Source organism: Cydia pomonella, chromosome 20 (assembly GCF_033807575.1).
Source record: "Cydia pomonella isolate Wapato2018A chromosome 20, ilCydPomo1, whole genome shotgun sequence".
In the NCBI taxonomy this organism is placed as follows: domain Eukaryota; kingdom Metazoa; phylum Arthropoda; class Insecta; order Lepidoptera; family Tortricidae; genus Cydia; species Cydia pomonella.
The window spans coordinates 13,329,921-13,440,593 of record NC_084722.1 but is presented as its reverse complement, the minus strand read 5'-3'; the positions used below and the strand labels follow the sequence as shown (position 1 = coordinate 13,440,593).

The following is a 110,673-nucleotide window of genomic DNA, read 5'->3' as shown; positions in this document are numbered from 1 at the left end:
TGAATAAGGGGGTAAGTTTCAAAGTTGCAGGTGGACTTCAATTGTTGAGCCGTTTTACGTACAATATTTCCCACGATTAAATGCGTCTTAGTATTCCTTCTTCCATAATCTAAGATGATCAAAGATTTAAAATAGAATAGAAAGTAGGTAGGTTAAACATTGTTTCTCACTATATATAAGGTCCACAAATCCATGTACTGTACCTACCTAGAAATAATCTAGTATTATCGTCTAATTTCCTTTTGATTAGTCATAAGTTTATTTAATGTATAGTTTGCGTGTTTTTGTAATTGTTATAGAGTAAGTTCTTGCCATTGGCATTGCGTTATATAATTTTAAATTAGGTATCTGAGATTACCTAATATAATGTTTAGCGTGCAAAAAAGACTATGGCATTACGCCAGTCTTGGTTTTAAAATACATTTATGTAATATTTGGCAACTATGTATTCCTAGTAATAGACTCCATGGGCGTTGGCAGATACAGGTAGGGGGGGCTCCCTAGAACTCCAATTTTACACACAATGTATGCCCCTCTGCGTCGCCTGCCCCTCCCCCCCAGGCCTCCGGCGATATCAACTTGCCCCCCCCCCAGTTCACTGGCTGGCTACGCCCTGGACAGACTTTTGTGACCACTGGTAGATCTTACGTATTATAATAAGATTTACGTATTGTCAGTTAACTGTGCGAATGGTACATTCGGCATCAGATCACGTCTGAAAATATCGATAAGAACAAAGTCCCAAAAATATGTATACACAACCTTACAGCCCATATTAAAGTGTATACATATTTTCGGTACTTTGTCGTCCATATCTATATTTTTTAGACTTGATCGTACTTAGAAGCGGCCAAGGTAATCAGAATTTAATTTTGCTTTATAATTGCAAAATGGTATAAAAACTTACATAAAAAAAATAAGTAAATATGCAATACCTTAAGATACATGAAGGTCGTGAGTACATTTATTAGATATTAAAATGTCAAACATTACAAAAATTAACACACATTCACAAATATTTGAAAAAGCTTGTCTATTCTATTCTATCCTCTTAAGGCCCAAGGTCCTACCTATAGGATTTATTCACTTCGATGAAATATAAATCATATTAAATTGGAACAGAGTTGCATTTTTTTTTGTTTTGTTCAGTTTTCAAAGAAAATAAAATCAACTGTATTCCCTGCTCAAAGATTCAGGTTTAAATTTTGGATTTCTCATTTGTATGGCTGCATGGGCCTTAGGAGGCTATTACCAAAGCGTTAAAATACATGTTCAGATATTTTGACCACTTTGGCCGCTCCTATATATCTGATGGCGATGGGACGCATGAAAAAATGATGAGAATAAGTATTTTCGGTGCCTTTTTATCCCTGGTGCATCAAAACTTGGAAGAAACTACATTATCATATCTATCATGATATTTATATTTCTATATTGTGAAAAATATCCTACAAGTACAGCGGGCTGCAAAAATTTCGGTTTTGAGGCTGAAGTTTACATAATTAAATCAATGTATACATACTTAAATACGTCTAAAAAACATATATAACTCGGGGAGATAATTTGTGATATTCACACAAATAAATGCCCTTACCGGGATTCGAAATCACGACCTCTATCTTTATTTTGTATATTTCTCTAATGTACGTAGAGTTATTTATGTCTTAAACATTAACCCCCCTTTATTCATAAACGTCTACTAAAGTTGACAAGCCGCTAATAATCGTTTGTCCCTTTCCGACGTATTGGTTTGATGGAAAGGGACAAACGATTATTAGCGGCTCGTCAACTTTAGTAGACGTTTATGAATAAGGGGGTAAGTTACTACCCAGTAGTGAAGTTGTGTGATATATCGATTTTAAAATGTTTATCATTATAGGGAGCGTGCATGAACTGTAGGAGGCAGCACAGGAGCCGTCAGTATTTGGCGCGAGGCGTAAATGTGATGTTTATTGTTCCGATGTAGCCCACAAGATGGCAGAACCTACTATGCACAAGAAAACACGTGACGTGTAAATGTAAACGTTTATTGTTCCGATTCAGGCCACAAGATGGCAGACCCTCCAACGCGCACGGTCCCTATTGAAATTCTTATGACACTTAGTCGCAATAAATATATGTATTTATTTATATATTAAATACTTCGGAAATGTACAATGTTTTAATGGTGCAAGTGTATGGCCACGGGCTTAAATGGTTGAGCCGTTTAGGGTTTACATTGGGGATGTCATAGCATTAGTAGTTTGACGACCGCTCTGGCCTCGTGGGTAGTGACCTTGCCTATAAAGCCGATGGTCCCGGGTTCAAATCCTGGTAAGGGCATTTATTCGTGTGATTAGCATAGATATTTGTTCCTGAGTCATTCATATATTATATATATCGTTGTCGTACTCAACACAAGCCTTATTGAGCTTACTGTGGGACTTAGTCAATTTGTGTAATAATGTCCTATAATATTTATTTATTTAGTATTGACAGCCAAATTAGCTTAACTGTAGATGGCTCAACTATTAAAGTCTGTGACCGTACATTATCAATATATTGTAAATAAAAGCAATATTTCCGTGGATAATACAAATGAAACAAAAGACATATGTTTTGTATTTATTTTTATTTCAACCTACAGCTGCATACATTAAACACAAGACATTAAACTGCTCAATACTATATTGTACGGTCAAGTCTGAAAATATCGATACCGACAAAGTGCCAAAAATATGTATACACTAACTGGGCAATATGGTCAAGTATACATATTTTCGGCACGACGTGACTGTACTAACATTAAAATACAGCGTGTATTTGATACGACCGCATAATCAAAGCTTAGTTTAGGCTTTAATGAACACATATAGTGTTTATAAAAAATGGTCGACTTTTATCTGTCTACACCGTGTTTTGATTGAATTTCGTTAACTTCGGGGTATCGGTAAGTACGTTTAAGGAAACTAAATGGCATAGTTAGTTTTCAAAAAAAAATAATTTTTTTTTTACTAATTTTATTGTTATAAAAAGTAACTAAATGTTGCATATAGCGTTGTTGTAACACGGGCATTACATTTAACTCAACCAAACGATTGAAAACTGTGACATATCAATGTCATTTCGAACGTCCATCGTCCGAGATAGTACTTACGTTTAGTAGCAAATGTATGAACTCGCACTAAACACTAATCTAACTAAGTAAACAGGCCCTAAGGCAAGTGTACACGCTCGTAAGGGCCTTATAAGATAAAAATTAATGATTGATTATCTCCGAAATTAGAATTTAGAGTTAATTAGAATCACGGTGTCTTTGAGAAAGTTACTTAATTTAAGCTCAGGAATGCACCCTCGAAATTAACGCAAATCAAAAAAAAACACGGTGTATATAAAATAATTCAGCAAGCAATGTATCACTACTTTAAAGTGACCATGATGTACAAAGTAGGTACAGTGCCGCTCGAAATATTTTCAAAAATTATTTACTAGTATGCTCTGGCCTCTGGTAGTTAAAGGTCAGTAGCTGGGGTGGTTAGAGTAGCGCTACCTGTATTTCACGCAAAATAGACACAATAGATGTCGATTTGCGGAAAATGCCCAGAAGCACTAACTAACTAGTTAAAGTTCTAAATTGTTTTATAGCACTAAAACCTACGCCTAGTTTAAGTTTGCGGTTATATCAAAAATACACACTATATGAAAAAATGTACATACAAATAAGTAGAATTTTCGGTCACTACATATTTAGGAATATTAAACTCGCACAACGTTATCACAAAACATGGCTCAGAACAGAAATGAGTCGAAATAACCCAAAAGCTCTTAATTAAAAAAAGAAGGTATTTTAAAAAGAAATCTGAATACCCCCAGCTACTGGTTTCTCATCTACATTCCCTTTCTATTGCTACTTATACACGGTGTTCCGCGAGGACCCAAAAGATTTGAATAGTGTCAGGAATACACCGCATGATATCGTATTTAAAGAATAAAATTTCCTATAAAAGTTTTCTGGAATTCGCCTAGTTTCAGTTTTACTAATTTGATTTTTATTGTTACTTAGAGATAAACGCCTTTTTGATGGCCATGTTGCTACTATGGGACGTGTTTTAGGACTCCTCTACACGATGGCCCATCGTACGCCAGTCTAAGGGACGCAGCTATGCAGTGGAAAGAGATAGCAATATCACTTGCTCCCTCTAACGCATAAATGCGTCCCTAGGACTGGCCTACGCTGGGCCATCAGCCCATCATGTAGAGGAGCCATTAAATATCCACATTAATAGATGTAAAAAAGTCACAAATAACACTGCAAAAACTATGTTATACGAAAAAAAAGGATAAATTCATTTTAAATGACAGGTATACTAATAAAATTAGATTTTTATGTACAAATACATTAAAAAAAAACAAAAATTCAATTTATTTTCAGAACACATAAAACAAACATTTTTTTTGGCGAAATTGACCTAAACTCATATAGTTTTTTATCCTTCTTTTGGCCTCAGAAATGCGTGAGTAAAATCATTCGGGTTCCTCGTGTTACACCGTGTATATATCTATACATAATTATATGGAAATAAACCTTGTTAGAAAACACACAAGCTAATACCACAAGCTTGGCACTGTGAAAGCTATATACGAGTAAAACTAGTTAAAATTTGGAAGTGAACTCCAATGTTATAGTAATTTAGTGTCGTAAGTAAGTACACGATGAAACTGTGATCCTGCGAGCGACGTAGGCAATAAGAGTAAGCAATAGAATATTTAACTGCTATGTCACAGATGCTTCTAAATTAATAAATTATCTACTATATTTTATGAGTACATTTCATTCTGGTGCCCTTTATAATGCTGGAAACACCACATTTTGAAAGCTTCCAACCTTTTTATATCTCTTTGTCTGATTGTCTATGTCTCACTCGCATACAGATGTAGTGCAGAACTGTTTTCCATCACATTTACTCGGAAACGTTCATATTTGTCATGCTACTTCAGTCATCCTCAGTAATTTTTGTACGGAGACTAACTGAAATAGCAATACATGTTCGTACGTTTCCGTGAAAATACGATGGAATATAATTTAATAAGTTAAGAACACGACAATACGAGTCAAGCCACGTGTCGTCGTAAATGACACGATCTATACATCTGTACAACGCAATGCTCAAAAAAACAGATAAACAACTTTTTTTTCTTAATTTTTGAAGTGTGAAAACTTCTTTGGCGGCGCTGTGCACTTTTTGTGAAGGGAAAAAAATGTTAAACTCGCGACAGGTCACGTTACCGACAGATTCGACAGATTGAAAATTCGTAAGACGAACACGTGACCTGATCGAAAACTGTTACAATTAACTAATTGTAATAGTTCTGAAGAGTTAAATTTTTAATGTACTTAATATAAATTGTCATGTTTGTGTACGATAGCGCAATAAATAAATATTGTATTTTACCACATACATGATAGTACTTTTATACTGCTAATTAAAGCAATTCGTGCAAAATTATTCCCTAACCATTTCAAAATATCAAAAATGCACAACGTTAATATTCAAGTTTTCACTTCTGCCGGCACTCCCGGAGTGCAACCCGTTGTTTTTTTTTTTGGGTTTTTTTTGAGATGCGTGCCTTAAGTAGATATTTTTTTGTTATTGGAGGTTCTTTTAGCCATATCAAATCTCTGTAAGGTGATATCTTCGGTGCATCTAGACTAACTAGAGTCATTGGACGACCGGGGTGGCCTAGTGGGTAGTGACCCTGCCTATGAAGCCGATGGTCCTGGGTTCGAATCCCGGTAAGGGCGTGTATTTGTGGGATGATTACAGGTATTTGTTCATGAGTCATGGATATTTTCTATGTATTGAAGTATTCGCATATTATATATATATATCGTTGTGAGTGCCCACAACACAAGGATTCTTGAGCTTACCGTGGGACTTAGTCAATTTGTGTGAGAATGTCCCTATAATATTTATTTATTATATTTTTCTTAAATATTTCTATTGCTAAAAATAAAAACGAATGCGTCGCATGAAGAAATTAAAAGACTGGCACAAGAAAATAATTGGCGATTACTCCACCGATAAGAGCAAAGCTCTTAAGTTATGATGATGATCAAACAGGTTTATTATTTAATGCTATAAAGCATTTTCTACCAGTACCTATAGACCTATATCTACATTACCAATGCACGCTTCAATAATAGAAAAAGTACAAATAAAAACAATTTATTGAAGACAGGCGCAGACAACGCAACGGTAGGCGGTGTTTATAGGAAACCAACTTCAATTCCACAATCAGTAAATATATATATGTATTTCCACGTGTAAAAAAAAAATAGACAAAACTAGTATACACCGTTTTTTTTTTTTTTCTAGGGGGAAAATGCATTCCGCATACCACCCGGGTGCGGGGGGTGACCCGAGTGGTTATGTGGGACTCCCGTCTAGGCTAATGAGGCCGACGGTATACCCACTAAAAACCCCCCATATGCCACCTCGCCGCCTTATTGGTGGGGTTACAGGAACGCTTGCGTACTCATCCGGCCGCAGCCGCCCGCGAGCGGCTCCTTCGCGAATGCCCGAAGGCCCTTCACGCTAGGCGCGCCAGATGGTTCGACGCGCCTTCCTCCTCGGCCTCCGTCCTGCAGTGTAGCGGACCCCCCCGAGCCCGCCACAAGGAGGCCACGGGCGCCAGAAAACTCCCCAGCGCCCGGCGGCAGATGAGGTCCATGGTTCTGCCGCAAACCACAACTCGGCTGCAGAGGACAGGGAGAACGGCACACCGTTACACCGACACTCCTCTTCCTCTGCAGCCCCACCAACGCCGCTACAGCGGAACGGCCCTGCCAAGGTCGCAGGGGATAGGAAGAGTGGCGCATCGTGATATCATCACGCCTCTTCCCCTGCGATCCCACCTCGGCCGTCGAGGATAGGGAGAACGGCTCACCGCAATACCGACACTCCTCTTCCTCGACGGTCCACCTCCAACGCGTCACAAGCGGGCTTACAAAGCCTACTTGGAGCGTCCTCCTCGGGCCAACCCGCACCTCAAACAGGCCGGCCCTGGTTGCCTCTTCGCTTCACCGTGGGTGACCAAGCCACGGCTACTAAGCTCCTCTACCACGACAAGGTGGGCAACCCGCGGGGGGAACTAGTATACACCGGGGGCCCATATAATCCAACAGATTTTAACCTCGCATTGCTGAGGTAATAAGGAGCAAAAAATTATTTGTAATTTTCGGTCTAATTCGGCAAAAAAACCATTTCCCAAGTAGCACAGACCTGCTGTATAGTAGCTGAATTATTGTCCAGAACAGAACCCTTAGCTGTATAAACCAGCTGAATAAGAGTGTTAGAGGCGCTGTAAGTGCTGATATAACTCTATTTTGGGCACAAATTAATCAGCTGTCAGCTGAATAATTGGAAATATTGCACTATATCAGCATTATATCAGCATTACTAAAGGTAACAGTCACCCTAAGAGCTGAACATTGACTGATTAGTGGATCACGTGTTACCTATTTACAGCTTAATGGCTGATTAATAGAGTCCCTGTTGACCTTTTTTCAGCACAAAGTACTTAAAAGGATTGATTTAACGCTTCTAAGGAGTTGAGAATGCATAATTGGGACGATTGTGAATATTTATTGCTCCACTCCTTTATTATTTTCTTATATTGTTAGCATGTACTATTTCGTGACGTGATGTTTATAAAGAAGGTGCAATGAAGGTGTAAACGTTAGTTTTGGTACCTAAGTACAACATTGATTTTATTCCCATGTGTGTGAATTTCAAATGGGAAAGAAATTTTATTGTCAAATATTATATGAATGTAGATAAATTTTACACTCGCCCCCAAAATATCACTGTTTACTTGAAAATTTTAGTATTAAATAAGTCGATGTTATGAACAAAGGATACTTTTTTATTCATAATACTCGTATAAATTGACGATAAGCTGTTACTCATAAAATCATCCGGTTTCCTTCACAAATCCGGTGTCGTTTTCGTTGACTTAATTAGGATAAATGAATAATATATAACATTGAAATCTAAAAAAATGGCAGATCTCTAATGTGTACCGTATTAACCACGATAAAATGGTAGAAGCTATTTCAGTGTTCACTCGAGGTACATTGACTAATACTGGGCTGTCTAAGTGTCCACTCGTAGTAGGTACATAAGTCAGCAAAGAGCTGACACGGCGAGATCTTGTGTCAAACAAATCAGTTATAGATTTGTGTATAGCATAATTGTGGGCCGCATTGTACGCAAATAGTGGCACAGTTAGCAATGAACTACTAAACTCTCCGTATGAGTTTTAGGGATTTCAAAAATTCTCTATTAATTTTTCGGCGTATTCCGCCAGTTTTCCTTTTCTGTTTCCAGATCACAATGTCGCCACGCTGGTGGCGAGTAACTAATAAATAACTATGAGGCGATAAAAATGTAGTCCATAAGATCTTATTTAACTACATTAGCAGATTAATAGCCCACGCTGGTACAAGTATTCAGCTCCAATTGGGTTCACAAGCCACATGTGATCTAATAACCAGCAGTTTGCTGTAATTCAGAAGTATATGAATTCATCCAAAGCGATCATGGGGGCTTTATAAGTGTTATTATAGGATTGCATGGAATAAGCTGATTAACACTACTAAAGTTCCACTATATGCAGCCAGGCGCATTATATCATTGTTAATTGATATCACTGAATGACTGATTGCAATATAGTAGTTCACATGTTCTTTCTTAAAATGCAAGCGTCTAAGGGTACACTTGTGGCGTCTTATTCAGAATATAGCTTAGTTAAAGCCCACAAAAATGCGCCAATACAGCTTACAGTTCCACATTTCAGCTCTCAGTTCCATTAATTGCTAAAAGCTGTATAATATAGAACTGTTTTCCCATATTAACGCTTGCAGCATTACAGTTGTGCAGTGGTGATGCATAATAACGTTATTATACAGACGATAGCTTAATTTTCAGTTATTGCAGTTGGGATGTCATATTATAACTCTATATAAATGCTAAAGTTACCGACGTGAACAGTTTGTGTCACCTTATAATGCAGTTTTGTGCTACTTGGGTTTGTGTGTGTGTGTTCTGCACACGACACGTTATGGCTTTTTACGTCTTGCTAAAAAAACCATTGCAGCGAATAAGTTTATTTATTTATTTACAGATACATTTTGCGAGTTTCCTTTAAATCTTTAATGTCTGTCAGTAGATATGTCTGAACCCAGTCACTTAGTGGCAGAATCGCAGCCAAAAAGGCATTTTTCACTAAGCTATAAGTAACTGAAACAAATTTTTGCAAGAATTTGTCACCATCTCTAAAATAAGATCGATTTCAGAAAAATGTGTAACTTTTTAAATCTGTCGGGTTACATGATCCCACGGTGTATAGGTAAATAAAAGCGGAACAGTTAAGTTAGAGCAGGTACGTAACAGGAAAACGCCAGAGTAAATAATAAATCAAGGTAAGTACAAAAAACTTTACGGGAGTACGAATACCTGCTACAAAGTATTTGACGCTGACTGTACAAACCTAAAATACAATTAGGTTACGTTTCTGTATTACAGAGTTCCTATAGCCACCTTCCAGCTCCATCATCAGTTAGGTACCATGTACTTATACAAATTTTAACCGGGACGTGGGTTAAATTTAACCCGTACAATGTATACATACATCCATTACAAGATAAATAGCTAGTAAAAATACCAGGTATGTTAGTTAAATACCAATTTTTTTTTTCTTTCATTTCAAAATGTGTTTTTCTAATAAGTAGTTTTACCATTACCGACCGGACAATTGACCGGTGAACTATCGCCTACACCTACACGAGTAGCTCGGTCGCTACGAAGTCACGTCGATCATTTTGTTCCTGATCCAAACTTCATAAAAGGTTCGTCCACGTTTTCCCGAAATGAACCTTACCACTCCGCATTTAGGTTCACTTTGCCTTGACAGGTCAACGGCCTTGCGTAAATTCCGCACCAAAAAACTGGGGGAAAAGTATCCTATTTATACCTAACTTTCGACGGCGAAAGGCGTAATAGGCCCCGTCAGGAAGTCGTCATCTTTCGTTAATTACATAATTATGTAGACTGTTTAGCTTACTTGGTTATAACTATGATCATAAACTAATATATATTCAAGTAGGTACTAGCTAGTTAAGTGTAGCTGATTAAAATAATTAAATGATAGAGCGTATTAGGTGTATATCTATGTTTTTACAATTAATAGGTGATTTCGTAAATCCACGCTCACAAATTTTCTCATAACAAAATTGTACAGTGCAACTTGTTAGACGACGAGCGCGGAAGTGAAAGTCGGGCCGAGCCAGCACGTGCTCGCCGGCAGCGCCTCCGCCAAAGGAGCACAGCTCATAGAAAACTCTGAAAACCCAGGTAAATTTGATTAATGTTATTGCTGTTCATAGTCTGAAATAAACGTAAAGTATTAGATAAACAAAGCCCTATACTGCCGCGTCACCGGTCGCCGGCGGCGCGCGGAGCGGGGGCGCGCGCGTGCATTCGATCGCTGCAATGGCATCGATCGCGCGCGGGTGGGGGGGCGCCGGGCCGCGCCGCTATTGGCCGGCGGCGCGGGTCACGTGACGCGCGTGCTGCGCCGCCATTGGTCGGTAGTGGCGGCGGCCACGTGAGCGGCGCGCCGCGCGCGTGGCCAGTCGCGGCGTGACAGCGGGCGCGCCTGTACCGCGCGGCGCGTCGCCGTGCCGTGTGCGTCATGAGCCTGTTGGACACCCTGCTCGAGGCGGCGCGCTTCATCGAGCTGCAGGAGCGGCGCCTCCAGGCCGGTAAGTGGGCCGCTGGAGCCGGGCGGCGCGGGTCCGGTCGGCCGCCGGTGCAGCGAGCCGACGCCCGACGCTCTTGACCTTGAACGGCACGCAGCCGCGCCGTCGCGCCCCGCGCCGGCCTCGCCCCACGTAAACAAAGGAAACCTGAAATTCGCCAATTATGAACGCTAAGCGGCGCACGTAACTCTTAATCAATCCGCCGCGCGCCGGTCGCTTTTATCTAATGCAATTTGCAACGTGCGATACGAACGAAAGCGGCGGCCGTACCTATCTATGATTCATAGATAGCCTCGCACTCGACGGGAACGTGTTGTTCACTACGTCGTAACTCGTTACGCTAACACTACACGACATTCCGGCTGCTTTTTCCGTGCATTAATTGTGACAAATAAAACTTTTTTAACCTTATGTAGAAGGAAATACGGGCTATATTATACCTTTCGTGTGAATATCTTCGAGACTTCAACGCTTGCATATTTTCAACGTTGTTTACTAATTACCAAACGCATGTCGCCCTAGTATTCCTACCGGCTCTAATAAGAAACATGAGCGCCTACGCAAATAAGTGGTCGTAAAACGCCAGTGCCACGTATAATATTTTCCTCTATGCGTTGATCTAGTTAGCGACAGTAGCAAGTGGGTACATACCTATGGGCCGGGGGAGCGGGCTGGCTGGCAGGGCAGGGGGCGCAGCGGTCAGCTGATCGCGGCGCGTGTCGGGGGGGGCACGCACCGAGGCACATCGCTTCAACATCCTTTCCAGATTTCAAATCAAACTTATACGCGTTATTTTATACGCAACGCTTGATGAACACATTGTCTTATTGTGTGCACTATCACGCCTACGTGGCTTACTTTACCTACTTTGAACAGTCACAACACTAGTCATACAGTGTGGTTGTTGTAAACCGCAAAATGTGCCTACGCTGTGTCGTTTCTTGATTCGCGTGACTCTTTTCGTTTCTGCAACCCGTGTCAGTACGGAGCGAACAAGTTTCGAAACGCGCAGAGCGTAGAGAGACGGGTAGGTGTGAAACTGAATTCTAAGATATCAGCGGGCCACGAAAGAAGAATCGCCTCTGCCGCACTTGTAAATTCGTACGTAAGTGTGACAGAGAGGTAAAACTTAGTTCTTGGTCCGTGGTAGGCCCTCAATATCTCCGTTTGATATTTTGTCATTTTTAATACTTTTGGACCGCCTATCTCCAATTCTAAAAATAACTAACAATATTGTGGTCTATTTAGGGATGTTTAATCTATTTGTTGACGTTAATGTAGGAAAAGAGTGAATAATACGATATGAGAAAGTACTTACTTATTATGACAACACCGAAGTGACCTTTTATACACATGTGTACTTGAATAAATAAGTTTACCATAATTTTTATCCCATCAAAAACATTTTCATGTAAAATGTCGCCACGACGAAACCATACTGGCTGGCACTGTCAAAAAGTTCAGATCTCTTGTAAAGCCAACCTTCTAATTCTACAAGCCCTAACTCTACAAACAACACCTTTTCACAGTACATTATTTATTATTATACAATACTTGTGGTAAACCGCATGAAAATTCGTTCAGTAGTTTTTGAGTTTATCGCTAACATACAGACAGACACACGCGGCGGGGGACTTTGTTTTAATTGTTTTATAAGTTATAGTAAATAAATAAATAAATATTATAGGACATTTTTACACAAATTGACTAAGTCCCACAGTAAGCTCAATAAGGCTTGTGTTGAGAGTACTTAGACAACGACATATATAATATATAAATACTTAAATACATAGAAAACACCCATGACTCAGGAACAAATATCCATGCTCATCACACGAATACATGCCCTTACCAGGATTTGAACCCGGGACCATCAGCTTCGTAGGCAGGGTCACTGCCCACTAGGCCAAGCCGGTCGTCAGATGCCTTAGAATGTTTTCACACCATATTTATGACACTGATGCATCAAAGCGGTTTGTTTATAGTTTGTGCTAGTGGCGCCCTCTACGCAGAGTTTTGTGTAATATTCCCTATTCAGTCATTTGTCTTGTGGTCTCAGAGTTTTCCAACTTCTCCAATTCGGTTTTCAATATCCTCTTCAGACGTTAGTTTTTTGGAAATTTAACCGGTTTTCGAGCCTTGTTTACGAAAGTATATTTAAGAGAAATGAAATAAAAATTGCTTAGCTATACACCGTGTTTTTTATTTTATTTTTGTTTATTTTATGGGTGCATTCCAGAGCTTAAATATTAGTAACTTTCTCAAATACACCGGTATTCTAATTAATTCCATTTCCGAGATAATCAATAATTTATTCTTATCTGATAAGGCCTGTACGAGCGTGTACACTTACCTTAGAGCTTGTTTGCCTATTGAGTTGTGTTTAGTACGAGTTTATTCATCTGCTAATAAATTGAATCGATGTTCGAAATGGCATAGATATGTCACAGTTTTCAATTGTTTGGTTAAGTCAAAAGTAATACTTAATTACATTTTTATTTTATTATTTTATTCCTTACCGATACCCCGGAATTAAATAAAAACACGGTGTAGTGATAAATGTCGGGATAAGACTTGGCTTTGTGGATACTCTCACCTCATCATCATAAAAATCGTTTGATTCCTGAGATATTGCCCACTATAATAAATACAGCGCTCATAGATTGAACACGTACAGAACGTAATATAATGTTTCTTATGCAGAATGCTCCTCGCCAAAATAATTAATTTATATAAATTTTCCCAATCGCTTTTCGGTGATTGAGGAATTGGATTAGCCAAAATTAGACCTAGTTGTCTCCAGGTGGCAGTCGCTTTCGTAAAAACGAATGCCGACCGGACTCACTCCTCAAGTGAGCCATGTCAAAGACGGTTATAACACTGGTTGCTAATTGCACGTCGCTCCGATGTGCGAGCGGGGTGTCACTATAATACGCGCATAGCATTGTCGCGCTCAAACATGCGACGTGCGAATCACATCCAGACATATATATATATATCTAAGGACGAGCCTTACGGGCACTAAGAATGGTGCTAGTTCAGTGGTGACACTCACAAATTGAAGCCAACCGTGCAGTCTAACGCAACTAGTTGCGACCAACCGCGCGCGTGATGCGAACTCATCAACCAATCGCGTTGTGGCGTTAGACTGCGCGATTGGCTCGAATTCGTGTGCGTGACACCGCTGTACTGTTTCTTATTGCCCGTAAGGCCCGTCCATAGATATATGCCAATGCATCTAGTGTGATTATGATGACCGCCATAGATTCAGGTCTAGGTTGAGGATGACAGTAGACTGCCAATTTTACCTTAGCATTTGTTACATAGTAATGTAATAGTGCAAGTAGTGCAACATTGCATTGAGGCTGCGTCGTTAAGCGGGTCGCGAAAGCGGAACAGTTCCATCGCACGTAGCTACGATATTAGTAAGGATTAAATAGGCAGTGGCTGGGTTTCTTCATCTTTTGCAGGCCCGGCCGGAAAGTCTGGAATACAATACAAGCAATACCTTTTAAAAACTTTTAATCGTACAGCGATTTTTCGGTTTTGGCCTCGAATGTCCAATTCCCTGAATGTCCACTTTCCTTGAATGTCCAATTCCCCGAGCGTCCATTTGCCTTGAATGTCTAATTCCCCGAATGTCCAGTCCCCGAATGTCCATTTGCCTCGAATGTCTTAGCTTTACACGGCTAAAAACAAATTACGAATCTACTACTATTTGATGGTCAAGACGTTTCACAATTTGACGTTTAAAAACAAAAGAAGGTTGCTTTACAGGCCTAGGCATGGAAGGCTGTATGAAATTCCTTTACATATCATCTTCACTCACCGCACCGGATACGTAGTATTTCCGGACCTAATTTGTAGTAAGTCATGTCAACATTTCAGTGCAACTGTGAGAAAAAATAATGACACACTTATTTCTTTAAGACATTACCACAGCGAACTTACAATGGCCTTAAGCACCGTAGACCCTACTGGCGCTTAAGTTATTGATGTAGTATTCCGCCATTTAAAATATTTTTCAAAAAATAAAAAAATATCTAACTTTGGAACCTGCTCACAAAATTTCACGAGTATAAAAAACACGGCTAAGTAACTAAGTATAAACTTCAGTAGCATTTTTTTGAGGGTACTTTCAGTTATCAATTTAGGTAAAAATATCGTTATTTATGGAATGGCGAGTTAATTATCAGCATGGAAATTGTATAACAGATACATTTAAAACCAAAATTTTGATAACTTATCGTAAAAAAGAGAAAAAATAACCGGCCAAGAGCATGTCGGGCCACGCTCAGTGTAGGGTTCCGTAGTTACTCTTCCGTCACAATAAGCTAAACTGGAGCTTAAAGTATAGTAAATTGTTAACCAAGGGATGAAACGGTACCTTTCACCCGAGTTAAACAAATAGGCAAATTTGCATAATCAGTACCTAATTAAAGTAAGTCTTTTTACTATGAAGGGAAAACTTTTTGCGATAACTCAAGAACAGCTAAACTGATCATGTCCGCTATAGTTTTCATTTAATGTCTTTCTTAAGCTCTACTTCCACGATTTTTTACATATTTTTTGGACCTATGGTTCAAAAGTTAGAGGAGGGGGGGGGACACATTTTTTTTCTTTCGGAGCGATTATCTCCGAATACAGGGTGTCCCAAAAAGGACACGCCATAGCGACACTGGAGGTAGACCAGCCTGAGAGGGTTCCAACCAACCTAACATGACCCTAGTAAAAGTTGCACCGTTTTCAAGTTATTGGCAATTTAACGTTTTTCGTGAATTTTGACCGTTTTCAGCATTGTTAGGCTCAGTGTGCACTTATAAAGCCCTTAAAATAAGTTTTTTTTATGTGTACGGCACCATGAATAGTTAATTAGGATAATAAAAGAGATATTTCATCGATAACCTACGTGAAATGTAAAAAAACAAGGGCTTGATCTAAAGTTTTATTCGCAGCGAAACATCAATTTCAACTTTGACCACCTGCCGTGAAAAAAAACTACTTAAAAGGTAACAAAAAAATAACGCTATAATATTAAGCATTTTATGCAGATTCTAAAATGGTATAAAACATGCACATTTCTGCCATAAAATAATGAGTTATTATCATCTTTCGAATGCCTCATAAAGCTAAGTTGGACTAGGGAATCTGCAATCCAATGACGCGTAATTCATCTTGGATTCTTATTGGCTTTGAGTGCAAGTTCTCAAATGGTTAAAAGAGTGAGACAACATGAGATGCACTCGCTCTATCTCGCTCTTTTTATCTCAACTTTGTCACACGGTCAACTGCTACCTGGGATTATCGTAGGGCTTATCTCTTTGAAGACAGAAGTGTAAGCTTTTGTTTGTACAATTGTGTCATCCATATCTAATAAGCATTCCGGAATGCGTAAGCTGTTATGATATCATTGCTACTAAGTAAATGAAGTAAGAAAGGTTCGAAAAAAATGTAATACAGATTGAAGTTTCATTGATTTATTTATTTATTACAACAGGTGCTCAAATTGTTTTCCACCGACTCGTATGCACGCTTGGCAGCGTCTTCTGAAATTTCTTGTTAATTTCCTTAAGTTAATTTCGGATATGTCTCGTGCTGCCTGAAATACACGTCGCCGTAGTTCGTCTTGGGACCTTATTGGCTCGGAGTAGACCTTGTCTTTTAAGCATCCCCAATAAAAAAAATCCAATGGATTTAGGTCCGGCGAACGCGGTGGCCATAATACTGGTCCTAATCGGCCGATCCATCTTCTTGGGAATGTCTGCGAGAGATGGTCGCGAACATCGCGAGCGAAATGTGCTGGGCAGCCATCTTGCTGGTACCACATCCTCTGTCTCAGTGCGAGCGGTGTGTCTTCAAGTAAAACTGGCAGATCGTTTTGCAAGAACTGCAGGTAATTTCTCCCATTTAAAATAGCTGGCAACTCGACCGGTCCTATTATTTGGCCATTAAATATTCCCGTCCACAAATTAATTTTAAATTGATGTTGGGTCCGGTCTTCTCTCCCTTCGTGTGGGTTTTCAATTTGCCAGCTATGAATATTGTGGAGATTGAGATACCCATCTCTTCTACACGTGGATTCGTCGCTCCACATCACTTCATTAAAAAAGTTTTCATTTTCTTCCAGTTTTTGAAGCATTTGTCGGCAAAATTCAACGCGGGGTGCGTAATCCGTCGGAAGAAGTGTTTGCAGGCGTTGAATATGATACGCATGATATTTATGACGTTTAAAAATTCTCTGCGCTGAGGATTTATTTACGCCGATACGACGTTCAATATTTCTTAGAGAAATTTCTGGCTCTCTTTGTACCATATTTAAAACCACGTCGTCGTCAATAGTCCGGGGCCTTCCTTCAGCGTAAGCCTGTCCTGGCCTTCTGCCATTTCGATATGCATTCACAACTCTTAAAATGATTTCATGATTCGTGGCATGCCGATTGGCATACCTTTGATTGTACAATCTTGCAGCTGATCTGGCGTCGTTGTATGAGACAATTCCTCTGTTAGAGACACGCCTAGTTTCTCCATAGATCATGTGCACTGTACTCACGATCGGTGTAGTTGTGATCTGCCATTGTGATGGAGAGGTTCCAAAAAGCAATAATCAGTGTCCGTGAGCGGTGCCAAGTTGTCGTTTCAGTCCCACAAACATACCAAGTCAAAAAGAAATCAGAGTCCAGATGAAAGCCAAGTAGATTTGTTTAGGACCACGAATACACAGCAGCAAAGATAACACAACAATTGCACGAAACACACGGTAACGAACTAATCAGGATTAGGATTCCTAAATACTTACTAGAGATAAGGATGACTAGTGGCTATCCCTCCTCCTTCTGTTTTTAAAGAGATAATCCGTAGGATAATCCCAGGTAGCAGTTGACCGTGTGACAAAGTTGAGATAAAAAGAGCGAGATAGAGCGAGTGCATTTCATGTTGTCTCACTCTCTTAACCATTTGAGAACTTGCACTCAAAGCCAATAAGAATCCAAGATGAATTAGGTACGCGTAATTGGAGGCAGCTCGAAACATATCCAAAAAGGATTGCAGATTCCCTAGGCCAACTTAGCTTTATGAGGCATTCGAAAGATGATAATAACTTATTATTTTATGGCAGAAATGTGCATGTTTTATACCATTTTAGAATCTGCATAAAATGCTTAATATTATAGCGTTATTTTTTTGTTACCTTTTAAGTAGTTTTTTTATACGGCAGGTGGTCAAAGTTGAAATTGATGTTTCGCTGCGAATAAAACTTTAGATCAAGCCCTTGTTTTTTTACATTTCACGTAAGTTATCGATGAAATATCTCTTTTATTATCCTAATTAACTATTCATGGTGCCGTACACATAAAAAAAACTTATTTTAAGGGCTTTATAAGTGCACACTGAGCCTAACAATGCTGAAAACGGTCAAAATTCACGAAAAACGTTAAATTGCAAATAACTTGAAAACGGTGCAACTTTTACTAGGGTCATGTTAGGTTGGTTGGAACCCTCTCAGGCTGGTCTACCTCCAGTGTCGCTATGGCGTGTCCTTTTTGGGACACCCTGTATATTCACTTTATCAAAAAATGTTTCTTGAAAACCCCAATTAGTTTTGAAAGACCTTTCCAACGATACCCTACACTCTAGGGTTGAAGCGAAAAAAAAAATTTCACCCCCACTTTACGTGTAGGGGAGGTACCCTAAAAAAAATTAAATTTTTAGATTTTATTGTACGACTTTGTCGGCTTTATTGATTTATATATCCATGCCAAATTTCAGCTTTCTAGCACTAACGAGTCTATATAACGACCACGGAGCAAAGCCTCGGACAGACAGACAGACAGACAGACAGACAGACGGACATGGCGAAACTATAAGGGTTCCTAGTTGACTACGGAACCCTAAAAAAGAGTTCAATGCCCTAGAGCAGAAACGTATCGTTTTCTGCACACTTTTTAGAATAGCAACGACCCACTTTCAGAGCATGAAAAATGAACCATTGGGGACCATTGAAAACATTAGGAAACATTGGGGACCTTTTACATCTCCAGATTTAATGTATTTTTAACCATAGAGACTATACATCTCTATTGTATTGTATATTGTAGTAATTATTTATTTTAAGATTATTATAATGTAATATTTACCCAGGTATTGGCTGTTGTATTTTTCATGTCACTATATGATGTTACTATAAATGTTGTATTGACTTGTAAAAGAGCCCTTGAGGCCTACTTCCGGAATAAATTTATGAATTTTGAAAAGGAATTAACTGTCTAAAAGTATGTATGTATTGTACATATAAATAAAAACACACAGAGTAAATTAAACACAACAAAGGCGAACTTATCCCTGTATGGGATCTCCCAGTTATTGTTTGAGAAGTGATCTAACTATTCCTAAAACCAGTAGAATAGTGGCTGTTAAATTAGAGGTCCTTGGAGCACTTGACTGGTGGTTCCCGGTAGCAACTGAAGTAGTGGACTCAAGGGTCGATACCCTCTGTTGACTTTATTTGCTATATTTATTGCCAAACAGTGGATGGCCCTTGGGAAAATGTAATTTTGTCGAGTGGTCCCTTGTGCTATACTTGTCTCTGAAAGGTTAAGGAACAAATTATAGGTCTAGAATTTTGGATTGACGGGCTAAGCTGACTGCGAGAGGCTTTGCAGACACATGTGACCGAAACCGGCAAAACGTCCCAGTTTGTCGCTTGCCATAACCATTGCCGGCACTTAATGTATTCTCACCATAAACCCTACTCATAGTAGTCATAGTGTTGTGTTCCTAACGATGAGTAAGGTTGCCAGAGCTCAACAAGGGTGCGGAGTGTGAATAGGCTACGGAGACTGCTTATCATTAGGCGGGCCGTGTTCTGTTTGCCACCGACGTAGTATATATAAAAAACTATGAAAATACTACGTTTATAATGACACTTTTGATTTGACGATACAAAGTGTGGTGTCACGTTAAAGTTGATTCAGGATTAGTTAGCAGGCCAATTCTAATTTGAGTTTCGATTTGTTTCCGATATGATGTCAGTGTCAAAAGTGACGTTTTTGGATGAAGAAATGTCACTTTTTGACACTGACCTATTACTATCATATTTGAAACCTGATCTAATAACCAAAACAAGAATCGTTGTCTAGGTTTTCTAAATATGTGTTAAAAGGAAAGTGTTATGAATATTGTAGATAAGTAGTTTCCGTAATCTTTATATCCGGAGAGGGAAATGGCAACTACTTTAGGGTGAAGAGGTTATCCTATCCTCTTTTAAGTTTGAGTCAGTTTGGGTGACTTGAAGCGGGGTGACGTTTTGACGAAGAGGAAGTCAGCTGTTTCCTCATATAGAGGCCCTTTAAATCGACCGGGAAATAGACCGTGATTACCTTTATTAATATCGGGAGCTCGAAATACAAAAGGTAATATAATTTAAAACGTAGGCTATAAATGCAGAAAACCAAACTGACCACGCACATATCCACTTGAACCTACCGAGACACGCGCTACTCTTATCGTGTTTGTTCACTTATCAGCACCAGTTCTGCGTATGTACGTGTGGAGCTCACTATAGTAGATGCAAACCAAACTGACGACCGGAGTCGTAAAACTTCTCATTCACCCTCGTGTAGCTGCCGGTAGGGTGAGAGAGATAGAGATACGACCCCGGACATGAGCTTGGTTTGCATTTACTATAAACTGGGTGCACCTTATCTCGTTGCAATTAGGTTCACATTGAGTTAATAGCGATGCTACGTATACGTGAGCCGTTTGGCGACTTTGTATGCGCTGGAAAGTTGTCGATAGTTAATCGCAGGTTTTATGAGGTCTGATATAGGCTGTAATAGCAACACTATCATTAGCCGACGGTTAAAATGAAGAAAATTGTGTGGCCTGTTCTGGAATAATTTTGAAGTAAGGTGCGTTCGGGTAATTTAAGAAATTGTGTAATCCCTTCATAATCAGTCGTATTTCGTTTTAATATTCTCCTAAGGCCCAAGGTCCTGCCTATGGTACTTCTCCAGATCGATGAAATTTAAATCATATTCAATTGAAACAGACTTTTGCGTTGTTTCGTTCAATTTTTAAACAACGCAATATCTTACCTAACAGGTTCAAATTTCAGTGGCAAATTAGGAGGATAAGAGTCGTCTTTCAGAATTATTCGCCACATTTTTTTTTTATAAGCTTTTACAGGCTCACATACGTATGCATTGAAAAAGTCATTTATTGTCGCAAAGAAAAAAAATTCTAGGACTAAATTTCGGAATCGGAATTTTAGGACTGATATGATGATGGAGGCAGGAGGTGGCCATGGGATGAGAACCCTGTGATAAAACAACGCAAACTAACTGTGTTTGGGGTTATTAGTACGGTTTAGAAAAATATCTAATGGTTTCCTAGACCCAACTGGGGTCCAAGGGGGGTCATGACTCCCCTCTCCTGATCCGCCTTGAAAGACTGGCGAAATAATGTGTAAATAACGCAAAGCTTCATTGTTGATTCAAACTGTTATTTGAAGAAGCCTATGTAAATATATTTTGTTCCAAAACTTGTTAGACAATTGTGCAAGTTGAAATGGGCATTATATAAAAGCAACCTTTTAAAACAGTTAAGCGCTGTTCTCTGGAATACAATTAGGCAAACCGAAAAACCAGCTTTGATTGCCAAAATTGCGAACCCTTTGAACTGAAAGCATTTCAGCGAATTGAGATACGCAAAAAACATTTTTAGGATGCGTGCCTTAGATCGAGGTGAGTTGAAACGACGTAAATTTTGAGACATCTATGACTGTTATCGAGCTGGAAAAAACGATTTTGAGCTGCTCCCCGTGTCCGCGAGCTCCTCATGATGTTTCCTTGTCTCAAGACGATTATAGATGCCGAAATGTATGTTGTTTCAACTCAACTCGGTCTTCTGTAGATAGGTAAATAAATAATTGATTATTGATCTCAATTGATATTTGATTTCTGTTAAAGTTTATTGGCTGAACAAGTAACGCGTCTACATGACACATGACTAGTTTTTGTCGTCTACGAAACCATTACCAAAGATATATATAACTCCGTATAAGATAACTCTAAGAAAAAATCGTGCCTCAAAAAATCAAGAAACAATTACGCTCGAATAGATGGCGATATACCTTTGGCTTATACTCGGGTAGATGACGACACCGTTTGAAATTTAACACATATCAGTGAAAGAACATGAGTCAAATAGCCATATGTCATTCTAAACGTTTTAGTCCTATGTCGAAAGATGGTAGTAAATTTAGTTGAATACAAAATTTACCTTGACAATACGTCTCTATATACAATTCTTTGCTACCAAATAGGTACTTAGCAAAAGACAATCACGACTACCTTGTCATGTACATAAAACTTGTTACCTTGTTAGCTATGTTACAGTACAAAACATTTTTAAGGGCCTCTCAGTGCATCCGAAACAAACAATCAGATATATATTGCTATAAGATCGGATGGGTGCCATTGACATATATCTAAGGAAGGACCTTACGGTCAATAAGAATGGGACCAGTACAACGGTGTTACGCACACGAATTCCAGCCAATCGTGCAGTCTAACGCCACAACGCGATTAGTTGATGAGTTCGCATCACGCGCGCGATTGGTCGCAATCGCAACTAGTTGCGTTGGACTGCGCGATTGGCTCAAATTCGTGAGTGACACCGCTGAACTAGAACCATTCTTAAGGCTCGTCCTTAAATATATGTCACTAGTGGGTGTTTACCCGACGGCTAGCTCACTAGCAGTGAAAGGACCTTTTAAGATTTTGGTACGAGTCTGTCCTAGCAAATTTAGTCTAAGTAGTCTCCGTGTGAATTTCTTTACGGCATTTGCCCTTCATTATATTTGGAAAAAATCCAATATAAGAACTACAATTTTGCATTGTTAGCCCCCTCATAAGGGCCTCTCAGTGCATCCGACACAAACAATCGCATCGCTGTAAGGTCGGGTACCCGGCTCGCTCGCAGTGAAAGGATCGCGTGACCTCGCGACTGAGGACGCACTCCGTTGTATCTCGGAATTGCGAGCAAATTGATTTGAAAGCCAAGTAATGTGATTATTTGGAAACGGATTTCCATGTGCTGTAGCTGTAGGTTCATCGTAAAGCAATCAAATCACTTTTTTGAAATTACGTAAATTTGGTACCTTGTACAGTGCCCCTAGTGTAAATTTAGTTGATAGCGAAACGTGACGTACGCGTTTGCGTTAAGTCTCATTTTGTATGGGTTTTTGAACAGCGCGCCAAGCGGGACGTTTTGGAAAGTCAAAAATCTCATACAAAATGACACTTAACGCAAACGCGTACGTAACGTATCGCTGTCGAAAATATTTACACTAGGGGTACAGTAGAACTTACTGAATACGATAGTAAATACACTTTTTCACATAATGCGCCATTTTACATTAGTTCTTGCGATTTGTTTTTTTACGGCTAGAGCTTTTTCACAGTTGTCGATCCGATATCGCATGTCGGATGACATCCAAAAACAGCTGCGAATGCCTTATGGCAACCAGTGCTATTATTTTTGCTTTTACGTTTTCTTTAAAACAATAATAAAATATACCTACATATAAAAAGGCACCTTTTTACTTTTTCCTCCTTTGTAGTTGTATCCGACATTCGATAAACACGCGTTTTTTTCTTAATCCCTTCATAATCTTAAGATGCCGTAGGTTAAGAGAGTGGTGTTATTGAATAATCGTACCGCTTTAAAAAAATACAAACATGAGGATTTTCTTTAAGGTTTTGATCGATTCGAATCTAGCGGCGGTAGCATGACCGTATTTTTATTGCTTGTCACACGACATTCGTCACTTTCGCATTTGGACACTTGTTAGAACAAAGCAGGCATAGTGACAAATAAGAGGCGACCGTCTCAGCCCTCCTGATTTTTTGACTTTCGCTCTATAGAAAAATAGGTAGGTAGGTTTAAAGTCCCCATGCATTACATTGAGGACTTTAAAAATTTGTAACAATTTATGAAAATTGCTTCTAATATTGCTAAAAATATGAAAATTGCTTCTAATAAAGCGCATTTTTTTCTTTTTAAGGAAACTTTGAATTACTTTTCTTTTATAATACTTTCAACTAAGCCTCATATACATCCGCCAAATGAGGAATGAGTAGGTACTTGAGTAGTTTCTTATTTCACTGCTACAGATAAACTTGGTTTAAAAAACTATATTTTATCATAAAAAAATATCACACATTCTTCCATCCTGACAGAGTCAGTGTCCTCATACAAGCTTCTGTTGAATACCAAACAGAGATGGATGAGTAAATACCTACGCTAACGCCTCGCGGCTTCGCAGTTTCCTTACATTCGGAAGACTTCGCCTGGTGGTAAATACACAAAGATTTTAAAGCTTTATGCGCACATGCAAAGAGTCTTCATTCCACATTTACCATATACATAGGATTCGCGATTTTGCCATGAATGTGCCGTTATGCAATTGCAACAGCAATTGCAAATGCGATGATGTCACCAAAGAAAAGTAATACACGCATAAGCCACAAATTTTCTGATTATACATATATTATGTAGATGTAGGTATACCACTGAACTTAGAGCGCGCTAGAAGAAGTGGAATCGTTAAATTTAAATACCTTTACAATACAGAAGTTGGTAGCGATCCAGATTATTGAAATTCAGTTGATAAATAAAACATTTTGCCTAAGTTTTGGCTTACCTAACAGAAGCTTGAATAGGGTTACCACATACCAATAAAATTATAAAATAATTTATTCTTGAACAAAATCCTTGATGCACATTTTATATGCAACTTTATATTTAATTAAATCATTAAGCAAAATCTTCCATTGTGTGCTTGAAGTTCAAAACTAACATTAGAAAAATATATAGTTATTCATGTGATTGCCAGTCTTAACAAGTATTTTTAATGTTTGTATCTTTAAGTAAAACAGATCTCCTTAGCGATACAAATTTACCTTGTCTCTTTAAGTCAACCTTAACATGTCACGGTAAATGTTGTATTGAATTACTTGTACTACTTACAGAATAAATGTTAGAATTTTGGTATTCGTATTAGTGAAAGAAAAAGGATGATGACGATTTATGTCTATCATAGAGATAAAAAGATCTGTAGGTATGGGGGCGTCCATTAATCGCGTCATACGTTTTTGGCTTGTTTTAGACCCCCCCCCTCCCCCATGGTGATCTTTGGTGATATTTTCAGGACCCCCCCCCCCCCATCCAATATGACGTGTATTTTTTTCGATAACTAAAGAACAGTTTTCTAACAAATGAACCTAAGTACACGTGAAGGATAATAAGGGCGGAAAACTATTATTTTTATTTTATTGACTATAATACAGTATAGCACAGATGAAAAAAAAAATACACGTGATACGTGTCCATACCCCCCCGTCCCCTGTGGTGATCATTGGTGATTTTTTGCTGACCCCCTCCCCCCCTATACAATATGACGCGATTAATGGACGCCCCCTATGGTCAAAATTGGTAAATCCTGACTCCCTTGCTCTTGGCAAGTTTGGCAACCCTAAGCATAGGTCGCTGCTGGGTGTGCGATAAATGATAAATATAAATAAGATGTTTGTCGTCCGACGGTGACTTCGGCGACGGTACCGTTCGGGACCGTTACTCGGCGCGGGTACGATTTTTAATGACTGGAAATTATGGCGACGCATTTGCTCCAATCAGTTACGAGGTTCTGAGTTCAGGCCAACAGTCGTAGATAGACCGTGACTTTTCGTTGCATGTGCCATCCCGATATTCTTTTTCTATTTGATCGGCATCTTGGCAAGGCCGTCTTAAAACTTAATATTCAAATCCAAACCAATTATTTCGTTGTGAATTTCGTCATTCGTTCAATCTGTATCTTTTAAATAGAAGTTTATCAATGCACCCACCACTCCCACTAGTCAAAAAATGTTGTTCATCTAACTCTACGAAAGAGTCATAAGGTGACATAATTTTTTTAAAGATGCGAGCGTCTAAATTGTTACCATACATGTATTAGTTAAATTTTATTTCAAAGTCTATGCATTTGCGTCAACAGACCATCTTGTCTTTAAGTTAATTTAATGACTAATATATTCAGATATTCAGATTTGCTCTATTCCTCACTTCTTGCCATGTGTTATTTTATCATGACTGCATAATTAATTATCTGCTTATTTGAGTATTCTTATGCCGTCTTGCTCATTTTCCTTTATATCAAAAATAGTTTATCTGGAATAGATGGGTTAATTATCGATTGTTTTACCTGTCTTTACTTACAATTTGTATGTTAGATTGCTTTGTTTGTTCTTGTTTATATTAAGTTGTTGTCTGTGTGTGATAAGGATTCTGACCGAATTTTTATTCATCCTTGTGATTTTATTCGAGATCGGTTGTTTCTTCTCTATACAGCACAAGTCACAACAGAGGTTTACCAATGTTTTTGATATCACAGAAAGATATGTAAGGTTAATCAATTCCACTATCTGTCAGAGAAAATGCTCCGATATTTTTACGGAACCATTCAGCTATTGGTCTTGATATGAATTCAATACCTACCACTTCGACTATCTGTTATCAATTTCATAAACTCTGGTCATGGATTATGTATTAGTTTTGGGTCATTCAATTCCATGTTTGCCTCTGTCCGCTGTGTCAAGGTCATTGACCTTTTTTATACGTATCAATCACAATATATTAACATTATTTTATGTTAATAGCATTCAGTTTCCTTGTATTCCGGGGAAATTTTAAATTGTTATGTCACATTTTTCGAACACGTGTGCGTTGGTTGTCTTATTAAAATTTATATGAAGCTTTGTTGTCTGCTTTACAGTGTAGTAATGATGAGCTTCACACATTTCTATTATAAGAGTACAACGACTTAAGTGCTTATTAATTCTACTCGATTTACGTCTTTTTTGTCTCTTGTAATTGTTATCGATGTAGGGTCTGGTTGAGTGTTCTCATCGCTCTCAACGAGTTCAGGCGGTCCACGCTCACCCTAACCAGTCTAAAGCTCCTCATAATTGGTGCGGATCTGGGGATCACAGATGTAAAGTTTTGATAGCTTCGCCTGCATTTGTGAGCGTTTGGAACCCCTGGTTGCCAGACAGCCGTATCTGCACGTCCGGTATGAGGGTTCCTAAATGCACGCTTGATTGATAAAAACATTCACTTTGTACGATTGTGGACATTGTGGAGCCTGTATATGAGGGACTAGCTGTCAACGGCTTCTGCTTTGAACTTGTTAAGGGCACTTCCATACAAACTTTATTCTTCGTTTTATATTTTCTGGATAAAATAAAAATACGCATGGCAAATTCCATCCAAATCCGTTCACTTTTTGTGTGACCGAGTAACACACATCAAAAGTTTTTATCAGTCATGTCATCATTCTTTATAGTCAAAACACAGATCTTTACAATTGAAACATTAGTAATATCATGAAATCACTGGTATATGTGAAGTTCCACACGCACGAATTGTTTCTTGAGTACATTTGAAAGGCGCTTGGAAAAGGGAAATCTTTCACGTTCTTGAAACCTCACAAGTCACAATCTATATACATATATGTATATGTAGTAGTATGCAGGCCTCTACATTTGAAACGAATCCTGAACGTTCATCTTTTACTTGGGTATATTGACTACAGAGTTACCATTACATTGTCCAGTCCTACCCAATTTATATAAGCCGTAAACATGCCAAATACCTGATTTAATTAAGTGTCTGCCTCAAAATGGAAATAGGTAGCGAAGCAACCTGCTAAACCGGCAGGCGTGGTTACTCGGGGTACATGAACAGCAAAAGGTGCGGAGTTTCCCGTGCGGGGGGAGGGCCGGCGGCCCGGGCTGCACGCTGCACCGCGCCAAGGTCAGCCAGCGCACGCATGCGCGCGCCCCTCCCGCGGAACCTACCGCCTGCCACTTATGTGTTCCTTTTACTTGCACTTCCAATCTTTCTCCCCCGCATTTCGCGTTTCGAATTGAATTCATGGCATTTTGCTTAAGCTTAGTTCCTAGTTTATTCAGTCCTTAAAATCGTATGTTACTGCAATTTGTTCAGGTTATTCTTAGCGCTGAGCGTCAATAAGCTCGTGGAGCTATAGATAGGTAACATGCGTAGGACGGTAACGTGGCGTCATATAAACACTAACTGATACCTTTCTTTGAGTACGGTACGGACGGCACGTGCGATGTTATTGCCCCAGGGAACTATTATGTCGCTAAAATAATGCCGCCCACAGCTATAAACGAGGTACTCGTGTAAGTATGCCAACTTTCATGAGAATTACTGAGAAATTATAAGCCGTGTTCCATTTTGCGATTAAAATTTGAATTGTGGGGTTACTTTTGCACCTCCTTATTTATTTATATAAATTGGTCTGAAGTCGTCGTGTACTGTAATCTAACTGACTGAGTAAAGAAAAATCTGCTTCTGAAATAGATGGGTTGCTGTATCAAACAAGTGCTCACGTCTCTTTCTGGCATGCCATTTTGCTCCGGACGGTATGGAAAAGAGGCGCTTCGCGAGCCTAAGCGATGCGTCGGGTAGCGTAGCGCACGGCCACGTTTCATTAGAAAGCTAATCAGCATTGTGCATAAGGAGCGGCTGCGGCTCCTACGCCGGTTTCGGCTGCATGTTCCATTCACCTTATTCGCCGTCGAGGTTCACTGACTCCGGCGACCGACTTACTGGACTCGACACGTCATCCGCGTGCTAATGCCGCCTGCCGCCGTTTCATCACAGTCGCGAGCCTCTTTAAATTCTGTAGGTGTCCCGCGGTCGCGGCGACCTCGTTTCGCGGCACCCGCGCCTCGCCCGCACCGTGCAGCGTTATGTAAAGTGCAGAGCGGTGCAACGAGCGTTGCGACCGCGTGCGCCCCCCGCGCCTCGCGATTCTGCCTCGCGTTTTCACTCGCGACGGCGCGGAGCGCGGGGCCCGGAGGTCGTCCTCCCTCCCTCCGAGACGGAGATGGCCGGCGGAACGCGGCGAGCGATCAGTCGTCGACCGAATCGCGTCGGCGCCGCTCGACTAGCACCCGCCGGTCTCCACACCCAGTCCGCCGCGGCGTGCAGACACCTCGCGTATCGCGCCTCTAGTTTATTTGTGGTAATTTTTGCGGATGCGTTTGCGACGGTCAGGATCGTCGAGCTAACGACGGTGTTCGAAAATAGCGTGCGTTATCATTGCGGCCTCGGGCGGCGAGACGAGATAGTGCGAGGTCGGCGGCACCTGCGCTGCGCCGCGCCCCACGTGCCGCCGCTGGTGGTGCAGCCCGCAGGACCCCACCAGCGCCGGCTCTGCAACCGTTGGCCGGTCGAACCAGCCCACTTATGACCTTCACTTAATCTTACGTTTCTAGTATCCGTCCTTGAGCGACTCCATTGTTTTCCGGGCATTCCGATTCTTTGAAGACTAATTAGTTTTGCTAATACATCAGTATTAAGAATCAAGTATATATGAGGTAGATAACTATACGACCTGTCTCTTTGAGTATGTATTTTGCAAACTAAGGAAAAAAGTCAAGGAACTAATCGAAATCGCTTCGTAGACAGAAAGACTCGATCGCTAATGGCTATTTTTTGATCACTTGATTGAACATATATCTAGATTATGATTATGACTGGCGATGTATTGCGCAGTTAGTAACCCTGTTGCTTGGGAAAAAATGTTAAGGAATTACAGATTTGCTGTAGAGCTTCTAGAACTTTCTTAGGCTTTAAAACTACTGGTAATATTCTTCCTCGTCGATTTTTAGCGTAATGTCATATGTTTGTCAAGATGTTAATAATACTTAACTATTAAAGTCTTTGTTTCGTTATCTTCCTCGTGTGATCGATAGGCATTGACGGCCGAGATCCGTGTTTTTCATTCGTTCGCTTGTTCTCTATCGATAATGCTTGGGAAACGTCTGCTGACTTCACCGGGGAGTTATCGCCTCCTCCACGTACGTGACTAATGAAATCCTTAGTTTGTGTCCGATCCGCGGTCCCTTGGCCATGTAGTGCCGGTCGATAAGTGCGAGGCAGACCTGTATTATTTGTACTATCTGTTTGTATTATTTGTGTTGTATTTTGTCTTCTGCGATCCGCTATTTGATATGTTGCATCTTCTAGATTATTCTTTAGACTCTCGTCAGCTAGAAACAAATCCTACACGTTTAGTTATTGATTACTTTGGCTTTTGCGACTTTCATTAAGTTTTATTCATTACTGACCTTACACATGGCTTTAATGTGTTTGGTGTATTAAACAATCGATGTTAACACAAAAACATCAATTAATGACTACGGCCACAAGCTAACTGTAAACAAAGTGATAGGTATGTAGAAATTGTAAAGAGTATATTGTTTAATCTAGATATTCGCGACTTGTTTACATAAATTTGTACCAACCCGAACTGTTATAAGGAAAAATAGTTCCTATTTACGCCACAAATGTATCACTTCAGTGAATACATCCAATTTAATTTTAAATTGAATTGGTTCTTTATTTTGTATATTATTTTCAATATATTTCAGTAAAAGTAAAAACCAAAAATATGTCTTATATGTGCGAACATGCGAGCACATAAAATGTGATAACAAAAGTACTGTATTCCAACACGCAGATTTTTACTGCATTAAAAACCTGTATCACTTCAGTTTAGCAAAATTAAAAGAAAATACTCAACGGACATAATAGTCCCATCCGGTAGTCTATGACCATAATCTTTGTGTTAATTTTGAAGACAAAGGTCGTTATCCTGAAGTATTAAAATTTTTGTAATGTAAATATTGTAATATTTTTGTACGGTGTATTGCCGGTGGGAAAATGAGGTGACAATAGCAGATTATATGAGTACTATTATATGTTTTTTTATTGGAAAATTCTCCTGATCTTGACATAAAAGTGATATATTGTTCGTTGTCCAAGACTTGGTTTTTGAACGACTTCGTTCGTTCATACTTCTGTTAACTTTTGAAAATGCGAGGTTCGGCTTAACAGTTGCTGCTGCAGACATAATCAACTAATTATTGAAGTACAATGAGTTGTAATATTACACGGACGCATTGTGAATTATGAATGGAATACATATACAATCCTCATTAAAATTCAAAAATTGTAAGATTGGTGTTGTGATGTCGGATCATTGAACTTAAATGTAACATTGAACTAAAACAAGTCATTATAAATTCTAAATCTTCATTGTTCTTAAAATAAAAATCTCAGTCGTTCTCGATTGTTGAATAGGCAACATATTTGATAGTGACTAATTTTAAATAATAAACCTTGAAAAACACTTCAAAAAGTAGAGTAGAGTAGCTACCGATATTTTGTATTTCTATATTTGTATCTAAAATTCTGTGTATGAATCTAAATAATGTTCAAAATTTGCACTACGGGTCCATGAACGCTCTCGTCTAAAGTTAAATAACCTAAAGCCATACAATACAAGTATGAATGAATGAACTGGGAGTTCGACAACATGGTGGTTGCAAGCTCAGAAACTGATATTAAAACAAATGTCTAAGAAGTAGCAGTGCTGTGTCTAAATCACATTTTGACCCTCTTCATTGCATCCTTTGCATCAGAGATCCGTATACTAATTTAATCGGTTTTCTCTAGATACATATACCACATCTCAATATGCCATGACGTTCAATAAATTTCCGGTGTTGATACTGTTGAAGATATTCATCAATTAAATTTTCTGCAATAGTAGCTCAGGATATACCGACAGATGCGCTCTCGAATCACGCCAGTCCCCTCACATTGTTCTGTCTAAGCAATTTACCGGGTTGTTTTGCTGCTAAAATTGAAGCACCTTGTGTGAAAAAATGGGCCCAAATACGACCCAGATTTACACAATTGATACGGCACACAAGTTCAAGTTCCATTATTGAAACAGTAATGTCACATTGCGCAATTTCTGTTGGCTAATAATTGCAATATATGGATTAATTACGCAACAAATCAATCGCTGACGAGTCATTGGAGCTGATTAGGCATTGCTTTACTGTAATCGCAGACTTTTCTACTTTATCCTCACTTTCTGGTCTAATAGAATCCTGATATACGATCTGTACTTGTGGAGTACAATAGCCGTAGTATCTGACCAGATAAGAGTACTTTTAGTTTCAAAAGATTTTGCTTCACTATCTTTGTCCGTAGGGTTAGGGACCTTTTGAATGCTCTTCTACAGAGTGTAGTGCTTCCTCTCGCATTTTTACTCTAAAACTATTACTACTATACTACTACAACAATCGGGATACTTGCAGGTACTCTGACCTAACCAGTTCATTACGATGCGTCCTCTTTGACGGCCTCAACCCCAGTGAACGAGCCTGTCCAACATTTACCGTGCCCCCACCACTTGCTAAAACTACCGTGTTGCCAACAGTATAATGTTATTTTCCCAACTAACCTGTATTAATCGGGGTAACATAATAATGTTGTCACAGTATAATTATTATTTAGCTGCTATCATAGATGTAAACATAAATAAATCATGACAATAGTGGGATAGTGCAATGACTCCTATTTGCGTTACAGGCATCTTTTTAAATTTATATAGGACTGGAGTGCAGATCTGAATACCTTTGGTTCCGGTTAATCAAACCAATCATTGCAGAAATCAGAAATCATTCCTTGATTTGCAAATGAATTGTAATTTTTGTAAGTCTAAACAAAAATAAAATTGCGTATGTTCAGAAGCAATTTTCATATTTTTAGCTCATGTGCATAAATTGTTAACTTTTTTAAAAGTGCGTTCTAGAACTATGCCTATGTCGTTATTTTTTCTATCGAGCGAAAGTCAAAAATCGGTATTTTAAACGATGAAGTCCTTCGAGAAAATCCTCAAGATTGCTAATAATGGCAACCGTATTGCGATCTAAAAAAGCGGTACGATTTATGTAATGAATTAAATAGTAATTTGTGTGATTGGCGGATATGATTATACCCTGTAACGTATTCAATTTCAATTCAGGACCCGGGTACGTCCTTAAACTACGTCCAAAAGAGAGGTATGGGCATTGTGAATGTCATCTCGCTTTGTGTGGTAGGGCACAGCACAGCGGATCATTCCAGATCTAGAGCGAAGCCCAACTGGGGAAGTACCTCCACCTTACAGAAAACCGCAGCCAAATAACACTAGACCCTACTCATAGTGCTGTGTTCCTGCTGGTGAGTAATGTCGCCAGAGCTCAACGATGGGGGGGGGATGCTAGGGTCGGCAACGCGAGGCATACATAGGCTACGGAGACTGCTTACCATCAGGCGTTGTTTGCCACCGACGTAGTAAAAAAAAAATGAAACGATAAAACAGGGCAGGGCTAGCTGACTGTTAAGTCCTCTTTTTGTGTGTAATTTAATTATTTGTTCAATTTATAAATATTGGGATAATGCTGATTGTCATCTATTCATTTGATATCTAGTTTATTTGATAATTATTTCATTATTAATGATCTCAGACTAACTTTGTCGCTCATAATAGTTTATGGCTGGAAAAGGAAATCATAAGTGGTGGGAGTCCGATATTGTTATTGATCTGTCTGGCGAGTTCAGTACGTAGTAGGTTTAACGATATTATTCCAGTAGCCATTTATTTATATATAAATATGTACCTAAAACAATACGATTATATTAACGTCACGAACATGATGACGCTTGTAGTGCCGTTACAGTTCATATTACCAATTTACTGAAACAATTTGTACATATTTATTTATAATTATGATTCTTCTAGTAATAAAAAAAAAAAAACACCTCACGTTTTCCCCTGCTTATAATATTATTTGGCACTGGTGATCCGCCCCGGCTCCACACGAATTACATAACCTTAACAAATTATTCACCTAAACCTTTTTTAAGAATCACTCTTGAAAACCATATGATTCGCATGAAAATCCGTTTAGTAGTTTATGAGTTTATCGCGAACATACATAACGTATAAACAGACAGACGAGGCGGAGGATTTTGTTTTATAAAGTGTGTAGTGATTTGAAGTTTAAAAAAGTATAATGCATATCGATTACGCGCGAATGAAATCTTGATTTAAAGCGCAATCAATAGTATTGTGTACATTCTAGCTAGTTAGTGCTTAGAAGTTAGTAGTTACTGGCTATTACATAATATAAACATGGACACGTGTCGTGCGCTTATATAACACGCGTTGTATACGTTCGTATGCCTCTAGTTTCCACTGCGTTAACTTGAACATTATACTATTTTAGCTTGCTCTAATGATGTTTGCTGTTTATGAACTCCTAGTGTCATGCGACATTTAATTTGCGGGATATATGATTGATGATTAATTTTAATGGCTTCATTTGAGTTGTTTAGTTAAAATCAGTTCATTTACGTTGAATTCTTAATCAATGTTTTCATCGAGTTGATGATTGTTATTCCTCACGCTAATTATCCAACGTCTTGTTTGTGTCTTTCTTTTCAGAGCCTCTTTCTAAGTTATTTGTTGTTTCATCTTCTATTCTAGAATCGTTCATAGGAATGAGTTATCAACGTTACTGTATGTACCTACCTGTATGGCGTTTGTTATTGAATAATATAGCACGAGCTACACGCCACGTGTAGCCAGCGCGAATGTTCCTGATCCAGTAATATCGCTAATACGTATGTATTTAATTAATCTCAATACATGTAGCTCTTAGCATGTGTTGTCAGGCTTCGTAGCGTTTATAGCATGCCCTTTGTTAATTGCATTAGCTGCGGTGTTTAAATCAGTAAACTAATTTTGTGGAATATTAGTTGTTTTTATTGTTAATTTATGTCACATCACATCGTCTGTGTTAGAGTCTAAGTGCCTACTATTGATATTTTGTTTACGTTATCTTGAAGGCCTTTTATGTTAACCATCCCATCCCATTTACGCCTCAATCTTGTTTTGCTCCATGGCTAAAATTCTTTCTAGTCTATCTTGTTATAATTATGTTATGTTGAAACAAATCATTCGGTGACTTGTTTACATTAGCATTTTAGATTATGTTTTTTATCAGTAAATTTTTATTCGCAAACAGCGTCATGTGTTTAATCCACAATGTCTGCCAATTCAGTTGGCCGCGGTACCAGGGCCTCATGATAGCAGCGGAGGTGTAGTTAACTGTGTTTGGCGCGGCGAGTGGCGGGAAGGGAAGGGGGGGGGGGGGGGGGCAAGTGCACGTGCCGGCGGGGCATGCCATGCGTTCGACGCCCGCCGCCCTCCCTCACTTGTTGAGCGCACCGCTTCTAGGTCGCCCCACATCACCCATTCTAACTAGTTTGCCTTCCTTGCTTACGCTCACATCTCACACTCCCTCTCTTTCTTGCGAATAATCCCCAGCACTAAGATTCTTTCATAAGTATTGATTCTGGTCATATTCTTATTATTTTACTTACGATTTGACAAAATGACTAATTGCGCAAGCATTTTTCTGCGTCATATTTAGCACTTCAGAAGTGAGCAAATGAAGCCATTCAGATTGTACGGGATCGACATTATCCATTGTGTCGTTGTTTGAATTGTGGAGGCAAAAAACTTTTTATCCAGGCGTTATCGGACAAATAAATTGTCCAACAATTTTGCAAACGTATCCGCAATGACGATATATCTTTACAGATAGCGATGCATTTGAAGAGACTTTAAACAATTCTTAGTAAACAGTGATACGGACAATAGGCTTCTATTGAAATTATTAAAATGAATGTTAGGACAAAAGTGTTATGACCATGGAGACTTTAGCGTGAACAGTAGCTAGTTAGTATATGTGTCGTCCTACTGTAGAATGGGTATTCTTATGGAATCCTCCGAAGTAAATCTATGCACTGCCAGATACGCGAGCGGTACGGAAGTGTTCGGCGCAATGGCCACTCCGAGTGACTACTACAGCGACACCATCCACACCATTGCTATCAACACCAGGGAGACAGAATTCGGCAAGATCGTCGAGCCGATCCCGATAACCCTGAAAGCATACCAGCAGTTCCAAGCACACGGACATGCTATACATAGTTACGGGTTTCCGCAGCAAATGTTAACAGCTCTAACTGTTCCCCGCATTCCTGATGATGAAAAAGCTTCCATGTCATCGCAAACAACCCCCTCCAAAGGGGAAACAAAGGATTCTCAAACCGTGCGGCCGCCACCGAAAAAGAAATGGATTAAGGAGTATTTAGGTGAGTTATAGCGAGTTCTGTTAAGTTATATCAAAGTTGACTAGCACGTGCATGCCGGCCCACAGCGGCCTTGCGTTCGACCTCGTGTTGTTTTTGCACAACAAAACCCAAGACCACAACGAAACAATATGCTGAATGCTTCAACAGTTTTATTTTGTGCGGGCGTCTGATTAATCTACAGGATCTGATGATGAACAACAGTAAATATCTAAAATCTTTAAGGAGCGAATTTTCATAAATTCTTTTTCTGCAGGTACCTAGTTGATATTCGTTGAGATTCAAAATGAATCCTTTCTATATGCGTAATTATATTTTCACCGAGAGATCATCGCCCATCGAGAATTGCAATAAACGGGTATTGATTTTTCAGTTCAAACTTTTTAGTAGTTTAGTGCACGGAATGGTGGCCGCTTTCAGACGAAAGGAGTGCCTGGCGTCCGTTGGCTCGTTGGGTGGACGACATTCGGAAGACTGCGGGTCACTTCTGGATGAGATTGGCTCGGGACCGGGATAAGTGGCGTACTAGAAGAGGGGCCTATGCTCAGCAGTGGGCGATAAAAGGCTGATATGATGATGATGATGATGATGATGAGTGCACAGTTTTTCTCCAATTTACTTGGCACCTTGGCAGTAACAGTTTAGTGCCAAGTAAATTGGTGAAAAATTTCATGTTTCTGGTTAAAATTACTGGTTTAACCTGTGCGTTGTCAAGCCACGTTCTATTTACGCCAACTCGCCAGACAGCACGATGTTCCCTTGAGCTCTACATTGGGAGCAGGACAACAGAAGCGAGGAGGATAAAAACAAGTCGTGCAAACGTTACCTAGGTTCGTGCTGCGTTGAATTCACAACGCCTTCCAATCGCAGGCGATTTTAACTCTTAAACCAACCAGTATAACTCCTCAACAACTGATAATATGTACTCGGAGAGAACATTACTGGTTTTCTTGAAGGTTAGACTTTAGAGACGAATAGAATTGTACTCCTGGAAGTGCGGTGGTCGGACTCAAGGCGTACTTCTTGCCAAGGTCGGCCCGGGCACGCCACGCTCATATGCTCACGTTTACAACAAGTTGAGTAAGATTTCGTACTAGGTCAATACCGTAGTGTCATTTCAAATTCTATGTATCTGATTGTGAGTTGGGTGTTTCGTTGCACTTTGCTCAGCGTTAAATACTCGTAGTGCCTAGGCCTAAGACCGAAGACATTTAACAGCACTTTGCGATGTGGAATTGATGTGGAATAACGAAGGTTTTCAATTACGATGACAAATTACTCTTAATTAAATTAGCCGATCGTTAATTTGTAGAACCTGTTATAATTAAGCGATCGTTTAGCTTCTAAAAACTGAAACCCTGGCTTCTTACTGGCTTCCAATTAGATGCAATGTAAGCTATTCGGGATTTAAATTGGGATTGAAATATTAATTACCTCCTACATATTTAAACAGCTGTTTAGAGGTTTACTTGAAATAAATTGAAGTTCAAGAGAGCCTTGCCTTTTGAGTTTTGATTTCAAACTATAATTTGTATGGTTCCAAACCTTACGACTTATATTTCTAATGTACTTGCCAATCTGTTTTAAATAAGACAACTGTTAGGTTCAATTCATCAGTCACATGTATGTATGACCTACGACCTTTAAACCTTCAAGAAAGAGCGTACTCCCATCTTAAAGGCCGGCATCGCACTTGCAACTCCTCTGGTGTTGCAGGTGTCCATGGACAACGGTAATTGCTTACCATCAGGCGATTCATCTGCTCGTTTGCCTGTCTCCTATAACATACAAAAATGTATTTCAATCGCAGAAACTCTGGGGTGGTTAATGTGGTTATTGACATAAGTGATAAGCAGTATGAAAATGCTGGGATTGTAAAAGAAGAGACAGATCAAAGAAAAGGACGGAGTGTGTGAGAAGCGAGACAAAAAACCATTATTCCCAGAAATTAGCGTTTTTGATTTGACTGCTTAGAAGATTAAGTCTAAGTGACTCCTTGGCATATAGATTTAGACTAAGCTAAGCTGGCAGCGATTTTGATAAACGTCAAAGGAGCATTCCACGGACTGTCCCGTACGGACGCATTTTATTTTCTGTGTTGCGACTTTTTTTCGGCGTTTAAAGCAGGCGATTACTTGTCTGTGCATATTTTTGACCATTAGCTACAGAAAAGGAAACTTGTACCTGCAAATCTTCAGAAAATTGGCGTTTGTACAGGACAATGGTAGACAATTTCATGGAATGCTCCCAAACTTCTGTGAGATTATGTCGCTTACATAACACTTGCACCGCCTGGGCTATCAAAATCGCTGCCAACTTAGCTTGGTCTAACTGCAGGCTGTGTTCATGACATATGACAAAATATTCGCGTCACAACCCAATCGCTATTCGTTCACCAGTTTCAGTAAGTTATGTCTTTCCCATCACGGAACAATTTTATGGTATTCCGGATATTTGGGAGGCGTGCGCGGAGCCGAAGCCAACACGTAGAGTCCTTTTGACACTTTAATATAAGGGGTACAGTTTAGTAAGATAATTATTATTTTGATGGTATTGAGGCTTCACGAGGGTTGAAAAACACTTGTCTGACGAGTAACTCTGACCTCGAAATTGTTACAACGACACGACCACGCATTCGTCTCAACTTCCGTCTTGTTGGCACTGGAACGATTCCAATAACATTTAAGGAAGGAAGTCGATGGCATCTAAGACTTCATGACTTACACCGAGACATGCTAGACAAACTTAATAACTTGTGCATCCCAGGACTAGAGAACCCTGGTCCACAATATGGTAAGTACGGTCAATACAACCCGATGATGTACAGCAACAAAATCGGCGAAATAGATTAGGTCAGCAAAAAAGACAGAAATAAATACGTGAGTAAAAGGAGTTTACCCTCAAGGGAACATGTTTTAAAATAAAAATTCGATTAACAAATAATGAAACAAAAAAAAGTGTAATAACATTACTAACGTAGGTTATAACACTTGCCTGTGAGCCATAAATTGGCTACACGACATAAACTAAATGTATAGATCTTAAAAGACACACCGCCTTTTTGCGGACATATTTATATGTAACAAAAATGATAAATAATAAAGAACTTTCTATTCTATTCCAATAACATCTATTGAAAGAAGGTAGGCCCTCTTTCCCCGCCCTGCTGTCCCTGATTTGACTTAATTGGAATTCTCGAATATCAAAAATCGGAACTTATCTGCCTCTATCACTCGAATATGCAAGAGCGATAAAGACGCAGATGTAGAAATTTCGATTTCGATGTTCGCGGTACAGGGACGTGCTGCGCTGATCTTCAAATGAATGGGGATAACTGAACAGGCATTTGATTTAAAAATTTGACCGTTCATTGACTGACGATATATTTACGTATGTGTAGTTTGCGTAACTAGCGGATGTCGCACACAAAGACAATGTCTTGTAATCCAATAATGGCCGCCCGTGCCGGCCGTTGCGTAACTCTGCAATTGTATAGTTTTTATGAGATTAGCTGTACGACGTACGTAGTACGTAGGTGTTTCGCGATGTTCGTGTCAAGGCCCGTCCTAACTTTCATCGTTAGTGTACCGTCGTTGATATGCCTTCCTTATGTTTTTGAATCATCATTGGCCTTTGCGTATTTCTGGCGTGTGACATCATCAAAATTACGGTCTGTTTGGAGTTTTGGCTGAATAGACCCGATAGCTACAGGTCTACCGAAGACCTAATAAGAAAATCGTCAAGGTGGTTTTGAAGAGGGAACGTGATATATATACCCACCAATATTTACCCAGTTGACTCAGCTGATAGTGATATCAGTTCATGGGCGCCACCACCTTGCAGTAGGTATTCTAAACAAATGCTTTTATATTTATGCCTAATAGATATGTATGACAGGTTCATGTGAACACACGTCATGTCCTGCTCGATTGGCAGCGCCGCACGGTGGGCTGGATCGCTCGAAAAGAGGACATTCGCACTTTTTTCAGAAAATCTTTTTTTGAAAAATGCTATCCGATAGAGAATTATATAAGGAACAATAAATGTGGTATACATTTTTTCGAAATAAGGCATATTGACAGCAGAAAAAAATAGTCTATTTTTTTTTGTATGGGACCCAAAAATAGGTATCTTGTTTCTCAGAAACTATTAGAGGTCCCGTCTTCTACCTTTCAAGACTTTGTTTTTCTACTTTTATAGAGTAGGAAACGATAAGCAGATTTTTTATACAGGTGCTGGTTTTTTTTAGTCCAGTAAAAAGTCAACACATTTTTTATTTTTTCGTTTGTCTTTTTTGGGATTCCAAATTATTTTTCGATAGTTTAATTCTATAATAATAATAAAAAGTTATACATGCGACGTGTTATGGACAATTTTTTTTAGGAAAGAGTTGATTTTGGTTTAAATTTGTTGTTAGTTATTTACAAGTAGAACTCAATCATTTTATGGAAGATGAAGTAATAATTATTCTTTTATCTTGAAACACGTGTAACTTTTTATTATTATTATTATAGAATTAAACTATCGAAAAATAATGTGGAATCCCAAAAAAGACATAAACGAAATAATCAAAAATGTGTCGACTTTTTACTGGACTAAAAAAAAAAACGAGCACCTGTATAAAAAATCTGCTTATCGTTTCCTACTCTATAAAAGTAGAAAAACAAAGTCTTGAAAGGTAGAAAACGGGACCTCCAATAGTTTCTGAGAAACAAGATACCTATTTTTGGGTCCCATAGAAAAAAAAACAGACTTTATTTTTTTCTGCTGTCAATATGCCTTATTTCGAAAACATGTATACCACATTTATGGTTCCTTATATAATTCTCTAACGGATAGCATTTTTCAAAAAATGATTTTCTGAAAAAAGTGCGAATGTCCTCTTTTCGAGCCATCTGTATAGGGCACGGTGGTTGTATAAAAACTTGGACAGAAAGTTTTTGCATGGAATACCTACATACGTGAAGGAAAGGTGAAGGTTGCGAAGTCCGTTATTTCTTTAAAAAGAACTGTTAATGTTTAAAATTATGAGACCAACTATAAAATGAGCTGTTTTTTTATTAGACAATATTTTTACGTAGGGCAATTTTTCTACAAAAACTAACTATTTTGGCTCAGTGATCCAAAAAGAATCTTGGCCTCTGAAATGAGAGCGTGCCACCTGTCCCGAACCTGCGCAACTCCCTGCCAGTTATTGACGCGAAGCAGCGATACCTGGGCCTACCCACCGGACGGCTACCAGTCCACACAACAAAAAGGGTTATTCCCACTAAGCCACCACCAAGTCGGTGGTAACTAGTGGGGTTTATTTTTCCCAGTAGTTACCACTAGTAAAAACTTGGTGGTAACGAGAGGGAATAACCCAACAAAAACACTACAAAAACACTGGTGGTTATTAATTCAGAAGCAAAAGTATAGGTTAAATATGCAGGACAATGTCTACCTCATGTATTGGCCATGTTCTTCTCGTTGTGTATAAGTCATGCTTACCTACCTGAGCAGCTAATGAAAACAGTAGTTGTCCCGTTGGTTAAGAACAGGACAGGTGACATAGCAGATTTTGCAAACTACAGACCTATCTCGCTTGCTACTGTCATAGCAAAAGTACTTGACAGTCTGCTTGACGAACATCTTAGTACTCACGTAAGAATTCATGATGCCCAGTTTGGGTTCAGGGCAGGATTATCCACGGAGAGTGCAATTTTGTGCCTTAAGCAGGCTGTCAGGTACTATAAGGATAGGAACACACCAGTTTTTGCTTGCTTCCTAGACCTATCTAAAGCGTTTGATCTGGTGGTATATGATTTGTTATGGGATAAGCTAAGAAAGTCTATGGTTGCACCCGAGTATGTGTCCCTTCTAAAATACTGGTATGCCAACCAGATCAATCAGGTAAGATGGGCTGGGGAGTGGTCTGACCAGTATAAAATGGAATGCGGTGTCAGACAGGGCGGGCTCACGTCTCCTGTCCTGTTTAACTTGTATATTAATGGGTTGATTGAGGAGTTGAGCAGCATGCATGTTGGATGCCATATAGACGGTGTATGTGTCAACAACATAAGTTATGCGGATGACATGGTGCTGCTCGGCCCCTCAATCAACTCCATAAGGAAGCTGGTACAAAAATGTGAAAGCTACGCCGCTCAGCATGGGCTCAGGTATAATTCGAGTAAAAGTGAGATGGTGCTTTTTAAAGCGCGTAAATATAATCCACAAAATATACCTGAGGTCAGGCTGGGTGGGGTAGTGCTGAAAGTAGTTAGGAAATTTAAATATCTAGGTCATATAGTAACAGAGGACCTAGATGATGACCTGGATATTGAAAGAGAGAGAAGGGCCCTGGCAGTGAGGGGCAACATGCTCATCCGTAGATTTGCAAGATGTACAAGGGAAGTAAAACTCACTCTTTTTAAAGCTTACTGTACATCTTTCTACTCATGCAGTCTATGGGTGAAGCATACAAAACGCGTGTATAACGTGTTAAGGGTCCAATTTAACAACATCTTCAGGATGATGTTCAAGCTGCCTCGCCACTGCAGTGCGTCCGGCATGTTTGCCGAGGCGCACACAGATGACTTCTATGCCATCAGACGCAAGAGGATTGCCTCTCTGCTGAGACGAGTGAGAGGTAGTGGTAATGTCATCCTGAAGATGGTGGCTGGACGCCTTGACTGCCCCATTCTGGGCCACTGGGTAAAGATTGTAACGGGGAGGGTAAAATGATAAAATTAGTTAATTATGAAAATAAGATAAAACAGAATAGTTTAATTTAATGTAAAATAATTTTATAATTTTATATTTCATTAAATAATTTTGTAATTTAATTTAATAATTTGTAACTTATCTGTAATAATTTATAAGGTAATTTAATTTTATTTAATTTAATGTAATCTAATCTAATACTAACATAATGATATAATTTAAAACTAACATTCTATGGATTTTTAAACAAATCTGAAATAAATGATTTTTATTTATTTTATATTATTTTATTATTATAGGTTAACTATTCAGTCAGTGGTCTTCAATATTATTTTGACCCCCTGGAGCTCGTGACTGTCGTGAAGCCTACCATTCAGGGGGTCGCGAAAAAAATTATCATGCCAAGGGGTCGCGTAAGGCGACAAGTCTTAGGAAACGTGCATGGGGTAGGGGGCAGCACAGGAGCCCCCTGATTATTGGCGCGAAGTGGAAATGTCAAGTTTAAACTTCCATTACACTTTCACTTACAACTTACTGAGACCTTTTTAACTGTCTTTGTACTTAGTTTGATAGTTAGTCATATGATAATAAAATCATAAATAATCTTATTATAATTTAGCTTTAACAATAATATATTCTGTAAAATAAGAACCGCACCATTTCGATACTTCTCTGAGATTCCCACGTTACAGGCTGAGCCTAGTGTGGGGATCAATGTACTACATCTCTTGTAATGCCAAATTCTTGAAATAAACATATTCTTTAATGTAGCCCAAACAAAGGCGTCTTATGAGAATGAAATTTGTAACTAAATGAGTGCCCCTCCCCCTTGGCTATCGGCCATATAAAGTGTCTCCCTCCTATCCTAACCCATCAGATGGCGACGCCCTTGAGCCCACAAAATGGCAGAGCCTACAATGCATAAGAAAACTTACGTGACTGTAGAGGGCAGCACTTTCTTGGGTGTGTGTCAATGTACAATTTTATTGTTTCCGATTCGTGCCACAAGATGTCAGACCTTCCAATGCGCACGGTCCCTATAGCAATGCCACGCTTCAGCATTTACATCAATCTTACGTCATCATAACGTCAATGCTCCAGTAAACGGGCCATTTATTGCGTTTTCTTTCGTTTATCTTATCTGCTTGCTCGTAAAGGCACTCGACGATGCGTTTTCGAACGTAGTTTAACAGGTTCGGAATATTAGGTAATTAACATTCCTATTAACACGCTAGTTTTCCAGCTAGGCTAAATAAAAGTGTGATTTACTAGTAATATAAATGGCATTTCACTCGATGCCTGTTTTCTTACAGATTAATTGAATCTTGACCTCTTTTAATAATAAAAAAAAAGTTAAGACAGGGTCGGCAATGCGCATGTAACATCACATCTCTGGAGTTGCAGGCATCCATGGGCCGTATGCTTGTTTGTCACTGAAGTGGTATAAAAAAAAGTTTATATCACACCTCGTGCCGCCCACCATACAAAATTATAGCTAGGGAAGTTTGAATCTAGCATTTTCAATTGGGTTGAACTTCGGTAGTGCGAAAATTTCTTGATACAAAAGAAATTTTACTTTGTTTTTATGAAAATTCTAATTCCATTGAATCAGAGTGTAGGTACATCTCAATGTACATCGGGCGGCACGAGGACCTGATTAATTCCCTCTCTTTATTATTAATTTAACAAAATGTAATGAAATAACTTGCAATATATGTAATTCGCTAAATAATGTGTTTGGCCAGTTAAACGTGTTAGAAAATACAATAGGTACATAGGTACAATCAGTCAATCATACATTTGGAAACCTCCCCACTTCCAACAGGTAAAATGGACACCTCCAACTAGTTATGCAACGATTAAACCTCGGGCCTCGCAAAAAATAGAAGTATGAAGTCCCACAAGCGGCAATGAGCAAAGAAATTACTGTATTTCACTGTAAGTGTGAAATTTTCACACCCAGCAAAAGCATTTTCATTTTTTTTAAATATATATTATGAAAAAGAAAAATATATATTTTTGCAATGGACACGGGCATCTAATAATATCAATATTATTTATATTTTGAGTATATTATGTTTGTATTTTTTTTTACCGTTGATGATTAAATACATGCGTTTCAGCTTTATTATTAAGGCGCAGGGTAGGGCAAGGCATTCTCCATACAGACCTTGTGCAAGTTTTATTAGTAAGTTTTGGCACTATTTAGTTTCATTTTTTTGCATGTATATATTGGATATACGCAGAACTTGATGTAGAATTTTTTCTTTATTAAAAAAATAAAATAAAAATACATCAAGCCCTAGCTAACAGAAAAATAAGCATATTTACCAAAAATAATAACTGTAACGCAAACACAAACGAAGAAAAACGCGCACATAGTTTGTATGAAAAGAGCTTGCCCTACCATTCGCCTTAATCTTGCGTATTTCCCACATGAATAGTTATTTACGACACAAGTGCAGAAAATAGGAAATTCGCAACGAGTGGTGATAAATTAAAACACGAGTTCATATATACTGTAAATCAATCAACGTTTTACAGTACATATGGCTCTTTAAAGTTTTGACATATGCATGGAAAGTGCTCATTCCCGCACGCGTGCGGGAAAGTAGCACCATATGTACTGTAAATTAGTTTTCATCACACTTGCTCGACAAATATCTTATTTCATGCCGGTATACTGAAGGACAAACTGTTATGGATTGTAAAAAAAAGCTACAACTCTGTCGGGAGGTAGTTTTTTTTAAATTGTGTCACTAATTCATACGAACCAAGTAGGTATACTTAAATGAGTTTTACTTTTACAGTACATATGGTGCTACTTTCCCGCACGCGTGCGGGAAAGATCACTTTCCGTGCATATGTAGAAATTTTAAACAGCCATATGTACCTACTGTAAAACGTACGATACCCGTGCGAATAGGTTATTAGCAACTCGTGTCGATTTAACTCCCTTTGGTCGTATTTTAATGAATCACCACTCGTTGCGAATTTCCTATTTTCTGCACTTGTATCGTAAATAACTATTTAAATACTGACGTTTATAATTTATTTTTATTTAAAAATAAAATTAGTTAGAGTTTCAAACATTTTTACAGAAATCGTGAATCAGAATCGTGGCTGAATGCAAGATAAGTGTGCCTTATATTATATGTCTCGCGGTATTTAAGAATTATTTCGCTTAAAATTTAGTTTCTTCTTTGCAATGGTAAAGAAAAACATTGTGTGTTCGCAAGTATCAATTTAATTAAATTAATAAAATGAAAAGTCATGTTTATAGACAAGTGGCATGATTCGTTATCGCGTCACACGTGGCATTGTTTATCTCGTGCTGACATAAAAAACTGATATTTGCTTATCTCAACTTGTAGGTTATTGACACTATCATTTATATAATGTATTTACTTGCAATTTCAAGGATTTCTTAACAGCATACCTACATAATTTACTTGTACATAGGTACCTACTTCTAGAGTCTGTGCGGAAAGAGAAGAGTCGTGGAATGTATTGGGCCCAATACATTCCACGACTCTTCTCTTTCCGAACAGACTCAAATACATATGCTCTTTTTCAGTTTAAATTAGTGTTCCATTTATAAATTTCAATGTTAGTTCAATATTCGCTAAATTCCTCGTTCTCCTTTTTCACTAACATCTTTTATTAAATATTTATTTTCTCATTGTTTGTTGTTGGTTGTATTCTAAAGACATTTTTTTCTATTTATAAATTTCAATGTTAGTTCAATATTCGCTAAATTCCTCGTTCTCCTTTTTCAATAACATCTTTTATTAAATATTTATTTTCTCATTGTTTGTTGTTGGTTGTATTCTAAAGACATTTTTTTTTACGAATGTCCCGAAGTAATAATTAATAATTATCACAATTTTCACGTCTCCAGAATTATCTTGTTGCCAATTCAATGAAAAATAGTTCATTGAATCCCCACACTAAGAAACTATGTTTGTAGTGCAGCTACCAGCACCGCAGAAGTGCTAGAGAGGTTACCATTACCACACGTTCGCTAGTTTCATTCGGGACGCCGCGTGACGCGCTGTCACGTGCCATGTACCCCGTGTACCCCACCCGTGTACACCCGCGCTTATCATCCAGATAGGGAGGGGGGCACGAATATGCAATATTCGATTTGTACACGTAACCGTATTTGTTAGATACGAAACTCGCTAAGTGCACTATGAGTAATAGGTGCGATAGTTGCGATGTCACATTTTTAAAGGAAGGTTCTAGTTTCATAGAAAACATAAATTCTTGTTTGTTTGTTTAGTATTATAAGCAGGTTCTTAATCTTGCCGTGCAATTTTTTTTGCCATTATTACCTCAAAGTGTGTAGATAAATAAATTAAAATTGATATTTTTACAATTAACTCCTCCTAGTGGTGTTTTAGAAAAATGTCATATGTTAATTTCTCAGTGCTGACTATTTTACACGATTCACAGTAGCCATTCACTTTCACAGTAGTTGGAATATCTACTTGAAGCATTCCTGAATAATGAGACCCTTGAAAAAATACAATATTCTTTATAATAAACGTTGGCTGGATCATCTGATCTGATCCTGGCTCTAAAAGCCGCGCTTAAATCCCGTCAATAAATTGAAACTGCAGTCAAACAGGTATCAGCTATTTGCTCCATGTTTAGGTATGCCGACCGACTGGATCCTCGTTACAAAATAATTCACAAATATAAATTTACACGACTGAACGCGTCGCTAGTATAACTTGACCTTGAAGTTCGTAACGACTGTATGTAATCGTAGGTCAGGCTGAGACGGTTCATATTTAACGCGGATCCGCACGCCGCTCCGTTGTACGAGAGGGACGCTATACTGGTGTTTTTGACTGTTTCAAAATTGGCTTACATTTTGGCTGATAAGACGTCAATTTTTGTATGGGAGAGCTAAAAATTTTTCGCGATTTCTAGGTTCGACCTATAGTAAAAGCAACTTATTATGATCTATATGTCAACCTCTTAAAATGTAGCTAAAGGGAATAACCACTCTGTAATATATGCGTCGTTTCCAGGCAAAAAGTCCCACTTTGTCGCCTACTATAAGGACGCTTTGAGAGGTTATTCGTATAAACAAGCAAATCTCGTCCTTTGACTTCGGCACATATGTACTCCTGACACAGGTACTTCATACCTAATAGGAGGACTCGACCACTGTGTATTTACCAACTAAGATTGAAATGAATTAAATGATTAATGATTAAATGATGTGCTACTGTTCATACATACAACACTGTCTTACTCACACCCCGGAACGGAGTGCGGATCAGTCATGATAACCGTGTTAAACAGGTTCGCTTGTAGCCTTTTATCGACATCGACATGGATGCCTGCGCTGGACCGGTTATCCTTTGGAGTTGGTTGCACAAATCTTTTAATAATAATCATTTCGCATGCAATCATGTTCTCACGGGATCGCTGGCTAACGATGATAATAAATTTTCTTTATGGCTTACCTGGCCTGGCCTATGAAAAGTAAAGTAAAAATTCAAAATATGACTGTTGCGCCATGGACATGGTTAAAACTGTAAAAAATCAATATAAAACATTAAGTCAAGGGCAATAAGGCGCAGGGGACCTACCGCGAAAACTGAAATTCGCAAATGGCGGGGATCTTTCTCTTTTACTCTCACTAAGACGTAATTAGCGACCATTGACATATATCTAAGGATGGGCCTTTCGAGAACTATGAATGGTGCTAGTTCAGCGGTGTCACTCCCGAATTCGAGCCAATCGTGCAGTCTAACGCAACTAGTTGCGACCAATCGCGCGCGTGATGCGAACTCATCAACCAATGGCGTTGTGGCTTTTGACTGCACGATTGGCTCGAATTCGTGTGTGTAACACTGTTGTACTGGCTCCATTATTATTGCCCTTGAGGCCCGTATGTATGTATATATGTTAATGATAGTGACATAGAAAATGAACTTCGATTTTCGCGGTTATAGCCCTGCTTTCTGTATCGGACCCTTGATTTACGTTTACATTGCTTAATTCTTACATTATTAGTTAGATTCAAAGAAAGCAATTTTTACATGAATAAGAACCACCGTGTGAATAAATCAAGGCTGAAAAAAATCCTTGACCCGAAACGTTATCGAGAAACGTCCGCTGACGCAGCCGGTAAGGGCCACGGCCTTCGTGTAGGTACTGTGATCTTAAAATCTTTAGGCAACCTTCATCTTACAAATAACATAAGTGCAAATTACTCATAATTAACATGAACGAAATGTTAAGATATGTTTACACGAGTTACACGACCTACGGTTTATTTTCGAATTCCAGGAGCGAAGATGACATAGAGAGGGGGTTGCTTAAATGGCGACGTAAAAATGATGTGTGGTAGGTTAGTGTCGGTGAATCAGAATTTGTGTCTCGTAGTTTTATTCTGTTTTTAGAAAAAAGGAAAGATAGTGTAATGTTATAATTGTTGATAATTATTATAACGTACATTTGTCTTGTAGATTAGGCATAACTTAGAAAAACAAGCGGTGAATATTTATCATAAGCATCATAGAACAACATAATTAATATGAATATAATAACCTAATATTTTGTGTATTTTTCAATTATTTAGAGGTATTGTTCTGTATAGAAACAACCAAAGATAAAATGAATATTTTTTCCATTTGCGTATTCATGGATTCAAATAAGTAACACGTGAAATTTTATTTTAATCTCGTGGGCTCCTTACTCTTAGACAGTTTCATATAAAGATAGAAATTAATTAATTTAGGTAGTTATGTTTTAAAATGTCGTACGCCGGAAAGGTACATCATAGTTGCTACATGAAAAACACCCTATCACCTGTACTAAATGTATTTTATACCTATGATGACGAAATAATAAATGATTGATTGATAGACACGTAAACGGTTATATATCCAGGATAAGAATTGTTAATAAAATATCTTATTTTCCTTCCACCCACGCAAGCATATTATCGCGAAAGAAAACCAAAGTGCAGAGAAAATGTCATTACAACAATAAAAGATACAGGTACTACGTACATTGAAAGACTGTCTGTGACACTTAAGATACCCGGGATGGAATAAATTATTTGAGTAAAAATATATACTTACTTTGAGATTATAAGGATATATCTGAATGAATTATGTTCTTTAAACTTGTATTTATCTTCCTTATTTTTTCAAATTGGGAAATGTTATCTACATTATTTGATATAAAAAAGGATGACTCCACTCCATATACTATATACATACAATAAAATAACCGAATCAAGAATATAGCACGGGTACAGTAAAATAATCTAATTTCAGTACCATTTCGTACCTCGTTTCAATTTATAGGTACTATTTAAATACGATTAAAATAACTTACCTGCCGTCGCATTTTAAGATAGGTAGTATAAAATAAATACAGTAAAAGTGGTTAAAACCGTCTAAAACTTCCGATTCACGTGAAACCTTCGTGCAACTTCTTTTTCCGAATTACCATAGGAGTTTTTCAAATCGGTTATCGGTATGGCTGGAGGTGTCCAACCCCACGGTAACCCACGCGCCGTGACGCACATCCGCCCTCACCCTCGTTGCGTAATCTTTACGGCTTTGTTCCCCTGGTGCCTGGAGCCGACGGCCAACCACCGTGGTACTTATAAAAACTTACGTAAATGACTGTAAGAAAATGTCCGGACCGAGTACTGTGTAAGAAGTAAATTCTGGAAGCTATCATGTGTACTTGCGTTATTATTGAATTTCTCAAGTGTAAACTCAAAACCAAGTATCATTTGTGTCCTTAAGTAAAAGTAGATCACATCACACGACAAAATTAACGCATTGTCATTTTATAAAGATACCTGTTATAAAGACTGAAGGTATGCGCAATTGCACAATAATGGTTTAGTATAAACGAGTAGATGACGCTGCCATTGTTTAAAAAACATGTGATTAGATATGCCAAATCCAAAAAACAAACCACTGAATGATTTTTTTTGAGTTCCCGATATGCGTAATCTGTAGGCTTTTAACCTCATTTAATCGATATAATTAATTAATCTAATTATAAAGCCTTTAAATAGCTTAAAAGCTGTAGTAGATCATCGAACTATCTCTAGAAGGCACGAGTACAATATTGGTGTATTTTAGTACCTCTCATACAATTCGAAACTAACAAAAGGACACCCGTGTACCCTGTGCGTGTACCATCAGAAGCCAAAACTTTCGAACTCAAAGTTTTGGACAAAGCTAGAAGCCAAATTCTGTTCTTGTGTCTGTAAACGGTGTTCACTATTCGGGTTGACATGTTGTGTTGAAGCTCTATAAAGTCTGTTCGTAAGGTCAGAAACCTTGACTCCGTACTATTAATGCTTGAATAAAGCGGTCAATAACTTCTGTATTTGTTATATTCTGCGGGAAATAGAATTTTAGATCTATAAACTGGCCAGTCCCCTTCATCTATTGTTTTATTTATCGAAATACTGCATAATCTTAAAATAAATAATCGATGTTAGTTTAATAACGAATGGTTCTAGTTAGTTCTGAATGAAAAGTAATTCGATAGTGAAATTAAACATTTCCAGATATTTTTCCATTTTGCTGTTTACCTGATACATTTGAGAATTCAACCCGTTCAATTCCACATGGTACATGAAAATACGAGTACTTACCTATATGTATTTCTTTTTACGGTCACACGAACTATGTTTATCTGGGGTTTTTAAAGTAAACATAAGATATAGTTTTATGTAGATATGTCGTGTTTTATAACAGCTTATCTCAAGTGAGGCGCTACGTACGTCATACTCATACCTACTAGTCCGTACCTATGTATTAATTAAAACCATATATATTATGTAACAGGCATATTCGATTCGAAATCGATTTGTTTACGCAGCGAAGTAGCAGACTAGCAGCGTATTGACGGGTCGTTAACGCGCGGTCGCTTTTTTCTGGCAAGCAGCTGATTTTCGTCGGGCCTTGGCAACACGAACGTCAATCACAAACACGGCACGCGCTCATAACCACATGTACTGACGTCAGCTCGTGCCGAACGACACGCCCCCTTCTCTATCCTTTTCATTCAATACGCTTAGCGCTATCTCCCATCCAGCTCGCCAATGCAGCGTGACTGATTTCACGCTTACACTACATTTTATAATGAATAGCCTAGGGTTTAAAGCTCCATTTCGCTTATCGCGCCACGTATTGGTGTTGCGCTCGTACCGTTGTCCCGCTCTCGCCGATACTTAGATGTCTTTAGCTCGGTTGTTTTGAACGCTAGCGTTGTTATGCTCGCCTGGTACTTTGCCGCCTCGCACTGCAGCCGTCGACGAGCGGCTGACACGGGTTTGACAACCTGCCGGTCGCAGATGAGGGTGTCCAGACACAAAACAATTTCAAACTGACTTTTTGTAAAGTTTATTCTTTGTTTTACGTGTAATTATTGTACTATTTATAGATGTGGCTTATAAGTATGGGTATTTTTTTACATAAAAACTGATGACGTTTCATTTGTTCACAGAGGAGGAGCCGAAGTCCCCGGTGTCGGTGCGAGTGGTGACAGGGTTGTCGGTGACGGCTCGTAGCAACGGCGTGGTGCGGCCGACGTCGCCGGTGCCGGTGACCCCCGCGCCCGCCGCCGCGCTCGTATTCGAGCCGGCCCCCGCCCCCGCCCCTGCGCCGCCCGCGCCCCTCCTCGACTTCGTACAAGAACATTCCAGGCCGCGTACAACGAGCACCAGTCATGGGTATGTTCTCCTAGTACCGGCGCTGTCCAAAACAGCTGGGGGACTCGGCTAGGCATATCGGCCGGTTCCGACGGTGTGAATGAGTTGAATAGATTTTCTTTTCCTCTTATCTTGCAGATGCAGAGCTATACAGGCCTTAAGAGTCCGCAGCAAGCTCGGCTGAATTTCAGCTTCCGATACAAACGGAGTTTCGTTGTTATTTAAAAACTATGTGTTGGATTGTAATGAAAATGTGCACATACATTACCTAAGTTATATCTATGCCTGTGATTAGTTTATAGCTCCAGCTTTTAAAACAAACGGAATAGAGCAAAAGCAAGTTTTTTATGAGAAACTTAGATTCGCTGTATTTTTTTTAACTATGATAATCAGAAGCTACATAAACTAATTATAGGCATAGGTATAGGTATGTCACCTTATCCTATTGTAAGTACAAAGTTTCAGAGCAATCTAGCTAGTCGTTTTAAAATGAGAGCGTAATTGCGTTCGAATGGAGAACCGAACTTACTGCGGACTCTTAATTTGTACAAAACAAGCAACCGGGAAATATTCCAAGCTCTCATTTGACTTGTAACAATGAAAAATACATCCTTCTCATGAATCTCATGCAAGTGAAAAACAAAAGATAGGTACAAACATAAATACATGTTACGTTATATTTACCATATTGTGGTCACATTTTCCATTTGGAATTGTATTCCCAGTCTCTATTTATTTTCGTTGTGTTTTGGAAGATGTTCCTTATCGGACAGTACGGACTTGGCGGATGGGGGCTAGGCGAATTGTATAGGATTTTACCGTCACAAACCATACGATTGAGAAAGAATGAGAATGAGACGCGAACACGAATATAAATATGATTTCCTCGTATGTGATGTAAAAAGCAGTATGGGTCACATGGTAGCAATTTTTTGGGCTTTTTACCTTGAATTCCGTTACGACCCTTTCTTAACTTCGTTCCAACCAAGTTTTCCACGACAATCCCGCATTTTATTCAGTAAATGGATATTTAGGTTTAAGATTGTCTAACATCAATCAAAATCGTTAAGTTAAGTACCGTTAAACTAACTATGGAGTAAAAGCTCCCAAATACCAAATATCACGTCCCACGTGACGTGTTCACGTGTGACTTGTTCATTTAAAATCTGTGTACCTACTCCGTTTTTTTAAGATAAGATTTTTTTCTAACCTCAAAACAACTCGAAAGTATAGTGGCCCTAGTGAAAAAGGGTACAAGTCTCGGGCAGCGCAGGTGTAAAGGGGTGTAAGTTCCACGTAACACTTATGCCCTTATACACCTAAACTGCCAGAGACTTGTACCCCTTTTCACTAGGGCCACAGTTTATAATGGTAATTGTCTTTTTCTTCTGAAATCCTTAGGTTCCTATCATATATATAGGTAATATTGCGGCACAGTAATATGTACACGACACTATAATTCAGTGCATGATTACTCAGATTTAATTATGGTGAAAAAAAAAAGAGCTCTACTTTTGAGGTTACAGCATTTCTAATGTGAAAATAAACGGGCTATTGCAGTGAGGCAACATAATTTAATAAATAAAAAATCAGACAAAACCAAAGAAAACATTGCTATTGATACTTAATTACGTATTGAACCTATTGAATAGTTGTAATACTGGACCGGGTGTTTGTTACGGTTACACTTACAAGTACTTTTTAAACGCCATGGAGCGATATCACCCATTATTACCTAGTATAAAAATACCTCTGCATTCCTAACACCTATCGCATTGCAACTGAGTTCCTAGAAGGTTCTGTGGTTCCAGACAAGATCATTAACTATAACTACCGTGGAAACTATTTTTATTACTTCCATTCCAACGCTGCCTTTACTGGGTTTTATGTGATTTTGCAACCTTACATCACTTATAATGCGTCATATTTAAAAGTAAATCTTGTATGTGTATTAATAATATTACTTATTATCGAGTTTGGGAGACGCGAGTAATAATTACTCATTGAAAGCGATTTCTATTACCATGTTATTGCTTCTACCCGGGTACCACCCCCGATATTATGTATAAAATAATTAGTTAATTTCTTCGAGCAAAATATATCCCATAACTACCTAAATTGAATTAGATTAAGATGGATAATAACTATGCTTTATTAGGGAAAATGATACGTCGGAAACATATGTATCATCGGCTAGCACAGTTAACACACCTAATACCGTATTTTCGTACTAATATTATTTGTGAATGAATACAGATTATTATGAGGTATTTTCGTCGTATTTAAATTTTATCTATAAAATAAATGCCATAATTTCACAACACTCAGATGGAATTTTCAACTGAAACTACATAGGTATTCAGAGCAATGCAGCACATTACATTTCACATTACTATTAATATCAGTCTTACATTGAATTTAAGTTGTGAGAAATCTGGGACGTTCTTTGAATCAAATTCAAAAATGCAATTGGGTCAAAGAAGAGTTGAAATTGTTATAATGATAATTTATTTTATCTAGTATGTACATGTGCTTTATTATTCACCCGATTGCTGTCAAGGTTTGGTTAATATTACGCGTAATGATTACACGGGTACGGGAACACGGGTGGACACGAGTATTATATTTCTCGGTGCGGTTTTGTACATAATTCAACGCTTTAGATAGTGACAATCGGAGGCCGATTCTATTTTCTCAACTTAATACTTTATCGATTCCATTTTGATACGATCTTGACTTGTGTTATCAGACATTTCACGCGCAACGATATGTGCGAGCGAGATATCTTGTGGGATGACATCTGATAGCATTTCGTGAGGACAGATCAACATTAGCGGCTCACGCTGATCGCACGCTGTTTTTACTCAAGGTTGTATGAAAATAATATTATAACCATATCAAATGGTTGAATCAGAACCGGCCTCAATTTCTTGCGTTCGCATGCATCATTCATCTGTATAATGTGACAATGTAATTTGAAATTTAATTACTCCACGGACACAGTTGCTTGCGACTTTTGATGCATTTTGACTTGATAATTGCATAATTGAGAATGCACATGTATTTGCGTGTTATCAGTTTCCTTGAGATCTTGATTGTGATTGGTTATTCTAATGTTCTTATATCTATGTTAATAATAAACTAAGTTAAATGTTATTTTCGTGAATTCATAAAAATAAGAGTAACTACAAAAAATATTCTAAATACTAACTAGTGTGAAGAAAAGAGACATTACTTTGCAGTTGTGTTCCATCGCCTGTTCTTGACGACTCTCCTCCTTGTCCCCAGGACCCCCCAGATCCCCTCTCCCCCCTCGGTTGGCAGCAACGGCAGCAGCAGCGGCAGTGGCAGCGGCAGCGCCCCTCGCGCCGGCACGCGAGAAGTCCACAACAAGTTGGAGAAGAACCGACGGGCGCACCTTAAGGAGTGCTTCGAGCTGCTTAAACGGCAGTTGCCTGCTACCCCCGATGACAAGAAGACGTCCAACTTGTCGATATTGGCGTCAGCGATTAGATATATCCAGGTTTGTATCACACACAACAAATTGGAGTAGAATAGACGGGCGCACCTTAAGGGGTGCATCGAGCTGCTTAAACGGCAGTTGCCTGCTACCCTTGATGACAAGAAGACGTCAAACTTGTCTATTCTGGCATCAGCGAATTGATATACATGACGGCGCGCCGTTTGATATTGCGCCAGCACTTGTCCCTATCTTTGAATTACTTGCAAATGATTGTTATTTAGTTGTTTGTTTTGATTAATAATAGCACGTAAAATCATGGTAAACGATGTTAGTAGTTAAATGTTGGTATTAATGGTAGGTATTCTCTAAACTAACTTGTTGTGATTGGTTAAACGTCAAAATATCGTGGTTGATTGAGTGTCATATTGACAGTTGACAGCTAATTGTTTGTTTTGATTGTTTAAACGTCAAAATGTCAAGATTGTTGATTATTATAAAAATTAGGGTACCTTTGAAATTATGTTGACATTGATGGTTATGAAAAGTTGAAGGTAGCATTAAAATAGGAGCGGGTTTCCCCCCCGAATAGGGTAGCAAGATGGCGCCGACCGGTCGGCAGCCGTCATTCTGTTGACAGCTGCGCACGGCGGTGCACGTGTTCTAACCTATTGGCTCCTAATCTAATTTTATCGTGTCAATCGTATTGTAGTTTAATCTAAAGTTTATTTAAATAAAATCAGTGATCCGTAAACGTGTAGAACGTGCTTTTATTTCCGCGTTTTCTCCATCCTTATACGACAATGGCTGATAACGATGAAAGCGATGATGCCAACACTCGTGATGTGTCACTAAATGTTGACAAACGTTCCGCCGAGCCTCCTGATGCTTCTTCATCAGAAGTGGGATTACCCCGTGCATTTTCAGAGCAGCCTACAGGTCAGAATGAAAAATATTCACTAAATAATGAGTGCGATCGATGGAAATCTCTTTTTGACATGCAACAACGGAACTTGGCAGAGTTAATTCGTGCTATACAAGAACCACGTGTCACGGAATCAAAAGTTTCGTTGCCTGAATTTAATCCTGATATTCGGGATAGCGATGCTCGTGCGTGGTGCGAAACAGTGGACTTATGTTTGCAAGATAAACACCTTTCGGGTGGTAATCTCATAATGACCATAAGCAAAGCACTCAAAGGAAGCGCAGCAGCGTGGTTAGCACAGGCTAGTTTTCCTGGAATAACTTGGCCCCAGTTGAAAGACCTGTTTCTCGCCCGATTCGATTTTGTTGAAACTCCTGCCGCAAATTTATGGCGATTATTCAATGAGAGCCCAAAAGAAGGTGAATGCTTATCCGCTTACACCAGTCGCTTTATGAGCGCCTTGTTGGCAAGATGGAAGTCTTTGACCACCGAGCAAATCGCCATCGCTGTTACACTAGCCCATGCTGCGAAGATAGAGCCTCGATTACAAAGAGTGGCATTTACCACTGAAATAGAAAACCGCAACAAACTTCAGCAAGAGCTTATGGCCTATACTTTTAGAAAAAGAGGACCTCCTAATCAAGACAAGACAACTTCGTTTGTGGATGCAAAAAAGCCGCGTACTGATAGCTCACGACGATGTTACAACTGTGGCAGGCTAGGCCATATATCTAGTGAATGTCGAGGAAGCAGTAGTCGTGACCCCAACACTAGCATACGTTCCGAGAGTTCAAGTACATCTACACCACAATTATCGAAAGGAGACAACGAAAACAAAAAGAAGATTACTCCAACCTGCTTCAAATGTGGCGAACAAGGTCACATCGCTTCACACTGCCCTAGTAAGGATACTAAGGCCAGCGATACACGGGTCGAGCGACGGGTGGACATCTGCACCATCAAAGCAGCCACTGATCATCTTATGGACCAAACCGGTGAGAAGTTTTCATTTTGTTTCGATTCTGGTGCCGAATGCTCTTTAATAAGAGAAAGTTTAGCAAGTAAACTCTCTGGCAAACGAATGTATTATGCAGTGACGTTGATAGGTTTAAATGGAAATATCAATTGCAACTTCCAAGTTTTGTCAACAGTAACTATTCAAGGTTATTCGGTGGAGTTGTTGTTTCATGTGGTGCCAGATGAAAATATTACTGATGACATTATGATAGGTAGAGATTTGCTTTTGTCAGGCTTTTCGGTTGAGATTTTTGAGCATAAGCTTGTGGTTAATAAAACAAAAGTAGTATCAGTCTGTAGTGTAGGGCAAAAAGTAAATAGTTTTGAAGGTATAAACAGTGATATGACTGGGCGCGACAGACAAAAATTGATTTCGCTCCTTGAAAATAATTCTAGATACTTTGTGGAGGGCACGCCGACTGGTAGGGTTACTACGGGCCAACTGGAAATTAAATTGATAGACCCCAACCGTACGGTTCAACGTAGGCCTTACCGGTTAAGTCCAGATGAGAGAACTGTCGTACGTAATCAAATTAAAGAGCTTTTATCAGCCGGTGTAATACGGGAAAGCAGTTCTCCTTTCGCAAGTCCCATGTTGCTGGTTAAAAAGAAAGACGGAAGTGATAGGCTTTGCGTCGATTACCGGGAACTCAATAACAACACGGTGCCTGATAGATATCCTCTACCATTAATATCAGATCAAATTCAACGCTTGGTCGGAGCTAATTATTTTACCTCGTTAGATATGGCTAGTGGATATCATCAGATACCGGTCCAAGAAGAGTCTATCGAGCGTACAGCTTTTGTCACACCCGAAGGCCAATTTGAATACTTATCCATGCCTTTCGGGCTTCGCAATGCGCCTTCAATTTACCAACGAGCCATTAATAAAGCCCTAGGATCGTTGACCGAGTCCTTTGCTGTCGTCTATCTAGATGACGTAATTATTCCATCGCGTACTATTGAGGAAGGACTTGAGCGGTTACAGTTAGTAATGAAAGCTTTGACGGATGCAGGATTCTCCTTAAATATCAAGAAATGTGCTTTTCTGAAAGAGAGGGTAGAATTTTTGGGCTTTGAGGTGTCTGCAGGCGAAATAAGACCAAATCCACGTAAAATTAGAGCTTTAACTGAACTGGCACCTCCTCAAACTGTTACTCAACTACGTCAATTTATCGGTTTGGCTTCTTACTTTCGGCAGTTTGTCCCTGGATTTTCGCAAAAAGCAGCCCCGCTCTACGGTCTTACGTCAGGCAAAGGAAATATTCACTGGACACCCGAGCTTGAAAAAATTCGTAGAGAAATCATAGATATTCTTACTTGCAAACCTGTACTTACCATATTCGACCCGGATCTTCCTACGGAATTGCACACGGACGCGAGCGCGGAAGGCTATGGTGCAATACTTATGCAAAAAGTTGATGGTAGATTACATGTCGTAGAATATTACAGTCGCCGAACCTCTATGGCTGAGTCAAATTACCACTCCTACGAACTAGAGACACTTGCAATCGTCAACGCTATCAAGCATTTTCGTCATTATTTACAGGGGAAGAAGTTTTTAGTAGTGACAGACTGCAACGCGGTCAAAGCATCTAAATCAAAAGTCGATCTCACACCACGAGTGCATAGGTGGTGGTGTTTTCTACAGTCATTTGATTTTGACATCGAATACCGGCAGGGCAAACATATGAGTCACGCAGATTTCTTCTCACGTAATCCTTTGCCAACCCGTGAGCAGATAACTAGAGTCGAACAGAAACGAATTAATTTAACAGAAATTTCAGATACCTGGCTACAAGCCGAACAGCAAAAAGACGATGAAATAAAATCTATCATAGCTAAACTTGAAACAAATGAACTCGATAGCGACATTGCTAAAACGTATGAAATTAGGCGTGGGTTACTATATCGAAAAGTTGACAGGAACAATAAAAGTATTTGGTTGCCCATAGTTCCTCGGGCTTTTCAGTGGGCCATAATAAATCACGTACATGAAAACATCATGCATTTAGGGTGGGAAAAGACCCTAGAAAAAGTCTACTGCCACTTTTGGTTTCCAAACATGAACAAGTATGTTAGGAAATTTGTAGAAAATTGCATAACTTGCAGGGTGGCAAAGGGTAACTCCGGAAAGGTCCAAGCTGAATTACACCCCATCCCCAAAGTTACTATTCCATGGCACACCATTCATATGGATGCAACGGGAAAGCTATTGCAACGCCCATAATGTTGATTTACATCTTGTTGCAACTGGTAGTAGCCGAGCTAATGGGCAGGTAGAGCGAGTTATGTCTACGCTCAAAAATATGTTAACAGCTGTAGAGACAAGTAGGAATAGGTCTTGGCAAGATGCGCTGCCTGATATTCAGCTGGCTATCAATTGTAGGATGAGTAGGGTAACAAAAGCGAGTCCCTTAGAGCTTTTAATAGGAAAGGTTGCTAGACCTTTAGACCTAATGACATTAGAAATGGACGAGACTGCAATTGACTTAAATTCTATTAGAGAGCAATCGGCACGAGAAATAGAGGCTAGCGCTTCTTACGAAAAGAACAGGTTCGATAAAACTAAAGCCAAGGTTAAAAAGTTTAAAGTTGGTGATTACGTTCTTTTGGAAAACCACGAGCGTAATCAAACAAAGTTAGACTCAAAATTTAAAGGTCCATATTTGGTAGTAGAGCTGTTGGATGGTGACAGGTATCTGCTGAAGGCTCTTAACTCTAATAGAACATACAAATACGCACATGATCGCGTGCGGGCCATGCCTGAGTGCTATGTTCCTTTAGAGTTAAACGCTGGGTTAGAAATCCCTATTGACCAAGTTGAGACAGAATGTGCCGATGACGGCGATGGTGAGTAACTTTATTACGTACAATATCTTTGCTTACTATGATTTCACTAATGGTCTCTGTAATGACAATGACTCGCCTGTGTGGCATTGGTGCGCCTGTGTGGCATTGACGAGCCTGTGTGGCATTGACGAGCCTGTGTGGCATTGACGAGCCTGTGTGGCATTGACGAGCCTGTGTGGCAATGGTTCGCCTTTGTGGTACTGACTACTTAGCCTGTGTGGCATTAATGACCCTATACTGTGTGTATGCTTATAACTGTGTGTGTCATCCTGATCCTATATGGTACTCATGACCTTGTGTAATGACGGGCCTGTGTGGCACGAGTTTAACTTTATTTCTTGTGTGGCATATGATGGTCAGGGTGACCGAGTGGATCGTAGTGTAAACCACTATTTATTACTCGTTTGCAGATACTGAAGATGAGACAGCTGCAGCACACGAGGACGTGTGAATATGCAGGACGGCCGTGACGGCGCGCCGTTTGATATTGCGCCAGCACTTGTCCCTATCTTTGAATTACTTGCAAATGATTGTTATTTAGTTGTTTGTTTTGATTAATAATAGCACGTAAAATCATGGTAAACGATGTTAGTAGTTAAATGTTGGTATTAATGGTAGGTATTCTCTAAACTAACTTGTTGTGATTGGTTAAACGTCAAAATATCGTGGTTGATTGAGTGTCATATTGACAGTTGACAGCTAATTGTTTGTTTTGATTGTTTAAACGTCAAAATGTCAAGATTGTTGATTATTATAAAAATTAGGGTACCTTTGAAATTATGTTGACATTGATGGTTATGAAAAGTTGAAGGTAGCATTAAAATAGGAGCGGGTTTCCCCCCCGAATAGGGTAGCAAGATGGCGCCGACCGGTCGGCAGCCGTCATTCTGTTGACAGCTGCGCACGGCGGTGCACGTGTTCTAACCTATTGGCTCCTAATCTAATTTTATCGTGTCAATCGTATTGTAGTTTAATCTAAAGTTTATTTAAATAAAATCAGTGATCCGTAAACGTGTAGAACGTGCTTTTATTTCCGCGTTTTCTCCATCCTTATACGACAATGGCTGATAACGATGAAAGCGATGATGCCAACACTCGTGATGTGTCACTAAATGTTGACAAACGTTCCGCCGAGCCTCCTGATGCTTCTTCATACATATCCAGCTTAGTGTCACACACGACAGATTGGAGAAGAACAGACGGGTGCACCTTGGTGGCCTGCTTCGAACTGTTTAAACGGTAGTTGCCTGCCACCCCTGATGACAAAAATCCCACTAGTTACCACCAACTCGGTTTGGTAATTTTTTTCCAGTAGTTACCAGTGGTAAAATATGGGAAAAAAATTCCCAGTAGTTACCACTGGTAACAACTTGGTGGTAACTAGTGGGAATAACACTTTTAAAACGACTAGCTAGATTGCCCTGAAACTTTGTACTTACAATAGGATAAGGTATATCTATCTAGTAATTTGTTTATGTAGCTTCAGATACCATAGTTAAAAAAATACAGTGAATTTAAGTTCATACAAAACTTGTTTTTGCTCCATTTGGTTTATTTCATAAACAGAAGCTATATAAACTAATTACAGGACTAGATGTACCTCATGCCATTATATGTGCGAAGTTTCATTACAATCCAACACGTAGTTTTAAAATGAGGACGAAACTCAGTTTGTATGGGAAAGTGAAATTCAGTAGATTTAAAAAGTAAATGAATGATAACAGACGACAGACCTTCATCTACATGCGACGCAAGCGCCGAACTAGAACACGTTCCGAAACGTATGCGGGTTTCCCAACATACGAGTACTACTGTACTGACAATTTGATCTTATGTAGCCCGTACGGCTTTACAAATAAGGATTACTGCTAGCGCTCCATGTCTAATCATTGACACGTAAAACATTTTAAATCCTTGCCAAAAACATCAATTCAGGCCACGTTTATCTGCCTATTCATCTATAGCCACATTTAAAGAGACAACAGAGAGGTTTGTACTAAACTTGTACTATAGTTCGTGTCATCCACGATGACGCGCAGATTTGTCAAATCTAACCTTTAATGACATTACATTACGAGTCAAGCAAGGCACACGTCTTCGTGAATGACACGATCTATTGATACATGTAACTTTTTTTTAAGTTTGATAAAAGAATGTGTTCAAGGCGCGTCTGGGCTTTATGTTTTATTCGGTTAGGCCCAATAACATATATTTTTTGGTTTTGTATTTGCTATATTGCTATAGTCATCAAAAAAAATATCGTCAAAAAGAACACGTCACGAAGAACCCACGCATTTCCGAGGCTAAAAGAAGGAAACAAAACAATGTTAGGTATATGAGTTGAGGACATTTCCACAAAAAAATTTTTTTATGTATTTACATACAAAGTTAGTGTTATTGCTGAATTTGTCACATGAATGAGGATATTTAAACTATGTCCCATCGTAGCAATAATAACAAAGTAACAATAATAAGATGTTTTTCAGAACTCCGCACAAAGCTGGGCCCTTATTCGACATGCTAAAAGTGACGTTTCGTGTTGATTTCCATTTGATGTGGGAAATATTGTGACTTGTCGAATTGCTATTATCACCACCTGTCAGTGAACAATATCCACACTAGAGGCGGGGCGTTGTACCGGAATAGTTTTTGGAACAGGTTTTTTGTAATAGACTACTTTTAGCTTGTCGAGTATTTAAAAGTACGAACTTTGATTTCTGAAATAAAACAAATATGAAACTTTCATCACCTCGTACCTCCATTCTTACCGTTACTTTAAGCAAAACAAAATTATGTTAACAGACGGTCGTCTGGGCGTCTGTTGTATCTAAAAATAGTGTAATAATATATAATAAAAATATGTCAATGGATTCATAGCCTTCACTCAAAACGTCATAATATTTCCGACCCCTACCGAAATAATAAGTCGATATTTGCATAAATAATCCTTATTTGTAAGACGCCTAAGACCGGCAAATACGTAAACTGCCTATTGGGGGTCATACTCGTAAAAGTAGTATTTTAGACGTACTTTTGGTACGAGTAACAGAGACGTACTTTTGGTACGCAGTCCCAGCTCTAGTCAGGATTCTAGTTGTCAAATATAAGCGTGTCGAATACGTATTAGTTAACTGTCAAATGAAATTAGATCAACGGTAGACTTTTTTGTCGATGGGTATGGCTGCCATGTTTGGATTTATGACATTTGAAAGGGGATCCTAAGGCAGAGAGTAGTTTTTTCTGTACGATTTTGATTCTTCTACTCGACGCAAGATGGAGTTAGCTGCCAAATTCCGATCTTGGCGTTATAAAAATAAACCGCAAGAACCATGACGATGACATGCAGTTGCGTCGATGTAGATCTATCATAAAACGTACATGTGACAATTGTCGAGGATTTAAAAAAAACTTGACAATTAATAAATGTCAAAAAGAAAACTGATTTATTATAAAAATACAAAATTATATATAAAGTTTGATTTTAAAACCAATGGTCGTGGGTCCTAACCCCGGCTCTTAACAATGAACATCTTGTAACTTGTGTGCAAAATATCATTTAACTTTTACCAATTACTTTTCGGTTAAATAAAATATCACGAGGAAGAAGTAGCCCCAATAAGGTATATTTTCCCCTCTGGGTTAGAAGGTCAGATGGCAGTGAGACAGGGAGAGATAGTGAAGAATGCGGCAAAATAATCATTAATTGTGTTGTTAGACTAGCTTTTTTTGTTAATATGAAAATTGACGCAACAGCAAGCTCAAAGCCCCCTATGAGCCAGAGCCTGTTAGGTGCAGGCTTAATTGGCTCATCCGAGGGAAACGGAGCTTCGGCGACTAGCTGGTTGCGTCTGCTTATCAACTTCTTCCAATTCACTTTTACATCAACTCCTTATAAATTTGTAAATTAAGGTCAACTTTGTAAGAACTAATACCTGTGCCATACTATAAATTGGACGATATGCCTAATTAATTGTTATTAATGTTGAATTTTTAATGGCGTATAATATAAGACAGCGGTCGTATAATGACTGAGAAATTTGGATTTTTCTGTTTGAATAAACAGCAAACTGGAGACATTGAGATTAATTATAAACTTATTATTTTAGGTGTTATCAAGAAAAAAGGTCTTAACAGATTTATGAATAGGCATTGGCAGAAAAACAGGCGTCCGACCACGCATAATGGAGGATTCTATTTCTTTTATCATGTAGCTATATCTATATGACCTCTGCCGCCGACTTTTTCACCCGTTGGCGCCTGTGCCCAAATCCTTCTAAGACCGAAGTTTGCTGTTTCCACCTGTCCAATAAGCTGGCACATAAGACCCTCAGAGTTAGATTCCGGGGTACAGCCTTACAACATAACTATTCCCCAAAGTATCTCGGTGTTACAGTGGACAGAAGCCTGACATACCGATTGCACATAGAGAAGCTAAAAAGTAAAATAAGGACCAGGATATTTTAATTACGATATATAAATAACTACTAAAACATGTTTTCTGCAAGAAATTAGTTATCTTATTATATTATAAAATATTTATTATCCATCTGTGATGTTTATTTCTTGTGAAGATATCGAAGTTTCGCTGTGTAGCACTTATCGATATATAATATGATCAAAATCGACCCGTCCACATCCCTAAAAATCCACACATACACATTTTTACGCACATATACAAAGCAGTATAACCACCAAAATGGCTACGGCTTGAGTATTCAAATTTGTATTGAGAAAAGGCAACTATATCCTGTCTTTATTTGCCTCTCTATCGCTCGAATATGCAATACGCATGCACTCTTCGTCAAAATCGGTTTCAAACTTTTTCGACTGAGTACGCGCAATAAACGCCTAGTAGTAGTATTTAAATGTTTACCGTATTCATTTAAAGCATCGTAGGACAATGCCGCTATGTAAACTGTAAGGTGGGTCTTAAATTAGTGTGAGTTATTTTGGCACCGGACTCAACCTTCACGTTACAATATTTAAAGTATTGCGCTGTCATAGTAACGAAAATGATAAACACGTCAATCGGAGTAAACAAGTAACTAAATGATGCAAACAAGAAAATATTGCAAAATAGGTACATATATATGTACCGATAATTATTTTGTGTTAAAAATGTGAGGCAAATTATACTGCCCGATTATACGGACTACATATTAAAAACGATTATCTTGGAAACAGTCAATAGGTGAACAAAGTTATAGTAAAATTGGTGCATAATTTCAGGGCTTGCCTGGCCCACGCATGATGTACCTACCTACCACGACCACGGCCGTCTCCTATTACTATTTTTTTCTAATTCCCTAACTAGCGAACAATATTTCATGTTCATAGTCTAGAATTTAAAACCTTAGCTACATATTTGTGGCGCTTGGGGTTGAAGTTGAAACCCTGGGGTCCTAGCGTGGGTCTATGAGGAAATGTCAAAACGCCTTTTAAAGGTTTCTGGTGACCAGAGGCCTGGCCTATATTTCAATCGGCGGATCAGCATTGTTATCCAGAGGGGCAGCAGCCTTCTGGACACACCACCGACCGACTAGAATTTATTTATAAGTTTTTATCTTAAGTGTTTTTATGATATTTTATATATAAACTTACAGATGTCGAACCACCAGCAAAGTTTTTGAAGAGGTGTAGTTCCTGGTATCAACTGGAAACTGAAACTAATAATCTACACTCAAGAAAATGAAATATAGTCACAGAAAACTTTAATGTTTTATTTTCTTAAAGAAAAACGTTAAAAAAATGTGTAAACAGAAATATATATTTTTTAATTCGTAGTTGAATAACATAATATGTATTTAATCTCCTGTACATAGGAATCGTCTTTTTGTAGGTTTATATAAACAATAAGTACTTAGGTCGATTTAGGCATCAACTCATCACACCAAAATTTTGTTCTAACCGGTCACACCGCCAAAAGCAGTATTATTTGTTTCAACCCGTCACAAGTAGATTTAGTTCTATTAGGACACATCGTAATTTTGTAGCTATTGGTCAAACTGCAAATCTGTTCCTATTCGTCATCCCGTCAAACGGTTCTAACTAGTCACAAGGAGGATACCTAAACAAATTTCACTACCCGCCAAACGTGTAATATAGACCATACAGTAGGTCTTAATGGTGATGGCGACTGTACAATGGGGTTGCGTATATATACAAAGAGCATTCAAATAGTTGGTGATAGACCAAGTGACCGAGTTACTAACAGTTATCTTTTTTATAAATAATGTAATAGCGTAATTTTTGGAAAAATAATAAAGGATTCATGAACCATCTCGTAATTTTTAAAAAACGGACTTTAAATCATATGCCTGAAAGATGTGTTAAGGTATACTTACAACTTGGATCGTGAACGTGGTTTAGAAGCAACTGGGTGCGGAGTAAATTGCTTGAATTTTTTTAGAATTTTGAGCGTTTCTAGGAGAATATGTGGAGCGAGCATTATTCGACGTGTAGGTGTGGGTTCAACAAAAAGATCGCATGTCAATAGTGTTTTATTGTCGTTAAAATTCAATTAATAATCGCCTTTATCGACCATCAACTGTGTGGTCACTTTTTAATTGATTGACATTGTCAGGTATAGTTTCACTACTCGCCGCCGCATTATTCATAGCGCATTACTTATCCTATCGGATACAAGATGTCGCTGATTCTTGTAAAGTTATGTTTTAAAAAAAAGACGCCTTACTCTATGCCATATATTGTATGAAAGGAAGGGTATTCCCTGTCGTACGTCAAAAAATCCAAGATGGTGCCCAAGCCCATGGACAAAAAAGTCTAGCAATAAAATCAACACTTGTCAAAATTTGACATTAGCAATCCACAGTCAGGTGACAATCAAATCAAACCGATCCACTTCGAGTTCAGAGCCATTACAAACTGTATAGTAGTAATAAACAAAGTTGATTTTAGTTTGATTATTTTTTCTATGAATGAGTTTTGATTGTTCCAAATGATAATATCCACAGTTGATAGAATCAACACTTGATACAATCAACATGCGATAGAATCAAGTGTTGATTTGATGTGGACGCGAAATTTGACAGTTGTGCATGTCGAATAAGGCCCCTGTTGGCGGAGCTCTTATCACTTTGGTTTTGCAAATCCGTCAAATTCGTTTTTTTTATTGATATTAACTCTGAAACTAGGCGAACTCCAGAAAAGTACCTATATAGGACATTTTAGTCGTTAAATATGATCAGGAAGGAAGACATAGTTAAAATCTTTCGGGTTCCTCGTGAAACACCATGTATGTTGTTATAAGTAAAGGGTTAAATCATGTTTAGGATTTTGACCTGTCATTACACTCTAGAATTAAAAGCAGGGTTCAATAAACCTAATCGCCCCGTCCTGAAGGTACCTACGCAGATTCTGATTCTGGTAGGCATAGAATGCCGGCCGCCTGCTTACCCCTCGTGCTCCTGCTCCCCTGGTCCCTACGGTCGCGATAACTCCCACTTTCGCCACAGAGCACCCCATATTGCCTACTTCTTTCGTAATTCAATTTTCGAATATGGCTTCCACGATTGTTGCCAACTTACAAAACTTTACGCACATTTTGTTTCGACAACAAAATGTTTCATTTCAAATCTTAAACAATGAGCCCCGTCCAACGATAGGCAAGTTTCAAACAAACCATTGCCCAAGCTATTGTTCTAACTTTCTTTTTATTAGTCTTAAATTCTTCGTGATATGAATCCTAAGGAGCCAATTTGTGTTACATTTAAAGAAAAAAACTTATTCCAATAAGAAGCCGTATTTTATTTAAACCTAAGACTTTTTTCTTGATATTGTGGCAGGCCAAAAAGATGATTTGTGTTTGATTTGAATTAAAACCTATGTAGAGGTGTTAAATGAATGCGACAGTAATTATTGGTACCTAAGGGCAGCTGAATAAATTTCATTGGGATTTTATTATCCGAGGATAAAATTATTATTTGCTCCACGCCAATTAACAAACTGATCAACATTAAATATCGTGGCGTCGGTCATCAATCCTATCATGTCAGGTCAATCTAGGTTATAAATTATCTTGTTACGTCAGTTTTTATCCAAATCGGTTGAGCGGTTGTATGTGACGACGCTAAGGTCAAGGCTTTCCTTGTGCGTCTATAGGCGTCCTTAGTGGTCAAATGATCAATTGTTAACATTCTTGCATTTAAATTATCTTAAATACTGTTTATTGCAGTCTTACTCTTATGTGTTTACTTTCGACGTCATTGCCAGATGTTTACGGTCGGTCACTAACATCAACACTCTTCACTGACTGGTGGACCTTAATGTCTTTGCAGTAAGGTTTATGAATTGTCATTTTACTTGTTGTGATAGCTCCCCAACAGTGCTGTAACCCTGGTACATTGTTCGTAGGTTCTCCGTCGCAAAGAGCGCGAATGCGAGCACGAGATGGAGAGGCTGGCACGCGAGAAGATCGCCGCGCAGCAGCGCCTCGCGGCGTTGAAGCGAGAGGTGTCCGTGCGCGCCACGGTGCGACCGAGGAGCACGGGTACGTTTGTATGCTTTAGGTTTATGCGAGCCTGGTAGCTAACGGACGAGATTATTTTCGGCAGTGTGCATCCGTTAGAGGAAAAACTATTAACATAGTTGTTTCAAAATAAACATTGGGTTTAAATTACACAGATGTAACGTTTGTTTTTTCGGTAATTTTAATTTAATACGTCAAATTGCAAAAACCTGAACAGAGAAGACAGTAACTGACGTCGTGTAGGTTTTTTTTCTATTATATAAACTTCATACACCCATTAACTTCATCCATTGTAATATTTCGAACATAAAATGCCACATAATTTTACTAGTGCACGTCGTAGTAAATTACTTATTAGTTTTTTTTTGGAACGAAGTTCCTAATCGGCCGGTTCGCGGATGGAACCTAGGCGAAAAAGTGTAAGAATTTTCCGTCACCGATCGTTTCGTTACCGATCTTTCTAACCTTAAGAATATTATTTTCATACTTAAATCCTTATTGTGACAAATTTTATGTAACAGTTTTTATTCCTTACATCATTTTCAACCGAAAAGCATTTTATTAAATAGTTTAAAAAAATGCGAATGTCAATTTTTTTGTCATTTCGATCCACTGTGCGGGCTCTTTTGTTTAAATTCTTACTCGAGAATAAGTAGCCTAATTTCACTGAGACCGTGAAATATTCCATAGTGGCGCAGTTAGCAAACAGCCGCATAGAAATAGGTGGTAACATCGATGATCCGGACTCGATCTTCGGACGTGTATGCAGCTTTTTGTATTTTTTGCACTTGAATTTCATATTTAATTGTGAAGCTTCAGCTGAGCGATTCAGTTTAAGCTTCTACAAAAATGTTTTCTTATACTCGTATTTAGTATACTGCCTAAGTATGTCGATTCTGAACTGATTGGTGAAATTTTATGAGCGGATTCGATAATTATTATTTTGTCGATTGAGTTTTTTTTTTGTATTTATTAATCAATAATATTAATAGGTACGATTATGAATAATAATATACTTTGTTCCAACCGATTGTTCCACGACACTCACGCATTTTTTTTTTACAGAAAATGAAGAAATGGAAAGGGATGATCGAGTCAATGGACAAGTAGTGGGAATCCCTATAAGTGTAAGTACAAATTTATGTTACTTAACTTAAAGTATATACTTTTTTTTGCATGCACACAACATACATGGAAGAACTATTAATTTCAAGGATTCTTCTTGAATACAAGTATCTATTTTGTTCGACAACCACTTGTTTAAACATCTCCGAAATTTCATAGTAAGAAGCAGCCAGGGCATCTTTGCTGTCCTATCGCTTTCCTTTTAACCTTTCTTTAATTTACGGAAACAAGTAAAGATCATAGGGGGCTAGGTCAGGGTAATATGGTGGATGAGGCAGGATAGAGATATTTTTTGGAGCAAAATCGAGTGTTCCGACTGAAGTGTGTGGAGCGGCGTTGTCGTGGTATCATAGTAGGTGCCGAGTTCCTAACTTCGGTCGCTTGTCGCACCAAGCTGATAATACTTTTGGGGCACAAACGATGACATACCATTCCGAGATAACTGTTCGTTGATCTTCCAGCACCAGAAAAATGAGGCAACCATTTGTTTCTGTGTGCTGCGCGCTCGGCGAAATTTTGTTGGAGTCGGTTCATTTCCAATGCACCATACCGTCGACTGTCGCTTTGTTTCAGGATCGTAGTTATATAGCAATGTTTCCTCAGTATGTCGTACACGTTATTTTCTCCTGTAGCGCCTCTAGCGACGAATTCATACGCCCTCATAAGCAATTAGATAAGAATTTATTGTTATAAAAAATGTCCTAGTTGTGCCTATTTTCTTTTTTTCTAGAAACAACAATACAACATCTAAAATCGTGGTCACGGCACCACGTGTACCTTCGATATTTTACTTGTAAAATTCAAAAATAATGTTTTTAAATCTAAGTATTAAGGAGCGTACGTATTTATAAATACTGTGGCATAAGTTTTAAATATATTTAAGGAACTAGTAAAATATTTCGTAAATAGTAAGTATTACAAGAAAAAAAATTACCTTAACCCTTTACCGCATACGAAGCCATATAACAGATATGATATTCAACTTTGACAACTATTAAAGTTCAAATTACAACAAACAAGGTAAGGGGTTAAGACAAATTGGAATTGGAAAAATGGTTTTGCCCGTGAAATCTCCCAGTGATAATTGATAAAACGTACTTACGTAAACTTATAAAATTCCAGATTACCTCATCCCCCCCAACCGTGGCGCGGACCAAGAGCTCGCCCCCCCGCACCCTGAACCTCAGCACGAAGCTCCGCACGCTCCCCATACAGATCACGCCCACCACCTCGCAGGTATGGGCGCCTGGTAGCCGCTTAGAAATTAGAACTGACCTAATCGCGGATTAGCTAATCTCAGTGCAACCGTGGTTATTTCGATTTTTTTAATATTTGTTGGCGTGTAAATTTTAGGCAGTTAGGCCCAAAAGTACTAACTGGTTTATCGAAGAATAAAAAACAAAAACAGGTCCGTCTACGGAGTTTCTCAAAAGAAGACGTCTTAATTGCTTTCATAATTAAGTCGTTTTTCAATGCGATCATGTTCGTTGGTGCTTTGTCCTCCGTGCGTCCTCTTACAAAGCAGATTTTGAGTATTTATTGGACTCATTTATAAAATTCACTGAGTACCTACTTAATGAAGTTATAAACCTCCTCATAAATATAAAGTACATTTATCGTTAAATACAAAAAGCTATGTCTTTTCTTCTCCGAACATGCCACGATCGGACAACGAATATATTATTTTATTTTATTAATACTCAGTAACTTAAGCTATTAAGTAATATAATTTTGATATAGAAATAATATAATTTTCTCCAATATGCTTGGGAATGTTTACCTTATTGTAGCAAAAATAGTACGGGAAGTTCTTCATTATGTTCAAACTCAAATTTAAAAAACTCAAACCATTACTGTCGTGTTTTAGCGGACGGGAAGTTATTACTTCGCTTCGCGTCGTCCGACAAGATCGAAACTCATCCACGAAATGCTCTTTCCCGGCCTCTGCAATAATGTACCTACTATAATTATCTTAGTAAATAAAAGCAATGTTGTCTATCTAAAGAAGAAGCGTTCTCGTTTTTTCAAACTCAGTTCTAGTGTAAAACAAAGTGAAAACATTTGTTTTACACTAGAACTGAATGATTACAGTAGCCGTACCACGAGTTGACACGTTTACGCTAACGTAAATGTCAATCGCCTAATCGTGGTAGCCATGCTGGTCTTCCAGCCTGTTCACGCACGTCGTATACATGAGTATGTTGATGTTCGCAGGTCGTCCGGACGTCGTACGGCGCGCGGCACAACACTCTCACACTTACTACGCTGGCGCCCGCGGAGTCGGCGCAGGTAATTCAATCATCATCAATAAAAATATTTAAAAACTTACTTATTCCGAATTAAGCCTAAGGCTAGCCGCCATCATATAACGGCCGTAATACAGCGGTTGAATGACGTCGCTAGAACGTTGTGTATGGAATCAAAATGGCGCGGCTATATGACGGCACCGCTATCCTAGGAAACCAAAGCTTTATTAAATGTTTTCATTGAGTAATTTTTAAGTAGATAAAATATAAACTGAAATAAATGTCATATGAAAAAAAATGTAATCAAGATCTCCAATGCCCTGGAATAGCACCTGCGGCTCCAGCAATTGTGGCTAAAGACCAGTCCACACGGGATTATCAAATCGACCGATTTGATCAGAAAATAAATCGGCGTCAATCTCCAATTTAATCACCAATTTTAGATTTATGGTGACACTTGAACGCTCTTAACTAAAAAAAAAATGCCCCAAACGCGAATCTAGCGTCACAAGTTGGTATTCTTCCTCCTCCATTTTATGGGTAATATCGGTCATAATCGGCGAGCTAAATTGGTGTTTGCGTCCACACCACCTGATTTGATCAGACAATTTAATCAGATTTTCGGAAAATTGTTTTCGTCTGGACTGGGCTTAATAGACGCCATTTATTACTTTTGTCAGGGGGGTGAAACTGCTCCTTTTAAAGTCAATAAAATTGTGTATTGATTTTCAGAACGGCCAGCTGGAGAACGGCGTTAGCAATACCTTGAGCACCACGCTGGTGCACCCCGCGCAGATACACCTCCCAATTTCACAAGTAAGTCTGTCAATCTCACACAAATCTCTGAAAGTGCTTGTTTACATGGGTACAATAATTTTTAACATGAAAGAATTATACACGACAATATAAGATAGGTACTGGTAATGTGTTTGAACAGAAAAAAATCTAAAGTTGGAGTATAGTTCGTGTCATCCACGATGACGCGCAGATTTATCAAATCTAACCTTTAATAACATGATAATACGAATGAAGGCATGCGTCTTCGTGAATGACACGATCTATAGTTGGCTTAATCGTTCATTTATTGTTTTTTTTTCTCGTCTTCTTACTTTCTGGGGCACTCCGGTATAAAAAGACTGACTGTAGATTCTCTAACCCCAAAGCCATTGGTCATTGAAAGCTACAGTAGGTTATTTTCCAAGCTTTTATTTAACTTGCAATGTATGTATGTGAGTATGATTGTACGGGTCAAATCTTGCAAGTTAGATTTGATCCACTTCACGACTTCCAATGAAGCTGAAAATTTGCACACATTTATATAAGTTGGGTGATATATTATGGTACTATCGAGCTGATCTGATGATGGAGACAGGAGGTGGTCATTTTCGTAGGAACTCTGTGATAAAACAAAGCAATCTTATTGTGTTTGGGCTTTTTCTATTGAGTATTAGCTGTCCGTGAAAAGTACAATCAGCGATAAATGCTTAAAAATAAAACCAAACCAAAAATATATTTTTTTGCTTAAACTTATTTCTCGTGACACCAACACTTCTCGTATGAGATTCGTGGATTTGGGGCTCCTGCAATGTGATTTTCAAGTCGGTTTTTCATTTTATTTCTTCCCACCTCGTTCGCGAATAGGCGTATCGACACAGAACGAGCAGTCAGTACGTTTGCTAGTTGTTCTGAGTGGATCCGTCTGTATTAAAGTTCGGTTAGTTGAATATGGAAGTTTGCAGGTGGTGGGCGGCGGCGGGCTGGTGGTGGGCGGCGCGGCGCTGCAGCTGCTGTCGGCGGGCGGCGGGCTGCGCGTGCTGCAGCCGCACCCGCACCCGCACCCGCACCACACCAACGGACACTCCTGCGCTCCTGGTACCACCGTCATATATTTACCTCTTACAACGTCTGAACGTTGCGCGACCAACATCGCTTGCTACCTCTAACGCATCCTTCGTCCCTTATAATAATAAATAATAAATTCATTTATTTCGACCAACTTAGGGTCATATTACATTTAAATTATTATATTAAAACGTAAGATTAAAGTTTAACTTAAACTAAATTAAGTCAAATATACTCATATTTTAACCTAGTCTAGAGAGGCTTGGACACTAGTACGTGAATCATATGACAGTGATTCAGGCACTGGCAGTCAAATCTCTCCGCAAACGCTCTCAAGATGCCGTTGGAACTAGCCCGCACCCTGCGCACCAGGGATGTGCAGCGTTTCCTCATTGTAGTGTAGAAACAGTCTACTTTGGCCCAATATGTTCATGCTTGGCATAAAGTTTTCTTAAAGGGCTGTCGACAACCAATGACCTTGAAATTGATGTTACTTAAGCAGTTTTTTTAAGAAAAACTATTTGTTGTAAAGAAAATATATATATGTTAATATTGATTATATTTTAAAGGCCGTGGCCGTACTCGATGCATGATTGAACGAAATCGGCTCCATAGAAAATAATTGGAAATATTGATCTTATAATCACCATTAAACGGTTCTATGTCTTTATTTCTTTGACTTATAAGTCTGCAATTAAAATCATAATGTCAAAACGTTTATACCTAAGCCGCTAGTACGAGTAATATTATACAGATAATCCAACTTTTTTTACTTTACCGACTTCAATTTCATAGAAGGTATCTATATTCGATTGTGGCTATATTTTTATGTACATTAATAGATTACTCCGATACCCGTGGTCCGATTGCCCAGACCCAATAATATGCGACAGTGCTATCTCATTTACTCCGATACAAATAGACAGTGTGCGCGCTCTATACGAGCGTCAAGCGTATAACATCCCTCTTTTGCGTCGGGGGTTCAATCGAAATAATCAACACCACAGGACTCAAGAACCGCACGACTGCGAATGCGAGCAAGAAAACCGACAAAATCACTCGCTTCTAAACAGTTCAAACGTTGAAAATTTGCTTTGACGACTAAACGAACAAACTTATTGATAACTTCAGTATTGTAAGTATAGATCGTGTCATTGATGAAGACGGATGCCTTGACTCGTATTGCCATGTTAATAAAGGTTAGATTTGACAAATTGTGCGTCATCGTGGATGATACGAACTATATTGATGTTATGTCAATATGTTTGCATTGTTACGAAATTTTTCATATAGAGAAATAATGGAAACTTATATACCATGGTACATGTAAAGCCTGACCAGTAATATATGATCACGCGCCATGTTGCGGAATTTCACTGGAACTATTTTTTTCATACTAAACTGAACTGTTATCATATACATGAGAATAACAGCGCCCTCTTGACAATGATCATATATTCCTGGTCGAGCTTTATGTTATGTACCATGCCATTGCTATCGTTCGTCATTTCGATTTCATTTTTATTAAGAATAATGATTTTTGTTGTTGCAGGCGTGACAACAGGGGATAGTAATCATAGATCACAAAGAGAAAATGGCATTGTGTCACCTCCACCTGCTTCCTCAGGTTAGTGATGCCAATAAAAAAATTGTGCGTGGAGTCCCTCCGCGCGGAAGAAGTGAAACTTCGTTATGTGGAGATGAAATAATGCTATACATATGGTTTATATTACAGTTTCACTTCAAAAAATATTTTAAATTAAGAAATAATATAAAAAGAAAAATACAAAAAGCCAGGTTCCACCGAGATTTGAACTCGGATCGTTGGATTCAGAGTCCAGAGTGCTAACCATTACACCATGGAACCGGCTGAGCTAATTGACGAATTTACTCATCACAAACTCTTACTACGTTATGTTACCGATTATAGCGTTAAACGTTTAACGCAACCTTGTTGGAAGTCGTATAAGAAGTTTCACTTCAATCTACTATTGGCGCATAGATTACATTTCGCAGATGTAACATGGAGGTACTAATGATAATCTACCTTATTGTTTGTAGAGTATATACACAAAAATGATAAATTAATTGTTATCTTATAATTTAAATTAATAAGCACGATTTGATCAAAATTGCTACGAGTACGACAGTCAAACACAAACGGTTTTAAGACTATTTTTATACATTTTAATATTGGCAGTGTCACAAAAGAAACAATAATCATTACACTTTAATGGAAATAAATAAATTTTATCTAGATTCTTTACAGTACGTATTTAGCCAGAAAATGAAAAATTGTCATAACAGTTTCGCTTCTGACTAGACTTATTCTTAAGCTTAGTGACGGACGTCAAACGCCGAAAATGGCGGACACAAGTTGTTCTCGATAAAGTGTCTAGTACGTAGTACATTTAAGTCAATGAAGAAAACATGTTAAAATTTAATATAGTGGCTGGTGATTATTTTTATAGTGTAATTTTTCCTTTTATCTATCTAAAACTTTTAACTTTTTACCTATGTGCAACAGATATTCAATATTCGGCCGAATAGTGGACCAAATTCAGCCGAATACCGAATATTCGGCTAAGTGGTCGAATAGGCCGAATACCGAATATTCATGGCATCTCTAACTAAAAGTTTCAAAACGTTTTCTTACAATTGTGACTTTTCTAGTGCTATAACTAGGGAATGCAATGCAACCAATGACAAAGTGATTTTTTTTTTTCACAATGTCATTATTGAAGGTTTCGTCGCTTACTCGGGTTCATTGTTCGTCACCATAAAAATTGTGGGTAACAAAAAACGTCTACGTCAAGGACAAACATTTTTCTCTGCTATTCCTACTGAAAGTTCCATAAGACCATCCCGTTCGGTTATTTCCTAATCCAGTTAAATACTAGCTTCATGAGTGTACCACATCTGGAGCGGCGCTGCAGCCATGGCCGGAGCGGTGAACTGATTGGTATGTTTGCTTCAGAAGGCGTGGTGGTGAGCGGGCTGGCGCCGCTCGTGGTGTCGCAGGCCGGCCATCTGCTGCACACGCACACGCTCGCGCATAAGGTAACTAATTATTTTTCATGTCCTCTTTCAAAGGTTTACTTATATGTAGAAGATAGGCTGAAAGTCGCTTTTCCCACCCTAAGGAGTTTCACTTTCCAAGTGTTATTTTTTATTCTATGATAAGCGACAGAAATTCGGTTCAAAATCCTCGTGGGATTAAACATACTTTGCCACCGAGTCTGAGAAGAAATCAAATCCAAATCAACGCTATTAAATATTTAGTGTTCAAAAAAGTCAATTTCACCAGCCATACAACTCAAAATTTGCTCCTTATTACTTTGCCACTCTTATGGATAAAATGTAACTTTCTCATCAGTTTCTGAACAATCAAGAGAGCCTTTATGAGCTGGTGTGATAAAAATACATATACTGTACATATGGTGCTACTTTTCCGCACGCGTGCGGGAATGAGCACTTTTCGTGCATATGTGGAAACTTTAAAAGAGCCATATGTACTATAAAAGGTTGTACGATACACGTGCGAATTTACAACTCGTTTCGATTTTAAACACTTCCTTCGGTCGTGTTTTAGTTTATCACCACTCGTTGCGAATTCCCTACTTTCCGCACTTGTATCATAAATACCAATTTTGTTCCAGATGGTAGAAACCCAAGTGGTAAGCGGTAGCGGCGGGCCGCTCACCGTGAGCGCGTCGTACCTCAGCGCGGCCGCCATCGTGAAGCCGCTCGTGGTGCTGCCCCCCGCGCCCGCCCCCCCGCCCTCCCCGCCCCACACGTGAGGGGGCCCCGCCGAGACTTGGGCCCCGCGCCCGCGCTGCGGCGCCCCCCACACTGTAGTCTTCTAGGTGTCGGCGCTCCGGCAGCCACACAGTTGACTAGACGCCGACGCCAGTGTGGGGGGTGTCTTCGCGCCGATTGTCAAACACTGCCATTCTACGAGCAATAATCGCCCAAGTCTCTCGAGCGCATCTACCTCAATAACGCGCTTTCGTTGCTTCCACAACCATTCCTTGGCGAGGTGAGGTTATGTTTTATTTTGGCTATCGATGTCTTGCGCTTGCGCGGAAAAAGTTAAACTTTTCATGGGAATTTTTACTATTATTTGACAGCTGACAAGAAAGAGTCGCCAGCTGTGAAATAACTAATTTGTCCTATAGGGAGCGTGCATGAACTGTAGGAGGCAGCACAGGAGCCGTCAGATTTTTGGCGCGAGGCGTAAATGTGATGTTTATTGTTCCGATGTAGCCCACAAGATGGCAGAACCTACTATGCACAAGAAAACACGTGACGTGTAAATGTACATGTTTATGGTTCCGATTCAGGCCACAAGATGGCAGACCCTCCAACGCGCACGGTCCCTATATACGGCAAGGGTATGCACAGAACCAATAAAAACTGTGCATCTTATCCCTTTTCTTGGCAGTATAAATGAGCTCGAAAGAGCTTCTAATAGAGCAAAAAGGCTATGAAAAAATACAAAAAGAGTGTGAAAAAATTGTATATAGTCTGGTAAACCAATTGTATTAGTAGAAATAGAGCGGCAGATTAAAAAATCGATCTCATACATAATATGTATTTCGCGTTTTTTTTACTGACAAATTAGTATACCAAACTCCTGTAAGGTACGTTGCTAAGAGAAGGGATCTCTAAGGCGTGTAAACAGAAAGAAAGAAATGAAAACATTCGCACGCTTCTGGTAAGCTTCGGCAAAGGGAATTTGAAATTGAAGTAGATTGTCAAAGAAAATTTTGTAGTCACAGCAAATTTACTGCCATCTTTCGACGCCATTTGACTTTATCCTTATTTCACTGATATGTTTTGAATTTGTTAAATATCAAAAAATGTCGTCATCTTACTGGGCATCGGGTAAAAGTTGTGGCCCCATACCTAACTAATTTAACACATATCAGAGAAAGAATAAGGATCAGAGTCAAATGGCGTTCTAAAAAATGTATCGAAAGATTTACTGTGGCTACAAAATTTTCTTGCAGCTGGCTACGCAGTTGGTTAAGACCGATCGGACCGGTGTTCGAATCTTACCCGGAGCGGTGATTTTTTTTAATTTCTTCTTTGATTTATATATATTTTTAAGAGAAAAAATGATGTCAGAACAGTCAAGTAAACCTGGCCTCACCTAGCGAGTGGCGTCCGCCGCACGAAGTGCGGTCGGACTGCGCGTGTCTTATGTTAAGACAGCGTGTGAATGTATAAATGTATTTATGCAATACTAACCGTAGTGACTCAAAGACGGTGATAGCAAAGTGACAAATTGTGATTCTTGGACTTTAACACGATTTCGACCGGCCAAATCGTTGGGTGAAATTCACGTATTTTTCTACACAAAAACAAATATTCCACTGTAATTGCGTATTTAAATGTAGCAGTTACGATGTATGATATAATTTTTATTTATAGAGACAGTTATCATAGGGAGCAATTAAAATTGAATTTTGTTTATTTATTTGGCAGTTGCCCGCGTAATCCTGTCCACACAAAAATGTATTTATTTAGTTTTAAGGCCGCTCCACATTCTCGGCAAAACTACACGAGACCAATTTGCCGAGACCGTGCCAAACCGAGAGCGTCCCTGCACATTCCCACCTTGTGCAGTTCTTATTTGACTATCATGCAAGAGGGACATGTTGGAAACCTCTGTCGCTGCAGTATTATGCGCTTGCCGGCGGCCGACTGACGAGAGTGTAGAGGACTAGTTTTGCGCAAACAAAACTTCACGAGACCTCTTTGATGTTTGGCCATTTTACCTTCACGAAGGAGACAACACGAACATAGACGAATACTCTAGACACTCTCGTATTCGGCAAGTCTCTTGTTGTTTTGTCGAGAATGTGGAGCCCGCTTTAACCGGCATCCGTTTATAGCGGTGGGGACTGAATACAAGTATATTTCCAGTTTCTGTGAACGTAGGTTTAGGCTAAAGTGTACTTGTTATGTATAGACTAACAAGATGAAGTTTATTTTTTCTATATATATCTGTGATGTGTGCAGTTAGCTACTTATAGAACTGGAACTCTGTACAAAGACGTCTATAGGTGTTGTCAATTTCTAACATTGTGTGTTAAAATAAAGTCAATCAATAATGTATAATTGTTTCGATTAGCTATAAAAATTGTGGCTTATGAGTGTCGCGTATCAATATTTAATTGGACATCTTGTGATATGAGCTGGCAATGAGCACCAGGAGACCAGAGACTATCAACAGTTTACATATTTATCAACAAACAAGCGTATTACACACGCCACTGCATCTCGACATCGTAATATCAAAGAGAATTTGAAATAGAGGTGTATTGTCAAAGAAAACTTTGTAGCGACATAAATTTACTGCCATCTTTCGACACACAATTAAAACTTTTAGAACGCCATTTGACTTTGATCCTTATTCTTTTATTGATATGAGTTAAATTTGTTAAAATAGCAATGAGTGGCGCCATCAAATAGATCAAAGGCCAAAGGTATAGCAGCATCGTTTCGAGCGATGGCACCATAACCTTTAGTTAGTGCCCGGTAAGATGGCGCCACTTTTGATATTTAACAATTTGAATATATATCCGTGAAAGAATAAGGATCAAAGTCAAATGGCGTTCTAAAAGTTTTAATCATGTGTCGAAAGCAGCAAATTTCCTAAGGTTACAAAGTTTTCTTTCAGTTCTCTATTTCAAATTCTCTTTGCTAATATTTATATTAACTTCCAGCATCAAAAGTAGCGAATGAGTTAGGCGTGAAAAATATCTATCGTTCTCCAATATCTTTACAAAAAAGATATGTATGTACAGTAAACAATACTATTAGCTTAAAGGAGTACGGTATGAAAGTATTAGGGGGTGGTAGATCCTTTTGGCACGTTGTTCTACTTATATGCGCTACTTTTGACTGTATACCGTGTGCAAACGACGCGCGGTTGTCTGTAACTACCTATAGTTGATATCAATATTGCAACTATATTTGCCTCGGTTTGCTATCGTGTGTAAACCGCTTCAAAAACGGCTGATTTTAAACGAAAATGTACTAAAATTACATGCAATGATGCAAGGCTCGAAACCGGTTAAATTTCTAAACCTTAAATCATGTACTTGTCGCAAAACCTTATAATTTCGGTTATAAAATGATTTATAACCGGTTTTTACGAGAACATTTCCATAAAGTTCGTGTAGATTAACCGGTTTAGAACAATAAAAACCGGTTTCCTCCTATGTGAGTGTCTTTGTTTACGCGGCACACCATCAGGCCGGATGGCCGTCTCTTCGCTCCTCGAATAAACCGGTTTATTTAGGTTACAATAAAGTTCTTAGAGCGCGTGCGTTCTTGTGAAAGTATTTCTTTAAACGGGTATTTACCGCTATTTTAAAACCGGTTTCGAGCCTTGCAATGATGGTCTCCGGCGCTGGCACGGGCCGCGCGGCCGTCCTCACCGAGTGCCTACATTTACCCGGTTTAAAGGGAATTATTATTGTAATCGAGCCCAGCCAAGCTACACTGATTCGATGCAAGGGTTTCCAACTTTTACGTGAAACGAAACGTAACATTTTTTTTCAAGCGAAAATTACCGTTGTATGACGTTTTTGTTACAGTTAGTAGCAAACCGAATAAATGGTGTTTGTATAGTCGCCATCAGATATATAGGAGCGACCGAGGTGTTCAAAAATATCTGAACACGCACCCTTACTCCTTGACAATAGAGTCGTGTTCAGATATTTGTGAGCACCTTGGCCGATCCTATATATCTGATAGCGATTGTACAATAATTTTATGTTTCAAAAAGATTATAAACTGGTTAATATTACACGGTTACGAAGGAAACGCTCAGATCTCTGCTGCGCTAAGTATGTTTGCTGTAGTTACTTTAAAGTTTATTGTGTAACTTGTAAGTGTATGTGTAGTACAGTCACCATCAGCTATATCGGAGCAACCGAGGTGCTCACAAATATCTGAATACGCCTCTATTGTCAAGGCGTTAGTGCGTACACACGTATTTGAGCACCTCGGACGCTTCGATATATCTGAGTGCTACTGTTCTTATGCGAACTTGAATACATGGTCTAGCTTGGCTGCGACGACTAATTTAAGTAGGTACTTAGTATCTAAGATATACTGTAGCTTAGGGATCGGAACCAGGTTTTTAGATAACGACTTCGTATTATTAAATTTCCCAATTAGATATGAAATAATACACAAAGAACGAAAAAAAGACCGTTTTCGTTTCCATACAAAAATACCGGTTACCGATCCCTGCTGTAGCTCTCTCTGCAGTTGTTAAGTTTGCTAGCTGATCGTTGAACTTGTTGACAAGGCTCGGAAACCGTTTCGTTCGTAAAACCGTTATTTTTAAACCGGTTCTTAGAACATTTCCAAAAAGTTCTTGCCAGATTAACCGATTTAGAACAAAAACCGGTTTCTTATGTCGGTGTCCACGCGGCACAACACCAGGCCAGCCGTGTCGTCGCTCGTCAAATAAACCGGTATTTACCGCTATTTTTAACACCGGTTTCGAGCCTTGCTTGTTGACTCTTCTCGTTTCGGCATTGGTAATGTTTTAGTATGTTATATGCGTGGTGTTACACGGTATATAAGAGCTTGTAGACCAAGGTTCAATGCACATCGTTTCTATTTTGGAAAGATTCTTCTTTTCACTATCCTACCCAAAAAAATCTCGATGTGAAAATTATCCGATCCGATATCGGATGCCCCTTAGAGAAAGACAGTTGCTGGAGTACTCGATGGCATAGTCTGTTTATTTTTGTAATAACGCTTTCGTTTTAACAATAAACGTTTATAAAATGAGAATAAATATAAAAAGGGCACTTTTTACATTTCACTTCTTTGTGGTACGGTCACGTCTGAAAATATCGATACGGACAACGTGCCAAAAATATGTATACACTACCTTAATATATATCAATAAGGTCGTGTATACATATTTTTGCCACTTTTTTCGTATCGATATTTTCAGACGTGACTGTACAATCACGGACTATAATTGATGAGGCACTTACGGTTTACTTTACATTGGACATTTCATACCGTTAGTATTGACAGCCAAATTAGCTTGAACCCTAAATGGATCAACAATTAAAGTCCGTGATTGTGTACAGTCACGTCTGAAAATATCGATACGAAAAATGTGCCAAAAATATGTATACACTACCTTAACATATGGGCAATAAAATCGTGTATACATATTTTTGGCACTTTATTCGTATCGATATTTTACTGTCAAAATTATTGCCATTTGGGAATCTATATTTATAGCTTTATCAATTAACGCTTTAGTAGCAGGCGAAAATGTCAGTATTTCTTAATTTCGTTCCGAAACGAAAAATATATGTGGCTTTCCATGAGAGAAGGGTCCTTAATTATACCGGGTGTGGCTGTAACACGAGCAATAAATTTAACTGTAGGCTGTACTCAAACTTACCAACATTTGTTCAGCGATTTTTGTAAATTATGAATTCTTTAGACTTCCTGTTTTTCATACAAATTAAATATTACCTTCAATGTACGCTGTCATCGGTGTAATTGACGTTGATTGTCACCCTTTAAACACAACAAAATTCGCAATACATTGCGTCTTAGAATAAACTTTAAAGTGTTCTAAAAATCGAAATAAAAATTATTTTTGAAAGTTGCTGAACAAATGTTGGTCAGTTTGAGGAGTACAGCCTACAGTTTAATTTTTTGCTCCTGTTACAGGCCACAACCGGTATACATTGATCATTGATTCCCCCTATTATTATTCTAGTCGGTCCGTAAATCGACAGAAGCGATGTTTTGTTCCGATTCCAACGATCTCGCGCGGAACCTCTGGGTACTTGGTCTTTACCAGTGTGGTACAGTCGTCTACAGATATATCGGAGAGGCCAAGGTGCTCACAAATATCTGAACACGTCTCTACTGTAAAGGAGTTAAAAGTTCACGTTCAGATATTTTTAAGAGCCCATCAACGTGCTCACTAGCGCCACTGGAAAATAAGTGTGATTGTTTTTTAACGATAGATATTTAAATAAGGGGGCCGCTACGTACTGTATTTTGTATTTAAGTACCTTTTGAATACTTCCAACTAGTTTCTATGTTGCTGGATTCGTCGATCTATGAACTCAAAACAAAAACGGTCGTTTTAACTTTGGACGCCTAGATTGACAAATCCAGCAACGTAAAAACTATTATGATGTATTCAAAAGGTACTTAAATACAAAATACAGTACGTAGCGGCCCCCCTTTTTAAATACCTATCGTTAAATTTAAACAATGACAATTATTTAGCAGTGGCGCTAGTAAGCACGTTGATGGGCTCTTAAGCACCTCGGCTGCTCCAATATATCTGTGGGCGACTGTACAATCTAAGCTATTTTTGTACCGACATAAATAGAACAAAGTGAGGGAGTGTCATTATAAATGTCATATTTTTATAAAAAATTGACATTAATGATGGCATAGCCACACTTTGGCATTCAAAGTTAGCTTGGTTCTACTCTAGCCGCATTAAAGCGTCTCTGACATACTCCAATACCGAGACTGATGATGTTTTAGCTTTTACGGCCACAGCTGTCCCTTTCTGCCCAGCGTCGATCAGCTACAAACGAAAGGGACGGCAAGCGTGCGATCCACAAAGCAATATGTGCCAACTGCCTATGATCACCGTAACCTTTCGACTTGGTTACGGTATTTACCTACGTGGGCATTTTCAGGAAATAAGTACCAATTATCTTGTCGAAAAACTATCCAATTTTTGGTTATTTCTACTCCCAAGGACTATGGATTTCAAAAGGAAAAAGTGTCCGAAAAAAAATGGTCAATTTCGTACGTATTTTCACATACATTTTGTATGAACCATCACAAAACTGAAGCCTAAAATTTATAAGATAAACTGGGGAGACTTCTTTTTTTAAATTAATAGTCCTCGTAATTCTGAGTTCTCATAATCCAAAATGGATAGTTTTAAAAAAACGTACTTTTTTCTGGAAACCCCAATGTGAAGAATTTTTTAACGAGCTTTAACGATTCGTCTTAATTTATCCATAGGTAGTGCAATACTAGGGTTCTAAAATCTAATTGAGAATTGTTTGCCAGACCAAATATTTTTATTGCCAAAAATCTGGGAACGTAATATGACACTGGTTGCCATTTCAATTTGTTAACTTCTTAAATTATGTGTAAGAGACACAAGAAAAGAAACTAAGTAAAGCTTACTTACTCCGCGACACAAGATGAGACTTGGCCTCCGACACAAGACAGCGCCACTTTTCTCGGTCCTGTGCGACTTCTCGGCAATTGTTGACTCGAAGTTCGCGCAGATCCGCTTCCACCATGTCGCTCCAGCGATACCTGGGCGTAAGGCTTACGATTTTTAAGATTATAAATGATTCAGAAACGTTAGTGCTGCCGGGAAAACAGTGTCCTTTTCTTGTGAATGTAATTTTATTATAATATTCTATTTTGTCATCTGCCTTCTTGTATATGTATTTATTTGGTCGTGACAAGATAAACTTCACAATTGTTTTGTACTATTTATTCTAAAGGAAATTTAAATTTGTTTTTCTGTTTTGTAATTATGTTTTAGTTTTTGTCACTTTGCCTAAATTCTAGGTGGATTAAGGAAATGTAAAAATAATATAATAAAGAGAGAAATTTATTTTAATTGTAATAATATTGCGAAGCAAAAATGCTCATGTATATAAAGATGTAGTGTATAAAGTTCTAATATGTTAGAAATACAATACAAACATCAGAATTTTGGCCTTTGATTTCTTATTCCTGATTGCAGTTGATGATTGAGTTAATCCTTTTCCAGGCTGCACCAATCTACAAGGGTTTCCCAAAAAATTCAAATATATTCCAATAAATCCAGCTTGGATGATTCATTTGAAGACAAGTCACATTTCCCGAAAGTGCAATCTAATTTGAACCTTAAATCGGATGGCTAAGGTTGAAATTCTATTGGCGCTTATGTGGGTGATAAATCGTACTATGTCTGGAAAAGGGTTAAAGGACCTTTATTTATTGTGCTTATAGAATACTGAACATAAGTATAATAAGAATGAAAAAGAAAACTCTTAGCTCAGTCCTCGACTACATACAACTGGGGAAGGTGGAGACCTTACAGAAAACCGCAGCCAAATAACACTAGACCCTACTCATAGTGTTGTGTTCCTGCCGGTAAGGTTGCCAGAGCTCAACGAGGGGTGGGAGGGTTATTAGGGTCGGCAACGCGCATCTCTGGAGTTGCATGCGTACATAGGCTATGGAGACTGCTTACCATCAGGCGGACCGTATGCTTGTTTGCCACCGACGTAGTATATTAAAAAAAACACTATTGACTTTATATTCTTATAAGAAAAATATTAAATATGTAGCAAATATGCTAGTGGCTTGGTTTGAGGTTATAAAATTTCTAATCTGCAAAAAGAAAAACGGACTACAGTATAGTATAGTAGCCAATTAGGTACCTACCTCCATCTACCCATTTCCTATCCCTCTAGGTCTAGTCTTCGATACCGACTTTAGTCGCAAGTAAGCAACGATACAATTTCAGTCTTAATTTAATAGCAGCAGAATCGATATTCCCTTTCATAGGTTTAAAGTTATATTGTCTAGCCAATTATTTAATTAGCGTTATTTCTTAGTTAATATATGAATAGGGGTCCCCTATTCTTGGCGTTATCTATAAGACGCCGTAAATCGTCGCTAGAGTTAGTTGACCCGCCTCTATGTACTATTAATTAGCGAGTTTTAATTGCGTTTTTGGTCGTAGGCTTAAAAATTTTGTGGTTTTGTTTAGGGTTCCATATCATCATTTTCCGTATGTATCTATACCATCGTTGTTGCCAATTATTAAAGATTTAATTTAATTTTATTTTTAATCGAACGGGTATAACTCCGATATGGTCCCTGATAACTAGCGGTGGACTGTGGACTGTATAATGAAAGATGGAATGATGGAAACACGTATGATAAATTAATTACTTTAATAAATATAATTACAATAAATATTAGGCACAATTCTATCAGTGGCAACGGCAGAACTGACACTTGACATGGAATAACAAAAACAACTAAAAGAATAAAAGAGGTCGCATGCCGGCCAGTCGCCAACAGTCCCGTTGGCACCAAGTCGGGGTCTGATGATGGGATCTTGGAGAAATCGAGGGAACTCTTCAAATGTTATAGGTACATATATGGCGCTCTTGGTAATATTTGAAGTCGGTTTTATTTTTTGTTAAAAAGTTTTCATTTGTCAGTTTGAAAATGAATGGCGCCATACATCCCATGACTGGAGCAAAAAACCACAGTTTTAATTGGTTAATAATATTGAAACCAATTGCAGTAGCTTTAATTAAATACTTAGAAAACATAAAGGACGAATTGGACATTCAACTTTTAAAGCGTAAAGCGGTAGAAATTTTACAGGTGTCGGTGAAATATCAAAGATACTCCAAATTTTCTCTTAAATGTCCCATGATTGGTGCCGTTAACATAGTATGCGAATGTAACTGAATGAGTGTATGGAATGTGGTGTGACGTTTTCACTTTTTTCTTTTGCTTCATGAGCATAGAGACGGTTCCTTATGATTAATGTGCATTAGGAACGTTTCCATCAGAGAATAGGTCTTATGCACATGGAATATAAGGACCCTTTCTCTATGAAAAGCCACAATTTATACCATAGTGTGCGTGCTACTTAGTGCCTTCACCACGAACTTAGCTCAGAAAGGAATTGCTCCTCGTTCGCAGGGCTCGGAACCGGTTTATTTTTAAATCCCGAAATAGCAAAATATTTTTAATGGTTTTATACTCTTTACGTAGGACTGGATCATGTATTTAGATAAAAACTTCGCATTATTAGATAGTTCCATTAAAAATGAAATAATAAACCAAAGAACGAAAAAGAACGTAATAATACCGGTATTTTTTGTATGAAGAAACCGGTTCCGAGCCTTGCTCGTTCGTCTAATATACCTTAGTTGATTTTGTAATTTTCCAGCAAAAGATAAATAAACTGTCTTAGTTAATAATTGATATAACAACTCAAATAAACAATAATGTGATTAAATAATATAAATAAATGGAATACGACGAAAACGGAAAAGATTCTCAATAAGGTCATCGGGTGTTTTTTTTAACATCAAATAATATTAATATGAAACTAAACAAACACTGCCTACCTTGCCTGTCGAATCACAATATAACTAGACCCCGAAAACCATTATAAATACAAGCAATCTGAGGTCATATATAAACTGATCATTAGAGGCGGTGTTGTCAAGAACACGTCAGGAATTTTCCGGGAGATAGCGAATATCGTCAGATCTAAAACTATCGTATAATAAGTAATCGTGATACGGAAATAACTACCTTTTTCAATATACCATAAAGTTGAATTTGAAAACGATGGCGATACAGATAAGAGGTTGGGAAAGTGAACAGTGATTGTAAAACATGGCCGTGGCAATGTACGATAAAGCGTTCGTTTCCGAATATGATGTAAGGTTTGTAATACTTAATAATTATCTGAGTAGTGATTAAGTTTTCCACGCGCCCTTCTAACATGTAGTCATCAATAGGGGCCCATTTCTCGAAAGGTATTATACTAATATTATTATATTAGTCTATGAACTGTCAATTCGTATGGGTTACCATGGCAACAGACTAATAATATTAGACTATCACCGAGGTGGTGAAGTGAGTACTCTGAGGGCCTACCACGAAAACCGAAGTTCGTAAATTGCGGGTTGTCTCTTTTACTCCAATTAAGGCGTACCTAATTGTGTAAAGTAGGAAAAAATTCTCGGAAATTTCAGACAACAAAGGAAACTTTTATTTTGGAAATGGAAAATAACTATTCTTATACATAAATATGAGAAGTTTCCTAATATTTTCGCTACTTCTACTAGAAATTTCGCAGCTTCGTAAAGTTTCCGACGCATGAATAATCTTCGTTCATACCTATAAACGCTGACTTTGTGACTTTAATCACAAAAACTAGGATAAACAATTAGTACCTGTGCTTAAAGTCAGACCAAGATAACTCTGCAGCGATTTTGATAACATAGACTGATCTATAACCAATTGGTGACCCAGGGGTCACCGGAGGCACTCCCCCCCCCCCATGCTCGGGAGAAACTCGTGGCAACTGGGCTAAATCAGCTCAGATCACCCTGAAAGCACCTGTTCCAAGCGGTTTGCTTTGTCTCAAAAATGCAAGGTGGTGGACGTGTCGTCGGATGCCCCAGCCCGGACCCAGTGAGTCATCCTTTACCTACCTATTGTTTATCCTGATCTGTCATTTTGACTTATGCATTTGTAAGAAAGGGATAAAACATAAATTAACTACCTAATTGTGGCTAGTAACGCGATAGAAACGGCGGGTTGCTGGGGAGTGGGCGCGAAGCGGTTTTACACGGGGCGTCGTCTCAGGCAGATGGGGGAGGGTCTCCACTCCGAGTCGTTCCTGGTGCAACTAAGGCTGTCCATGGTATCCAGCGTGGAAATGCTGCGAGCATCATGGGTATCTTCGCATCGGGGACGGCGGGGAGCGTTTTGTTTGTGTACATTTTTACTTTTAATTTCAATGGTCTGCAATGAAATCCTCCTTTAAAAAATTATGCTATAAATATCAAGATTTAAAAGCTATAGATTTTTTACCTTCATTAATTTTGTTTTTTTTTTCAAGTTAGTTGCAAACTGGTCTTTTGCAAAAAGAGCAATTTTTAAAGGATGATTTAGTTGCAGACCTTTTAGTTGTATTAATTATTATTTTATTGTATGTGAAACTCTTCTCGCTTTTGACAACAAGATACCTAACATTGTGGCTTGTAAGATTTTATGAATAAGGGTTTGACTTCGGTTACCTAAATACATTCATATTTTACTGAAGAGGATGTTGTCACTGTTTGGAAACCGAGCTGAATATATTACACGTTGCTCCATATAAAAATGACAGAATTCGCGATCTCTTATCAGCGAGGATTACAAACAATATTCAGCTGTCCCATTCAGGAAACATAAACCAAAAACACAGCGAAGGTTCCTCTTATCGATGCGTGTACAATGTACATTTTTCGGCGGTACATCCTGGAAGTATATCTGTTTACCCTATGACAGGTCGCACGAATATAAATACGCGTTCGTGGTATTTTAGCGCACACTTTCTTGTGACTTCTGCGAGCTTGGTACTTTCAAGTCTAAATTTATTTAATATATTTTATTTTTTCTAAAATGGCTAAAGTAATTCTACTTTTATTCTTTATTGTAATTTCGGGGTGTAAAGCTTTGCCACTAGAAGATGATGACGTAGTTATTGAAGCAGCGAATAGCATCGATGATAATGATATTGATGATGTAAAGATAAATTTGTCGCATCTTGGACCTCAACTGTATGGTGCTCCTAACAGTGAAAGCGGTAAGTTTTTGGGGTTCCATTGAACTTCTTATTTTTCACTTCTCATGCTTGTAAAATTGACCTTTAAGTCGCGTGTAAGCGGCATAAAATTGCTTATTATTTTCTAGAGCATAAAGTAAAACCATCCATTACGACCCTTATCAACTTAGCTATAAAGTCCAAAATCTGCCATACAAACTGCCCCCGCCCGCGCGCCCTCGACCGACGGGCTCCCGACAGGCGCGCCCCGGACCGGCCGGAGTACGATTTTCTTTAGTCTTGAAAAAATACGGCAAAATAAATCGCTTCATGCCCATGTTGTACAATCTACTATTTTCGTGGGTTCTTTTCATGGGTGAAATTAAATGGCTTCACGGTTCTTGGTTTTACATGACTAGGATTCGTGTTCCAAAAGTTCCGTAATCTTTCATTTTGCGTAGACTGTAAAGCGTTTATTTATTTTTGGTCATCGCCATACTTTACTGACCTAAGTACTTATTCAATTCGCTGCCTTTTTATAATGAAAAATATTTTTTTCAATGAAAACTAATTCTTTAATAACAATAACTTATACATAAACTTAAAAATAATAATAAAAACTATAAATAAACTTAAAATTAAGTAAATAAAGTCTTTTCTTTATTTTAACTATGAGTTTTGTGTATTACTGTGAAACTATTACATGTGTTACACTAAACTTTTGAGCCCTACGTATGAAGCCGGCCCCGGGTTCAAATCCTGATGAGGGCATTTATTTGTGCGATGAGCACGGATATTTGTTCCTGAGTCATGGGTGTTTTCTATGTTTTTAAGTATTTATATATTATATACATATATCGTTGTCTAAGTACCCTCAACACAAGCCTTATTGAGCTTACTGTGGGACTTAGTCAATTTGTGTAATAATGTTTTATAATATTTATTTAAGCGAACCTATATAATTTTTCATAATTACCTACTTATTCATGTCATTGTTGTGCTAATACTTTAAGCTATCTGTTATTTATTACATCTACACGGTCACCGGGCACTTTTTGTAAAAAGCCCGGTCTATCTCTTCTCGTGTAAATATAATAAGCGCTTATTCACTGAATCTTAGACCAGATTATCTTTAGATGGACTTGAGGGGGATTAGGACCGGTAGCCATTGAAAACCCCCTCGTATTTGAGGGAAAAGTTCTGGAAAAGTTCGACGCCGCAGCACTTGTATATTTTCCTATAACGAAGTAAATAACAAGGCCTGCTGTGTGGTATAAAATGTTTCGTTAAATTAAGGGAATATATTGCTAAATAAAAAATACACTGTTAACGTCATTAAAACTAAAACTACATTCTGGCACTTTATATTACTTATAAACTTTTACGTCTAAAATAACTCGGTATTTTAAGTACCTAAGTACAAGTAAAATTAAATGAATATGTTCAAGCATGCCTTCTAAGAACCGGAATCATTCTTCATAAATTAAACATTATGTGGTGCACATTAGCACCAACCCCATAAACTCGCACACGATAACCGATCAGAAATATCTGGATCCCGCTGACATAGCACACTTCCTCGCCGTTATGTACTGATAGCAGTGACACAATACGATACTTTATAAACACGTTTACTTTACGAGTGTTCATGCTGAGCGTAATTAGACTTAACATACCTTAACTTACTTAAGACTTATGCACACCGCTAGCACGGCTGGGAAGGGTTCAGGCTCGTCTCAAATTGTAGGAGTCGTACACTGCATATATAAGCAGCCTTTAGGTGACAGTATCTCCGTGGTTACTCTCCCACACTAACTGTTTCTCTGGCCGAAATAAGATTTACGAGTAAGTAAACGTATAAGATGTAAAGATAATGCCTCCAGAACATCTTCTGGTCTAGTAAGTGGTCAAGCTTTGCACAGTGTGGCTCTTTAGTCTGATGATGATTGGTTTAACCTGCATCCTCCTCCTCCTCTATCATCTGCACGTTTTCTCATGTTTTGTGCAATTTTTTAAGAGCTTACTTCGGCTAAGGCATTGAGCCTTTAAAGGCTTCAAGCGATGATAGAATTCATGAAAGACTTGTATGTTACAGGTGACGCAGTAGCCAAATGGAATGAGTCATCACACATGAACCCTGAAGAAATGGGGGAGTACGCAGAGGGAGATATACTTATCCCACAGTTAGGGAGGAACGGGATGAAAGATGAGACCTCACGGTGGCCTAACGGCATCATACCTTACGTCATCGAAGGACGATACAGTGAGTAACTACAGTGTTGAATCCTGGTAATTCTATAGAAACTTCTAACCAAAATGAGAGGTCCTGATTCTTTCCTGCAAACCTTGCGAATGGTGGAGTACGCGCAGATTAGACATTAATATTAATATACCCGTCAATGTTACAGATCAAGAACAACGCGACACCATCATGAAAGCCATAGCTGACTACCACCGCTTGACGTGCCTTCGCTTCGTCCCGTACAAAGGCCAGAAAGACTATATCACCATACAGAGCGGCAATACGGGGTGCTGGTCTAGCGTTGGACGGATTGGTAAGATGTTTTATGTCCTTTTTATATTGGCTTCTATTTTTGTTTGATTGCTCTCTTTCTCATGAGGATCGTGACACTTGATTCTGTCAGCGAGTTGTCGCCGTCTGTTACACTCAGATGTCTGATGCAGTGCAGTGCTGACCTGCTGACAGTTAAGTATCTATTCGGTAACTGGCCTAGCTATCGGCCACTTGGCCCTTGAGGTCCTACAAGATGGTCAAACTAAAATTAAACCTGACCAAATATTAACATGTGGGTGTCAATAGATACATCTTCACACAATTGAAATTATCAACACAGACAATCATAATCACGTACCTCTACAATGGAGCTCTATATTTGATATTCCTTTATATTTTCTTCCAGGCGGGCGTCAAGAAGTGAACCTGCAGAACCCAGGCTGCGTGTCCAAGAAGGGGACGGTATTACACGAGCTTCTACATGCTGTGGGATTCATGCACGAGCAGAGCCGACCAGAGCGTGATGATTACGTGGATGTGCGCTACCAGAACATCAAGTCAGGTAAGCTTTCTAGGTAGTATACCTTCAGGAAGTCAACCTGCACAGGTCTCCAAGGGCACAATACTGCGCGAATTGCTGCATGCTGCAGAACATCAAGTCAAATCAGCTGATATCCTCGTTTTTATAGAAAATCAAGGCAGCATAGGACAATGATCATCCTACGGCATGCGGCCTGCCATTCTGGTCGGCGTAAAGAAAGCAGAAGCCTGAAGTGGTTTGTGGTTAAAAACTTTACTGGCCCCTGGTCTATAAGATGTATAGGCAATCTGTAATAATTATTATTGTAAATAACAAAATATGTAGGTACTTCAATAGAATATTTTACTTTCTTGACTTGATTTGATTCTCGCTCGGCTCACATATCAGGAAGAAGCTCTGCGTGCGTTCCGCACTGATAAGAAAAGAGGGTCTGTCTGCCTGCAGAATATATTACAAAGGATTTCGTTACGTCGCCACCTCTTCACCTCACCAAAACCTAATTCGTTTCAGGCTCGGAGAACAACTTCAAGAAGTCGGACGCCAAGAACACGAACGACTTCGGCGTGAGTTACGACTACAACAGCGTCATGCATTACTCCGAGTACGCCTTCTCCAGGAACGGAAGGAAAACTATCGAGCCTAAGGTACAACACTATAAACTGACCTGGGGGCCTAGCCGAGGACTAACAATCGTACATCGAGCAATGCCAAGCGAAAAGTAAAAATGTATGGCTTAACTGACTCCGCACAAGCATCGTAACAAACTTATTCTACATGAATACTAAAACAAACCATAATTTCTACAACAAGCTTCGTCGAAAACATCTATAACAACAACATTACAATTGGTGCACCTTATTTCTATACAATAAAGGCTTAGGGTTTGACAGTTGAGTGTGGATATGTCGGCTGCCGATCGTAAGATCAGGCAGATCATGAAATTCCTATATACTTAGGAAACGTGAAAATCTTTGTCTCGTTCCCTGAGTCGACGGAGCCCCGAGCGGGGTTCTATTTCTGGACAGTTTGCCCTTCAGGCATCTTAAGCAACCTAAAGGAACCTATCCTATCTATTGGTTTATTGTGACTACCGTCAAAACATTACACAGGAACATCACGATATGCCTGATCTTACGATCGGCCGCCGGCAGATAGACAGCAACGAACGACGCAAATTGTGTGTGTGTGAGTGTAATCAAATCTTGATAGTTAAACGTTTAATCGATTTAGCAAGCTACAATTATGTATTATTGCATTGTTTGCACATTTCATTCACCTCAACGACTTATCCAGTCGTAATTAAAAACCTTGAATCAAGATAAAAAATTTAAGCACCCTTTTTAGGGTTCCGTAGTCAACTAGGAACCCTTATAGTTTCGCCATGTCCGTCTGTCTGTCTGTCTGTCCGAGACTTTGCTCCGTGGTCGTTAGTGCTAGAAAGCTGAAATTTGGCATGGATATATAAATCAATAAAGCCGACAAATTAGTACAATAAAATCTATAAATTTAATTTTTTTTAGGGTACCTCCCCTACACGTAAAGTGGGGGTAAATTTTTTTTTACTTCAACCTTACAGTGGGGGATATCGTTGGAAAGGTCTTTCAAAACTAATAGGGGTCTTCAACAAACATTTTTTGATAAAGTGAATATATTCGGAGATAATCGCTCCGAAAGAAAAAAAAATGTGTCCCGCCCTCTAACTTTAAACCATAGGTCAAAAATATGAAAAAAATCGTGGAAGTAGAGCTTAAGAAACACATTAGACGAAAACTATAGCGGACATGATCAGTTTAGCTGTTATCGTAAAAACTTTCCCCTTCATAGTAAAAAGACGTAAATCGACAGTTCATCCCTTGGTTAACAATCTACTATACTTTAAGCTTCAGTTTAGCTTATTGTGACGGAAGAATAACTACGGAACCCTACTCTGAGCATGGCTCGACTTGCTCTTGGCCGGTTTATTTTAAAGTTGAATGCACCTAAGTGACCTAAGGTATGTTTTCAGGTCGGCGGCGTGACTCTGGGCCAAAGAGAAGGCTTGAGTCGCGGTGATGTGAAGAAAGTTAACTCCATGTACAACTGTCAGAAAGAGTGAGTTATTAGATGTTAAATAAATATTATAAGACATCCTTACACAAATCGATTAAGTAAGCTCGAGAAGGCTTGTGTTGTGGGCTTCTTAGCTACTCTAGCGCTACTCTGGAGAGATTAGGAACTATTATTTATAGCTGACAGCAGGACACTTGCAACAGTTCTACCATAAGAGATTTCACTCCTTTTAAATCCACACTCCATAGATGTCAGGTTCCTATTTATCCAACGCTATTAGTCTAATATATTTTTTTTTCAGTAAAAGAACATCTTTTTATTGTTGCCACTATGGGACCTAGTCCAAATATCCTTATTGATAGATACATTTTCTAATCAATTTGTATAAAACAACTACGTACAATTAGTAAGATACTTATAAAATAAGACAACTAAAACTAAACCTAACTAAAAAATTAAAAATAATATTATTAACGTGTTGCCATGGTAACTCATACAATTTGACAGTTCGTGAACTAATAATATTACTCTAATCTAATGCCATTCGAGAAATAGGAGCCTGGTATCGTGAAAAGGCTTTGCCATCTTAACTCAGAGTTGCTAGTTAGAAGATATTGGTAATAAAAAACCGCTATTCATCGACCATAATTACCAAAAAATTTACTTAATTGAAAATCAATTGCACCTAATATCTGATAGCTCTACTTGTTTGGCAGATATTTTTTAATAAAGTTAAAATTTCTAATGTTATTTCAGAGAGCCCCAGAGCGGCTGGCTCGGAGCGGTGTGGCAAGGATTCTTCGGATAGACGATCGATTATGTTACTAATCATTTGGTGCTTGAAAAAGGATGACAAACTTATAAAGTAAACCATTGACAAACGGGTCTTACATATTTTATAAGTCGTATGCTTAACTTTTTCGCGTCTTTCGACAAGATATCGCAAAGTTAATAGAATCTAAAGCAAATTTTTAACTGCACCCGCATGTTAACGGCACCGGAGTATTTTTGATATTTCACCGACATCTGTAATATTTCTACCGCTTTATGCTTTAAAACTGGAATGTACAATGCGTCCTCTATGTTTTCTATGTATTTAATGAAAGCTACTGTAAATGGTTCCAATATTATTAACCAATTAAAACTATGGTTTTTTGCTCCAGTCATGGCATGGGATGTATTGGCGTCATTAATTTGCAAACTAACAAATATCAATAAAAAATTACACTTAAGGAGCTCTTTGGCTCTTGTTTATGGTAAAATGCAGTCAGCGATTAAAAACTGATGGTACACACTTGTTTTACAGGATTTGTCCATACCATCCCATTACAGGTGCCTGTATTATAGGGGTGTTTACTATACAGGTGCAATTTTTTTTTTTCTTTTACGTTACTTGGGATCCTAATTAAGCGGGATACAATGAATTATTATATATTATTGTATTGATACCGAAATAGTATTAGGTACTTCATAAAGCTGGTAATAAGAAAGAAACCAACACGATGCGTGACAAACGCATAACTTATAATAAAAATAAATCTCTTCTACGAGTATATAAGATTAGAATTTTTTAACCTCAAAGGTAGTGGCAATTAACTTTGTCTTCCGAAATGCTAGGCTTCCTATGATATATAGTTACGATACAATAATATGTAAACGACACTATAATTTCGTTCATAGTTTGTTGATTTAATTTTAGAGGAAAAAAGTTAGCACTACCTTTGTGGTTATATTTCTAATCTAACATTGGGGTTGTGGAACTAAACATTGGGTTTGGGTGACGACGTAACAGCGTGGCGCTGTAGCCTCGTCTGACTCGGCGTAGGATTCGGTAGGTTAATGTAGTTGTTGAAGGCCCCAAATAGACGAAATGTATGGTCCCAGGAGTATATTTTTTCACGATTTTCATATCGTTTCCATGGGAAACCTTGTTCAGTATTACCATCTCAATACAATTTAGACATTGGGGATTACGATCCCGAAATCACCCAGTATTAACCGGCCATAGAAATTCAGTTTGTTTTCTTTTGCAAGCACTTTTGGAATCCCCTCGGTCTAAAACCTTAATCATTAACATGTACAAATATTGTCACTTATGGTTCTGCTTGCAGTTCTTGGTTAGGTAGAGCGAGCTGCAAAATTGCAAGGAAACATTATGAAAGAATTTATTATTAAAGTGGCCATGCAATTTTGCGGCTGGGAGTAAGTGGTTTTAGGGTTAAGAAGAAGTATTTTGTGTCCAAAGATCTGTTATTTTAAGTGTGTGCTAGTCCTTGTATTTTGTACTTGTATTATTTATATGAATAAATGTAATTAAAAGCAGTTTACCGTTTTTAACTTACCCGCAACGGCCTCAACCTTACATAATATTCCTTGTATTTAGTTATACGGTGTAAAAAATCTGGTATTCGTATTGTATTGGCCGGCCTCGAATCCGTGACCTTAGCTTTGTGTTCAGTTTTATAAACCATTCTAATTTGGACCCTTGAATCGCAGAAAATATTCAAAATAGGAGGTTAAATAAAACATATATATATTCAATTGTTATAACTATATAAATTCAGTTTTAAGGTTTTTTCTCTAACAATAGGGCATCGCATATTATATACCTACTTATTTTTGAATTGTTGTCCTTTATGTAAAAAAATATGTATCTAATAGGTATCAGGCTTAAATTACAATCACTGCCATGACTTTATGATGACTACGAAAATAAATAAAGCGGGTGGAAGTTGAGGACATTTTATCAGCGAGGAGAGTTTCCAAAATAGCGAAATTTAATAAATAGAACAATATTGGAAACTCTTATACATCTATGTCCATGCGGGTCGAATGTTTCCATTTTCCAAATAAATACCTCTTTTGTTTCTTGTGACATTTCGCGGAATTTTTAGGAAACTTTTCGCAACTTGCACATCAGGGGGCCGATTTTTGAATTTCGAGCGTTCGATTTCGTCACTCGATAATCGACACTCGAAACTGCGAATTTATGATATTTTCGAAATACGAGCGATAGAGGAAGTGTAGTGGTATTGACCACTCGTTTTGAATTATATTAATAGAATTTAAATGCCTTGTAGTGGAGATAGTATTAAAGGGTAATTTTATACGAGTATCAAAAACCAGTGAACAGGATAACAAAAATAGTTTAATCCTATAAAATTGCATTTCTACATTCAAACACTAAAACAAAATAAAATAAACCGTTTGATCATTCGAAGGTCGCGCGTTGGTCTCCATTCTAGGACTTCTCAGACATCTTGATTTCCATCTCCATGAGGCACTTGATGAATTGGTATGATCTCTCACACTTGCAGGTTTCTTCTGCAAAATTAATAGATATTTTTTGACGTTAGTGACCGCTTAATCCTGCCTAAGTGTCAAAAAAGTGAAGGCTCGAGAGAAGCGACCAGGGGGTGGGGGGGGGGGAGATGACAGATGCTACGAAAAGTCACGTGTCTAGTTTCGATTGGGGTTTTATGTCAACGATTGTCATTGGTCTCCAATGGGACTGCTCAAGTACCTTGATTACCTTGGACACTCGGCGTATGTTGCAAGCCCCGCCGCTGATCGCTTACCACTGGGGCTGTACACTAATTCCACTCTCTCTCTCGCCTATCTAGGCTAGCAGAAATGTCCATGAGGGCAGCTCAACATGCTCAGGATTGAACTGTCCGTCAGCTGACGAACTAGGAAAACCATCAGGAACTTACTTCGGTCACCACAGTCAGGTGATAACCACCTACTTGACGTTGCACAGCGCCCGCACTCCCCTGATATCTATAAGAGTAGCGTCAGCGTCTGTCAGCTAACTAGCAACATCATCAGGAACTTACGTCTGTCTGCACAAGTGACAGCCACCTCCTTGACGTTGCTCAGCGCCCGCACTCCCCTGATACCCATGAGGGCAGCTTCAGCACGCTCAGGGTCGAACTGTCCGTCAGCTGAAGCCACATCCACCATCTCCAGCACGCAACGCACGTAACACTGAAACAATATTACGATGAATAATAGATCGAAAACACTAACGAAATATTTTTTTTGATGATTCTTTTTAAGGAGAAAATGAATAGATGAAGATCGGAATGTGAAAAAGAGCTTAATACGCCGCCTAGCACTTCTAGCAGGAGGACGTACTGTCGGATGCCCCAGCTAGGAATCGCTGGAGGAATTCCGAGTCAACAATTGTCGAGAAGAGTGGCGCAGTCTTGTGGCGGGGGCCATGCAACTCATGCAAGTATCATTTTGGGTCACTGAACCAACAGCGTAGGTAAGTAAGTGGTTCTTTTAAATTTAACTACTTATATCTGGGGTGGCGGGTGACATATCGCTCATCAGATTAATTTTGGCCTTCCGGCCGTCTCGTTGTTTCTGTAGGAGTAGGGTGTAGGTGTATATGGATGCACAATAATGTGCTTTCGTTTTCCATCAGCTTCAATTAACTTGTAAAATTTATCATCAGATCGTGGAGTCATCAGATATCTAATGCTATTGTTGAATCAGGGAACTAAGTATACTAGTATTGTCGTCACATGAATGTTCGGTTGGTAAGTAATAGAAATCTGACGATTATGCACTTCGCCGCAACACAATACAATACAATGGTAGATTTTCAGAATGAGAAAAAAAAAACTTACCTTCGGTGTTCTATCGGTCTCATCAGGAAAACTGCCGCTTTCATTTAGAGCCAGCAAATATGCTGAAAGATAAAGTTCAGAAATGAAAACATTAACTAGGTAAAGTAAAGCTTCAGATAAACTTAATGATCCGCTTTAGGAAATGTAAATGTTTTGTAATTCAATTATGTATCTAACTTTCTCATTATGTTACTATGATGTATGTAGTGTTCATAAAGAAGGCGATTCAAACACTTTATTTCTAATATCTCCTTCTACCACGGTGAGCTGCCAAGGGCCCTCCGTATGTTTGTCCATCTGTCTGTCAAAGGTTTGTTTTTTATAGGTAAACCTTATCTTATCTTCTAATTACCGGGGGCCCTTGCGGATACACTTCGACCCATAGGGATCTTTTGTGTAGTTGCCCCCTAAGGAAAGACCCATTAGCTACTCAAGAGCCTTTTTGACCATTTCCATGTGTCGGATGATGGTGCTTATGGGTAGCCTTTTGAATTCCTTTGGTTCCAGATAGCCTGATCCAAAGTCTTTCACTCTTTGTCTGGCGAGGGCGTGACATTCACACATTAGGTGTGTTATTGTCTCTTCCTCTTCACCACACATTCGACAATCGGTATTGTCAGAGTGTCCCATCCTGGCCAAAACCCCTTTGACCCCATAATGGCCCGTAAACACCCCTGTTATAATTTGGAGTTGTCTCCTGCTAAGTTTCCATAGCTTTTTGCTCCAACCGGAGTCTACTTCTTGTATGAAGAGCTTTGAGTGCTTTAGACCCGTCAGACTGTCCCATTCTTTTTGGTGTCTCGTCCTAGTGTGGTCTTTAATAGCCGTTATAATGGTTCCCTGTGAGAGCCCCACGAATGGTTCCGGACCTATGTGGTTATTTGCGGATCCGGCTCTGGCGAGTTCATCTGCATTTTCATTGCCTATGAATCCCTCGTGCCCTGGAATCCATACCAGTTGCACTCTATTTTGTCTTCCAAGCTCGTTCAGAGCTTGGACACCATTGTACACCAGTCTAGAGTCCACTCTGGGCGCCCTGAGCGCCTTGAGTGCAGCCTGACTGTCACTGAGTATATAGATATTCTTCCCTTGGGTTTGCCTATAGCGTACGTCTCGGCTTGGAAGACAGTAGCGTAATTACCCATGCTTATGCTACAACTAAAGTCATTTGCATAAATGCCTGCCCCCGTACCAGATACTGTCTTGGACCCGTCTGTGTACCATATGATGTCGTTTTCATCCGAATTTGGTGCTTGAAGACCTTCGGTCCATTCAGCCCTTGTTGGAACTTTAACTTCAAAATTCTTACGGAACACAAACTTGGGTTGCATCTTATCGCAGCCCATATTCGTTATCCTTTCCATGAAATTGTCACATTCCATGTTTGTGTGTTTAGTCTTTGGCTTGCTATCGCTCCATAGGCCTGTTAGTGCCAGCCTGTGTAGCGATTTCCGCGCCTCAGATTGTATCACCAGATGTAGCGGCGGGAGGTCTAGCAGTACCTCCATCGCCGCTGTTGGCGTTGTTCTAAACGCCCCGGTAATAGCCATGCATGCTGTTCTCTGTATTTTCATAAGGTTCTCCCTGCATGTGCTCTTTAGTGTCCTTGTCCACCATGCCAGACATCCGTACAAAATGATAGGTCTTACCATCATGGTATAGATCCATCTTAGTACCTTTGGGTTTAAACCCCATGTTTTCCCATATGCCGTTCTACACATTCCAATCACTCTCAGCGCCTTGGTTGTGGTAAGTTCGACATGCTTCCTCCAGTTCAGTTCTTTATCTAGTGTTACACCTAGATATTTCACTTCATCGGACATTTCCAGTACCCTTCCATAAAGCTTCAGTTGCTCCATGCCATTGAGGGTCTTTTTCCTGGTAAACGGTATTACCACTGTTTTGCCTGGGTTGATAGAGAGTTGATGGCTGTTGCACCATCTCTCCACTTGCTTCAGTGCTGTATTCATGATTCCTGATACTGTTCCCGGGAATTTCCCGTTTACAAGAATCACTAAATCATCTGCATACCCTACCGTGTATGTTGGGCCTTTGTTAAGTTCTTCCACCAGTGAGTTCACTACCAGACTCCAGAGAGTCGGTGACAGAACTCCACCTTGTGGGCAGCCCTTCGTGGCCGTTGCTAATATTTCGTCTCCCATAAGGGAAGATTTCATTAGTCGGCTATTTAGCATGGTACCGATCCATCTGCAGATTGTCGGTTCTATGCCGTGTTTAGATGCTGCGGTATGGTGCGGTCAAAAGCCCCCTCCACGTCTAGAAAACTGGCCAAGCATAGTTCCTTATTTTCTATTGCCTGTTCCGCTTTGGCTGTCACCAGGTGTAGTGCTGTTTCAGTTGATTTACCTGGCTGATACGCACACTGCAATTGGTGTAGTGGATGTCTCTTAAGAGGACCATCCCTTATGTGTCTGTCTACCAGTTTCTCCAGTGTTTTAAGGAAAAATGATGACAGACTTATCGGCCTGTACGATTTGGCTTCTGTGTAATCTGCCTTGCCTGGTTTAGGCAAGTATGTCACTTTTACCATCCTCCAGACACGTGGCACGTGTCCAAAGGCTATGCACGCTCTGTACAGTCTACCTAAGTGTGGTATTAGTACATTGGCACCCTCTTGTAGTAGTATGGGGTAGATTCCATCTGGCCCCGGGGCTTTGTATGGCTGAAATGTTGATAGTGCCCATTGTATCTTATTGTGATCTACTACTTTTTTAGACGTGTCCCAGTTGTACCTGGTTGTGCTACTGGATTGTTCCATTGCACTGATTGCTACATCGTCCGTTACGCCCTGATGTATTATCGAGCCTGGGAAGTGTGTTGTACACATAACTTTAAGGGTCTCTAGCCCCGTTTCAGTCATTCCTCCGTCCCCTCTTCTAATGGAAGTAAGCGGAACTGACTTCGTCGTGGCTAGTGCTTTTGTAAGTCTCATACCTTCCGGTATGGACCTGATTTGATCGCAATGGTTCATCCATGCTTTTCTTTTTGCTTTCCTCACAGCTTTGCTGTATTCTGTGAGTTTTAGCGCGTAATGTTCAAAGTCATTAGTCCTTTTAGCATCGTTAAAGACTGCCCTGGTTTCCTTCCGGAGTTTTGCGATCTCCGGGTTCCACCAAGGCACCCTCTTCGCCAGAATTTTCTTTTCCGGGCAGTTGTTAGACCAGGCTGTATAGACAGCTTGTACTATTTTGTCTGCTTCAAATTCTATGTCAGTGATAGAGTTTAGCTTACCTTTCGGCTCTCCTAGTTCCAGTTACTCTAGGTAAACCTTAAGTTAGAGGGCTTTGATTTTGATTTGATTAGGTAAATGTACTTAAGTATGTCACGCAAAATAGGCACCAGGGGTCGAGTTGTGGAAGCCTGCCCGTACTACAATACATGTGCAGTCAGCTGCAGAGATAAGTGACCCCTTGTATACAATTTGTTTACAGGGGGGGGGGGTCAACTATCTCTGCAGCTGACTGTACTTCAGTAGAAAATCTTACACATGTCAATCCTGAAGGTCTCATTGCAGTCGCTTAGCGCTCCCATAATGTCCATATCGCTCATATCATCTTGGCCTGCGTCAGATTCTTCGGCCTTCGCCTTTACATCTTTACTCTCTTTCTCTACACACTGTACGAGAGACAGAGACAGCAACAGCACTAAGGTTGTCACCAATATCTGTGACTTTGACATGTTTACTTCTCAGCAAAGCCTGCTGGTTTGAGTGCTGTGAGTTTTTATATAAGCGAAGGCATCGGAACGGCAGGGTTTGTAAACATTTCTGGGAGCCTAGTCAAGATTACAATCGTTGATAGATAACACAAGAAGTGATGGCAGGTGGACCAAAATGTTGACGGATTGGGAGCCGCTTTGTGATGAAAACTGTTAGCTCGTGGGGTGGATGACATTCGGAAAATTGCAGGACACTACTGGATGAGACTAGCACAGGACCGGGTTAAGTGGCGTAGGTACACGAAGAAAGGCCTGTGTTCAGCAGTGGGCAACTGGAGGCTAAAATTATGATGATGCTGATAGAAAACGCCAATCGAAATATTGTATGAAATAGCCACGTGACTTTTCGTAGCCTCTGTCATCACGTACATTTTTCCTTTTCGTTTGGCTTTTGTCGATGTACGATTGCCATCTTTTCTACAGTTTTTAGAGTAGCGGTGGGCAAAGTACGACCCGCGATAGGATTTTGTCCGATTCCCGTCGGTCCTTCGAAATAATTGGGTACTTGACACATGATGAATATTATAACAAAATGTAGCCAAATGGATAGGAAATGAGCCATTCAATATAAAAAAGTGAAATTTAAAAAGACATATTGACATTATAAAAAAATACAAGGCTCCAAAGTCAAAAAAATATATTTTTTGAACTTTCAAAAAGATAAAAGAAAATAGTACTATTCGATTCCTTATATTTTATTGAAAATTCCTTACATTTAGGAAAAACTAATGTAATGTGACGTCCGCTTTCAATCGTTTTAATCGTCGTCTTTAACTCTCATTTCTGACCTTTGTGTTGCTTAAATGCCATGAGTCCTATATAAACATTTGATCCTTAGGAAAATCAAGATCGATAGACATTATTTACAAAAAACTGTCTAGTAGCCAATTTGTATATGACCCGCGAAATAATAAAATTGCATGCTACAATTCTGGCCCTCTGATATGTCTTAAACTTTCTGGCCCGCCATGAAGAAAGTTTGCCTACCACTATTTTCGAGTTAAGCGAAGTAAGGTTTACACTGTTTATACTAGAGTCTGTTCGCGACTTCAACTCTATGGTATGATAATCATGTTTAATAAAAACTATCCTGTGTCCTTTTCCAGGTTTCAAACTAGCCGCATACCCATTGACATATATATCTAAGGACGGGCCTTACGGGCAATGAGAATGGGGTTATGGGGCCAGTACAGCGGTGTCACGCACACGAATTCGAGCCAATCGCGCAGTCTAACGCCACAACGCGATCGGTTGATGAGTTTGCATCACGCGCGCGATTGGTCGCAACTCGTGAGTGACACCACTGAACTAGCACCATTCTTAGTGCCTGTACGGCTCGTCCTTACGACATATTATATCAATATATATGTCAATGCGCATACCTAATTTCACCTAAATCGGTTCATCACAGACAGACAGACGGAGTTACTTTTGCATTTATAAGATCTGTAGAATTAGGTTGCCAATCCCTGACAATTAGAAAATTATAGTCATTAGCTCACTCATGCTGTCAATTATGGCTCTTAACTGCTCTCATACCAATACTTTAAGTACCTATTGTCCATTTAATGGAAGAAAATAAACAATGTTTAAGAGTGACACGTACCGGCCGGTAAAAGCCGCTTCCATACAATCCAAGTTACGCTCTCGTTTTAAAATGACATGCTTAAACTATATAAAACTTAGCATGAACATTTACGTAACATTATACTAACCAAACTAAACTAACCAGACATAGGTCCGCAGCGTACCGTAATTCTCTTTTACTCTTCCATATTAGTGCGACAGAGACAGTTGCGTTTCCTTCGCTACGGAGCATTAACGATAGGTATCACATTGGCATCTTGTCTACGCTGCCAGGAAGCGTGGACAAAATGCCTGGTACGAGTTTTCGTTAATAGAAATTATAAAGCCGTCCGTAGGGCTAAGATGGTCGGCTCTTTATCATTTCTCACCATGCCTGTCACGTTCCAACAAGTACGTATGTAAGTGCGAAAGTGACGGGCATAATAGTGACAAGCGATAAAAATGGAACCATGCTGCCACCTAAGGTCACTCGAAGCCCCTATAAAACTCCTTATATAGGCGATGGGCGCTAGGCCCCCACAGCCCAACCTCAAACGCCGCAAACATTTACCTACTAACTTAACCTATATAAAATGTAAACGTATAAAATATGATTAAAATTTGGTGGAATTAAGCGTAAAAACTACGTATTTTTTATAAAGCGAAACTATAAACCTATTATGCGTAATGGAAATTTCATCAAAAATGTACGAACATTCTGTTAGGGCTTTTGGGCGAAGATGCGGCCACAGCAGCACCAACTTTAGTGAGAGGTTGCATTTGGCTCCAAATTAGTAAAAAAATAGATTACTCAGGATGAGGGGGGTGCAGTTATCGACTTATACGCGCACGAAGTCGCGGGCAGATGTTATACATTCGTAATTCTCTATTAACTAGCTAATACCCATGGTCATGACCATGATTTGAACCATTACAACTAACTACTATACTCTGGAGCGATGGTATATTGTGTTCTGCTAATAATTGGCCATTAAGTGTCTGATGATCGTAATTGAGATTTAAAATTGTCGATTTTCGTAATGGCACATGGATGTAACATACTTAGGGTTTCCCAGTGGGGTATGCGAATCTCTGAAGGTATAAAAGGTGATAAAGTTTTTTTTATATAGGTTACTTCTGTCCCACTGCTGGGCAAAGGCCTTCCCTTTCTTCCGCCACCGCCACTCATCACGGTTTGGTGCATGCTCCCGCCAGTCGCTGCAAGAAGTGCCGAGGTCATCCCGTCATCTCTTTTTAGTCTGCCTCTGTCCCGCCTGATCTGCGGTGTCTATTCGGTAGCCAATTTGGTCCACCAATCCGGGTGCATACGGCAGACGTGTCCGGCCCAATCCCATTTAAACGAGACCAGCGGCGGCATCATGGTTCCATTTTTATCACTTGTCACTATGCCTGTCACTTTCGCACTTACATACTTGTTAGAACGGGACAGGTATGGTGACAAATGATAAAGAGCCGACCATCTTAGCCCTACAGTGTATAAAACGCCTAAGTAGATATGTTTACTCAATTTCCCGGTAGATGTAGCTTTTTATTTCTAAACTAGCGAACGGTTGTCTATCGTGGATTTTATAAGATATTAATTTTGTTTTGTGTTTTAGAGACGATTTGTGTGGTTGATAGTTCAGCCGAAATAAACATACTTCCGTTTATAATTAAACGAGGTGTTTGATTTTGAGCTTTCCCCTTCGAGACCAGAGTACAGAATATGGGCGGATCAACTATTTCTTGTATCGAATAAACTTTTTTTGCAAAAAAATAAAGTTTTGTTTTTCCTCACAATATTATTTAATATTGATAATAATACTTCCAAAGATTGCAAATATATCTCGAGCATCGCTCGTTCTTGTGTTTTGATGGAAATTAAACATATATTTGATAACACACTCACGTAAAACGTCTACTGAGTCACAGATACAGATTTCTCGATTTAGATATGGAAACTACATTTAATTTAAAAATTCATTCCTTTATTACTGAAAGTAATTAGTAATGAACACGGTTACAAAATAAAAAGTACAAAAGTCAGTCTCAATTTCGTAATATTGGGGTTGTTATTGTCTCTTGAGTCACATGGGTAGTTTGATGTGAATATTTTTTAACGTAACTCAGTATGCACTCAATATAACTAAACAAGTATAGTGACAGTACTTAACATAGTTCTAAGCGAAACATTATTTGTATATAATGTCAATGAATGTTTCTTATGAACCGTTTAAATGCCGGTAATCTGTTGCAATTTAGGGGGACAACACTGTAAGCGAAGAGACAAAACATGTGACTCAAGAGACACAATTACACTAACCTTGAAGATTTGGAATCAACTTATGATTACTAGATGTCTAGATGGGTTACAAAAAACACATTATATTACATAAATCTTATATATTATATCTTGTATTACTACTCTAGCTCGTGAGATCAACAAAAAATCAAACAATATTCTTTAATTAAAGTATTATATGTATTTTACGATGGCGAGTAGATTAAGCGTAATTAGAATTTAGAATCATAATAGTAAGAGATTCGTCATTCGCTATCGTAAAATGCTTGAGCAACGAATCATGCTTGAAGAAATGCTCATTATTTCGTAACTTCCACATTCTCTTTAAAAATTTAATATTGTACGCATCGTTTAATAGTAATGTTCGGCTTATCCAAAATTGTAACTATGTCTGTATAGTCTATAACAGCAATATCAGTTTTGTCTGAAACAAAAGTACTTTTATTTTTAACATAACGTAAAAACGTGACTCTTATATCACCGTCATCGTGCAGCTCATCGACAATACAGACATATTTAAAAGTTTTCCCTTTGCTAGAACTTACATTTACATTCATAGAAGTCTCCACGCTGCATTCCTCGATTTTCTTTACCCGTTGCATTTGCTGATGAATTAGGTTTTGAACGTGTATGTTCATCGTCATCGGAAGTTTCAGAATAAACGGTATCATACCAGTTCTTGTTCTGGGCTTTTGTCAGTTCCAGTAAGTCAATCTCTTTAAAAGGGGACCTTTGCCGTGAAATCCTGTAATTACTTAATACCTCATCATCGTCGGAGCTAAGTCTACTTTCATTAAAATTGTTTGACTTCTTTTTCTTCTGCTTCTTCTCCTTTACATTCTTAGTTACAGGTCTAAGTGGTTCATAATTTTTAGGAGAAAGACATTCACAAAAACCTCTACTGCAGAAACAGCTAAGGTTCCTGTATTTTAATATTCCTACAACGGTTGTAAATGTTTATTATCGGCTATTTTTGCAGTGTCTTGTCAGTGTCAGTGATAAAATTTCGTAGAGTTTAATCTTGCTTACATCTTTTAGACCATCGTGAAATTGCTTACTGTTTAAAATGTCTGCACCCCAAGCTACCAACTCCTCAGCTGACCTTTTTAGGTATCTACCTATTCCATCGGCTGGCCCTTTACCATGCCCAGCCTCAAAGTAAGACCAGGACATAGCAAGAAACCCGTATTCAAAAGTCGTGGAAGAGCTGGGGTAAAAGTTTTGTTTTTGACGATACTAACTGAAGGGACCGTCAATATAGAGATCTATTGGTTGTAATATCTGGATGAGAACTACGGATGTCCTTTAACACTGGATCCATATGTGCCCATATAGCCGCAGGCAAGTAGAAGAAGAAGAAGTTTGCAGCTATAATTTTCACTAAAGTCCGCAACCACAACCGCTTCAGTGTGCTGCAAATTGTCGATAGCTTGTCTAAAGCTTTTGAATTGTGAAGGTTCAATTTTACATTCTTAAAGGTTTTCAGCTGCTCTATTTCTCACCGTAGGTAATTGTAAATTTTCCCGCAATAATATAAATCGATCTCGTCTTGTTTGTTTGCGACCTCCTTTCTTTCTGGTTGTGCTTTGGGGACTGTCGATTTCAGAAGCATTTTCATAGGCTCTATATTTTCTGGTTGAGGGACATTAGGCTCCATCATCGTCGGAGAGCTTGGAGGGGTGTCATTCCGTCTTAAATTTTGCTGGCTAAGTTTCCAAATTACTCGTGCATTTGTATCTTTCTTGTGTCGTTAAATCATTGACAAGTCTCTTTTTGCGTGATAATTTGCTCGTTGATTATTTTTGTAATTTTCATACTTTTCAGGGTCAAGTTTAAGTTTATCTTTATAGCTTTTTTGTCTTTCTGTCGCTGTAAGTGGCATTGCTACTGAAACAAACGAACCGACGCGACTTTTAAAATAGGTAAAGACGATGTGCCTTTGCTTTTTAAAATATAATAAATGTGATAATGAAGTTAAAATGTGGGGATCGTATTGTATTTTGGTTATTTAAATCGAATATTATAGTGTCAGGTTCACATTATCTATTAACATTTGCGAACGCGATACATCCATAAAAACTATGAAATTTGAGGTTGCAGATACGAAAAAAAATATTGCGCTTAGTAGTACTATTGTAGCAACTGAAGCAATAATTATCAGGATTAAATTTAACGTATTATATAAGGATTTAAGGTTAATCAACCTAAAAATGTCTCTTAAGTCACGTAAAAAGTCTTCAGAGTCACGATTTTCGTGACTAAAGGGACTGTGACTAAAGAGACATTTTAAGACTGCTTTGTTGTTTTTGTCGCAAAACTATTTAAATTACGATAAAAACATATACACTGAGCATTTCAGACTTAAAAGGAACTTAACTAAGATACAAATTAGATGTGAAAGATATATACTTACCGGAATTCTAATGTCACTCAGCCGACACACAATAAACACACGCTGCCACCTCGCGAGTCACGGACGAAATGGCCGAGCCAGTATGAACCTAAAGCAAACGTAGGCGCCATGAAGCGATACTTAGATCCAGCTCTTATTGGCTGAGCCGTTCATAGTCCCTCTCACACGCACATAGCAAAACAATCTATCCTGTGACTCA

The 110,673-nt window shown here is 38.8% G+C and overlaps 3 protein-coding genes and 1 non-coding gene across 7 annotated transcripts; 2 read left to right on the top strand and 2 right to left on the bottom strand.

Annotated features, from left to right (window-relative positions):
• Positions 1–10,167: 10,167 nt before the first annotated feature.
• Positions 10,168–79,121, top strand: LOC133529039 (max-binding protein MNT-like). Of its 4 annotated transcripts, none has more exons than XM_061866633.1 (13): positions 28,440–28,910; positions 35,397–35,953; positions 52,160–52,385; positions 55,653–55,887; positions 68,993–69,128; positions 70,173–70,234; positions 71,355–71,468; positions 72,447–72,521; positions 73,211–73,294; positions 74,218–74,350; positions 75,873–75,947; positions 77,298–77,380; positions 77,980–79,121. In XM_061866633.1, the coding sequence occupies exons 2-13, from the start codon at positions 35,563–35,565 to the stop codon at positions 78,118–78,120; spliced, it is 1,755 nt and encodes a 584-aa protein (XP_061722617.1). In that variant the 5' UTR covers positions 28,440–28,910; positions 35,397–35,562; the 3' UTR covers positions 78,121–79,121. The 4 variants fall into 4 exon arrangements, with proteins under 4 accessions (XP_061722620.1, XP_061722617.1, XP_061722618.1 ...); XM_061866634.1 differs by having other exon boundaries at positions 28,440–29,294; XM_061866636.1 differs by lacking the exons at positions 28,440–28,910; positions 35,397–35,953 and adding an exon at positions 10,168–10,804.
• Trnaq-cug (transfer RNA glutamine (anticodon CUG)) lies at positions 76,116–76,187 on the bottom strand. The gene has a single exon. It is a non-coding gene; the product is annotated as a tRNA-Gln (tRNA).
• An 11,062-nt stretch (positions 79,122–90,183) lies between the features above and the next one.
• Positions 90,184–96,956, top strand: LOC133529048 (zinc metalloproteinase nas-4-like). Its single transcript, XM_061866659.1, has 7 exons — positions 90,184–90,755; positions 92,809–92,976; positions 93,122–93,268; positions 93,635–93,790; positions 94,280–94,413; positions 95,775–95,860; positions 96,575–96,956. The coding sequence occupies exons 1-7, from the start codon at positions 90,572–90,574 to the stop codon at positions 96,624–96,626; spliced, it is 927 nt and encodes a 308-aa protein (XP_061722643.1). The 5' UTR covers positions 90,184–90,571; the 3' UTR covers positions 96,627–96,956.
• A 1,992-nt stretch (positions 96,957–98,948) lies between these two features.
• On the bottom strand, positions 98,949–104,187 carry LOC133529054 (uncharacterized). Its single transcript, XM_061866666.1, has 4 exons — positions 103,962–104,187; positions 100,456–100,517; positions 99,655–99,805; positions 98,949–99,142 (listed from the first exon to the last, which is right to left on the bottom strand). The coding sequence occupies exons 1-4, from the start codon at positions 104,152–104,154 to the stop codon at positions 99,060–99,062; spliced, it is 489 nt and encodes a 162-aa protein (XP_061722650.1). The 5' UTR covers positions 104,155–104,187; the 3' UTR covers positions 98,949–99,059.
• Positions 104,188–110,673: the final 6,486 nt, after the last annotated feature.

Coding starts and splice junctions, on each gene's coding strand:
- LOC133529039 (XM_061866633.1), top strand. CDS start 35,563: ATGGGTATTCTTATGGAATCCTCCGAAGTAAATCTATGCACTGCCAGA. Junction 72,522..73,210: donor CGCCCGCGGAGTCGGCGCAG/GTAATTCAATCA, acceptor ATTGATTTTCAG/AACGGCCAGCTGGAGAACGG. Junction 73,295..74,217: donor TACACCTCCCAATTTCACAA/GTAAGTCTGTCA, acceptor GGAAGTTTGCAG/GTGGTGGGCGGCGGCGGGCT.
- LOC133529048 (XM_061866659.1), top strand. CDS start 90,572: ATGGCTAAAGTAATTCTACTTTTATTCTTTATTGTAATTTCGGGGTGT. Junction 92,977..93,121: donor CGTCATCGAAGGACGATACA/GTGAGTAACTAC, acceptor TCAATGTTACAG/ATCAAGAACAACGCGACACC. Junction 95,861..96,574: donor ATGTACAACTGTCAGAAAGA/GTGAGTTATTAG, acceptor ATGTTATTTCAG/AGAGCCCCAGAGCGGCTGGC.
- LOC133529054 (XM_061866666.1), bottom strand. CDS start 104,154: ATGTCAAAGTCACAGATATTGGTGACAACCTTAGTGCTGTTGCTGTCT. Junction 99,806..100,455: donor AGACCGATAGAACACCGAAG/GTAAGTTTTTTT, acceptor ATATTGTTTCAG/TGTTACGTGCGTTGCGTGCT. Junction 99,143..99,654: donor TGTCACTTGTGCAGACAGAC/GTAAGTTCCTGA, acceptor TTAATTTTGCAG/AAGAAACCTGCAAGTGTGAG.